Raw genomic sequence first — 144179 nt, forward strand, 5'->3', positions numbered from 1 at the left:
TTTAGGATTACAATTCTAGTTAATACTGTGAGCAAGCATTTGGCTTTGGTTAAAACCTACGGTTAATTTATGCTGCAGCACAGCACATGACTTTGACATGGCTGACAAGTCAGTGGCATATTTCCCCTCTAATTTTGTAGACATCTTGTGCATGGTTGCAGAGACTGAACAGTCTGTCAGGATCCAAGATGAAATGGAAAAATATGATCCCTAATTTCTAAAGATCTGAACACTCTGCCTTCCAATACACCTACTTTTTCTGGGTGTACCATTTCTGGCTCCAGAAGTTAGGAATATTTACTGAAGAGGCAAAGTCTTCCTATAGGTAATTCAGAATTATTATGGTCATTATGTGAAATATTCCACATGTACAAGATAATCGATAATCCAGATGTTCAAGTTGCCTCACAAGTGCAATTGAACTTGAAGCCTCCCAAATTAGGCAGAGAGAATGGAATTTTTATTGGGTTTCAAAAACCCCAGTGAGACAACAGGATTCTAAAACAGCTTTTTAAAAAATTTATTATGAATGGTTAATGAAAGCTAAACATACAAAATATTATGCATAGCAAGGACATTAGAAATAGCGTGTCTCTTACTGCTCCCCTTTATTTTACTTTGTCTGACTATTCAGTCTACTCCAGAATATTCAACCAATTATGTCTTGTCTTGTTGACCTAGAGAGAGAAACTATGGCAAAATTAGAATAAGTAGAGAATTTATTTGGGGAAAACTTGAGTTCCCCAACCTGGAAGACATAAATTCAAATTGTCCTGAGTGTGTGCTCTGAATAAAGGGAAGAAGAAAGGAAAGTTTATAAGTTGAACATAAGCCATTGATTCGCTATATATTCTTTATATTACAAATTCCAGGAACCCGATGGCAATGGGAGAGGGATTACATTGTACAGCTTATGATAGCAATTTAAATAATTTATCAGCTAATCTGCAAACTATAGGGAAGAAAAGAAACAACAAAATGCCTTTAAAATGTTGTCTCAGGCACGTATGAGGTCATAATTGAAATCTCATACTTTCTTTGGGACTGATAAATTTTATATATCAGCCATTCTTTTAGAGTGTTCTGAGCTACTTTTCTTTCTGTGCGAATTGCCTTCTCTGATAAAAACAGTTAAACAGCTTTCTATTTTTTTTTTTTTTTGAGACGGAGTTTTGCTCTTGTTGCCCGGGCTGGAATGCAATGATGCGATGTTGGCTCACGGCAACCTCTGCCTCCTAGGTTTAAGTGATTCTCCTGCCTCAGCCTCCCTAGTAGCTGGGATTACAGGCATGTGACACCATGCCTGGCTAATTTTGTATTTTTAGTAGAGATGGGGTTTCTTCATGTTGGTCAGACTGGTCTTGAGTTCCTGACCTCAGGTGATCTGCCTGCCTTAGCCTCCCAAAGTGCTGGAATTACAGGCACTGCGTCTGGCCTAAACAGGTTTCTTACCTGAAAATTGAGGTGATAACCTCAAAGAGACTAGAGAGATTTACATTCTCTGAAGGAAAGTGGAGCTCAGGGCCCTAGTTAATTTTTTTTTTTTTTTTTTGACAGGGTCTCTGTCTCCCAGGCTGAAGTGTAGTGGCGCTATCTCGGCTCACTGCAACCTGTGCCCCCCAGGTTCATGCCATTCTCCTGCCTCAGCCTCCCGAGTAGCTGGGACTACAGGCACCTGCCACCACACCTGGATAATTTTTTGTGTTTTTAGTAGAGATGGGGTTTCACCATGTTAGCCAAGATGTTCTCAATCTTGGCCGGGCGCGGTGGCTCAAGCCTGTAATCCCAGCACTTTGGGAGGCCGAGATGGGCGGATCACGAGGTCAGGAGATCGAGACCATCCTGGCTAACACGGTGAAACCCCGTCTCTACTAAAAAAAAATACAAAAAACTAGCCGGGCGCGGTGGCGGGCGCCTGTAGTCCCAGCTACTCGGGAGGCTGAGGCAGGAGAATGGCGTGAACCCGGGAGGCGGAGCTTGCAGTGAGCTGAGATCTGGCCACTGCACTCCAGCCTGGGCGGCAGAGCGAGACTCCGTCTCAAAAAAAAAAAAAAAAAAGATGTTCTCAATCTTCTGACCTCATGATCTGCCCGCCTCGGCCTCCCAAAGTGCTGGAATTACAGGTGTGAGCCACCATGCCCAGCCCCTAGTTAATATTTTTAAACCTAGAAAAGTCCTTTACACATTTTCTGAAGATTTCTGGGCCTTAACTGGAGCTTGGAACTCTGGAATACTGGACCTCTACTGAAACACATGTGGATGGGAAATGGGGTAACCCAAAAATGTAAAAAAGAGGCAGAGTGATGTTCTCCTCAGAATATCACTGATCTAACAAGCCCCATGTGGTCTACTTATGGGCTAGATAAAGCCAGAAATATCACAATTGACCTTTTGAAACCCAGTCAACTAGACAAGGCCTGTTGGAACAGCTGCCACTGACAGACCAAGATGACTTGCACACCCCTAATAGGTCTTCACAGGGGAGGCACTTAGAGTGGATGGAGGGAAGAAACAGTAGCTGGGCTGAAGTGGGAGGAAGCTTGGAACCCTGAATTGGGCAACTGCACACCTCGACTCACTCCTGGCCACCAACAACGACAGGGGAATATGTGAACTGGACAGGCAAGGGGCAACCTGCTCTTACCATGCGCCTGCAGAACCACAGCAGGAAGAGACCCCTCAACGAACAGGGACACTTGAGTTGGCAGGGAGAGCTGCTTAGAGAACTGGTCAGGGCAGAAATCCAGCTGGCATGGATCTCAGTGTTTGGTGCAGGAGCATCTGTAGCAGAGCATGGCCAGGTACATTCATTCCCTTAGGCTTGACTTGCTCCCATAAGAGACTTTAGCTTTAGGGGAACTGTGGGACTTAAACTCTGCAGGAAAGTCTTGCCCATCAGATGGGCTGGTCCAACCTGAGCACCCCTTGGTTTGCTGGCATCTCTCAGGGCCCCAGCCTGGCTGGGCCTGCTTACAGGGCAGCCTTGGGATGCCCTGGGAGACCACACTAATGGGCCAGGCCTGACCAGCAGAGAGCTCCAGCACAGCAGCCCCTATGACTACACCCCAGCCCACGCAGTCACTCTTTATAGCATAGCCTCCTCAGGACCATGGCGACTTCCCACATCATTTTGTTTGTGGGTGTTTGTGCAGGCAGGTTTTGCTTTTCTTGCTCTGCCAGTGCGTAGGAGTGCAGTCACTCACCCCCTGCCCAGCCAACCACTGTTGCACACAGAGCCAGCCAGCTCTGCCCGCACAGGTACCCTGCCCTTTTGCTAACACTGTCCAGAGAGCAGCAGATTCTTTCTCACCCTGAGTGACTACCCCTGTTTGTGAGAAGTAGAAAGCAGACAAGGCACACAGGTGTGTGCTCACCAGTGTACTGGTCTTGAGCGAACACCACCTCCAATGTGACCCAGCTGCCAGCAGGGATCTCCACCCACCTCCCAGCTGCATTGCCTCTGCTATAGCAGTGAATGCCCACAGGGAGGAAGGTACCCCAGCACCGGGTAGTACTCTGCCACAGCTGCTGCTAGCACTGCTATTGGCATGTGCAAATGAAAACAAATTCTGCTCTCACCATGCTTTGAAAAACTTTGACTGACACCACCCATGGGACTGTAGTGACCAGTAGTCTGGGAACATCTCAGCACCTGCAATGTAAAGATTCCTCACCTTGAGGACACAGATAACTAGGTTGGGGTACAAGTCCCCCAGAGTTAGAACATGCAGTCCAGGTACTGGGAGCCTAACCTTAATCCCCTAAAATCTTCCACAAATGAGTCTGTTGGTTCCATCCACCTTCAACCAAAATTAAACCCTCAAGGTCACCAAATAGTATATAAAAAAAAAATCCAAAGGTAGCAACCTCAAACATTAAAGCTAGATAAGCCCACAAAGATGAGAAAGAAAAATGCAAGAACCCTGACAACTAAAAAAGCCATAGTGCCTTCTTTCTTCCAGATGTTCACACTACCTCTCCAACAAAGGTTGTGTACCTGCCTGGAATGGCTGAAATGACAGAAATAGAATTTATTTTTACTTTCTTTTTTTTGAGAGAGAGTCTTGCTCTGTTGCCCAGGCTGGAGTACAGTGGTGCAATCTTGGCTCACTGCAACCTCTGCCTTTTGGGTTCAAGTGATTGCCCTGCCTTAGCCTCCAGAATAGTTGGACTACAGGCATGTGCCACCACGCCCAGCTAATTTTTGTATTTTTAGTAGAAATGAGGTTTCTCCATGTTGGCCTGACTAGTCTTGAATTGACCTCAGTGATCTGCCCATCCCACCTTCCCCAAGTGTTGGAATTACAGGCATTAGCCACTACACAGGGCCTAGAAATATAATTTAGAATGTGTACAGGAACAAAGATAATTAAACTATAGTAGTGCATTGAAACCCAATCCAAGGAATCTAAAAATTGTGATAAAACAATGCAGGAGCTGATAGACAAAATAGATAGCATAGAGAAGAACATCACCAACCTGCTAAAGCTGAAAAACCCACTCCCACTTCAGCCTGCCAAGAAGCTCGGACTACAGGTAGTGCCATCATGCTCAACTTATTTTTATATTTTATTTTTTGTTTTTTTTGAAATGGAGTCTTGCTCTGTCACCCAGGCTGGAGTGCAGTGGCGCAATCTCGGCTCACTGCAAGCTCCACCTCCTGGGTTCACGCCATTCTCCTGCCTTAACCTCCCGAGAAGCTGGGACTACAGGTGCCCGCCACCGTGCCTGGCTAATTTTTGCTTTGTATTTTTAATAAGGGTTTCACCTTGTTAGCCAGGATGGTCTCATCTCTTGACTTCATGATCCACCCTCCTCAGCCTCCCAAAGTGCTGGGATTACAGGCATGCCACTGCACCCCATCTCTGTATATTTTTTAATGAAGTGTCTGTTCAAAGCATTTGCCCATTTTTAAATTTGAATGTGTGCTTTTTTGTTGTTGAGAATTTTTTTTTTTGTTTTTGTTTTTTGCCTTTTGCCTTTTGTCTGCTTGCTAGGGAAGAATTTTAAAAACTGGTGGTGTATTTTGGATAAAAGTCCTTCACCAGAAGGGCATTTTGCAAATAATTTTTCTCCTAGTCTATGACTTGGCTTTTTCTTTTAACATTATCTTTTGCAGAACAGAATTTTTAATTTTAATGTAGTCTGGCCTATCAGTTCTCTTTTTCATGGATCATGCTTTTAATGTCATAAATAAAAGTCATTTCCAAACTTAAGATTGTCTAGATTTTTTCCTATGGTTATTTTCTGGGTGTTTTATAGCTTTATGTTTTATGATTACATATGTGATTAGTTTGAGATCATTTTTGTGAAGGATGTAATGTCTGTATCTAGATTCTTTTTTTTCCATTTGGATATCCGATTGTTCAAGCACCGTTTGCTCAAAAGACCATCTTTTCTTTTTACTATTACCTTTGCCTTTGTGTCAAAGATAAGTTGATATATTTTTCTTTTCTTTTTCCTTCCTTTCATTCTTTTTTTTTTTTTTTTGTAGAGACAGGGTCTCACAATGATGCCCAGGCTAGTCTCAAACTCCTGGCCTAAGGTATCTTGTGTTGGTCTCCAAAACTGCTGAGATTATAGGCATGAGCCACTAATGGCTCTGTTTTCTTTTACTGATTTATTAATTAGTCTATATTTTAATCTGTACTACAGTGTCTTGACTACTGTAGCTTTATAGTATCATTTAAGGTCTGGTAGTACCCTTCTTCACACTTCATTAGTTAACATACATTTCAGTTCTGGAATTCTTATTATTTTTTATTTTACTGATATTTTCTTTTTTCATTTTGCTTAGTTTTATTTTTGTTTTTCAGACTGAGTCTTGCTCTGTCCCCAGGCTGGAGTGCAGTGGCATGATATTAGCTCACTGCAACCTCCACCTCCGGAGTTCAAGGGATTCCCCTGCCTCAGTCTCCCAAGTAGCTTACAGGCACGCACTACCATGCCTGGCTCATTTTTTGTATTTTAGTAGAGACAGGGATTAACCATGTTGGCCAAGATAGTTTACTGATTTCAACTTAATGAGACACTATACTTCTTGTGGTTTTTATTCATGATTTCCCATAATTCTTTGAGACCAATATAGTTGAGTTGATTTAAAATCTCTGTCCAGTAAGCCTAATGTGTGCTTCCTTAGAGACAGTTTTTGTTCATTTTTCTTTTTTATTCTTTTTTTTTCTGCTTTGTAGCCCATGAAAATTTTTAATTTTCCTTTTAGTCTGTGGATAAACCACATATTTTTGCTTCTTAGCTTGGCTTTACATTTTTGTTGAAAACTAGACAGTTTGACATTGTAATCTGATATCTCTGTAATCCAGATTCTTTTGTCTCATTACAGTTGACTTTGTTGTTTGTTGTGGGTTATAACTGTTTAGTAACTTTTTAATACTCTTTTTTATAAGATTGCATTTCTATTGTTTTATGTGATTCCTGAATCTTTTAAAAAAAACGTTGTGTTTATATGGTGGCTTGACATAATTTTTTCTAATACCTGGAATCCACAACAATCAAATGACAGAAAAGAAAAAAAGTCTCCCAGTTTTATAAACTGGCTATTTTGGGCGGTGTTTCAAAACTCAGAAAGTCATTTATAGCTCTGCTTTAGCCTTGCCTTCCTGCTTCAGCTCAGTCTGAATATCAACCAGAGGTGAGCTTATGATTTCTTCATGTATTGTCTGAGTGTTTATTCTGCACTTCGCATGGATATGGGTTCTTTTTTTATTTCTAGGACCTCTCCAAAGCTTTTATTCCCAAAGGTAACTCTCCCAGATTGGTGTCTTCATGCTTTTCATCAATTTATTATTTGCTGTAACTTTACTTTTTTGTTCCTGGTAGCATTGCCTATTCATTTGACTTTCCATGTCATTGTAGGAATGAATGCCCCTGCTTTTCTATCTTTCCACGCTGAGAAATCCAAGTTATGTGAAGCAAAAGGAAATGCCTTGTAAGTTGTGCAGAGAATCCTCAGACAAATTAAAATGGGTAAAATACACAGAATTTCCTGGAAACAAGGTCTTCCCTGTGTCTCTGGAACCAAGTATTTGTATGGGAACTTGGGATGCAATTTTCATGACATCTATGCTAAGAAGGGAGTTGATCAAAGGTAAGTTAAAATGTCACAATTCTCTTACTATGTTTAAGTTCCTTTTCCTCCATTTGACATTCACAGTATTGATGTCAACTATTTTTCAGAATTCTGACAATATATTGACACTTTTTTTGCCTTTTCTTTTGTTTCTGCTTCTTTTGTTTTGTGTTTGGTGTTTCTGTAGAGGGACAGGGTTTTGAAAAATCTCTGCAGAGCCATTTTTGCTGATTTCACTTACAAGGTAAAACTTCCTATAGGACCTATTAATTGAAGTATTGTGGGATAAAAAATACTGTTATAATTAAGAGTCATAGTCTTCAAAAGAGATTACTAGTGGAAGATTCATGGGAGACAAGGCTGCATTATATCATATGATTTTTGCATTATATAGGCTGGTACTACTGAAATATGGTAGCACAGTAGCTTCATGTCAGTTGAATCTACTCATAAAGGTGAGTGGAAGGATTGACTAAGCCCTGGATTTGGAAACTGCAGTGAAATATGATTCCATGACTGCACTCTAGAGTGGGTAATAGAGTAAGGCCTTGTTTCTAAAAAAGTTAAATTAGCAAATAAATAAAATTGAGATGGGAACACAAATAACCTAACAAAATTAAAAACATAATAAAGCTTTAGTAATAAAAAAGTATTATTTTTATGCAGTAATATATTTATATATTAGGGCATAGAACTATTTTCATGCAAATATAAAAACATAATACATAATAAGATTGGCAATACTAACAGAGAAAAGAAGCGGTATTCAACAAACAATGGTAAGACAGTGACTTTTGTATACAAAGAAGTGGTAAATCTAAATAAATTTTTACTTTATAGAAACAATTCAGGATATATTACATAACTAAGTGACCAAAAACAATCAAATTTGGTATTTCAAGAAGTCAAAATTTAGGGTCCTGGGAAAATTTTGGATTTTAAACAAGATACAAAAGAAAACACTAAGTATAATTGGAAAGTAATTAATTCAATTGCATGAAATTTGAAGACACAGCTGGATGCAATGTCTCACCCCTGTAATCCCAGCACTTTGGGAGGCTGAGGCAGGTGGATCACCTGAGGTCAGGAGTTTGAGATCAGCCTGGCCAACATAGTGAAACCCTGTCTCTGCTAAAAATACAAAAATTAGCCAGGCATGGTGGCAGGCACCTGTAATCCCAGCGACTTGGGAGGCTGAGGCAGGAGAATTGCTTGACCCTGGGAGCCAGAGGTTACAGTGGGCCGAGATGGCGCCATTGCACTCCAGCCTGGGCAATAGAGCAAGACTCCGTCTCAAAAAAATAAAAATAAAAAGAAAGAAATTTGAAGACACACAAGTACCTACCAGTAACTTTCAAAAGTTTGACCCCCTATCCATGGTAAGATAAATTTTGAATATATTATAATTCATTAGTTATCTTCATAAATATGAAATCAAACCATAACTTATTCATGACATACTCTGACATGTTTTATTATAGTTAAACATTTGTAATTACAACACACTAGATTAGTAGTTCTGAACTTTGCTCTACAATGAAATTAAAAAATATATAACTAGACTGAAGCTTCACTCAGAAAAATGAACTTAAAATTTCTGGAAGTTAGATCTGCACAGTGAATTTTTATTTGAACTTAATTGTATTTATTATTATTATTAATTTTTGAGACAGGGTCTTGTCCTGTGACCCAAACTGGAATGTAGTGGTGTGATCATGGCTCACTGTAGCCTTGACCTTCCAGGCCCAAGGGATCCTCCCACCTCAGCATCCTGAGTAGCTGAGGCTACAGGAGAAAAATACCACATGTGGCTAATTGTTTAAATTTTTGTAGAGATGGGGTCTCACTATGTTGCTCAGGCTGGTCTTGAATTCCAGGACTCAAACAGTCCTTCCACCTTGGGCTCTCAAAGTGCTGGGATTACAGGAGTTAGCCATCATGCCCAACTTACAGTGTATTTTTAGTTATCTAGTGATTGTGATTTCATGTTAGACCTGGGAAGGTCCTGAGAAAAACTGGAGGACTTTGCCAAACGGGAGAAAGGTACTTTTAAAATTTATGACAAGAAAAGATTAATATTCAGGCCGGGCATGGTGGCAGCACTTTGGGAGGCCGAGGTGGGTGGATCACGAGGTCAGGAGATCGAGACCATCCTGGCTAACATGGTGAAACCCCGTCTCTACTAAAAATAAAAAAAAATTAGGCGTGGCAGTGTGGGCCTGTTGTCCTAGCTACTTGGGAGGCTCAGGCAGGAGAATGGCGTGAACCTGGGAGGCGGAGCTTGCAGTGAGCCGAGATCAACGCCACTGCACTCCAGCCTGGGCGACTGAGTGAGACTCTGTCTCAAAAAAAAAAAAAGATTAATATTCATAATGTGTAAAATATGTCTACAAAAAAAAAAGTAAGGAAGAGCAACTAAAAAAAAAAAAAAGCAACAGGTTTCTCCAAGGAAATTTTCAGAGAAGAAAAATTGTATAGCTAATATACCATAAAGAAAAATTATAAAATTAAAACAGTGTTACCTTTTCACAGTTCCTGGGTTGACAGACATAAATAGTATCAAGAGTTGGCTAAGGAGTAGGGAATGGAGTCTTGGTTGAGGGAATGAGTCTTGGTATACTGAGCATAATATGGTAAAATAATATAAAAACCATTTATAAATGGTTTTTACTAATGTAAACCCATTAGTTTTATGGCTTAATGAAACAGGACAAATTTTTTTATAAAACTGGTATATACATATTTATGTATATATATTTTTAATAAACATAGACATAGACACTGCCAGCTTTGAAAGTTGAGAAAGTTTAATTTGTCTTATCTCAATTCCTTTCTCAGAAAACAAACCATCTGGCCTCCCAGTTTTCAGACGCATAGTTTGTGAAGATTTTTCTCCCACTCTGTGTGTTGTCTGTTTTCTCTGTTGATTATTTCTTTTACATTGCAGAAAAGCTTTTTAGTGTAATTAGGTTCCATCTGTTTATTTATTTTTTTAAAAATTATTTGTATTGCATTTGCTTTTAGGCTCTTGATCATGAACTCTTTGGCTAAGCCAATGTCTAGAAGGGTTTTTCCAATGTTATCTTCTAGAATTTTTATGGTTTTATGTTTTAGATTTAAGACTTTGATTCATCTTGAGATGATTTTTGTAGAAGGTGAGAGATGAGGATCCAGTTTCATTCTTCCACATGTAGCTTACCAGTTATCCCAGCACTATTAGTTTAATACGGCATCTTTTTCCCTCCTGTGTTTTTGTTTTCTTTGTGGTAGATCGATTGGCTGAAAATATTTGGCTTTATTTCTGGGTTCTCTATTTGTTTCATTGGTCTTTGTGCCTGTATTTATACCAATACCGAGACAGCCAGGGGGTAGGGAGTCCCTGCAGAAACTCCAAACAGCCTCCCCAGTGAAGTGGAGGCTCGGGGAGCTCACCACGTTCACAGCCAGGAGGAACCTGGCTCCTCCTCTTCTAGCAGGGAAATCTGGCCTTCTGAAAGATCCCTGTTTCCCTTTATTTTCCCCTTTCACCCAAGAAAACCCGGCGTTACTCACCCTTTAAACCATCTGTGAACCTAAATTTTGATGGCTGTGGAACGGACAGGAACCCAGTATTTAGCTGAACCAATGAAAAGTCCTGCAACAATACCATAGCTGTTTTGCCTTGTAGTATAGTTTGAAGTTGGGTACTGTGGCACCTCCAGATTTGTTCCTTTTGCTTAGTGTTGCTTTAGCTATGAGGGCGCTTTTTTGTTTCCATATGAATTTTAGGATTGTTTTTTCTAGTTCTGTGAGGAAAGATAGTGGTATTTTGATGGGAATTGCGTCAAATTTGTACATTGCTTTGATACTATACTCATTTTCACAATATTGATTCTACCCATCCATGAGCATGGGATGTGTTTCCATTTGTTTGTGTTATCATCTGTGATTTCTTTCAGCAGTGTTTTGTAGTTTTCCTTGTAGAGATCTTTCACCTACTTGGTTAGGTATATTTCTAAGTATTTTAACTTATTTTTTGGCAGCTGTCATAAAAGTGATTGAGTTCTTGATTTGAATCTCAGCTTGGTCATTTTTGGTGTGTGCATTGTGTGCATTGATTTTGTATCATGAAACTTTACTGAATCCATTTATTGGATCTAGGAGCTTTTTGGATGAGTCTTTAGGGTTTTCTAGGTATACAATCATATCATCACTGAACAGTGACAGTTTGACTTTCTATATACTGATTTGGATGCCCTTTGTTTCTTTCTGTTGTTTGATTGGCTAGTACCTATTCACTATACTACAATGGTTTGAAATGCTGTAGACAGCAACTACTAAACACCAAATTACAGTATTTTTACTTGTTAAATGCTAGAAAGAACTGCAATAGACATTCTGCATTGTAAATATTCTATTAACTAATCTTTGTGCTGCTAAGTTTCAGAGTTTTGACTTACAGGTCTGAAAATTGCAGCTACTTCTCTTAAATCTTGAATGGTGAAACCAATCAAAGCCTCATCTTCAGACCCAGGAGAAGGTGACAATCAAAATGAACTGTTTTTGTGAAACACAGGGCCAGAAATTAAAACTATTCAATCCATATAGGCTCAGGGACTATTGTGGAAGATGGATGATTCTGGTTATTTATCTGAAAATTAGTTGAGAGATTTTCTATAAATTAAACATTAATATCAAAAGCACACTGATGTAAGGCCAGGACCTGGTTCTCTGTGTCAGAATAACAGGGTTTTCTTGGAGGATTAATCTTCTCTTTAATAAAAAATTGTAGGCCGGGCGTGGTGGCTCAAGCCTGTAATCCCAGCACTTTGGGAGGCCGAGACGGGCGGATCACAAGGTCAGGAGATCGAGACCATCCTGGCTAACACGGTGAAACCCCATCTCTACTAAAAAAATACAAAAAACTAGCCGGGCGAGGTGGTGGACGCCTGTAGTCCCAGCTACTCGGGAGGCTGAGGCAGGAGAATGGCGTGAACCCGGGAGGTGGAGCTTGCAGTGAGCTGAGATCCGGCCACTGCACTCCAGCTTGGGTGACAGAGCGAGACTCCGTCTCAAAAAAAAAAAAAAAAAATTGTAAATGGTTCTGGTACATTGTGTCTTTGTTCTATTGGTTTCAAAGAACATCTTTATTTGTGCTTTCATTTAGTTATTTACCCAGTCATTCAGGGTTCAGTTTCCACATAGTTATGTGGTTTTGAGTGAGTTTCTTAATTCTGAGTTCTAATTTGATTGCACTGTGATCTGACAGACTATTTGATATGATTTCCACTCTTTTGCATTTGCTGAGGAGTGTTTTACTTACAATTATGTGGTCAGTTTTAGAATAAGTATGATGTGGTGCTGAGGAGAATGTAATTCTATTGACTTGGGGTGGAGAGTTCTGTAGATGTCTGTTAGGTCTGCTTGGTCCAGAGTGAGTTCAAGTCCTTGTTAATTTTAACAAGGATATCCTTGTTAATTTTCTGTCTCATTGATATGTCTAATATTGACAGTGGGGTGTTAAAGTCTCCCACTATTATTGTGTGGGAGACTTAAGTCTCTTTGTAGGTCTTAAGAACTTGCTTTTGAATCTGGGTGTTCCTATATCGGGTGCATAAATATTTAGAATACTTAGCTCTTCTTGTAGCATTGATCCCTTTACCATGATGTAATGCCCTCCTTTGTCTTTTTTGATGTTTGTTGGCTTAAAGTCTGTTTTATCAGAGACTAGGATTGGAACGCCTGCTTTTTTTTTTTTTTTTTTGCTTTCCATTTGTTTAGTAAATATTCCTCCATCCCTTTATTTTAGTGCTATGTGTGTCTTTGCACGTGAGATTGGTCTCCTGAATACAGCACACTGGTGGGTCTTGAATCTTTATCCAGTTTGCCAGTCTGTGTCTTTTAATTGGGGCATTTAGCCCATTTACATTCAAGGTTAATATTGTTATGTGTGAATTTGATGCTGTCATTATGATGCCAGCTGGCTATTTTGCCTGTTTGCCTGTTAGTTGATGCAGTTTCTTCATAGTGTCAACGGTCTTTACAGTTTGGTATGACTTTGTAGTGGCTGGTACCATTGTTCCTTTCCATGTTTAGTGTTTCCTTCAGGAGCTCTTTTAAGGCAGGCCAGGTGGTGACAAAATCTCTCAGCATTTGCTTGTCTGTAAAGGATTTTATTTCTCCTTCACTTATGAAGTTTAGTTTAGCTGGATATGAAATTCTGAGTTGAAAATTCTTTTCTTCAGGAATATTCAATATTGACCCCTACTGTCTTTTGGCTTGTAGGGTTTTTGCCAAGAGATCTGCCGTTAGCCTGATAGGCTTCTCTTTGTGGGTAACCCGACCTTTCTCTCTAACTGCCCTTAACATTTTTTCCTTCATTTCAACCTTGGTAAATCCGACAATTATGTGTCTTGGGATTGCTCTTCTCAAGGAATATCTTTGTGATGTTCTCTCTATTTCCTGAAGTTGAATATTGGCCTGCCTTGCTAGGTGGGGGAAGTTCTCCTGGATCATATTATGAAGAGTGTTTCCCAGCTTGGTTCCATTCTCCATGTCACTTTCAGGTACAACAATCAAATGTAGGTTTGGTCTTTTCACATAGTCCCATATTTCTCGGAGGCTTTGTGCATTCCTTTTCACTCTTTTTTCTCTAATCTTGTCCTCTCACTTTATTTCATTAAGTTGATCTACAATTTCTGATATCCATTCTTCTGCTAGATCAGTTCAGCTATTGATATTTGTGTATGCTTCATGAAGTTCTCGTGCTGTGTTTTTCAGCTCCATCAGGTCATTTGTGTTCTCTAAACTGGTTGTTCTAAAGCTAACAGAAGACAAGAAATAACTAAGATCAGAGCAGAACTGAAGGAGATAGAGACATGAAAAACCCTTCAAAAAAATCAGTGAATCCAGGAGCTTTTTTTTTTTTTTTTTTTTTTTTTTAAAAAGATCAACAAATTAGATAGACCACTGGCCAGCCTAATAAAATAAAGGGAGAAGAATCAAATAGATGCAATAAAAAATGATAAAGGGGATACCACCATCAACCCCACAGAAATACAAACTACCATCAGAGAACACTGTAAACACCTCTACGCAAATAAACTAGAAAATCTAGAAGAAATAGATAAATTCCTAGACACATATGCCCCCCCAAAATTATGTCAGGAAGAAGTCGAATCTCTGACTGGACCAAAAACAAATTCTGAAATTGAAGCAGTATTTAATAGTCTACCAACTAAAGAAACTCCAGGTCCAGACAAATTCACAGACGAATTCTACCAGAGGTACAAAGAGCTGGTACCGTTCCTTTTTTTTTTTTTTTTTTTTTTGAGACAGTCTCACTCTGTCACCAGGCTAGAGCACAGTGGTGTGATCTTAGCTCACTGTAACCTCCACCTAAGCGATTCTCCTGCCTCAGCCTCTGGAGTAGCTGGGAATTGCAACCTCCACCTAAGCAATTCTCCTGCCTCAGCCTCTGGAGTAGCTGGGAATACAGGTGCATGCCATCATGCCCAGCTAATTTTTTTTTTTTTTTTTTTTTTTAGTAGAGGTGGGGTTTCACCATGTTGACCAGGATGGTCTCAATCTCCTGACCTGGTGATCCACTCGCCTCTGCCTCCCAAAGTGCTGCGATTACAAGTATGAGCCACTGGGTCCGGCCAGTACCATTCTTTTACAAACTCTTTCCGACAATAGAAAAAGAGGGAATTCTCTCTGACTCATTTTATGAGGCCAGCATTATCCTGATACCAAAACCTGGCAGAGACACAACAAAAAAAGAAAATTGCAGGCCAATATCGCTGATGAACATTGATGCGAAAATCCTCAGTAAAATATTGGCAAACCAAATCCAGCAGCACATTAGAAAGCTTATCCACCAGAATCAAGTCAGCTTCATCCCTGAAATGCAAGGCTGGTTCAACATGTCCAAATCAATAAATGTAATTCATCACATAAACAGAACCAATGACAAAATCCACATGATTATCTCAATAGATGTAGAAAAGGCCTTTGACAAAATTCAATAGCCCTTCATGCTAAAAACACTCAATAAACTAGGGACTGCTGGAATGTATCTCAAAATAATTAGAGTTATTTATGACAAACCCATAGCCAGTATCATAATGAATGGGGAAAAACTGGAAGCATTCCCTTTGAAAACCAGCACAAGACAAAGATGCCCTCTCTCACCACTCCTATTCAGTATAGTATTGGAACTCCTGGTCAGGGCAATCAGGCAAGAGAGAGAAATAAAGTGTATTCAGTTAGGAAAAGAGGAAGTCAAATTGTCTCTGTTTGCAGGTGACATAATCTCAGCCCAAAATCTCCGTAAGCTGATAAGCAACTTCAGCAAAGTCTCAGGATACAAAGTCAAAGGACAAAAATCACAAGTATTCCCATACATCAATAACAGACAAAAAGAGAGCCAAATCACAAGTGAACTCCCAATCACAATTGCTACAAAGAGAATAAAATACCTAGGAATCCAACTTACAAGGGATGTGAAGGACCTTTTAAAGAAGAACTACAAACCACTGCTCAAAGAAATAAGAGAGGACACAAACAAATGGAAAAACATTCCATACTCATAAATAGAAAGAATCAATACTATTCCCATCAAGCTACCATTGACTTTCTTCACAGAATTGGAAAAAAGCTAATTTAAATTGCATATGGAACCAAAAAAGAACTTGCATAACCAAGACAATCCTAAGCAAAAAAACAAAGCTGGAGGCATCACACTACCTGACTTCAAATTATACTACAAGGCTGCAGTAACCAAAACAGCATGGTACTGGTACCAAAACAGATATATAGACCAATGGAACAGAACAGAGGCCTCAGAAATAACACCACACATCTACAACCATCTGATTTTTGACAAACCGGAAAAAAACAAGCAATGGGGAAAGGAGTCTCTATTTAATAAATGATGCTGGGAAAACTGGCTAGCCATATGCAGAAAGCATATGGCTAGGATCCCCTCCTTACACCTCATACAAAAATTAACTCAAGATGGATTAAATACTTAAATGTAAGACCTAGAACCATAAAAGCCCTAGAGGAAAACATAGGCAATACCATTCAGGATGTAGGCGTGGGCAAATACTTCATGACTAAAACACCAAAATCAATGGCAACGAAAGCCAGAATTGACAAATGGGATCTAACTAAACTAAAAAGCTTCTGTGCAGCAAAAGAAACTATTATCAGAATGAACAGGCAACCTACAGAATGGGAGAAAACTTTTGCAATCTATCCATCTAACAAAGGGCTAATATCCAGAAACTACAAAGAAAAACAAATCTACAAGAAAAAAACAACCCCATCAAAAAGAGGGCAAAGGATATGAATGGACACTTCTCAAAAGAATACATTTATGCAGCCAACAAACATGTGAAAAAAGGCTCATCAACACTGTTGATTAGAGAAATGCAAATCAAAACCACAATAAGATACCATCTCACAGCAGTTACTATGGTGATCATTGTATGTGTATCTGTATATACAGGCACATTAAGGGTTTATATATTTCAAAGTGACACTTTTTATAGTTATTTTTCTGAATCATGATTAAAATAAGTCTTATTCATAATTGTTTAAAATGCCTTTTAAGCCTTTTCTAATTTATTGATTTTCCCCTCCACTTTTTTTTTTTTTTTTTTTTTTTGAGGCGGAGTCTCGCTCTGTCGCCCAGGCTGGAGTGCAGTGGCGCGGTCTCGGCTCACTGCAAGCTCCGCCTCCCGGGTTCCCGCCATTCTCCTGCCTCCGCCTCCGGAGTAGCTGGGACTACAGGCGCCGCCACCACGCCCGGCTAATTTTTTTGTATTTTTAGTGGAGACGGGGTTTCATTGTGTTAGCCAGGATGGTCTCGATCTCCTGACCTCGTGATCCGCCCGTCTCGGCCTCCCAAAGTGCTGGGATTACAGGCTTGAGCCACCGCGCCCGGCCTCCCCTCCACTTTTATCTCATACTTTTTATTTGATAAAAAAGTCATTTGTCCAGTAGAGTTTCTTGCCCTCTGGATTGTGTTCATCTATTCCTGTAAAACACTCTCTACCATCATGGCTTTATATGTTTCTCTAAGCCCCTAAATTTATTGCAAATAAGTGGTTAAATCTAGAGGATTGATTGTGTACAAGACTGCTTTGGGGGAGTTAGGAAGCAGATTACTTTATAGGTCTTATTGTGCATATCCTTCATAGGGCATATTATCTAATTGTCTTCTAGTAGTCATTGATAATCATTGCTTTAGATTTATTTATGTATTAGGGATTACAAAATGGTGGTATTTTCCTATTGTCTATCCTTAATTAATTAGTTGGAGTACACTTGTTTTCTGTATTTGACATTTTTATTTTAGGCTGTAAAACAAAAACAAGCCAGCAAGCAAACAACAACAAGAAAACACCACCACAAACCCTTGAAATAGACTTGTCAGATGTAAATATTTCTTTTCTAGGGAAGCAGAAGGTAGGCCATCCTACTTTACTGCTGCTTGCTCTCCACGAGGTTTTGATTCTGCTTTGGATAGTTTTTTTTTTTTGAGACAGGATCTTACTCTGTCAGACAAAGCAGAGTGCAGTGGCATAATCATGGTTTACTCCAGCCTTGACCTCCTAGGCTCAGGTGATTGTCCTCAGCCTCCCAAGTAGCTGAGACTTCAGGTGTCCACCACCACATCTGGCTAATTTTTGTAGTTTTTGGTAAAGATGGGATTTCACCAGGGTAATCTTTGGTCAGGGTGGTCTCTAACTCCTGGCCTCAAGTGATATGCCTGTTTCACCCTCTTAAAGTGCTGGATTACAGGTGTGACCCACCATACCCAGCCTGGATAATTTTTCTCATTCTCCGTTTGTTTCCTCTTTATCATGCATTTCTTCACTTTCTTCATCATAATCATCATCTTCTTCAACAGCTGCTGCAGTAAATATAACACTGATTTTGGGATTATAAACCATTTTCACAGTGTACAGCAAATACAGCTTCAGAAGCATCATCCAGAACTGCATTCTCAGAACTTCAAGCAGGGCAGAAAAAAATTAAAGAAAGAGTTCTCAGAAGCTGTTTTATTCCCATCAGAAACTGTCCCACATTCCTTGTGTTTCTGCTTCTTAAAGGTTTTTATTCCTTTTTTCCCAGTCCATCTGGCCGCCTGTAGAATCCATAATTTCTGGCCTATCAAAAGAAAAATGATCAGAGTCATCTGGTTTTGACCTCATACTATATGTCTTTGTCAACACTTCATTTGTGAAATATTTAGGGTTCAAAGTGAAATTCTAAGACAAAACTCATAGGTTGGCTAGCATCTGAGAACTTCACTTTAATATCTTTGAAGTGCTTCAAAATAGGTTCGTGATGTTCCCAAACCATATCATTAAGCAAGTCCAAAATTTAGGAATTCCTTTGGGGTCTTTGTTTTCTTCATTCACTTTTTTCATCTTCAACCTTGGCCTTTCTTTCAGCTTTGAATTTCAGCTGAAATTCTGTTTTCTTTATCTGCTTTCAATTCACATATTTCTTCCATAGGTTCATGAATTGCATTAATAATATCAAATCACATATCAAATAGAGGTTGAGAGGGAGTAGCATACTTCCTTTCAGGATCATAAACTTCCTCATAGAATTTGGCCTCTGTGCACATTTAAGTTGCAGGTTTTTGAGAGTATTGACTCATTTTTTAACTACTCTAGGCAAGCTTTCAGTGTATCCTGTTGATCTTTCTACCAGACCATAAAGTCTTTCTCTAAAGCCTGTAAGAATCAGGATTTTCCATCATCTGAACAAATCTGCTTTGATTTTTGTCTCTTCACCAGTTTCTTTTCTTTTCTTTTTTCTTGAAAAGGAGTCTCAATCTGTTGCCCAGGCTGGAATGCAATGGCACAATCTCAGCTCACTGCAACCTCTGCCTCCTGGGTTATAGCAATTCTCTGCCTCAGCCCCCCGACTAGCTGGGACTACAGACATGCACCATCACACCTAATTTTTATATTTTTAGTAGAGACAGGGTTTCACCATGTTGGCCAGGCTAGTCTTGAATTTGTGATCCACCCTCTTTGTCCCAAAGAGCTGGGATTACAGGCATGAAGCACCACAGCCAGCCCCAAATCTTGTCCAAGATGAGACTCTTCTTTGTTGTCAATGTCTGCCATGTAAGAACTCTGAATATCTGACATGAAATCCCTCATTTCTGTTTTAGTTATTTTGGTGGATGAAAATGGCATATTTGTGCATTCTCTGGAAATGTTATAACAAAGACACTCCGTGTAACTATTAATACATTTTAACTCACAAATTCTTTCTCAAGAGTCTGGTCTGAGGGTCCCCATACTGTTTCAAGGGGAATTTCAAAACTATTTCCAGGCTGAGTGCGGTGGCTCAGGCCTGTAATCCCAGCACTTCGGGAGGCAGAGGTGGGCAGACCACAAGGAGATTGAGGCCATTTTGGCTAACACAGTGAAACCTTGTCTCTACTAAAACTACAAAAAAAATTGGCTGGGCGTGGTGGCGGGCACCTGTAGTTCCAGCTACTCGGGAGGCTGAGGCAGCAGAATGGAGTGAACCTGGGAAGTGGAGCTGGCAGTGAGCCGAGATCGCGCCACTGCACTCCAGCTTGGGCGACAAAGTGAGACTCCTCAAAACAACAACAACAAAAAACTATTTCCATATAACTATAAATACTGCCTTTTGCATTCTTATTTTTCCACAGGTGTACAGTGGAATTTTCTGGAGGCTACATGACATGATAAGAAAACAGACTGAAAAAGGGAATACATCTATAAAGAGAAAATTGCTATCACTGTTTTTGGTTGGGAAAATTTGTATGAGCTAAACATGTTATTCTTTTCATAATCAAACATTCTTCTCATAAGTGTTGGTTCTGTACCATTCCTCAAAGGTGGTAATTTTTTGAAATATGTTATTGTAGATTCATGATTTTGGATACATTGAATGGTTAAGTGCATTTCTATAACGTGTTATGATACTCATTATTAGTCAGTACAAGCCTCTTCAAACTGGATCACAACATTTTTTGACACACCCTAGTAATGATGTATTTTGCATGTGAGAAATAAGATGCATTTGAGTGACCAGAGGGTATTCTGGGCTGAAATGGGTCCTTCCCCAAATTATAACTCCAAGTACCTCCAACTGTGCCTGCATTTGCAGAGAGGTAATTAAGGTAAAATGAAGTAATATGGGTGATCTCTAATTCAATACTAGTGTCCTTACAAGAGAGTCAGACATAGACACAGGGTGAAGATCAGGTGAAGACAGTGATATGGCTGCCATCACTAAAAGTCAACTAGAAAGGCCTTGGAATAAATCAAACCTATCAATACTTTGACCTTGGACTTGGGGCTTCTGACATTGTGAGAAAATGAATTTCTGTTGATTAAACCACTCAGTGTGGGATTTCCTCATGGCCGCTATAGCAGCCTAATACACTTAGTTCTATAAAACTTTTTGAGATTTTTTTAGATACGATGTCTTTAAATTTTGGTTCCATAAAGCTTTTTGAGACATTTTAGATAACATGCTTTTAAATTTTGGTATATGAATGAATGCTGTACTATTGAAGTGTCTCTGCTTTCTCAAAAACTACTATAATCTTTCTTTTGTAAATTCCTTCTTAGTAATGGAAAGAAAAATTCATTTTTTTTTTTCTTCATCTTCTTTTGGAAAAAGACATAAAGAAGTTGTACTGTCTCTTGCTTATGCAACTGTAGCTACTTTATTGAAACCATGATCTTTGTGAGCTGGTTACTTTCAAAGCTGAGACACATTAGCAACTCTGAACAACAGATACATTTTATCAGTAATAAAAGCTTATTTGCTTTGCAGCCAGTTATTTTGTATTCACAATATACTTTTGAAATATTATCTCATCATTGTCCTTGTATAAATTTTCCCTCTGTTGTGTCTGAGAAAATAAAAAGATGTAATATAGTTGACTTCATCTGTGGAGTCATTTATAATCTTTCTTGGACTGTAATAAAGACTCTTCTTATATGACAACTACAATTAGACCATCCTTTCCTTGTCTCTTAAGAAAAGTTAACATTATGAATGAAAAGTAGTGTCAAAAGCTGTTTAAACTTTCATTATCTAAACTACCTCTGATCTTTTAGATTAGGAAACATCTTTTTTTCCTTTATATTCCTTAGCTGTTCTTTCTGAAGTGCTTTATATATTGGTAATTTTTGATAATAATGGGATTTTTGATTAGCATAGAAGTATTAACAATGTTTACCTTTTTTGTGTTCTGACCATGCTGCTTACAGTTGAGTGGATGATATGAGATCCCATTCTTCATTCATAGCATTAAATGAAGGCCTTTGGGAAATATTTGATTTACAGCTGTAATCCCAGTGCTTTGGGAGACCATGGCTGTTACACTGAACTGGAGAGTTCAAAGCCGAGTGAACTATGAAGGGGCTACTGCACTCCAGCCTGGGTGGCAAGAGCCAGGTACTCTAAAAACTTAAACTTTATCAGTATTTTGAAATTATGTTAATTATGTATGAAATTAGGCTAGTTCTTCACTGAAAGACATTGTAAAAATACTTCTTTCCACAAAATACATTGTCTTAACTTGATGAAATTTTCTCAAACAAGATTTACATTTATTTATTTATTTAAATATAGGATCTTGCTCTGTCATAAAGGCTGGAGTGTGGTGTCACAATCATAGCCCAACTGGGCTTAAGCCTCCCCACAGCTGGGACTACAGGCGTGTACCAACACACCCAGCTCTTTTCAGTTTTTTTTGTACAGATGTATCTCCCTGTTTTCCAGGCTTGTCTCCAACTCTCAGTTGAGCACAAGCTGATTTTATGTCAGCCTTCCAAAGTGTTTTGGAATTACAGGGGTGAGCTGCCTCTCATTTATCATGTTTGAAACAAAATGTAACCACTTGAGAAAAAAAGGTCAAACCAATGGTTTGAAAAGAGAATTGCTATCCAGCCACTTATCTCATTATACCAACTATGTACCATTGGTTTTTCTTTTGTAAAGCATTTTATGACTTTTAGGTGTCTCAGGTAAGGACAAGATGATTTCTGTGAGTTTTAAAAATCGGTATGCTAGAAAACTGAAATACTTAGCCTCTACATTTAGAGGTTACTGGCTCTGGCCTGCAGGCTGCAGTGCAGTGGCTTGATCACAGCTGTCGGCCTGTATCTTCTGGCCTCAAGCGATACTCCAGCCTTGGCCTCCCAAAGCGCTCGGAGGTGAGCCACGGCGATAGGCATATTTAACTTTTTAGTAGCAACTTTCAAACACAGTCCAAGTCCCAAGTTTAATAGGAAGTTAGCGCGCATAAAACCGTAACGAAAACACATACACGTTTTTGTAGTTTATCAGTACTAGCTGTTTAATCAAATGCATTTTAAAGGTTTTTTAAACTTTAAGAGGATAATTTTGTAAGAAAACAATCCCCAAACCAATTGTTTACACTTATTAAAGAATGTGCATAATTCATTGTTTATGAGAAAATTACACAAAACTGACCTTTCAAGGATGCCAAAAGATGAAACATTGCAATAGAGAACGTATACTAAACATTACAGACCTTGGTCAAAATACCTACGTTAACATAAAAAACTCAAATGGCTTAGTAATTGATTTAGGATAACCCTCCCCTCCTCTTGCCTGCACACTGGTAAGTCCATTTACTTTTTTCTTTTAATTTTTAAATCGAACGTAGGAGCCAGTGGGGGATTGCTGTCTGTATCTGTATCTCTGCATCTGCTTTCCTCCTCAACCCTAGGAATAAAGAAAACACATTTACTGCATGCGGGGGGTCTAAGGACAAGCAAACAATGAGAGCTGTTGCCTTGGCTAGGACTGGCGCGGAGAGGCAATAGGTCTCGGGGAGGCCTGGGGCAGGGTGTGGGAGATTAGGAATCCGAGGTCCACCGGAGATGGCAGGGGGTGGCCTGGCCGGTGCGGGGCCGCTTGCCTGTACGCCACCGACTGAGGCGGTGGCGCGCGAGTAGTGGTGACGGCGGGCGGGAGCGCGGAAGAAAAGAACGTTGTGACGGAAACTCCGGCAGCCGGAGACCCCACCGCAGTGAGGTCACTGGACTCCCCAGTCTCGGGGCGTGACCGGCGGCGACCCGGGGCGCCGGGAGGCCCACCGGGCGGAGGGGGCCCAACTACCATCCCGCATATTCCTGGGTCTCTCTCCCGGGCGGTGACGTGACGTGCTGACGGCGGGCCTGTGCCGGGGAGCTGGGCCGCTTTTTGTCAGCTCCGAGCTCGGCCCCTCCTCCCTCCCTCCGCCCGCCCTACCAGCCGGAGCCCGGCCCAGTGCTCCAGAGAAAGGCCGGCCTGCAGCACCCGCCGCTGTCGCCGGCGGCCCGCAAGTCCGTCGGGTGAGTCCCGCGTGCCCCCGCGGCCGCGGGGCCTAGTGCGCGCGCAGTAACTTGCTCGTGGCCTGGTCGGCGTCCCGTAGGGCGCCCTCCCGCGCTAGGCCGGCCGGCGTGGCGCTCGGCGCCGAACAGGCCCCGAGGAGGCCGCAGTTAGGCCTGGGAATAATTCGGCCGCCCTGAGAGGATGCGGAGGTGCGCTCCGTAAGCGGGCAGGGGTGGGAAAAGGTCGCCTGTTTGTTCGGAAGGCGGTTGGTGGACCTGGGGTCGAACCACTGCAGACCCAGGGCGCGGCACGGGGGCGAGGCCTGGCGAGGAGGCGAAGGCTGCAGGCGTGAGGTGAAGGCCGGAGGCCTGCTGGGCCTATTTTCGCTATGTAAATGTCCGCGAAGGGGAGGAGGGACGGGGGGCAAGATGGCGGATAGTAGGCGCCTGCTGCTGGGGAGTATTGATAGTGTTGTCGGGAGGCGGAGCCGCCATTTTGAAGGCGGTATCTGGAAAAGAATTCCGTTATGATCCTTGAGCCGGGAATGGGCGCGACGGCGTGTCTGCGCGACGGGGCGTGCTCGTTCCCTTAGCGGCCTTTGCCTTTGTCGCCATGCGCGCGCTTACATTCCAGACTCCTGCAGCAGCGCCACCTCTCGGCCTTCCCCTCACAGCCGGTCCCTGGCTGGAGGCTGTGTCGGCTACGCTTTAGCTGACATGCTGCAGACGTCTGTTCGGGTGCCGGGGTCGCAGCGCTCCCTGCTCTGTGTCTTTCCCAGAGTCTATAGCACCCTAGTGGGCAGGTGGCACTTAGGGCACCTGGGCTCACGAGAGCACATAAATTCCAGAAAATTTTATTTTCTCCTAATTAAAGTCATTATGTGGCTGTTCGGGGACCTTCCATGCGCTTATTTTGCAACCATCATTGCCTCCTCGAGGATCTGAAAAATATCAATGGGATTTATTATAAAAAAAGTTATTAGGCACTCATTCGATAGACAGTACAGTACAAATTATATAGCACGAGGGCAGAGGAATAAAATTTTAAGGCGACTTCTCTCATTTATGTGGAAAAACTTTTGATGAGCTGTATTTAAACGAGCTTTTTAGTCTGGATACTTTTTTTTGAGTAAGAGATGGAAAATAGGCAGAAGAGGTATTTTTCTCTTTGAAGGACAATACATTACTTGTAGGTTCATATACCCATGATGACATTGAGATTTTATTTGAAATTTCTTATACAGTTTCATCTTCAAAAGACTTGTTAGCATTTTGTACAACTTTGCTGGCAAATTGGAGCACAGTAGCGTGAGCGTTGGACAGTGCTAGGAACTAAGAAAGATTTAAAAGGCGCTTAATGCAGAACGTGACTTAATGCAGCAAAAAAGTTTGCTGTGGGCATTTCACAGGAAGGCGAGGTTTCAGGCTGCAAAATTGGGAAAGGATTCCTGAAGTAGATAATGGGGTTTAGCTAGGGTTACTGAGGGATGAGTAGGATTTTCTTAGGTAGGGTGGGAGTAGGAGAGGTCATTACAAGAATGAAATGTCTGTAGAAAATGGCAAATATTTACGGTTTGGCTGGAGTGTGTAATATAGATAGGAAAGGGATACAAATTTAGGCTGTAAAAGATAGATTCTGAAATGCGTTCGTGGCACACCTGAGATTATGCTGAGCTCTGGCTGCAGCTGTTAGAACAGTTTCAAGGCTGAGAAGCATTGAGGGCTAGTAGTAAATTGGTGTTTCCGTTACCGGATAGATGATCAAGAATGTAGCTATTTTTTGGCCGGGTGCGGTGACTCATGCCTGTAATCCCAGCACTTTGGGAGGCCGAGGCGACGAGGTCAGGAGATCGAAACCATCCTGGCTAAGACGGTGAAACCCCCTCTCTACTAAAAATACAAACAATTAGCAGGGCGTGGTGGCGGGCGCCTGTAGTCCCAGCTACTTGGGAGGCTGAGGCAGGAGAATGGCGTGAACGCGGGAGGCGGAGCTTGTAGTGAGCCTAGATCGCGCCACTGCACTCCAGCCTGGGCGACAGAGCGAGACTCTGTCTCAAAAAAAAAAAAAAAAAAAAAAAAAAAAAAAAGTTGTCAGAAATGCAGTAGCCTTCAGATGGCTGTATGCAAACTTTGCCCTTCTTGGTGAAGGTAATCCTCTGATGAAAATAGTCTTCAGGTGAGCAAGCTTTAAAATTGGCAGTTCACTTTATATGTGAGGGTCCTAGATGCAGTAGTTTCAGAGAACATGTACAGCACTTGTTTCCTAGACTTTTACAATTTATAAAAGGCAGGTTTTCAGTTTTCCCAGACTAGCATATCAGAGCTCTGATGATTCAAAGAAGTCTGAAGGAAACTAGAGATTGATGGTTTACAAAAGTGTGGCAGTGTATTGCAGGAGGTAGTCAAAGGAAAAAAAAAATTTTTTTTTTTTTTTTTGTTTGAGACAGAGACTGGCTCTGTCGCCCAGACTGGAGTGCAGTGGCGCGATCTCGGCTCACTGCAAGCTCTGCCTCCCAGATTCACACCATTCTCCTGCCTCAGCCTCCCCAGTAGGTGGAACCACAGGAGCCCGCCACCACACCCGGCTAATTTTTTTGTATATTTAGTAGAAACGGGGTTTCACCATGTTAGCCAGGATGGTCTCGATCTGCTGAGGTCGTGATCCACCCATCTCGGCCTCCCGAAGTAGTGGGATTACAGGCGTGAGCCACCGCGCCCGGCCGTCAAAGCAAATTTTTAATGCAATCTAGTTGTTGACTTGCTAAGGGCCAACATAAACTGTAGAGGTAGTTGCTTTATATCTTGACAACTGAAGAGCTGTAAAGAAGATAGAATTGTATCTTGTACAGTACAGCAGTTGTAGATGTTCCAGTACATCAGCAATGGATGTGCAAAAAGAAGACAGGCAAGTGCATAGTTTTAAAGGATTTATAAGGAAATTGTTAAGTAAAAAGTACTTTTTTGCCTGATGGGATAGACCTTGACGATCTGTTAGTCTTTTTTTTTTTTTTTTTGAGACAGTCTCGTTCTGTCACCCGGCCTAGAGTGCATTGTTGCTATCTCAGCTCACTGCAACCTCTGCCTCCTGGGTTCAAGCGATTCTCCTGCCTCAGCCTTCGAAGTAGCTGGAACTACAGGTGTGTGCCACCATACCCAGCTAATTTTTAATTTTTGTAGTTTTAGTAGAAATGGGGTTTCACCATGTTGGCCAGGCTGGTCTCAACCTCCAAACCTCAGATGATCCACCTGCCTTGGCTTCCTAAAGTGCTAGGATTACAGGCGTGAACCACTGTGCCGGACTTCTGCTAGCCAATTATCTTGGATAAATGAGTTGTTAGTTTTTAATTTATGTGTATTTTTTAAATAGATGCCCCTTAACTTTTTTTTTTTTTAAAGCATACAGTGCTTATATATATATATAAATAACTCTTACTCTGTTTACATTTGTATTGTCACTAATTGCTATCCTTTGAATTGTTGCATTTATGCGTTCTGGCAATTGCAAACTTTTTTAGATTCTTAAGTTCTTCAATGCCAGCATATTATTTTGTTACTGAATTGAGAAAGATAGATGACCATATGATGCAAATGTTTGATCTCATTCATTTCATACTTTTGCTTTAGTTCTTCCTTCACTTTACTTTCTTTTGTTGGGAGAAGTGTTGCTTTCAAAGTTCATTTTCTCTGTTTACCCTTTCCTTACTCTCTGCCTGCCCCTTTCTATAAATATTCATAGATATGCTTATTTTACAAAAAGCGTATCTGTCTTCTCTTTAGTTTCACTAGTACTTTTATTTCTATTCTCCCCACTTCTAAATCTGGTATTTCTCAACATGTGAAACTGTTCCACAGCAGGTAATTGGTGTGTCACCTGAAAGTGTACTGCATTTCAGAAACTCTCTGTCCTTTCTTTGTCTGCTCTGGTCATTTTCCTAACCTAAATGTGGAATTTAACTTGAGATTAATTACTCGTTTTCTCCAAACTTCTTCCCTGGCATCCCTGTCTCTTATTCGCACTCATCAAATTTCTCATCTAGCATTTACAGTTACTTACTGAACACCTCCATCCTGACCTTTTATTAACAGTCCATATTCAATATTGCTGAAACCAAATTTATCTGGCACAGAGTAGGTGCCCAGTAATGTGCATTGAACCTCTTTTGCCCTAGAGTCCCTAAAATAATTCCTGCTTTTTGCTATCTTCCTTTTCCAGACACTACCGTTTTACCAGGCTTTCTTTCATCCTTGTCACTTAGAGCAGTGTAGATATCTTTAATTAACATTTAATCTATTGTATTCTAAATGTAGGTTTATACTTTTGTTTTCATCCCTAACTTTTGAAGCCCTTAATTATAGTAGATAGTTTCTTACCTTGATTTGTTCCGCTAACAGAATGATCTGGCAGATAAACATTATTTCAAAAAAAATCATTTGAAATAATTTAATGCAGAGATTTATATGGAGTTGAATGGCCCTCCAATTGAAGTTCAGGAGCCAAATAGTGTTCTTGAATTGTGTAAGTATTGAGTGTTCATTTTTTGAAGGCAGCAGATGAAAACAGGATTCTCAGGAACATGTTTCCACCATTGCTTTAACCATTTACCTTGGCTGACAGCCCATTCTTTTTCTTACTAAATTGTTTTAAACATAGTGTTTTAATAAATATGGCGCTCTTATTTAGCTGTAAAATGTAATAAAGGAGAGTAACTAGATTTTAACCAAATTTTGCTTAATTGAAAGAGGAATTTTAATCTAGGAAAGGCACAAAGGAATCTAGGAGAGACACAAAGGAATCTACGTCAATGACTTTAAAAAATTAACAGTTAATATATTAAACATGTAAATTATAAAATCTTTTGTCCTTAGTAGGCAAGTATAAATCTGTTGTAACAGATTGTAACAAATGTTACAGTCTTTCACACTTGTTTCATTTTTTTTTTTTTATTTAAAGAAATGGAATTGTGCAGGTCATTTTAAAGAGTTGCCTTCAGTGCTTCTCAATCCTGCTTCTTTTTCCCCAGACTGGTTCCTTGTATGTGTTATAACTTCAGGAAGTTATCATAGAGTATGTGTCATTTTGTGTATTTTTTATCACTCAACAGTGAGTTTTTGAGTTTCTTTCATGTTATCTGTGGATCTAATGTTTTAGTTAGCAAAAGTTGGTCTAGGAACCCATGGGGATCTTTGGCACCTTTTCAGATGTCTGTGAGAGAAAAACAATTTTTAAAAAAATACCAAGAAGTAATTTACCTTTTTTACTCTTATTAGCCCATGAATGTAGTGTACAGTAGAGTTTTCAAGAGTTTCACATGTTTCAGAAAGTTGAATGCAGAAGCAGATAGAGGAATCCATCTGTTTTATTTTAAGCCAGGTATTAAAAAGATTAACATAAAAATTTATAATTTGGAAAGTACTTTTAATAGTGTTATTTATCTTAATATTAATGGTTTATTAGTTTTAAGTGAACAAACATAAATAAACTTTTCCTAAAATTAGTAGGCACTACCTTTTAAAATGGTATATGTTGATAATAAAACCTGCTTAAACAAAAGCTCTTTTAGGACTCTCAAATTTTTTAATTGTGAAGGAGTCCTAAGGTGAAAAAGTTTGGGAAATCATTAATCTGAATTTATATTCTATTATAGTTTATAAATATGCTGTGGCCTGTTTATTCATTACTGGGAACCAATTAGGTTTTCAGTCTTTTCCAATTTTGAAACAATGTAGCTGTGAACATCTTTGTACATGATTAACTTCTCGGGTTTAAGTGGAATTGGTAATCTGAAGTGCATGTGCATTTGTCAGCTGTACTGGAATTGCCAAATTCTTTCCACATTGGTTGTATCTAGTTGATACTAAGTTTTCTGTCAGAGTGTTTCTCCATATCATTACCTTTTTTTTTTTTGAGAGGGAGTCTTATGCTGTTGCCCAGGCTGGCGTGCAGTGGTGCAATCGTGGCTCACTTCAACCTTTGCCTCCTGGATTCAAGCAATTCTTGTACGTCAGCCTCCAGAATAGCTGGGACTACAGGCATGTGCCACCACACTTGGCTTATTTATTTATTTAGTAGAAGCAGGGTTTTGTCATGCAGGCCAGTCTGGTCTTGAATTCTTGACTTCCGGTCATCTGTCCGTCTTGGCCTCACAAAGTGCTAGGATTACAGGCGTGAGCCACCATACCTGGCACCAAAGGTTTGACAGTTAAATTTCTTTCAGGGTTTTGGAGATGAAATAATATCCAGTTGTTTTAATTTTGCATTTGTCGTATTTCTTTTTTTTTTTTTTTTTTTTTTTTGAGACGGAGTCTTGCTCTGTCGCCCAGGCTGGAGTGCAGTGGCCGGATCTCAGCTCACTGCAAGCTCCGCCTCCTGGGTTCACGCCATTCTCCTGCCTCAGCCTCCCGAGTAGCTGGGACTACAGGCGCCCGCCACCTCGCCCGGCTAGTTTTTTGTATTTTTTTTTAGTAGAGACGGGGTTTCACCGTGTTAGCCAGGATGGTCTCGATCTCCTGACCTTGTGATCCGCCCGTCTCGGCCTCCCAAAGTGCTGGGATTACAGGCTTGAGCCACCGCGCCCGGCCACATTTGTCATATTTCTAATGAGGTTGAGCTTCCCCACTTGCCCACCCTCCCCCAATATAAACTCTGTGTGTGTGTGTGCGTGCGCGCGCGCGTGTGTGTGCGTATCTGTTTCCTATGCTGGAGTGTGGTGGAGTGGTCACAACTCATTGTAGCCTTGACCTCTTGTGTTCAAGCAAACCCTTTGCCTCAGCCTCCTGAATAGCTGGGCCCAGGTGCACCCCACCACACTGGTTAACTTTTTGTTTTTTATTTTTCATAGACACAGAGTCTTGCCATGTTGTCCAGCCTGGTCTTGAACTCCTGGGCTGAAGCAGTCTTCCTGCCTTGGCCTCCCAAACTGTTGGAAGTACATGTGTGAGCCACCATGCCTAGCCTGGGGCTTCTTTTAACGTTCTTTTGGGTATATTTTGTTGAGTAGGATGCAGTTTTGAGGTAATCTTTTTAGTGTTTTCATATATAGGTTGTAATTTTTGTGTCTGCAATAATTTTCCTACTAAATAGGGCATAAAAATGCTGTCTTCTATTTGTTTTTTAAAACTGATTTAAAGTTTTGTGTTTTACAAAAATATATAGGGCATGAATCCTTCTGGACATCTTTTGTATTTTTTACTGGATTGCAATTTATCTTTTTTTGTATGGATTTATTTCATTTAGCTTTTCTCTCCATTGATATGTAATGCAATTTGTGTGGTATATCAGATTCATTTAAGTATTTAGGCATTTTTAGTTTCCCTATTTTGTTTTCAGTGTTTTATTTGCTTCTCTGTTTGCTGTGTTTTAAAACTGACTTTATGATCAAATGTTAATATGTATATTTTATTTAGAATTGTTTTAGCTTTTTTTTTCTTTTTTAAAAATTGAGACGGAGTCTTGCTCTGTCACTAGGCTGTAGTGTAGTAGCACTATCTAAACTCACTTCAGTCTCCACTTCCCAGGCTCAAGTGATCCTCCCACCTCAGCCTCCTGATTGTTTTAGTTGTTTTTCTTCTACTCATTTTAGGGTTTTTCAGTTTTCATAGGCCGGGCACAGTGGCTCACGCCTGTAATCCCAGCAGTTTGGGAGGCTGAGGCTGGCAGGTCCCCAGAGGTCTGGATTTTGAGACCAGCCTAACCAACATGGTAAAACACAGTCTCTGCTAAAAATACAAAAATTAGCCAGATGTGGTGGCATGTGCCTATAATCTCAGCTATGGGAGAGGCTGAGGCACAAGAATGGTTTGAACCTGGTATGCAGAGAGGTTTCAGTGAGCCGAAATCGTGTCACTGCACTCCAGTCTTGGTGACAGGGAGACTCCATCTCAAAGAAAAAAAAAATTCATGGTAAAACTTTAAGTTTGTATATATATCACATTTGTAGAATACATACATACACAAAGAAACACACATGGTGAATTTAGTACATAATCATAAGTACTTCTTGTGTGCCACCACTGTTCTTTTCTTTCTTTTTCTTTTTCTATTTTTTTGAGATAGAATCTCGCTCTGTCACCCAGGCTGGAGTGCAGTGGCCCGATTTCGGGTCATTGCAGCCTCATGGGTTCAAACGATTCTTCTACCCCGGTCTCTGAAGTAGCTGGGATTACAGGCACCTGCCATCATGCCCGGCTAATTTCTGTATTTTTAGTAGAGACGGGATTTTACCGCGTTGGCCAGGCTGGTCTTGAATTCCTGACCTCAGGTGATCTGCCTGCGTTGGTCTCCGAAAGTGCTGGGATTACAGGCGTGAGCCACCGCGCCCGGCCACTAGCACTGTTTTTGAGGTTTCTAAATAGCCCATTTAATCTATTTATCACTCCCTGAGGTCAAATATTTTATACCTTTTTTTTTTTTTTTTTTTTAAATTTGAGACAGGGTCTTCTCTGTTAGCAGGCTGGAGTGCACTGATGCATGATTAGGGCTTACCCTTGGACTTCTGGGCTCAAGTGATCCTCTTAACTTCAGCCTCCCAAGCAGTTGGAGCTACAGGTGCAAACCACCATGCATACTCAGCTAGTTTTTTATTTTTGATAGAAATGGGGACTCACTGTGTTGCCCAGGCAGGCTTTGAACTCCTAGGTTCCAGTGATCCTCCCATCTCTGCCTTCCAAAGTGCTAGGATTACAAGTGTGAGTGAGCCACCTTCCCCAGCTTTGTACCGTATTTCTGATAAGAAAGTCTATAGGCCATGACATTTTATATATTATATGATTAAGTGCTGGAGTAGGTTTTGAATTTGGCCATCTAAGTCCACTGTCCATATATACACAAAATGTGTGTGTGTGTGTAAATTTATGGGGTACAACTACATACGTAGATTGCATGGTGTATACATGGATGCATTTGTTACATACATGGAGATGGTAGAGTAGCCATCTCCTAAGTAACATACATTATACCCATTAAGTTATTTCTCATTATCCAACTCCCTTCCACACCTTTACTCTTCTGAGTCTCTAGTGTCAAGTCCATGTGTAGACATTAGTTAGATCCCATTTATGAGATAATATGGCATTTGTCTTTCTGTACCTGTTGTATTTCACTTAAGATAATAGCCTTCAGTTCCACCCATGTTGCCGCAAAAGACATGATTTCTTTTTCTTTTTATAGCTGAGTAGTATTCTGTTGTGTGTATATACCACTATATACATATGTTTTTTTGAGACAGAGTCCCACTGTGTTGCACAGGCTGGAGTCCTGTGGCATGATTATAGCTCACTGCAGCCTCGAATTCCTGGGTTCAAGTGATCCTCCCACTTCAGCCTCATGTGTAGCTTAGAGTACAAGTGCACACCACCATGTCCAGATAATTTTCATATATTTTTGTAGAGATGGGGTTTCACTATGTTGCTCAGGCTGGTCTTGAATTCCTGAACTTAAGTGATCCTCCCACCTCAGCCTCCTTTGTAGCAGGGAGTATAGGACACTCATCATGACTGGCTAATTTTTTTTTTTTTTCTTTTTTGAGACGGGGTCTCACTCTCACCCAGGCTGGAGTACAGTGTCACAATCTCAGCTCATTGCGCATCCTCTACCTTTTAGGTTCAAGCAATTCTCATGCCTCAGCCTCCCAAGTAGCTGGGACTACAGGTGCCCCTCACCATGCCCAGCTAATTTTTGTATTTTTGGTAGAGACCAGTTTTCACCATGTTGGCAAGGCTGGTCTTGAACTCTTGGCCTCAAATGACCAGGCCGTGTTAGCCTCCCAAAGTGCTGGAATTACAGGCATGAGCCACTGTGCCTGGCCGAAGGAAACAGCCGGAAGCAGGTTTGATTGGCCCTTGGTTCAGTCAGAGGTTAATTGTCTTATGTTGAGTATAAATATGTTGTAATATATTTATTACATATTTTCTAATTTTGGAGACAGCTTCTTACCATATATTGGTGTGGTTCAGTTCAGGGAAAAAGATAAAGCAGACTTTTGTCAAATAGTAAAATGCAGGCATCAGAGCTTGCAAAGTAGATGTCTTGGACTTGAAAGATTATTCCAGAGATGATAATTTAGTACGCTTCATCATTAGCACTGTTGTTATCAAGATGACTCTATTAGTTAGAAAGATAAGGACTTTGAACAGCAGTGAATAGACAAGTGAGTGAGAGTAGCACTGAATTCAAAGAAACTTTATCAATACCCTGAGCCAATTTCCTTTGGATGTTACTGTTCTTTCTGTGTATGCATAAGAGTAGTGTATGATTTTTAAAAACTGTGAATAAATCTAAACGAACTCCAGTGTATCAATTTACTTGGCAATGTTTTTCATTAGTGGTATATAAAGGCTCATCCTACAATTTTGAGCATGTAGACATAGTAAGATTCAGCAGTAATAATGATTTTTTTGCATTTTTTTTATATTTATGTTATCTGTGAATAGTGATGTTAGATTTCTTTTCCAGTGGTCTAGATTCTTTAAAAGAAGTGCTTCCAGTGTTTTATCCTTAAATACTGATGTTGGAATGTTTTCTTGGGAAGATATTCTTTAAGCTTCCTTCCATTCACAATTTGAGAGGTTTTTTTTTTTTAATAAAAAGGAGAAGTTGAATTTTTAAGATGTTTGGTTACATCTGTTGATTTTCCCCTTTAGTTTTTTAATGTGCTTAATTGCATTAATAGCATTTCTAACTTTAAACATTTTGAATCACCTGGATGTTTAATATTTACATAGCCTTATTGTAGTCCTGTCTTCGTATCTGCACAGTCTCATAGATGCTAATAGAATAGAAACAAAATTACGTTCCTGTAATTTTTTTTTTCACAGTTTGATAAGGTTGTGTTAAACTCAGGTAATGAGAGTTTCTCTCTTTCTGGACACAGGTTGCCTATTAAAAAGGGATTCGTTGTTTCTTTGAAGTTAGATAGAATTTCTTTGTATATTTACTTGTACTTGGAGTCTTTTTATGAATTTTTTTTTTTTTTTTTTTTTTTTTTTTTGGTGAGACAGAGTCTCACTCTGTCGCCCAGGCTGCAGTCTATGGTGCAATCTTGGCTTGCTGCAACCTCCGCCTCTCAGATTCAAGTGATTCTCCTGCCTCAGCCTCCTGAGTAGCCAGGATTACAGGCATGCGCCACAATGCCCAGCTAATTTTGTATTTTTAGTAGACACGGGGTTTTTCCATGTTGGTCACGCTGGTCTCGACCTCCTTAACCGCAGGTGATCTGTCAACCTTGGCCTCCTGAAATGATGGATTACAGGTGTGAGCCACTGTGCCCGGCCATTAATATTTTTTTGACATTGGATTTATTGAAAGTTTCTTTCATGGTGATAAGTCTTTGGCTTTTCTTGAGTATAGTCTTGTTGCTTACACAGAATTTGTAATGTCCTATAAATATGTTTATAAATAGGATATAAATATTTATAGTTTTATCTTATGACTTACAAAATGTGTATAATTCTGTCAGTTTGCTTCTTTTTTTCTGATAAGCTTTTTACATTTTGCCGTTTTTCCTTGCCAGATAGGAATTCGATTATATTTTTTAATGAATTTTTTTGTTGATGCTTTCTGTCCGTATCTTTCGTTCCCTTTTGCTTGAATTTACTATGCCTTTTTTTTCTTTCAGTTTTGTGTGTATGCATATGTAGGAAGCTTAGCACATTTATATTTGATTTCACTTTTTACAGTATATGCAATTAAAGTTGCTCCCCTGTCCCCCACTCTTTTGACTCAGCATTTCACTCAACAGCCCAGGCTGGAGTGGAGTAGTACGATGTCTGCTTACTGCAACCTGTGCTTCCCAGGTCCAAGGAGTTCTCGTGCCTGAGCCTCCCAAGTAGCTGCATGCCGTCACACCTGGCTAATTTTTTTTGTGTGTGTTTTTAATAGATACAAGATTTAACCATATTGGCCAGGACCATGTTGGGTAGGCTGGTCTCGAACACCTGACCTCAAGTGATCCTCCCATGTTAGTTTCCGAAAGTGCTGGGATTAGAGGCGTGAGCCACAGGACCTGGCCTCTATAGATATTTTTCTCATTACCCCTGAATTATTTAAGTTTTTCCCTGCATTTTCAAATGTATGTATTTATTTATTGGGCTGTATTGTAAGGTGCCTATGTTTAGGACTATTACATATTATGTCACTATTTTCTTTTTTTTTTTTTTTTTTTTTTTTGAGACGGAGTCTTGCTTTGTCGCCCAGGCTGGAGTGCAGTGGCCGGATCTCAGCTCACTGCAAGCTCCGCCTCCCGGGTTTACGCCATTCTCCTGCCTCAGCCTCCCGAGTAGCTGGGACTACAGGCGCCCGCCACCTCGCCCGGCTAGTTTTTTGTATTTTTAGTAGAGACGGGGTTTCACCGTATTAGCCAGGATGGTCTCGATCTCCTGACCTCGTGATCCGCCCGTCTCGGCCTCCCAAAGTGCTGGGATTACAGGCTTGAGCCACCGCGCCCGGCCTTATGTCACTATTTTCGTTTTAACATTAAGACATGATGTATTTCAACGCTGATGATGATTCTGGTCTTAAATTTTGTTTAATTTCTGGCTTTTTTTGTTTTTTGTTAATGTGCCTTTTTAAAACAATATTTTTCTCCCTCTTATAAAAATCATATAATTTTTTAAAAACTAAAGAGTTTGCAGTGGTTTTAATTTTAATTTCCTATTAACAAGGGTATGCAAGGAGGATTTTTTTTTTTAAGAGATGGGATCTCACTACGTTGCCCAGGCTGGTCTTGAACTCTTGGGCTCAAGCAGTCCAACCACCTTGGCCTCCCAAAGTGCTGGTATTATAGACATGAGCCACCCTGGCTGGCCACAAGGAGTATTTTAAACATAACCCATTGAGTGAGTTTAATCTCTTATTTAGGACATCTTTTTAAATCTCTTTCCATTGTATTTTATGTTGTCTGTTTGCCAGTATTTCATATGAGTTCCCATCTCCTTTCTGGATTTTTATTGTACTGAATGATTTCATCTCACCATCTTTTTAAACAACAGCTTATAAATAAATTGTTTCTACTTATGTCTTTTCAGTTACTTTGTTTTAATGTTAAACCCAATTACTTGATTTCAGGCAGTAGAAAGATAATTAGTGTGTTTATTTTGTATTTAAACTTCTATTTGAAGATAGGGTTTGGTGGCCAGGAAAAAAAGGGAAGTTTAAAATTTGCCTTATCATAAAAAGATTGGTTGAGTGGAGTGGCAGATAAGAAAAAAAAAAAAAGATGAATTTTTAAGATAAATAGGGTGTGTTAAATTAAAAATATTTGGGCTGGGCACGGTGGCTCATGCCTGTAATCCCAACACTTTGGGAGGCTGAGATAGGTGGATCACCTGAAACCTGAGTTCGAAACCAGCGTGGCCAAACATGGTGAAACGCCGTCTCTACTGAAAAAAAAATAAACAAAAAAACAAAAAAATTAGCTGGTCTTGGTGGCAGGCTTATGTAATCCCAGCTACTCGGGAGGCTGAGGCAAGAGAAGTGTTTGGAACCTGGGAAGCCAAGATTGCGCTGCACCAGTGCACTCCAGCCTGGGCAAAAAGAGTGAAACTCTGTCTCAAAAAAAAAAAAAAAAAAAATTGAGGAAAGCTAAATAGAAGTTAAAATCGTTACAATGATATCAAAGAAATGTGTATAACACACCATATTTATGTTTTCTGAGTATGTAGATACAGAAGAAAGTTGGACTATGGAAAATCAGGATAAATGTTTTATAATATGGTGCAAAATAGCTTGAGATTTTATTTTTATAGATGAAATAAAAATTATGAATTTGTTTCATCTTTCAAAAATTAGATTTAATTGTAATCCTGTGTACTAATTATTTGAACAGAATGAATTAAACAGTGGATTCAGTTTTGGATGACAGAACTGTGTGGCAGTACAGTAACGGTATTTTCATTGTTGTGCACTGCGTGATAATAAAGATAATATATTCAAGGGCTTTGTCAGTTTTCTAAGAGCTGTTGCAAATCTTGATATTCACATAATTCTCCTTCGGAAAAAAATTACTTCCGTGCTTACAGTTGTGTTTTTCTTTCTACAGTTATGATTTCTTTCTGTAGTTATAAAGAGAGATCTATATTTAAGCCAATGGCCGTGACTGTGATTGAACTTTTTTTTTTTTCACTTTCACCAATTTTTTTATACATATAATTGTAGGATTTTACATTTTTCATCTTACAACATAATTGTATTTATTTTGTATTGTTGTCATGTTACTATATTTGTCATTCAGACTGATTAACAAAGACAATGTGTGTTCAGTAGGAAGCAGTTACAGTTTATAAAGGGAGGAGTGTCTGCATTTTTTAGTTGAGTAATCTCCAGTTTTTCTTATTCACCTATTTTGTTAAACTATTATTTTTAAACATACAATGTACACATTTAAAGGATGAGATTTTAAAATATATAAAAACAAAAGTTTTGATTTTTGTCTTTTTACATCCATTTCCTAAATGTGTGCAAATACTACTTTAGAGAATACTGATATGCTAAATATGTTCATTCTTAGAACTTTTGTTTTCCTCTCCAACCATAAAACTCTTGAGACTTAAGATAATGAACATTCAGATAGCTTAAAGTAGACTAAATGAAGATATTATGAAACAACTGAAACTAGAGAATGGGGAATTAAAAGATTAAAAAATAAGTAGTTGAAATTTATATAAGGAATAAAATGGAATGAAGTCCCAGATTATGATACAGAGTAATGAGACAAACAATAGACGTGGTGGTTTGACACCTTAGGTGAAAGATCTTCTTTTGCTACAATGTGTCCTTGAGCAGGCTTCTTAGCATTTTAAGCTTCAATTTCCTTAACTGGAAAATAGGCTTGGTCATAGCTACTACTTACGGTGAATTAAATGAGACAGTTTATACAAACGTTTATACCAACGGCTTAACAGATTTTTGCATCTAACAAATTATGACACCTTTTAAAAATGGATGAAGTTAGAATAAATTAAAGCAAACATGGATACAATTAAAAAGGCTAACATTCAACTTTTATTTCTGACTTTATCAAAGAAGGTTGTAGCAGGCTAACATCCGTGCTTTGAAGTAAATGTAATGAAATAATCTAAGATCTTTCTCATAAATTCTTATATTAAATCTAAGAGGACCTAAATTAAAGAGTAGATATGGAGTAGAAGAGTTAATATTTTAAATACACTATTTCTTTTCAAATTGATTAGTATAGACTGATGCAGTTCCAATCAAAATCTGATGGGGTTGCTTAAAAAATTTAAACATATGACAGATAAAAGTATAACAATAGATCACATAACAATATAAACACATATAACATTACATCAGTGAGATAAAACTTGATAGAAAGATGTATGAAATGTGCAAGCATTTTTCTTTCCAGAAAAAACACATTGGATATAAATTTTTTTTTTTTTCAGTAAGGGGGTCAGAAGTTATTCCTTTTTTTTTTTTGAGACAGGGTCTTAGTCATAGGCTGGAGTACAGCAATCAAGTCATAGCTTACTGAAAGCTCAAACTGCTAGGCTCAAGCAGTCCTCTTTCCTCATCTTCATTGGTGGCTGGGACTACAGGGGCGTGCTACCACAACCAGCTAATTTTTTTTTTTTTAAGTAGAGAAAGAGTTTCACTGTGTTGCCCAAGTTGGTCTTGAACTCCTGGCCTTGAACTCCTGGCCTCAAGCAATCCTCTTGCCTTTGCTATTTCAAGTGTGAGCCACCATACGCAGCCACATTTTTTTTTTTTCCTTTTTTTGAGACAATCTATTTCTGTTGCCCAGGCTAGAGTACAGTGACAAGAATATGGCTCACTGCAGCCTCAACCTCCTGGGCTCAAGTAGTTCTCCCACCTCAGCCCTCCAGGTAACTGACCACAGGTACCCACTATCATGATTGGCTAATTTTTATATCTTTTGTAAAGATATAAAAGATTTAAAAGATATAAAGATTTCACCATATTGTCCAGGCTGGTTTTAAATTCCTGGGTTCAAGCATCCACCTGCCTCAGCCTCCCAGAATGCTCGGATTACTGGGGTGAGCCACGGCACCCAAGCTGGCCAAAAAATTTAAGTCTGTGGTGCTTATTAGTTTTTGGGAAATAGTCACTCTCTCACATTACTTGTGAAAGCTAATAAATTTTTAAGAGCCTTTGTCAAGATTATTTTAGCAATATTGCTAGCTGTGATGGCTCACACTTACAATCCCAGCACTTTGGAGGCAGAGGCAGGCAGTTACCTTGAGTCCAGGAGTGGAAGACCAGCCTGGTCAATCTACTGAGACCCCCATGTCTACAAAAAAAGAAAAAGAAAAAAAAATTAGCCAGGCATGTTGGTAAGTGCCTGTAGTCTCAGCTTCTCTGGAGACTGAGATGGGAGGATCGGTTTCGCATGGGAGGTCGAGGCAGCAGTGAGTCACGATCACATCACTGCACTCCATCCTGGGCGACAGAGCAAGACCCTGTTTCAAAACAAAAAAACAAAACAAAAAACCCCATATGTTTGTGTGTGTGTGCGTGTATATATATATATACACATATACATATGCTTATACATACACACATGCATACACATATGTTTCTAGAATGCTTTTCTACTTTACACTGGTTTATTTCTCCTTTTTTGGTTTACTAGCTGTTAGTAGTTTTCTCATCTTCATACCACTGTAGCTAGGTACTGAAGGCATGCACCACCACCTCTGGCTAATTTTGGAGTTTTTTATAGAGATAGTGTCTTGCTCTGTCACCCAGGCTGGAGTGCAGTGGTGTGATTATAGCTCACTGTAGCCATGACCTCTCAGGCTCAAATGATCTTCCCCTGCCTCAGCCTCCCAAGTAGCTGGGACCACAGGTGAACCACCACATCCAGCTAATTTTTAAATTTTTTTGTAGAGAAGGGATCCAACTATTTGCCCAGACTTGTCTAGAACTCCTGGGCTCCAGTAATCCCCCTCCCGTGATCTCTCAAAATACTGGGATTACAAGATTAAGCTACCACTCCTGGCCTAAATTATTTTTTAGAGTGGATCCTCTGGATCATTCTGTTTATTTGTTTTCCAGTTCAGCTGATCTCTAAGCTTGGTTCTTACTGCAAAGGCATTAGAAATTACTGTTAAATCATGGGAGCTTATCTTTCACCTTTACTTATCAAAATTGTGGTAATATTATTACCATTAAGAGCATGGTTTTGTTCTGGTTGTAGGAAGAAACTGGCAGTTCTAACCCAAGAAAGCTTACTAATGTAAAGGTGTGGTCATATTTACAGTGAAGTGCAAAAAAGCCTCTTTTGTCTCTGTCAGTTTTCGCCATGATAAAATAGGACAATAATCAGTCAAATGTGTTGCTGAAGAATGATTGCTCACTATAGTAAAGATTGGATTGGTGGGCAGCCATTATCATGGGCTCAAGTATATAGTAGGAATAAGTATATGACATAAAATTATAGCTAACCCCCTTTCATTTAGGATTTTGAGTTAGTAGCTGTTGTGCTGAGTAAAGTCCTAGAATGTAGCAGTTAGTGGTTGGTTTCTCACTTGTTTGAGCTCTTTTCTTTATTGCCTGTTTCAGAATGATTAAACCAGAATTTAGCTATTTGTGGCACAGATATCTGTTTACATACATGAGACGCTAGTACCACATCCCTAAGGGGTCGCTGATATTGACATTTCCCTGCATTTATAAATATTTGTAAATATTAGCAGTTACTGACTCTGCTAATGACAATTGAACAGGTATAACTCCACTTTTTCAAGACCTCACCTCCTAGAAAATTCTAGGATGTTGAGTGCCAGGGTAAACACATAAAGATTGTTTAAAGAATGATATGCTGTCCAACTAGGTTGCAAAGTTGAGTAATAACAGTAAATAAGTCATGTGGTAGCTTGGGTTAATAATGTGGAGCTCACTGAATATTGGAGAACTGCTTGTTCATAAGGGAGTGATCAAAGTAGTGCTTCAAGAAGATTCATCTGGTGTGTAAGAAATGTTCTGTATCTTAATATAAATAATGCAAATACCGGTTAACACTTAAGTAATTAATATAAATAATGCAAATTCCAGTTAACACTTACGAAAGTTTGTCATGCTAAATACTTAAGCATTGTGAATTTTATGTAAGATGATAATTGAACTTTTAAAAAAATACAAAAAAGCCAAGCATGGTGGCCTGTAGTCCCACCCGGTCAGGCTGAGCGGGGAAGAATTACTTGAGCCCTGGAATACTAGGCTAGTGTGAGGAACAAGACTGAGTATCTTTTTCTTTTTCTTTTTTTTTTTTTTTTTTGGAATCAGAGTCTCACTCTGTCGCCCAGGCTGTAGTGCAGTGGCATGATCTCGGCTCCCTGCAAACTCTGCCTCCCGGGTTCACGCCATTTTCCCACCTCAGCCTTCTGAGTAGCTGGGACTACAGGCGCCCACCACCACACCCAGCTAATTTTTTTTTGTGTTTTTAGTAGAGATGGGGTTTCACCGTGTTAGCCAGGCTGGTCTTGATCTCCTGACCTTGTGATCCTCCCGCCTTGGCCTCCCAGAGTGCTGGGATTACAGGCATGAGCCACCGTGCCTGGCCAAGACCCAGTATCTTTAAAAAACAAAAAAACAGAAACACTGTCAATCTGTTTGATTTAATCTACCTGCCCTTTCCTGTCTTGTTGCAGCCCATGTATCACTGGAAATCAGTTTGTTCCCTTTAATTTTACATTGATAGGTTATTGAAAAATAATTTTAGCATTTCAGAAATGTGAATATCATGACATTTTAATATGTGATATAAAAATTAATGTTTGGTATACTTTATTCCCTGGTTTAGGAGCTGTGACTAATGAGAATTAAAGGCCATGGATGAAGATGAATTTGAATTGCAGCCACAAGAGCCAAACTCATTTTTTGATGGAATAGGTATTACTATTTCTTGGGTTGTTTCACTTCCCATCTGCTGGATTTGGAATTACTTATCAAAATTGCAGAATCTGATGTTAATTCATATTTAAGTACTTAGGTCCATACTTAGGTCCTGTCAGAATCTTATAGCCAACTCATAATCTTGTTAATTAAGCCATCAATACCAAAATCTTACTGTTACCCTTCAGTTGTTCCAGTTTTTCCAGTTATGCAATTAAATCCTTCTAGTTCTCCCTTTGAAATGTTTTCTATTTGTGTTAGTTTTCTATTTTTCCATTGGTACATTTCAAAAAATTTACTAATCTAAAACAGGACAAATTTATGTCAAGAGTTCTATAGGTCAGAAATGTGGCTCAACTGAGTTCTGTGTATAGAATTTTACAAGGTTAAAATTAAGATGTTGGCCAGGTGTGGTGGCTCACATCTGTAATTTCATTGCTTTGGAAGGTGGAATTGTGATGATTGCTTGAGATCAGGAATTGAAGAACATCCTGGGTGCTGGGCAACACAATGGAAACCCTGTCTCTGCAAAAAAAAAATTTTTTTTTTAAATTAGCTGAGCATGGTGGTGCATAGCTCTAGTTCTAGATGCTCTGGAGGCTGAGGTAGGAGGATTGCTAAACCAGAAATTAAGGCTGTGGTGAGCTATAATGGCACAGCTGTACCCCAGCCTGGGTAACAGAGCAAGAAAAAAAAAAATCAAGCTATCTACAGGGCTGGAGGCTCTTGACTTCGAAGAATATCCATACTTTTAGGTAAATTTAGTTTCTTTTTGTTGTACCATGGAGATACTGTTTGTTGTTCCCTACAGTTCATCATCCAGGAACATTTTTTGCTTCCAGAACCTGCCCACATTTCTTCTCATGCTTTGCATGGTGGTTTCCTCAAGCAGCAGTGAGTGGAGTCCATCTCATGCTTTTAATCTTTCTGATCTTCCCTTCTATCACATACATCTTCTTGAATCTAGCCAGAAAACTATTCATTTTTAGAGCTCACATGACTAGATTTGATGCACCAGGGTAATCCGGGATAATTGCCCAATTTTAAATTCATAATCTTAATTACACCTGAAAAATTTCTTTTGCCATGTCATGTAACATATTTACAAGATTTACAGGGATTAGGGTATGGACATCTTTGTGGGACCATTCTTCCTGCCACCATCTGCACCCTGGTTCTCATGTGTCTCTGGCAAATGTAAAATAACATCCACCCTCTCTCAAGTTTCCCAGTTAAAAAAAAAATAAAAATCTTATATGAAATTAATCAGCTCAGAAGTGCTAAGTATCATTTAAATCAGATGCTAATAATTCTCTGGGTATCAGTCATTAAGTGCAAGTCCTGGGACACAATTCCTCTTTATCTACTTCCCAGTGTACAGTGGTAGGACAGTTTGGGATATTCTGGTTCAAACAGGGTGACATGAAAGGTAAGAAAGAAATTTTGTGTGAAGAAATTCTGAAATGCAACCAGACAAACTCCCATTAATTTTCAAGACCTGGGAATAATCCTTTTTGGCCTGTGGCTCCACCCTTTGAGTCTTCCTTGCTATTTTCTTCAAAGACAGCAGGTATTTGCAGCTGAATAGTTTTATTTCCTGCTTCCTGCCTCTGGAATTCTGGTAGTCCAACAGTTCATTGTATTAATTCTGTGTCCCTTTCAGTTTAAGCTAGCAGTGCTTCTTTTGAAAAAACAATTTGTGTGTGTCTTGGGGATTTATTGTAGTAGACAAGAGGCTTATATAATTTTTTCTGAGATTATCTTATGTCTGTTTTTGACTTCTGCTAAAATGGTTGAAGTCCAATATCGTTAGATTTCTTAGAAGTGCTGAGTATTTGTAGGTCACACTTTTACTTGCTTGAAAAAGACTTAATTCTCTGGTTTTTGATCTTTCCCTTTCCCTTTCCCTTTCCTTTCCCTCCACTTCCTTTCCTTTTTCTTTTTACCTTGCCTTACCTTACCTTACCTCACTCCTTGCCTTTTCTTTCCTTCCCTCTTTCTTTTTCTTTTACCTTGGCCTTTCCCTTTCTTTCCTTTTTCCTTAAATTTTACTTTCCTTGTGTAATGATCAGGTGCCTGAAGGAACCTTTTGTTCTTTCTGTTTCATGGAATAGTTGAGAATTCCATACTGTTTTTTTTCTCTCTCTTAAATCAGCAGTCCTCACTCTTTTGGGCACCAGGGACTGGTTTTGTGGAAGACAGTTTTTCCAGGGACCTGGGAATAGGGGGGTTTGGGGATAGTTACTAGATGAATCAAGCACATTACATTTATTCTGCACTTCATCTGTATTATTATTACATGTAATATATAATGAAACAATTATACTGTTCACCATAATTTAGAATCAGTGGGAGCCCTGAGCTTGTTTTCCTGCAACCATACCATCCCATCTGAGGGTGATGGGAGACAGTTACAGATCATCAGGCATTAGATTCTTACAAGGAACATGCAACCTAGATCCCTCACATGTGCAGTTTACAGTACGGTTCGCATTCCTATGAGAATGTAATGTTGCTACTGACCTGACAGGAGGCGAGAGTTCAGGCAGTGATGCCTGTGATGGGAAGTGGCTGTAAATAAAGATGAGGCTTTGCTCTGACAAGGAATCTCTTTAATTTAACCTCCCCTTTCACCCCCCAGATGGACAGAAAACGTCTCATTTGTCGTGTTTTACTATCTCTTTGCTTAATCTTCCAACTATTCATTTTTCACACTGAATTTTACTCTGAGCAGTAAGAAGAAATGAGACCACATCTCCAACACTTTCCTAAAATCTTCTGAACTGAAGAGTTCATTTTTACAAGTTGTGCTTTCCATATAACCCAGGGAGACAATTTTGCTAAGTGGTCTATCAAGTTGTGCTTTCCACATAACCCAGGGAGACAATTTTGCTAAGTAGTCTGTCTTTTTATGTAACAGAGCTCTTCCTTCCTTCTGTTGGAAACTCACTTTTAAGCCCTTACAAGCAGTGTTACAAAACTCTAGATTTCTACTAGCAGTCATACATGACTTAGGTATTCTCTGAGTCCATGTAGGATTTCTCTGCCTTGATCTTTTCTCCCTCTGGATTCTCACTGGCAGAGTTTGTTACTTTTTGTTGTTGTTGGTTTTGAGATAGGGTCTCACTGTGTCACCAGGGCTGAAGGGCAGTGACATGATGATGGCTCCTCACTGCAGCCTCAACCTCCTGGGCTCAAGTGATCCACCCACCTCAGCCTCCTGAGTAGCTGGAACTACAGGCAGGCACCACAATGCCTGGGGAATTTTTTTTTTTTTTTTGAGACAGAGTCTTGCTGTGTCCCGCAGGCTGGAGTGCAGTGGCACGATCTTGTCTCACTGCAAGCTCCGCCTCCCGGGTTCACAACATTCTCCTGCCTCAGCCTCCCAAGTAGCTGGGATTACAGGCGCCCGCCACCACACCTGGCTAATTTTTGTGTGTGTTTTTAGTAGAGATGGGGTTTCACCGTGTTAGCCAGGCTGGTCTCGGTCTCCTGACCTCGTGATCTACCTACCTCGGCCTCCCAAAGTGCTGGGATTACAGGCTTGAGCCACCGCTCCTGGCTGGGAATTTTTTTAGTAGAAATGAGGTTTTGCTGTGCTGCTTAGGCTGATGTTGAATTCCTGAGCTCAGGCCATCCTCCCACCTCAGCCTCCCAAAGTGTTGTGATTACAGACATGAGCCACTGTGCCCAGCCTGTTATTTTTAACATTCATATTTTTAGTATTGGTTTTTTAAAGGAAATTTAGGTTTTTTTTCTACTCAACAGAATCTAAGCTTTTCATTCTTTAAATTTTTTTTTTTTTCATTTCCCTAAGAGCTAGAATTTCTCTTCATTCTTGTAAGAAATTTTACAGTCTGCACCTATCCAACAGCAAAGCCACTTTACATTTTTAGGTATCACCTATCCATAACTACAAAGTCACTTTATGTTTTTAGGTGTCTGTATAAGCAGTTCTCCACTTCTTGGCACCAAAATCTGAAATTATTTTTGTTAATGCAAAGAAAATTACCACAAACTCAAGCAGTTCAAAACAAATTTTATTGTCTCAGTTTCCGTAGGTCAGAATTCTGTCATGGCGTGGCTAGTTTCATAAGGTGTTGCCAGAGTTTTATTCCTTTCTGGTGAATCCAGTTTCATTGTTCTTTAGATGCATCCAATTTCAGTTTATTCAGGTCCTTGGTTGAAGGCAGTTCATGCAGCTATAGGACTGGAGTCCCCATTGCTGTACTGGTTGTGAGCTAAGAGGCTAATCTTTGCTTCTTATGACAAACTCCATGTTGTTTCTCATGCTTTCCATGTGGCCACTGTAGGTGTGGCTAATTCGATCCCTCTCATATGTAAAATCTCTCCAATTTATCATTCTGCTTCAGCTCCCCAACTTCAGACATAAAAAGCTCTCTGCTTTATCTAAGCAGATTGGTCTCAACAAATTATTTTTAAAGTTCATGACCTTAATTTTACCTGCACTGCCCATGTGGTATAAGTCATAACATAATATATTGTAAGTTCCAGTGATCAGAGAATAAACATCTTGGGGATTTGGTTGGTGGGGGATACAGTGGGATGTAGATTGTCTGGGATGCTGAGAGAAGTCTTCTTATGACACTGCTTTTTAGGCCCTATTACCTCATTCTTCATTGATAGTATTAAGACTGTTTTCTCACTCTTGGTTTCTTTCTTTCATCTACCACAGTAGTAGAATATTCAACCCTAAAAAACGTGGATTATTCCTTTCCATTGCCCAGGAAATAAACTATAAATCCCAGGTCCTCTGGAATTGATCCTGTCCTAACTTTTGTAACCTTTTCACATATTCACAAAAGGAGCCTCTATATCAGGCAGATGCATCCTTACCTCATTTCCAGAACTGCAAAAAAAAATTACACTCAAACAAGAGGGGGAAAAAAGTATTCTCAATTTCAGATTGCTCAGGGTTCTAAATACGTAATACTATAATTAGACTAGATTTTATTTTTCTGTTTCATACTCGTGTAAATTAAAATTTTAATGATTTTATTAACTGAATTTTAAATGAATATTGCCATATATTAGCAATAGTAATTAACTTTACTGAGAAACATAAGGAGTTTTAAATATACCTTCTAAATTTTGTGTGTGTGCATGTATTTGTTAAGCAATTTAGGATATTCTTTTGACTCACTGTTAGGTGCTTTCAGGTTGTTAATGGTAAATGCAAACCTATAATTCTTTCCTTCTCTGGAACATAGTGAAGTATAATTATTTTGGGAGGTCACAGCAAGAGGATTGCTTGTGGCCAGGTTTTTAACACCAGTCTGCACCACCCTTTCAAATTTTTTGTTTGAAAGAGAGAGACTAAGTTCTTTGCGAAAAAACTCAGTACTTTTTTTAGTGTACTCTTGCCACAATCATGCCTAAGTCATGGGCTAAATGGTAGATTGAAGGGCTGTTGCATTTTCGCCTTGATAACACTTGAAATGGTGTTTTCTTTAAATTTGAGGAAGTCATGTAATCTACCCAAGCTTCCATTTTCATATGCATAACAATAATGAAACATCTCCCTGATTACATTTTTTCAGGACACTTACCATGCATTCCCATTTATCATGATAGTTCTGTGAGGTGTGCATGACAGTTACTACTGACCTCATTTTACTCTTGAGGAAACTGAACTCAGAGGCTAGATGACTTGGTCCAAGGTTACAAAACTAATAAGTATCTAAACTTTGCCCTCTGATTTAGACCATTATCACCAGTGCTGTTGCCACTAAGTGCTGTCAAATTTATGTCTGTGCAATGGGGATTACACTGTTCTATTGCTGTTATGAACATAGAAGACAAATGAGTAGAAATCATTTTGTAGAAGATGTATAGAAATAAAAGCAAACATTCTTTCAACGTGTAATTTAAGTGGGTATTAACTACTTGAAAGACTCCTGCAACATCTGTTGTTGCTTTGCCCTCGATCACTTTTGTTGAAGAAGCTGTGTGTTTGAGGACTTTGCCATGGGTACACAATCATTGAGTTGTGTACCTGCTTGGACTCAGCTTCCTCTGAGTTACAATCAGAAATACTAATCAGATAAATAGCTTTTTTTCGTTTTTCTTTTTTTTTAAGGATAATCCAGTGAGGTAGTGGGAGTGGAGAAGGAAAAAAAGAAATCTTAACTGCTTGTGATATGTGAATAGCTTTTCATATGTCATCCATGTTTGCTTTTCTCTATGCACTAGTAGCCGTAATGCCTGATTTGTTTCATATTAGGTTATATTTGTGTTAAAGATATATGAATTCTCTTCATATTTGTGGTGTTCATTTAGAATAATATTTACCGAGCATCATGTGCTGTGCAAGTTGTGTGATCTTGGTTCAGTCATTTGATCTCAGTGGGCTTTAACTGGCTCTCCCTTCTACCTTCATTGCTTAACTGCACCCAGCACTAGAAAAATGCTTTTATATATATATTCCCAAGGAACTACCTTGGGATTTGGGGTTAGTGGGAACAGGAGGAGGAGAGATGGAGGTGGAATATCCTGGCAAAATTAGGGCAGGCCCTACGCTAACCACCCCCACCCTTCACCACCTAGCCCAGCTGCACTTTTATTCATTTTATCTATCCATAGAAACCTCTCAACCTAATGTCTTTCCTCTCTTTAGTCCTCTTAATTTCTACCCTGTTTCTTTTGTCTTAGATTCAAAGAATGACTTTCTAATTAGCAAAGTTATAGTGGATATTGATGGGATATTGCACCAGGACAAAGTGGGAAGATTATAAAGGCCGAAAGAGAAAGAAGGAAGGGTAAAAAAGAAATATGTAGGTATAATGAATAAAAGAAAAGTAATGTGTTGAGAAAGGAGACGGTGAAAAAAGGAAGAGAAATGAATGAAACATGTAGCGAATAAATGGTATATTTGTTTTCTGAATTTGTTGCCTAACATATAAAAATCTCTTAAGATTTTATTTCAGTGAGATGGGAAATTTTTTATGTTGATGTTTTAAAAGTATTTCATGAGTGGTTTTCTTCTGTAATTGCCCCAAAGGTTTTTTATTTTTCTTTTATTTCTTGTTAGTTGATTAGGGTTGAGTAAAGTAAGTTTTCATGTTAAAAATTTCTGTTTGTTAAATGAATCAAAAATAGATTCATTCTCTATTGTCTCAATGTTTGAGGAACACCAAGGACACAGTCTGTTTTCCCAGTAGAAATAAAATAAAAACTGTATTTAGTCATGTATACTTACCTGAGATTTGTCATTTTAATTTTTATTTTTTAAGGAGCTGATGCTACACACATGGATGGTGATCAGATTGTTGTGGAAGTACAAGAAGCAGTTTTTGTTTCTAATATTGTGGATTCAGACATAACTGTGCATAACTTTGTTCCTGATGACCCAGACTCAGTTGTAATCCAAGATGTTATTGAAGATGTTGTCATAGAGGAGGATGTTCAGTGCTCAGATATCTTAGAAGAGGCAGATGTATCTGAAAATGTCATCATTCCTGAGCAAGTGCTGGACTCAGATGTAACTGAAGAAGTTTCTTTACCACACTGCACAGTCCCAGATGATGTTTTAGCTTCTGACATTACTTCAGCCTCAATGTCTATGCCAGAACATGTTTTAACGAGTGAATCCATGCATGTGTGTGACATTGGACATGTTGAACATGTGGTCCATGATAGTGTAGTGGAAGCAGAAATCATTACTGATCCTCTGACCAGTGACGTAGTTTCAGAAGAAGTGTTGGTAGCAGACTGTGCCCCTGAAGCAATCATAGATGCCAGCGGGATCTCAGTGGACCAGCAAGATAATGACAAAGCCAACTGTGAGGACTACCTAATGATTTCGTGTAAGTCATGTGGTACAGTGATTTTAAGCAATGTTTTTGAAACGTATTTTATAACATAAATAATGGTGAAATTTTATTGACTTTAACTTCTGTAAAATTAAAGTACAAATCATAAATCTACATGCATTGTTGCTTAGTTTGCATCCTAGAAGATAAATCATAATTAAGTGACATGGTACAGAATAGAGTTATTTCTATATTAGCGTAGAATAGAAAGATGAGAAAAATAAGGAATGAAAATAACAGAATTGAGCCTTATGAAATCATACAAAGTATGATTGGTCTGTTACCTTCAGATTTATCCCTTAGACTTGTAGTCAGTTTTTTTAAGTCGTTTTATTATGTAGTCGTTTCACTTTCTCCCTTTTTTCTACCGTAGTGTCCCTTTTCTCTTTAAAGTCATGATTTTGTTGTTGGTGTTTAATTCATTAGTGGCTTTGGAGTTAAATCTGGTGAATGCCCTGAAATACAGTGGTTGCACCAAGGCCATCAACAACTAATTTATTTAGGTTTCAAATTGATTTCAAATTTTACATCATACTAGTTTTATGTTCTGCTCACTGATCCTCATGGGATGCTGGCTTTCTTGATTGTGTTTATAACTTTGTCAACCAGAACATGGTTGGACGTACTTTTGCTTATGCAGCAGCTGCTATAGTCGTTCTGTTGCTAGAATCTCTGACTATGTTTCTCTAATATTTTTAACTTCAATATCTAGGTATATTTTCTACATTAATATGGTTACGATTTATAGAATCATTGTGTCATTTATCTGCTGATTTAAATAGTTATCCTAATTGATCAGTTCATTACTATGGTCTTTGAAAAGAAGTTTTATAGTGTAGATTTAGTTTAGAGCATTCCCATTAATATTAAATACCACCTACACTCCTTGTCCTGTGTCTTTGAGCATAGCACAGCAAGAGATTTGTGCAGGCATTTGCATGGGCACAGGGAGAGTAGGCATTTACCTCTTATATGATCAGGTATACCATTATGGCCTAGTTTTCTAATAATGATAATTTTCTACCTCCCTCTGAACCTGCTTAATGATTTTAAAGAGCCTCATTCAACTGATTTAATAAACATTTATTCTGTGTGTAAAAACTTATTCTATGAAGTGTTTAAATATTTAAGATTAATAATTTACAGTTTTGACCTTCATAACCTTTATAACCTGGTGTGCCAGGAAAAGGGGGAGTAAGGGGTGTTTAGCTCTTTGAAAATGTCATAATAAATATTTTTATATGCCAAATTTATCTAGCTATTTCAATTTTTTTTTTGCTAGCTCTTACTTCCTCCAGAAAAAATATCTCCTAATGCTGCATTTTAAATTAAAACTCTATAGGGCTTAGGGTTGACAGGTTTTTCATAAAGTGTATAGAGGAAGTGTGGTCTGATTTTATATTAATATAGTGAATACTGAGATGCTGTCATTGACAGTAAGCTTTAATGTTTTCCATAATATGAGAGATGGTAATATCTTTTAAATTCTTTCATATAGTTATTTAATACATAGATTGAAGGTTGTAAAACAGTCTTTAAGTACACTTTACATTTAAAAATATGTTATTAGATTTAAGAGCTTATTAATTTTTATGTCTTTAGTGGCAGGTTTTTTCTCCTCTGAAAATCTCATTTAAAATGATCAGAGTCCTCTATGTTAGCACAGTAGTATATCTGCACAAAAGTGCTCACTGTTACACCCTATGTGCTATGGAGATCAACATAACCTCTTTATGTAGTCTTTACAGTATAGATGTTACCATTGACTTTTAAGTTGATTACATCATCCTCAAATACAGGTCCCCCTCAAACCTGTGCATATTTGGTATAAAATATTTGTGGAGTGAACACTTACGTGAACTTTATAGCTGAACGTTTGTGCATATCATGTCTCATCCAAAGGGCATCTAGTTTAGTTGTTTTGGCAATCCACGTAGTGTTTCTAATAAATTATGACTTTGGTCATAGTGAACATTCAGTAAAAATGTTCAGTGAATAAATGAATAAATGAAACCCAATCCTCATATCTAAATCTGAAAGCCTATGGATCAATACAGTTTGATGATTTGTTTAATGATTCTAGTGGCTACTAGAGCAGAGTAGGACTGGTAAAATAGTTGTTTATTGTACTTATTTTATATTTTTTGTATATTTATACACATTACATATATTAATTTTGCTTATCCTTCTGTAACTCATTATTAGATATATATATCTAAAAATACATATATTTTGGATATATATTACATATATAATTAGTAAGTGTATATACATATATTTTAAGCTATCTATTAATTTTGTTTTGTTTTGTAAAACTATTTGGCAAAATGATACCAAATGCAAGAATTTTAAAAGTGTGTATCTACAAGGGATGATTTCTGAAAAGTGAATAAAGATATTTTAGGGAGATAGGTTGTTTTAAGTTTTGATACATTGCCGAAACAGGTGTGTTTTCATAAGACTAAAACTAATGATTTTTATGTAGAAACTCTAAACTACATTTAGAAAATCTTAAAGCACATGTGCAGTGTTTCAAAAGGAGATAAGCTAATCAAAGGAGATAGAAATCAAACTGTTGGAATTTAGGAAAGAAGCTGAACGGAGAAATAACGTTATCCGTAAAAGAGACTATAAAAGCGGCAATAAAATAAATGTGGATTAGTGTTAATATGACTGGAGACCTTCTGATTGGGCTTTAGAAAATTGCCAAAATGAAATGGTGAAAAAACAGACATAAAAATGATTATGGACAAGATTAGCAGACATGAGAAACAGAAGGCAAAACTTACATACAGAAAAGAAGAAAACAATTAATATGACAGAAAGTTATGGAAGAAAGCTTTCCTGAAATTAGGAATGATTTGAGTACAGCAATGAAAATGGCAGAGTAAAGAACACTGAAAAACTTCTCTTTTATGAAAATAATGAGAACAATGGTTTAAAAAAATTATCAGAGTAACATTTTTCAGCTCTCTGAAAACTAAATGATTGTAGCAATAGAGTGAGTACTGGATATTGGCAAGACTGTGCCCTTTTAATTTGCTGTGTTTACATCCACTTCTCCCAAGCTGTATGTTGGCCTTAAAAACTGGCATCTGACATATAAAAAAAAAGGAGCAGTCAGGGAAGATATAGCAGCTCATGCCTATAATCCTAGTGCTTTGAGAGGCTTGGCCGGGAGGATCATTTGGGGCCAGGAGTTTGAGACCATCCTAGTCAACATAGTGAGACCCTCTCTCTACAGAAAAACTAAAAAATTACCTGAGCATGGTGGAGGATCCTTTTAACTCAGGAGATCAAGATTGCAGTGAGTTATGATTAAGCCACTGCACTTCAACCTAGGTTACAGAGCAACACCCTGAGTCAAAAAAATTTTTTTTTTCTTTTAAACAGCAGTTTGGCAGCTACTGGAGGAGGAAGAAAGGCCCATTTTCAGAGAACTGATATTATTTGACTTGGTGGTGGTGACCTGCAAGACCCACCCATTTTTTTTTTTTTGAGACAGAGTCTTGCCCTTTTACCCAGGCTGGACCCCAGTGCTGTGATCTCAGCTCATCTTAGCCTCCAACTCCTGGGTTCAAGCAATTCTTGTGCCTCAGCCTCCTGAGTAGCTGGGACTACATGTGCTGTGCCACCACACCCCGGCTAATTTTTTTTTTTTTTTTTTTTTGGTAGAAATGGGGTTTCTCCATGTTGATTGGTCTCTAACTTCCAGCCTGAAGTGATCCACCCACCTTGGCCTCCCAAAGTGCTGGAATTACAGATGTAAGCCACTGCACCCAATACTACACTTAGACTATTTTAATTGACTTAGACTCTGAACTTCTGTAGTATGAGCCTTCTCCTTTGGGTTGTTGCTTGAAAATTTTAGAGACAACTGTTGAACATCACTGGTTTTTGAGGCAGTTGGTACAGTTAGGGCAAGCAGTAGATATACTAAAGCTTAAAAGGAATGAAAAGTCCAGTAGTGGAATGAAAAGTCCAGAGGGCTTTGAAAAGCTGGGATGTATTCCTGATTATCTTGAATGTGATAATGCCAGGTCTGTGGCCCTGGTAAGGAAAAGCTTGGCAAGGCCTTAGACTCACACTTTGGGTAATCTTCAAGGGCTGCCCAAATAAAACCCAGTATAGAACTATAAACAGCCTGCATGAATGTTTCAACATGCGTGTAAGAGCCAAAAACTGCTGGTTCTACACATCTGTCAAGTCATAAGCTGAATATGTATTTTATATAACTAGATATAATTAGACTTTTAAATTGCTACATGTGAAACACTTTAAAGGATTAGTTTAGAAAAATCACAGTACTATTGTTTGCTAAGCAACAGTAACCAGTCATAACAACACACATTAGGGAAACAAAGAATCTGATTTTCACAGTTGCCAAATAGTATTATTTTAAATGTTCAGTTTTCAACAGCAACAAAAAATGAGACAGGCATAAAACCAAAAAAAGCACAGCCTATGCGCAAGAAAAAGTACAGCCCACAGAAATTCATTCCAAGGAAGTCCAGACACAGTACTTACTAGAGTAGCTTATGAATCAGTTTTATTACATTGGTCAAAGGGCTAATTAGGAAGTCATGTGTAAAGAAATAAAGGAAAGTAGGATAATGATGTCTCATTAAATGGAGAATATCAATAATCAGAATTTAAAAAGTAAATAGAGTCTCTGGGGTTGAAATGAAGATTTCACCAGAGGAACTCAAAAGTAGGTTTAAACAGGCAGAAGAAAGAATCAGAACACTTAAAGGAACTTCAATTAAGGTCATCTAGTCTGAGGAGAAATAAAAAATAATGAAGAAAAATGAATATGGCCATATGTAATCTATGGGATGCCATGAAGTAAGCATACCAACCTATACTGTACCACAAGTGGGAGGGAAGAAAGAAATTGGCTTAAAGAATAGTTTAATAATAGCTGAAAACTTCACAAACTTGATGAAAAACTGTAATCTTCACTTGTAAGAAGTTGCGTGAATTACAAGGGATCCATTTCTAGACACAAGACATTTATATTGTCAAAAGACATTTTTTTAAAGCAGTAAGGTAGAACTCACTTCTCACATACAAGTCCTCCTTCCCTCGCTCCCTCCCTCATTCCCTCCTTCCTTTCCTTCCATTTCATCCATCCTTTTTTTTTTTCTTCTTTTTTGAGATGGAGTCTTTCTCTGTTGCCTGGGCTGTAATGCAGTGGTACGACTTCGGCTCACTGCAGCCTCCGCCTCCCTAGTTCAAGCAGTTCTCCTGCCTCAGCCGCCTGAGTAGCTGGGACTACTGGCGTGTGCCACAATGCCTGGCTAATTTTTTATATTTTTAGTAGAGAGGGGGTTTCACTGTGTTAGCCAGGATGGTCTTGATCTCCTGACCTCGAGATCTGCTGCCTTGGCCTCCCAAAATGCTGGGATTACAGACTGCGCCCAGCTCAAGTTACCCTCTCTGAAAAAGAATAATAGCGATTTTCTCATTACAAAACATGGAGGATAGAAGGCAGTGGCATGATATCAGTCAAGAACTTGAAATTCAACAAAACTATACTTTAAAAATGAAGGTGAAATTAAAATATTTACAGATAATCAGAACAGCAGCAGTAATCCAGATTGTGTAATATTGCCATAAGAAGAGATGTATAGATCAGTGGAACAGAATGCAGAGTACAAAATAAAACCACATGTCTGTAGGGCCCATTGATTTTTCTTTCCTTTTTTTTTAAGATGGAGTCTGGCTCTGTCACCCAGCTGATTTTTCACATAGGTGCCAAGACAGTTCAGTATAACAACAAATAGTTTTTTCGGCAGATGGTAGTGGAGTAGCTAGATGTTTGCATGCAGAAGATTGAAATTGTGTCCCTACTTCAAAGTGTATACAAAAATGACTCAAAACAGATCATTGATAGCTCTGTAAGATCATAGAGAGCTATATGATTATCTCTATGATCATAGACAGCTATCTATGATCGTAGAGAGCTGTCGCCTGTCTAAATAAGACAGCTAAAACTATAAAAGGAATCCCTGAATGAGATACCACCCTATATCTGCTATAGATGAGTATTAAAGGAAAGGAAAACAAGTATTTGGAATAAGCATAAATTGCTGATGTTTTGCAGCCACTGTGACAAAGTTTGGCAGTTCCTGGAAAAGTTAAATTTACGTAGGACTACCATATGACCTAGCAGCTCCTTTCCGGATATACCCAAGAGAACTGAAAACATATGCCCAGAAAACAGGTTACATATTATACAAATGTTCATAGCATCATTAGTCATAGTAGCCAAAGAGCAGCAATAACTTTAATATCTATCAGTTGATGAATTGATAAAATATGGTGTATCTAATGAAATATTATTTGATCATAAAAAGTAATGAAGCACTGATGAATGTCATAGCATGGATGAACTTCAAAAACATTGTGTTAAAATGCAAGAAGTGTGTGCAGTATCTAGAATAGGTATATATGTAAAGTCAAAAAGTATATTGTTGCCTAGTGTTCATGGATAGTGTTGTGTGGAATAGGGAGTAGTAGCTAAATGGTACAGTGATTTCTTGTGAGGGTGATAGAAATTATCTGCAATTAGTGATGATGCTTGCACAGCTCTGTGAATTTTCACAGCTCTCTGAAAACCCACTGGATTGTATGCTTTACCTACTATGCCACAGTAACTCATATGTGAATTTCCTCTTAGTGCCAAAAAAGAAAAATTGTAATCTTTTAAGGCAGTTCATTTTCTTCTAAGAAATTGAGAGACTAATAAAACTTTTTTTTGAGGCAGAGTCTTGCTCTGTCACCCAGGCTGGAGTACAGTGTCACAATCTCAGCTCACGGCAACCTCTGCCTCCTGGGTTCGAGCAATTATCTCGTCTGAGCCTCACAAGTAGCTGGGATTACAGGCGCCTGCCACCATGCCTGGCTAATTTTTGTATTTTCAGTAGAAATGGGGTTTCACCTGGTTGCTCAGGCTGGTCTTGAACTCCTGACCTCAGGTGATCTGCCTGCCTCAGCCTCCTAAAATGCTGGGATGACAAGCGTGAGCCACTGTACCCAGCGAAAACTAATAATAATCATCATTATATTAGTGAACTTAAGGATCAAGAATTATATAGTCATCCACCTCAAAATACTCAATGCTATACACAGTGCAACAAAACCTAAAGTTTCTGAGGAAAGTATAGCATAAGAATTTTATACACAGCTTATTCAAGTCAAAATCCCAGTTAGACATTTTAAAACATCCAGGATTTCAGAAATTTTAGCACCCATGTGTGATAGAGTTGCTACTTGGTACCGTAAACCAAAAGATGAATTAGTAGAAAAAGACTCAAGAGTGGAGAACTGATAAAATAATGAGTAGTGATTTTTGAATTAATGTAAAATTGGAGTTAACGTGCAAATTAAGGTTATGTAACATGGTAAATGTCTACAAAATATTAACTAAAATATTTGCCATGTCACGATGTGCAAATATGTTCATGTTTTCACCTTTTACAGCAGATGACAGTAGATAATATCTTTACAGTATGGTTCCTACCTATTATTTTTATCATATTTTTCTTTTTTTTTGAGAGGGAGTCTCGCTCTGTTGCCCAGGCTGGAGTGCAGTGGTGCCATCTCAGCTGCTGCAAACTCTGCCTCCTGGGTTCACGCCATTCTCCTGCCTCAGCCTCCCGAGTAGCTGGGGCTACAGGCGCCCGCCACCACACCTAGCTGTTTTGTATTTTTAATAGCAACAGGGTTTCACCATGTTAGCCAGGATGGTCTTGATCTCCTGACCTCGTGATCCGCCCACCTCAGCCTTCCAAAGTGCTGGGATTACAGGCTTGAGGCACCTCTCCCAGCCCATATTTTTCTTAGAAGAGTATTTTAAAATCTTCTGTTTTGAATTAATAGACATTTAATTGATCTTCTTTCATATATATAACAAACTGAATGTTAGATAGTTACTAAGGCTAGACAGTATTGTCAAGTCTTGGAATACATTAGTGCACAAAATAGAGATTCCTTTCCCTCATCGTGATGGACTTCTAGTATGACTGTATATACGTAAAATTATTTAAATGTGTATTATAATGTGTCTTGGGAAAGTAAAAGAGCTTAATCAAAAGGATTGTGAGTTTCAGAGATGGTCAGGGATGCCTTGATGGAAGGATGACATTTTGTCATAGACCTCAGTTTGAGTTGTATCATAGACTTCAAAAAGGAAATGCATGTATTGATCTTAGTTCAGTAGAGAGGACAGTGACAATTTGCATCAAATGCGGCAACTTAGACAAGTCAGATGAGGACTCAGAGTTGGTCATGTATTTCTTCGGTGAACAGATTCAGTGAAATCATGGACAAAAGCTTGATGGAAGTATAAGTTTAGAGAAAGAATGTGCAATGAGAATCACTGGAGATACGAAACAGTTGCTTGCAGGAGAAGTGAGATCAAGAGAAGATGGAATTTTTGTTTGTTTTAGTGTTGTTTCAAAGAAAAAGCTTATTTCCTGGTGGGAATATTCCTTTAGAGGGTGATAGATAAATTGGTGGTATAGGGGATAACTGAAAAAAAAAAAAGCAAAAAAACAGAAAAGAGAAGGTATAATTTAGTGCTTATGTGGGGGCATTGGTTTTAAGTAGAAAGGAATACTGCTTGTCTGTGGCAATGTGAAGGAAATACAAAATTGAGTTGTTGGCAGTAGGACAGATGGTGCAGGCAGTGGATCATCCTTTCTGCTTTGGGTTCTTGGTAAGGTGGGAAATAAGATAACAGGCAGGTAGTATTGGAATTTTAAGAAAAATATGGCAAATAGCATCTACTCAAGGTTCATATTTATATATTTAAAGATGACACTATCTACATCATGCTGTTTTTTTTTTCTGTCTAGACTTAGCTGCATAGATGTAGATGCTGACATAAAATTATATCAGCTAGGTTTGCGGTTTTGCCAGTCAAGTATTATCAAATCAGACAGGGGCATAGGAGTTGAAAAAATATGCAAGAGAACAGTTAGAATGACCAGCCATGGAATTAAGCTGTTTTACTTGTTGTTCAAATTGCTATAAAATTTTTGTTTAAAAGTAACATTTCAATTTTAATTTTAAACTTGTATTTGTCCTTCTTTCTGTTCTTTTAGTTGTATATATGCATTGAGAAATATCTGAATAATATTTTTGTAAATTCTATTGGTATTTCAGATGGTGTTGTTTTTGAGCACTCTAATTTTTTAAAAAATACTTTCTTAAATATTAAAGTGGATCATCTCAAGAAAAAGCTGTCTTTTAGAGCAAAGTTGAAGAAGTATAAGGGAATAAATAATAAAATAGTATTTCTTAAATTTGGGGCCCATGAGATATTGGGGGCAATAATACTGTAAAGATCAAAGCAGTTTAGGCAGATTTTGGTTGCTAGACTGTGCAATTTGTATTTTACTTGGTAGGAAAAGGAGTACTAGAGACTAGGGCAGGAGGGTAAAGTGACTGGATCTTTCTTTTAAGAAGACAGATTGATACCATTGTCAAGGTGTCTGGTTGGAAACCTTAGGAGAGAGAAATCAGGTAAACTGTTTTGTTTCTGAGGTTAGTTGTAAATGAAGTTTTAACAACCTGGTTTTGAAAGATGAGACAATTTAAATGAATGGAGAGGCACAAGCCATGTGCTTGCATTTTAAGACTGCAAAGCAAAAAACTAGCACCATTTTTATGATATTAATTTAGACAAAATGCAGTCCAGTGGAAATCCAGTAACCAATTTTTTTCCTCAGCAGAACTATAATTCATTTTCTGAGGAAGCAAAGAAAAGTGAGATAACGTGACCAGCTAAAAATTAAGCTATGAGTTATAAAGACAGACATCCTTCTCATTTCCTCACCTCTCCCTTTTGTAGCTCATTGGCTTGTGTTATTACATCAGGTTTTACTAGGATACTTGGAACCTTTAACTCCCTAGCTTCTTTCATGCCCTTCTACTTACCTCTCCAGCTTTTTCTACTTGGGTTACTGTGTGAATTCTTTCTTGCCACTGCCTTAAATTGTAATCTCACTGGGACTGTGTCTTTAGCTCATGATTTTCTTTACACTGCAGATGCTCACTGCATGATCTCAAGTGTTTTTTAGTTAACATTTTGCTGATGGCTTCCAAATTGGTGTTGATCTTCAACTTTCAGAGTTGAATATTCTGTAGGTGGCTTCACATGTCATTCATTCCGTCTTCTCGGTTTATTCTTAAATATGACTCAACTCCAGCCTTTATCCCCATTTGTACTACCTTTGTCCTCATTCAAGGCCTCATTATCTGTCACCTAAATGTACTTGAAGCTGTAGTTCTCTGCGTCATTTCTTGATCTCTTCAAATATGCTTTTTTATAAGGTCAGCAGGATGCTTTAGCAAAAATACTGATCTGACTTAGTGACTGCTCTTTTTAAAAGCAGAAATTATCAGATCTCTGATAAGAATCCCCAAGAGTAGGATACCTTGGAGTCTATTTGTGTATACAAGTTCATTCCATACCTGCAGATTCTGATTTTAATCAGATCGAGAAACTTGCAGTCTACCAGAATTAAGTTTGAGCCCCTCTGCCTGGTGCATAAAGTCCTCCAGTAAACCTGGTTTTGGTTTACCAGTTGGTCACATTTCCCACTATGGCCTGATCTGCAGCAGTATTGAAGAACGTACTCTCTTACTGTCCTGTCCCCCTACCTGCTGTATTCTTTGCATAGAATAAATGCTGTTCTCTTTCAGTCTACATGAGATACCTTCACTTTTTTGGGGGGCAGCTGTTATTGCACTTTGCAACATTTGCCAAAACATTTCTGACTCCCTAGCCTGTTTTATACGAATACTATCTTGTGGACACCTTGAAAATTTATAAAATATTATTTCATTGTATGGGAAAACAAATCAGTTTTAATAAAAATAATGTACACCAGTGTTAACATTAAAGATTGCACTAGAGAGTTCAAAATTAGTATAATTTTATGTTTAAAGAAATTTTAGGTCAAGTGCAGTGGCCCAAGCCTGTAATCCCATCAATTTGGGAGGCCAAGGCAACTGGATCACTTGAGGTCAGGAAGTTCAAGACCAGCCTGGCCAATATGGCAAAACCACATCTGTACTAAAAATACAAAAATTGACAACACGTGTTGGCACATGCCTGTAATCCCAGCTACTTAGGAGGCTAAGGCAAGAGAGTCACTTGAACTTGGGAGTTGCTGTGAGCTGAGATAGCACCAATGCACTCCAGCCTGGGTAATTGAGTGAGACTCCTATCTCAAGAAAAAAAAGAAAATTTAATTTTTTCTTCTAAGTAATCAAGGAATCAGCTAGTGTCTTTCTAAGTGACATTTTGTTTTGAAGACAAATGTATATTAAAACGTGATTTGAAAACATGTTACTGTGTCCAAATTAGACAAAACTTTTTTCCCCATTGTTTTGGGTTCTTACATGTTGTGTTTAAATAATTAAGTTTTAGTAGCTTTTAGTAGCCCAGTGTTTCAAGTTCTCATATCCTGGGTTAAGTAGTTAGATTTTATAATATCCATGTTTGTAACAAGGAGATGCTATTTGAAAGTAGTCTGTAATTCCTAGTAAGAAACCAAATTATATTGTCATTGTATTTTTGTTTCTTTAACATTGGCTTTAGAGAATTTTGATTAGACAAATATAGTTTTGGATCTTTTGAAGAACAAGATGGGGAATTTGAAAAGTATGCAAAGATTTCAAAATCTAAATTCTGTGTTATAAGCCACTGTTAAAAGTTAAGACTAATAATTTAAAAGCTAAAGTAGTCAAAACTATCACCATTGCCTTTTCTAGTAATACTCATTGTAGTTGAATTGTGAGTGCATTTATCTGCTCTGCACTAATGGAAACCATCTTTTGTTATATTGTTTTTTATTTTTAGAAAAAATTATTATTGCCTCTAACAGCTTAAACTTACAGCATTTTTCAAACACCAGAGGTTGATGATTGTTTCTTGTGAATTACATGGATCAAGATTTGAATTCTGGTTTTGCCAGTTACTAGATGTGTGACCTTAGATAAATCATTCAAGTTTGCTTTACTGTAAAATGTCAACAGTATTATAGCACTTCCTCATGGAGTTATTATGAGTATTAAGTAATGCTTTCAGTAATCACTTAATAAAAAGTAACTACATTATTATGATCACATTTTAAAATAATCATCTGTTCATCTGTCTGCTTTTTCACTGAATTATAAATTTCTTGGGTCCATTACCTTTTTTTTTTTTTTTTTCCCAGAGATAGTCTTTCTCTGTTGCCCAGGCTTGCGTGCAGTGGTGAGATCTTAGCTCACTGCAGCCTCTGGCCTGGGTTCAAATGATTCTTGTGCCTCAGCCTCAGCCTCAGCCTCCTGGGTTCAAATGATTATTGTGCCTCAGCCTCAGCCTCCTGGGTCCAAATGATTCTTGTGCCTCAGCTTCCCGAGAAGCTGGGATTACAGGCATGTGCCTTTATGCCCAGCTTTTGTATTTTCAGTAGAAAACATGTTTTGCCATGTTGACCAGGCTGGCCTGAAGCAATCCACTCACGTCCACCTCCCAAAGCCCTGGGATTGCAGGTGCGAATCACCATGCCTGGCCTTGGGTCAATTTCTTTTAAAGTTTACACCTCTAATACTTGCCCAGAGTCTGATTTATAGTTGTGAATCATTGTTTAATTGAATTAAACATAAATATCTAGCCAAAAGGATAATGAAATATATTCAGCAGAGGAATACAAAAAGAAAACTAAAATGGGAAAGGGGAAATGAAAAAGCTTCTTGGGGTCCTGCTCCTCTGTGGTTGGTCTCTTGCTGTGTCATACAGGCCAGGTGGGCCCAGAACAGAGAGAACATTACTCAGTGTTTCTGTAATGGACTGAATATTGAAAAATCTGACTTTTGTGATAAATTAAATTGTTCTGTTGGGCTATTGTTCGTGCCACACTTTCTGTTGTGCTAAAGATAGTAGTCAGTGCCCACAGTGGTGTGTAATGTAAGGTTACATTATATGGGGGTCATATTTTTGGTATTTACTGCAATCCAGAGTGTATTTTTTTAGATATTATGTTTTACTTTTGTTAAAATTTTGAAGTCCCAAGCATAACAGCACACTTGATTCCCTTACTGTGTAACACTTAAAAGTTTGTTGTAGATACCCTGAGCCCACTGTTGGAAATCATATATTCACTTTATTGGTAAGTAAGGATTCTTTTTTTTTTTTTTTTAATACATAAACATGAAACAGGCTGCCTTAAGTCATTTAAGAAGATACTTAAGCCCTACATCTTACTTATTTGCCAGCAGTAGACCCAGACTCGTTACTTCCATGAACTCATGTATATGTTTTGTGTGTGTGTGTGTGTGTATTTTTAAATGCATATGTGTGTAGTATTAGGTTTAAACAGATTAATATTAGAATTTACAACTATTTTTATGTTTATTTATTTTTTGAGAGTTTCACTCTGTCATCCAGACTGGAGTACAGTGGTGCAATCTTGACTCACTGCAACCTCTGCCTTCCAAGTTCAAGCGATTCTCCTGCCTCAGCTTCCTGAGTAGCTGGGATTACAGGCGCCTGCCACCATGCCCAACTCATTTTTTTTTTTGTATTTTTAGTAGAGACAGGGGTTTCACTATGTTGACCAGGCTGGTCTCAAACTCCAGACCTCAGGTGATCTGCGTGCCTCTGACTCCCAAAGTGCTGGGATTACAGACATGTGCCACCACGGCCAGCCAGAATTTATGTTTCTGGCAACCATATTTTGATTTTTAAAAAGTTTATGATTCTCATAGAAACAGATAAGACAATTGTATTCAGAAGTACTGAATGTTAGGTAATGCTCATAAAATATATTAGGACTAGTGTGTACTGAATTTACTAGTAGGGCATTATTTCTCAGATCTTCAAGAACATTGGTAAACTGGGTTCTGTGGCTCAAGCTTGTAATCCCAGCATTTTGTGAGGTTGAGGTGGGAGAATTGCTTGAGCCTAAGAATTGGAAATAAGCCAGAGAAAAATAGTGGGACCTTGTCTGTACAAAAAAATAAAAAAATTAGCTGAGCATGGTGGCATACGCCTGTTGTTGCAGCTACTGAAGTAGGCTGAGGTGGAAGGATTGCTTGAATTCTGGAGTCAAAGGTGCAGTGAACTGTAATTGTGCCACTGTACTCTAGCCTGAGTGACAGAACAAGAAAAGACCCCATCTCAAAAAATAAAGCAGAATTCTTGTAATATTGTATGCTTTTACTTTATGACAAGCAAAGATGATGTATGTCCTTTTATTAGTTTTCTTAAGTTTTAAAGCATCTGCTGTTATTGTTGATGATATGTTTTCTGCCTTTTCAGTGGATGATGCTGGCAAAATAGAACATGATGGTTCCACTGGAGTGACCATCGATGCAGAATCAGAAATGGATCCTTGTAAAGTGGATGGCACTTGTCCTGAAGTCATCAAGGTATACATTTTTAAAGCTGACCCTGGAGAAGATGACTTAGGTAAGAGGAAGCCGTCAGCATTTTATACATCATCATCCAAATGTTTCAACCAAATGGTGTCAAAAAAATAAACAGGTTCCTTTTTTTCATTGATATTTAGCATTTAGTTTAGATTATTTAGGTTGGAAAATTTGAACTCTTTTCCAAAGACAACTTTCAAGACATATTTTTGATTTAGTAATATAAAAATATATGAAAACATGTAAGCAAAATATGTGAAAATGAACTCTCTAATAATTTTTGGAGCTTTCATCTTCTCTGATAGGTGGAACTGTAGACATTGTGGAGAGTGAGCCTGAAAATGATCATGGAGTTGAACTACTTGATCAGAACAGCAGTATTCGTGTTCCCAGGGAAAAGATGGTTTATATGACTGTCAATGACTCTCAACAAGAAGATGAAGATTTAAGTATGTGGTTTTTTTAAAAAAAAATTTTACTTTAAGTTCTGGGATACATGTGCTGAATGTGCAGGTTTGTTACATAGGTATGCATGTGCCAGGGTGGTTTGCTGCACCTATCAACTCATCATCTAGGTTTTTAAGCCCACCGTCCATTAGGTATTTGTCTTAATGCTCTCCCTTCCCTTGCACCCCACCCCACAACAGGCCCCAGTGTGTGATATTCCCCTCCCTGTGTCCATGTGTCCTCATTGTTCAACTCCCACTTATGAGTGAAAACATGTGGTGTTTGGTTTTCTACTCTTGTGTTAATTTGCTGAGGATGGTGGTTTCCAGCTTCATCCATGTCCCTGCAAAGGACATGATCTCATTATTTTTTATGACTGCATAGTATTCCGTGATGTATATGTGCCAGTATGTGGCTTTTTTTTGTGGGAGAGGGTTTTATCTTTCTATAAGCTGTGTTTTTTGTTTTTTGTTTTTTTGAGACAGTCTTACTTTGTTGCCAGGCTGGAATGCAGTGGTGAAATCTCAGCTCACTGCAACTTCCACCTCCCAGGTTCCCGCCTCAGCCTCTCAAGTAGCTGAGACTACAGGCATGCACCACCACACTCAGCTAATTTTTGTATTTTTAGTAGAGATGAGGGTTTCACCATGTTGGCCAGGATGGTCTGGATCTCTTGACCTCATGATCCGCCCACCTTGGTCTCCCAAAGTGCTGGGATTACAGGCGTGAGCCACTGTGCCCTGCCCAAGTTGGGTTTTGTTTTTGTTTTTTTTTTAATGCAACCAATATTTGAAAAAAATAAGCAACACTGTTGTAGAGATTACTATATTGCCATATTCCAAGGAAACATATCAGTGACTATGTATGTTTTCATTGTTGCTTTATAAACTTAATTATGGTGAAAGCCAAGAAACGAATGATTAATTCAACCAGTTTATTTTTTCCTACTAATGTATTTTTTTCTGTGTGATCTCTGTAAACCTAGTCACAAAAATTTTTTTATTTATTTTGTGCTTAGATGTTGCTGAAATTGCTGATGAAGTTTATATGGAAGTGATCGTAGGAGAGGAGGATGCTGCTGTTGCAGCAGCAGCAGCTGCTGTGCATGAGCAGCAAATTGATGAGGATGAAATGAAAACCTTCGTGCCAATTGCATGGGCAGCAGCTTATGGTAACTTACATAGTAGCTAGAAGGATTGAGTGGTTTTTGAACATTAATTCGCCGTTGAAAGTGATTTCTGTGGTCTTAGGGTTTCATGACTTAAGCAAAAGTAGAGGAAGATTACATAGTCTCCCTGTTGCCTTTAATTTTAACATGAACTTTCATGCCTTTATTACGTAAGTGTGGGAGCTTTTAGTCTAACATTTTAAATCTTGGTTTATAGGTAACTCATAACTTTACGATTTTGGGAGGTAATAATGGAGTCCAGTAGAGCAACATGCTGCTAGATATGGAAGCTAGGCACTGCCCATGGTCTTGCCATAAATATGCCCATAAAACACATTATCTGCAGTTGGGGGCCAGGGGTAGTGGCTCACGCCTGTAATCCCAGCACTTTGGTAGTCTGAGGTAGGTGGATGACCTGAGGTCAGGAGTTCAAGATCAACCTGGCCAATATGGTGAAACCTCCTCTCTACTAAAAATACAAAAAAATGAGATGGGTATGATGGTGTGTTCCTGTAATCCCAGCTATTCAAGATGCTGAGGCAGGATAATCGCTTGAACCTGAGAGGAGGAGGTTGGAGTGAGCCAAGATTATACCTCTGCACTCTAGCCTGGGTGACAGAGCAAGACTCTGTCTCAAAGATACATTAAAAAAAAAAAAAGAATAAAAATAAAAAATAAGGACTTTCTGTCATTCGTGAATGTCAGGACTTCTTGTTGTTAATAAAGAATTCCTGATTCTTTAGAATTTATAATGTTGTGTAATTTTGTGTTTTAATGCACATCGTTAGGTAATAATTCTGATGGAATTGAAAACCGGAATGGCACTGCAAGTGCTCTCTTGCACGTAGATGAGTCTACTGGCCTTGGCAGACTGGCTAAACAAAAACCAAAGAAAAAGAGAAGACCTGATTCCAGGCAGTACCAAACAGGTGAGTTCCACAGGAGTATTATGATGGAGTTTTAGCTGCTAGGCCCCGTGTATTTTTGTGTATTGAATTTGAAAGAAAACATTTCAAAATTCAGTGATATTCATGAATGATTTTCTTGGATAAAAAGAAACAGTTGTGCCTCAAACATTCAGGAAAAAGAATTAAAATCCTCTGGTGATTTAGTGAAAAGGAAAATAAATTTCTAAAATGTTACCTAACTTTAAGTGAACAAAATTACATGGATCTACGTATACCACCATAAAGCAGGTATTATTTACAGAGAAGTGGAAGAAGTACTTAGGTTATTTACAGGACAGATTACTATCCTGTGTTGTTTTGAATGCTTCTTTGCATATTAAAATTTATTTATAGGTGCAGTTAAGCTTTACTGTTAGCATATATTTGGCTTGGAGTCAGTCACCAAAGAAGAAATGCTGGCCTTGATTTCTATGGGTTATTTGCTATACATTTCTAAATTCATGTTATTTTATCACTGCTTGATTGATTTATTTTTTTAAGCTGGAGGGGGTGAGATTGATTCATACTGAACCAAACCACTTCTCTTGATTAGGACATTACTATAACTCTTAACATTGAAAAGCAGTAAAAGGAATGTTAATAAAAGTATTTGCCCGGTAATGTTCAGAACACAAGCTTTAAATTCATGAGGAAACCAGAAGTTTGATTAAGCACTCATACTACTTTCTTTTCCTTTCTTAGCAATAATTATTGGCCCTGATGGTCATCCTTTGACTGTCTATCCTTGCATGATTTGTGGGAAGAAGTTTAAGTCGAGAGGTTTTTTGAAAAGACACATGAAAAACCATCCCGAACACCTTGCCAAGAAGAAGTACCACTGTACTGACTGTGATTACACTACCAACAAGAAGATAAGTTTACATAACCACCTGGAGAGCCACAAGCTGACCAGCAAGGCAGAGAAGGCCATTCAATGTGATGAGTGTGGGAAGCATTTTTCTCATGCGGGGGCTTTGTTTACTCACAAAATGGTGCACAAGGAAAAAGGGGCCAACAAAATGCACAAGTGTAAATTCTGTGAATATGAGACAGCTGAACAGGGGTTATTGAATCGCCACCTCTTGGCAGTCCACAGCAAGAACTTTCCTCATATTTGTGTGGAGTGTGGTAAAGGTTTCCGACACCCATCGGAACTCAAAAAGCACATGCGAATCCATACAGGGGAGAAGCCATACCAATGCCAGTACTGCGAATATAGGTCTGCAGACTCTTCCAACTTGAAAACACATATAAAAACAAAGCATAGTAAAGAGATGCCATTCAAGTGTGATATTTGTCTTCTGACTTTCTCAGATACCAAAGAAGTGCAGCAGCATACTCTTGTCCACCAAGAAAACAAAACACACCAGTGTTTGCATTGTGACCACAAGAGTTCAAACTCAAGTGATTTGAAACGACACGTAATTTCAGTTCATACAAAAGACTATCCTCATAAGTGTGAGATGTGCGAGAAAGGCTTTCACAGGCCTTCAGAACTCAAGAAGCATGTGGCTGTCCACAAAGGTAAAAAAATGCACCAATGTAGACATTGTGACTTTAAGATTGCAGACCCATTTGTTCTAAGTCGCCATATTCTCTCAGTTCACACAAAGGATCTTCCATTTAGGTGTAAGAGATGTAGAAAGGGATTTAGGCAACAAAATGAGCTTAAAAAGCATATGAAGACACACAGTGGCAGGAAAGTATATCAGTGTGAGTACTGTGAGTATAGCACTACGGATGCCTCAGGCTTTAAACGGCACGTCATTTCCATTCATACAAAAGACTATCCTCATCGGTGTGAGTACTGCAAGAAAGGCTTCCGAAGACCTTCAGAGAAGAACCAGCACATAATGCGACATCATAAAGAAGTTGGCCTGCCCTAACATTGTGTCTACAAGCTTGTAAAGATGTTGGCCTTGAAGCAGAAAATTCGTTTTTTAAAGCCAGTCTTGTTCACATCCATTACTATACATTGAATTATGCTGTGTAAAAATAGAATTATCGCTTCTAGTCCACTTTTCTTTACATTTTATTCAATAGGGTGTCCTGAATCCTATTCAGTTTCTTTAATAGATGAGAAAAATAGCAACAAGCAAGTTGCTTATAATTTGTGATTCTATACTGAATTTTCAGTCTTAAAAGCTTTACTATTTATTTACATATTTATTCATCTTGATGGTACTCTTCTAAGACAAAATCAGATTGATAACTACAAAAGTAACATTTTTGACCCATTTCTTCCTACACAAACGTTTCACATTGGAGACATCTGCTAACATAAATGGGAGATTTTACTGTCAAGTCCAGTTAGCAAAACGTAATAATTTTTTTGTCTTGCTTAATATTACATGATGATGAAATTTTACATTTGAGCTTCTAGCATTGATTAATATAGGATATTGACTACATTTATGTTTAAATTTCATTTTGTTCAGCAGACAAAATGTACTTCCTTTAATTTTCATTAATAGTGTTTACATCTTTTGTCAGCACAGCAAACTTTTAAAAAGTATTATTGAAAAGTTTTACTTATTTTTGTCTTTTGTTTTCTCTTTGTACTGCTTTGTCTTGCATTGTATTCCAGCACCCGAGACTTACTGCATACTGACTTTTAGTCTTTTAGAGGTAAATTGTGGACTCAGGATTTTTTGAAAGTTGGTGTGTAACTCTAAATCTTGTATATGCATCTTTGTTGCTTATTACATATTTACACACACAAGCACAAATTTTAAACTTATGAAAATTTACAGTAACCTGGAAGATCCAGGGATGCATGAGAGCATTTCATAACTTACTATTCAGAGTTACTAAATTTGAGGTGAAGAATTGAAAAGAAGGACATTAGGAAGAGTGAAAATCTTCTAATACTCTTTGATAGATAAAAATGGAAGGTAAGATGTTTCTAGATAGAATGTTTTCTTACAATTTCAGCTTCATATCATAAATTTTTCCTGGAAAGCTATTTCAGACATAGGTTTCTTAGTTTTTGAGAATCCTGTGAAGGAACTCTTGTCTCACTGCAAAGTAAAGAGGACTAAGGGAAAGTGGTGGTACCATGTAACAGAATGAGAGCTAATTCCAAATTAGCAAATTTATCCTGCTTTTTATTTTACACTGAGTAAAGTTTTAAAAAGACAACAGTTAAGTTGATTTTGATTAGAAGATAAACATACGTAATGAAAATCCGTGGCCTTATTTGGAACATATATCACTTTCCAAATTTTATTGTTTGAGAGTTAATAAGTTATTAAGCAGTTAATAACATGTATGGATATAATATAAAATGAATTCATATAATTAAAAAGAATTTGGTTAATAAGAATTTTGGAGAATGGAAAATACATTTTTAGGTTCCTTAATTTGGCTGTTGGTACCTATGTATTTGGAATATTTTCGGGGATTAGAATTTTTTTTTAAACCACATTACAGCTACCTTCTGGCTTTAGTATGGTGGTGCTTCATTCAACTTACGCTGTCAGGTTTTTATTTTCTCCTTCTGGGCCACCAATTCAAAAGTTACAGGATTAGGAAATATAAATATTTGGTGATTGACAGCCTCTGACATGTTAGATTAATTTGATCTAGTTCTGAAGTGGTTTAGTCATACATGAATTTAAACCTAGTACCAACCAAAACCATATAATGGATTTTGAAAATCTGTTAGGACTTCTTAGCCCTCATACATGTTTCTACCTGATTGTTACTGTCCTTCATTATCTTGTTCTTGATAACTTCAGTTTGTATTTGAGAATCCTTTAAATCTCCTTCCAATTTGTTTTCTCCCTGAAGTAATATAAAAGGAAGTATTTAAGTGAAAGTTTAAGAGTTTTAAAGCACTCCTTAAAATTAATAGTTAGCTATTTATATTTTAAAAATAAACAGAAAGGTAAAGAACAACACTTTACATACTTCATGTTTTTCATATAGTCTGGAGTTATACACAGTTGTTTTGTTTTTAACCACAGTATTGAAACCTTTAAAAGGTAATTAAGCATTTGGTCAAGTAAATATTATAGAACGTTTGTATAAAGACAAACGAAATTGTGCTTAATGTTATATACTGTTATTATTTGCAGGCTGGTTTTAATTCTTAATTTGATTAGCAAAGCTAAAAAAGTGGATGTTGAAGTTGAAAGTTTTAAAGAGGTACAAAATCTTACAATGACATAAATTATTGTTTGGTTGAAAAATAGTGTATTAAATATCGTATGTCCCTTCCACTGTACAAATTGTAAAATACTTAAAATACTATGGAGAATTCATGTAGGAAGTGTGATACTGTTGTAAATGTGTACTTGAGAATAATATGCAAAAATAAAAATGATAATATTTTGCTGTTAATAAATGTTTACTTGTATATGATACCAATACTAAGTTAACTCTTTTTCTTTAAAACATGCAGTTTTAAGTCTTAATAAACATAAAACATAGTGGACTATTTTTATTTCCCCACTTAGTTCATTCTGTACATAAGTGGAACACAAAATGCTTTTTATGTAAATATTGATAACCTTATGAATTTACAAGTAGTATTTCAGAGTACTTGTGCTAATTGAAGAGTCCTTTGCTCAATGTGTTTTTGAAAATCAATTTTTTGTTTTATCTTAATGAAAGATTGTTTGGTTAGCATCTCCACTTGCTGAAATAAATTTTCCTTGCATAGAGCTTTTTTTTTCTTTTTTTTCTTTTGGTTTTTTGTTTTTGTTTTAACAACAAAGCCTCACTCATTTGCCCAGGCTCAAGTGCAGTGGTTTGTGATCTCAACTCACTGCAACCTTGAACTCTCGGGCTCAAGCAGTCCTCCCACCTCAGCCTACATAGTAGCTGGGACTATAGGCATCTACTGTCGTGCCTGGCTAATTTTTTATTTTTTATAGAGATGGGGTTGGGTCTCATTATGTTGCCCACGGTGGTCTCAAACCCCTGGGCTCAAGGAGTCCTCCCGCCTCAGCCTCCCAAAATGGTGCAGTTATAGGCATAGGACAGTGCACTAGGCCTTAAGTGGTTTTTGAGGGCAGTAAGTCCATAGCAGAAGAACCTGCCCTAGTTACGCATTTGTGTGTTACTCCTTTGTATTCAGTTTGGAGATCTTTAGTGTACACACATACTGTGAGATGGGTATTACAACAAAAATTAGAAGCTTGGTAGAAGTTAACGAGGAGTCAAACATTACAGCAAAGAAGACCGAGACTCGTCGAGACGTAAATTTTTGTGGAGGTAAAATTCACATGATAAAAGTCACTATCTTAAAATGTGTAAGTGGCATTTAACACATTCATATGTTTCCATCACCTCTCTTCAGTTGCAAAACACCTTTGATAAAGATTCTGCAGTTCTTCAACTCTAGGAACATGTGTTTGTTTAGTGGTTCAAACAGTAAATAATTAAAGCCACTAAAATGTTTAAAAAATATATATGGTGAATGTCACTGGCCAGAGTCGTAAGCCAGGTAAGATCATGAATAACTTAGTTGTCTTAGAAAACCTAAAAATATATCCAATCAGGCCTGTGATTTCACCTAAGATAATTTACTGACTGGTTTTCTGGCAATGTCAATGTCAATTTTATTATTTTTTATTTTTATTATTTTTTAACTCCTCAGGAATTCTAGGATTTTTGTAAAGAAAAGCATTATGACCAATATCTTAAAGGTATGATATTTTGAAGCTGGGCCAGGTCAGCATCAGCATTACTTGAATCTTTTTAGATACATAAAATCTTGGGCTCACCCTAGACCTACTACATAAAAAAATTGTACATAGGCACCAGCAGTCAGGTTGGCTTTACTGTGAAAAGAAAAAAAAAAATTCCCATTTTAATCATTTTATTTATTTATTTTGAGACAGTCTTGCTCTGTCGCCCAGGCTGGAGTGCAGTGGCCAGATCTCAGCTCACTGCAAGCACCACCTCCCAGGTTTATACCATTCTCCTGCCTCAGCCTCCCAAGTAGCTGGGACTACAGGCGCCCGCCACCGCGCCCGGCTAGTTTTTTGTAGTTTTTAGTAGAGAGGGGGTTTCACCATGTTAGCCAGGATGGTCTCGATCTCCTGACCTCGGGATCCGCCTGTCTTGGCCTCCCAAAGTGCTGGGATTACAGGCTTGAGCCACCGCGCCCGGCCCATTTTAATCATTTTAAGTGTATACAATTAATAGTACTAAGAATATTTACATGGTTGTGAATGTTTCTTAAGTTTCATATTTGAAACTCAATGTTCATTAAACAACTCTCTCCACTGCCGCCCAGGCCCTGGTAACCATTATTCTAGTTTGTTTCCATGAATTTGACTACTTTATTAGAATCATACAGTTTGTGTGTGTGTGTGTGTGTGTGACTGGCTTATATCACTTAGCAGCCTTTCCTCAATTTTAGAGAAAAAGTTTTCAGCCTTTCACCATCAAATAAGGTGTTAGCTGTGGGCTTTTAAAAATAATTGCTGGCTGGGCATGGTGGCTCCCACCTGTAATCCCAGCACATTGGGAGTTTGGGTAGATCACCTGAGGTCAGGAGTTTGAAACCAGCCTGGCCAACATGGTGACATGCCGTCTGTACTAAAAATACAAAAATAACGGCGTGGTGGCAGATGGCTGTAACTCCAGCTACTCGGGAGGCTGAGGCAGGAGAATTGCTTGAACCCAGGTATCAGAGGTGGCAGTGAGCCGAGATCATGCCACTTCCCTCCAGCCTGAGCAAAAGAGCGAGACTCCATCTCAAAAATAAATAAAATTGCCCTGGGTAGTCATGGTGGTTTATACCTATAATCCCGGCACTTTAAGAGGCTGAGGCAGGTAGATGACTTAAGGTCAGGAGTTTGAGACCAGCCTGGCCAACATAATGAAACTAGGTCTCTACTAAAAATACAAAAATGAGCTGGGCATCTGGCACATTTCTGTAATCCTAGCTACTCAAGAAGCTGAAGAATGAGAATCACTTGAACGTGGGAGGAGGTTGTTGCAGTAAGGTGAGATTGCACCACTGCACTCCAGCCTGGGTGACAGAGCAAGACTCCATCTCAAAATAAATAAATAAAAATAATTGCCCTCATTATGTTGAGGGTTCCCCCTTCTTGCCTAAGTGTATTTTATAACGAAAAGGTGTGGAATCTTGTCACATGCTTTTTAATGTAAATTGAAATGATCATGTAGCTTTTGTCCTTTGTTTTTGTTAACGTGATGTATTAAAAGGTATTGTTGAACCATTCTTAAAATCCAGTAAAATCTTACTGGTCATGGTATATAATCAGTTTTTTGTTTTTGTTGTTGTTGTTGTTGTTGTTTTGAGAGCGATTTTTTTCTGTGTTGCCCAGGCTGGAGTGCAATGGCGTGATCTTAGCTCACTGCAACCTCCGCCTCTTGGGTTGGAGAGATTCTCCTGCCTCACTCAGCTTGCCAAGTAACTGGGCTTACAGACATCTGCTACCACTCCCAGCTAATTTTTGTATTTTTAATAGAGATAAGATTTCACATGTTGTCCAGGCTGGTCTTGAACTCTTGACTTCAGGTGATCCATCTGCTTTGACCTTCCAAAGTGCTAGGATTATAGGATTATAAGCCATGGCACCTGGCCTATGTAATTTTTTTTTTTTTTTTTGGAGACAGAGTCTTGCTGTCGCCCAGGCTGGAGTACAATGATGTGATCTTGGCTCACTGCAACCTCCGCCTCCCAAGGTCAAGTGATTCTCCTTACTCAGCCTCTCAAGTAGCTGGATTACAGGCACATGCCACTGCATCTTGGCCACCACACTTGGCTAATTTTTGTATTTTTAGTAGAGGCAGGGTTTCACCATGGTGGGCAGGCTGGTCTCGAACTCCTGACCTCAAATGATCCACCCACTTTGGCCTCCCAAAATGCTGGGATTACAAGCGTGTAATCCCAGCCTATAATCCTTATAAGGTGCTGTTAAATTCAACCTGTTTGTATTTTACTGATAATTTTTGCATAGATTTTCATTAGTGATATTGATCTGTGATTTTCTTTTTGTCTTTATGTGTTTTTTTTAAATTAATGTTTTTTGGATGCAGGGTCTTGCTGTGTTGCCCAGGCTGTAGTGCAGTTGTACGATCGCAGCTGACTGTAACCTTGAACCGCTGGGTTCAAACTGTCGTGCCATCTGAATAGCTAGGACTGCTAGTGCACACTACCATGCCTAACTAACTTTTTACAAATTTTTTGTAGAGACATGGTTTCCCTAAGTTGCCCAGACTTGTCACGAACTTCTGGACTCAAGCAATCCCTGTCTTAATCTCCCAAGATGCTGGGAATATAGGCATAAGCCACCATACCTAGCCTTGTGTATGTCTTTATCTGGTTTTGACAGCAATGTAATACTGGCATCTTTATATGAATTTCAGAGTGCTTCCTTCTTTAGGATTATTAATTTTTTTATTTTAAAAAATTTTCATTTTTATCTTAGATTCAGATGTACTAGTACAGGTTTGCTATAAGGGTGTATGTGTAGTGTTGAGGTTTGGGCTTCTTTTGATCCCATCAGCCACATAGTTAAGATAATACCCAATAGGAAGTTTCTCAACGCTTGCCCCACTCCTTTACTCCCTTCTTTTGGAGACTTTAGTATGTGTTGTTTCCATCTTTATGTTCATATTAACCCAAGATTTAGTTCCCACTTACATGTGACAATTGGTTTTCTGTTTCTGCATTAGTTTCCTTATGATAATGGCCTCCAGCTGCAACCATGTTGCTACAAAGGACATTATTTCATTCTTTATTGTGCCTGCATAAAATTATTTTTAAACTTTGATAGACTTCTCCAGTGAAGCCATCTTACTGTGGGCTGTTCTTTGCTCAGATTTTTATTTCTGATTCAATCTTACTAGTTACTGGTTTGTTCAGATTTTCTACTTCTTCCTTATATACTCATGGTAGGTTGTGTGTTTCTAGCAATGTATTATTATTATTATTATTATTTTATTTTATTTTATTTTTTTAAAGACAGAATCTCACTCGGTCATCCAGGCTAGAGTACAGTGGCACTATCTCTGCTTACTGCAACCTCTGGCTCCCGGACTCAAGTGATTCTTCTGCCTCAGCCTCCCGAGTAACTGGGATTACAGGTGTGCGTCACCACACCAGGGTAATTTTTTATATTTTTAGTAGAGATGTGGTTTTACCATGTTGGCCAGGCTGGTCTCAAACCTACCTGAGGTGATCCACCCGCTTTGGCCTCCCAGATCACTGGGATTACAGGTGTGAGCAACTACACCCAGCCTATTCCTTCTGATTTATCCAACTCCTTGGTGTACATTTTATTCATTGTATTCTCTTTACTCCTTTTCATTTCTGTGGCATCACTTGTAATTACTGTTCTTTCATTTCTAAATTCAGTTATTTCAGTCTTTTTCTTAATGTAGGCAAAATTTGCCAATGTTATTCATCTTTTCAAAATATGAATTCAGTTTTGTTGATTTTTCTACTATTAAGCTTCTTTTTTCTTGAGATGGAGTCTCGCTCTGTCACTTGGGTTGGAGTGCAGTGGCGTGATCTCGGCTCACTGCAAGCTCTACGTTTCAGGTTCACATCATTCTCCTGCCTAAGCCTCAGAGTAGGGGGACTACAGGTGCCCACCACCACACCCAGCTAATTTTTTTTTGTTGTATTTTTAGTACAGACAGGGTTTCACCATATTAGCCAGGATGGTCTCGATCTCCTGATCTCATGATCTACCCGCCTCGGCCTCCCAAAGTGCTGGGATTACAGGCGTGAGCCATTGCGCCTGGCCACATATTTTTAAATAACATATAATAGTTATACATATTTTCGAGTACATGTGATATTGTTGGGTAGTTGGTTTGAGGTCTTTCTTCTTTTTTGATACATGTATTTACAGCTGTAAATTTACCTGTCTGTGACTACTTTGATTGTATCTCATGTTGTGTGTACCATACGTCCTGCTTTCATTTTAGTGTGTGTCAAGGTAATTTTCCTTGTAGCTTCTTTTGATTCATTGGTTGTGTGGTTTTGTTTTTGACACTGCCTTTTGGTCTGTTGCCTAGGCTGGCCTTCAACTCCAGGGCTCAAGAGCTCTTACTTCCAACTCAGCCTCCCAAGTAGCTGGAACTACAAGTGAGTGCTATTGTGCCGGGTTTTCCATTGGTTAACAGTTTGTTGCTTAGTTTCCATACATTTGTAATTTTCCAGTTTTCCCATTTCTCTTGATTTTTAGTGCATCATATTGTGCTCAGAAAATGCACTTTGTATAATCTGTGTGTGTGTGTGTGTGTGATTTTTTTTTTCGAGACAGAGTCTGGCTCTGTCGCCCAGTCTGGAGTGCAGTGGCCGGATCTCTGCTCACTGCAAGCTCCGCCTCCCGGGTTTACAGCCATTCTCCTGCTTCAGCCTCCGGAGTAGCTGGGACTACAGGCGGCCGCCACCATGCCTGGCTAGTTTTTTGTATTTTTTTGGTAGAGACGGGGTTTCACCGTGTTAGCCAGATGGTCTTGATCTCCTGACCTCATGATTCGCCCGCCTCAGTATATTCTGCTGTGGTTGTGTGGAATGTTCTCTATGTGTCTGGTATGTCCAACTCGTGTACAGCATTTTACTAGTCCTGTTTCTCCATTGGTTTTCTATTTGATTTCTCTACCCATTATTTAAAGTGGGCGAATGATGCCTCCTATGTTATTGTCCTTGTTTCTTGTTTTTATTTCTGTCAATATTTTTATCACATAGTTAAGAGCTCTGATATTTAGTGTAGATATATTTATAATTGTTATTATCTTTTCTTTTAATTTTTATTTTAAGTTCACGTGCAGGTTTATTACATAGGTAGACTTGTTTCACAGCGGTTTGTTGTACAGATTATTTCATCACCCAGACATTAAGTCTAGTACCTATTACTTGTTTTTCCTGATGCTTTCCCTATTCCCACTCTCCATCCTCTGTAGGCCCCAGTGTGTATTGTTCTCCTCTATGTGCCGGTGCGCTCTCATCATTTAGCTCCCACTTATAAGTGAGGACATACAGTATTCGGTTTTCTGTTGCTGTGTTAGTTAAGAATGATGGCCTCCAACTCCATCCATGGTCCTGCAAAGGACATGATCCTGTTGTTGTTTTTTGTTTGTTTGTTTTTGTTTTTCTTTTAAGATGGAGTCTCGCTCTATTGCCCAGGCTGGAGTGCAGTGACACAGCCTCAGCTCACCATAACCTCCACCTCCTGGATTCCGGTAATTCTCCTGCCTCAGCCTCCCGAGTAGCTGGGACTACAGGCGCCCGCCACCACACCCGCCTAATTTTTTGTATTTTTAGTAGAGACGGGGTTTTACCATGTTGTACAGGCTAGTCTTGAACTCCTGACTTTGTGATCCACCCGCCTTGGCCTCCCAAAGTGCTGGGATTACAGGCATGAGCCACTGCACCCAGCCTGATCCCGTTCTTTTTTTATGGCTGTATAGTATTCCATGGTGTGTATGTGCCACATTTTCTTTATTCAGTCTACTATTGGTGGACATTTAGGTTGATTGCATGTGTTTGCTATTGTGAAAAGTGCTGCAGTGAACATACACATGCTTGTGTCTTTATGACAGAAGGATTTACATTTCTTTGGGTACATACCCAGTAATGAGATTGCTGGGTCGAATGGTAGTTGTGCTTTTCCTTTTATGAGAAATCACCACACTGGTTTCCACAATGGCTGACTTAATTTACACTCACACCAACAGTGTATGGGTGTGTCATTTTCTCCACAACCTTGCCAGCATCTATTGACTTCTTAATCATAGCCATTCTGACTGGTGTGACTGGTATCTCACTGTGGTTTTGATTTGCATTTCTCTAATGATTAGTGATGTTGAATTTTTTCTCCCATGTTTGTTGACTGAATACATGTTTTCTTTAGAAAAATATCTGTTCATGTCCTTTGCTTGCTTTATTTATTTATTTATCTTTTTGAGACAGAGTCTTGCCCTGTCAGCCAGGCTTGAGTGCAGTGGCGGGATCTCGCATGCAGGCACCCGCCAACAGGCCCGGCTAATTTTTTTTTGTATTTTTAGTAGAGACAGGGTTTCACTGTGTTAGTCAGGATGGTCTCGATCTCCTGACCTCGTGATCCACCCGCCTCGGCCTCCCAGAGTGCTGGGATTACAGGCGTGAGCCACTGTGCCCGGCTCTTTGCTTACTTTTTAATGGGGTTGTTTTCTTGTTTAAAGTTTCTTATAGAGCTGGATATTACACCTTTGTCAGATATATAGTTTGCAAAAATTTTCTCCCATTTTGTAGGTTGTCTGCTTACTTAATAGTTTATTTTGCTGTGAAGAAACTGTTTAATTAGTTCTCATTTGTCAATTTTTGCTTTTGCTGCATTTGCTTTTGTTGTCTTTTTCACGAAACCTTTGCCCATTCCTACATCCAGAATGGTATTGCCTAGGCTGTCTTCTAGGGTTTTTACCGTTTTGGGTTTTATATGTAAACCTTTAATTCATCTTGACTTGAGTTTTGTGTATGGTGTAAAGGAAGGGTTTCCATCTTCTACATATGGCTAATCAGTTATCCCAGCACCATATATTGCATAGAGAGTACTTTTTCCATGCCTTGTTTTTGTCAGCTTAGTTGGAGATCAGATAGTTGTAGGTGTGTGGCCTTATTTCTGGGATATCTATTCTGTTCCATTGATCTATGTATCTGTTTTTGTAGAATTACCATGCTGTTTTAGTTACTGTAGTCCTGTAGTATGGTTTGAAGTCAGGTAATGTGATGCCTCCAGCTTTGTTCTTTTTGCTTAGGATTGCCTTGGCTATTCAGGCTCTCTTGTGGTTTCATATGAATTTAATTTTTTTTTTTCAAGTCTGTAAAGAATGTCATCGGTAGTTTGATAGGAATAGCATTGAATCTATAAATTGCTTTGGACATTATGGCCATTTTAACAATATTCATCTTTATCCATGAGCATGGATTATTCTTCCACTTATGTCATCTCTGATTTCGTTGAGCACTGGTTTGTAATTATCCTTGTAGAGATCTTTCACTTCCATGGTTAGCTGTATTCCTAGGTATTTCATTCTTTCATGGCAGTTGTGAATGGAATCATGTTCCTGATTTGGATGTTGTTGGTGTACAGGAATGCTAGCAGTTTCTGTACATTGACCCTGTATCCTAAGATTTTGCTAAAGCTGTTTATCAGCTTTTGGGCCAAGAGTATGAGGTTTTCTAGATTTAGGATTATGCTGTCCGCAAACAGGGATAGTTTGACTTCCTCTCTTCCTATTTGGATGCCCTTTATTTCTTTCTCTTGGCCGACTGCCCTGGCCAGAACTTCCAATACTATGTTGAATAAGAGTGATGAGAGAGGGCCTCCTTGTCTTGTGCCAGTTTTCAAGGGAAATTCTTTTAACTTTTGTCCATTCAGTATGATGTTGGCTGTGGGCTGGTCATAGATGGCTCTTGTTATTTTGGGTTGTGTTTCTTTAATACCTAGTTCATTAGGAGCTTTTAACATGAAGTGGTATTGAATTTTATAGAAGCCTTTTCTGCATCTATTGAGATGATCTTGTAGTTTTTGTCTCTATTTCTGTTTATAGGATAATCCACATTTTTTAAATTTGTATCTGTTCAACCAACGTTGCTTCCCAGAGGATAAACCCTACTTGATTATAGTTGACTAATTAGCTTTTTTATCTACTGCTGGATTCAGTTTGCCAGTATTTTGCTACGGATTTTTGCATTGACATTCATCAAGAATGATATCAGCCTGAAATTTTTTTTGTTAGTTGTGTCTCTGCCAGGTTTTGGTATCAGGATGATGATGGTCTCATAGAATGAGCTAGGGAGGATTCCCTCTTCCTCAATTTTTTTGGAATAGTTTCAGCAGGAATGGTACCAGCTCTTCTTTCTTACATCCACTAGAATTCAGCTGTGAATCCATCTTGTCCTGGGCTCTTTTTGGTTGGTGGGCTATTTATTACTGATTCAATTTTAAACATTTTAAATATCTTCTTGTTGAATTGACCCTTTTATTATTATATAACATTTTTTGCCTCTTTGAATGGTTTTTTTGCATGAAGTCTATTTTATCTGTTATTGTAGTCATTCCTGCTCTTTTTGGTTACTATTGCCTGATTATCTTTTTTCATCATTTCACCTTCAGCCTACGTATGTCATTAGATCTAAGATAGACGACATATAGTTAGATTCTGTTTTGTTTTGTTCTTTTATAGCCAATTTATAGTCTCCAATGTTACGATGTTATTTTATTTCTTCTGAGAAATTATTTTGAGACAGAGTCTCTCAATCTCTCTCTCTCTCTCTTTTTTTTTTTTTTTTTTTTGGTGAGATGGAGTCTTGTTCTATCACCCAAGCTAGAGTGCAGTGGCGTGATCTTGGCTCACTGCAATCTCCTACTCCTGGGTTCAAGTGATTCTTGTGCCTCAGCCTCCTGAGGGGCTGGGATTACAGTTGTGTGCCACCACACGCAGCTAATTTTTACATTTTTAGTAGAGATTGGGTTTTGCTACAATGGCCAGGCTAGTCTCCTGGCCTCAAATGATCCATCTGCCTGGACCTCTTCAGGTGCTAGGATTACAGGCCTGAGCACCTGCACCCAGACACTCCAATGTTATTTTTAGATTTCAATCTATTTACATTTAAATTAGATTATAATAGGGGAAGGATTTACTATTGCCATTTTGTTAATTATTTTCTGTTTAGCTTTTTTGTTCCTGCTTAAGTCTTAGTGCCTTCCTTTGTGTTTAGTTTTTTTTTTTTGGTAGGGATTCCCTGCTCATTTCTTTTGTGCATATTGTGGATATATTATGTTTGCAATATTATCATTGCAATTAAATATCTTAAAGTTTATAACATTCTATTTTAAATTGATATAACTTAACTTCAGTCACATATATGTGCCTCTTTAGCTGTAACCTCCCTACTTGGTTATGTTTATTCATTAACATAAATTTATAGTTACTTTTTCTTTTTTTAATTTAACTTCCATACAAGAATTAAAAGTGAATCAATGCACTAAAATTATAACAAACCAGATGACTGTATTTTTCTACATATTTACCTTTACTAGAATCCTTATATTTTCATATTGCTCTTTAGCATCCTTTTTTTTCAAATTTGGACTTTCTTTAGCAATTATTGAAGAGCAGTTCTTACAGTAATTAACTCTTGCAGCTTTTATATGGGAAACTTTTATATTTTACTCATTTTTGACGAATAGTTTGCGAGATACAGTTAATTTGGTTGGCAGTTTTAAAATTTCAGCACTTTAAATGTGTCATCCCACTCCCTTCTGGCCTGCAATGTTTCTGTTGAGAAATTACTCATAGTCCAGTAACTCTTCCTGTCCCTTCTTGATTTTACTTGGCATGGCTTGCTATAGTTTCTCAGCTGGTCTTGAGAGCTCTTACAAAGGTATTGTAGTCTTCAGTTTCTTCTTAACTTGGTGTCTCTGGTGGAATGAGGGCCTGGAAAGTTCTAGTATACCATCTTATGGACGTCATTCTTTGCTGTTAGGCAGGCATAATTCATTTGCCAACATTTTTCCTACCAATAAGCCCAGCGATCTGATTTAACAAGTCCTTTGTTAAGGACGTTATTCTTATGCACTCTCAAGTTTGTGAATCTTTACTAAAAAGAGCACTTTAAGGAAGTTACAAAATAATTATGCAACATATTGTGTTTTATGTGAAAAATCATAGAACTAAACCAAACCAGAAACTCACAGGTTGGATGCAGTGGCTCATACTGATAATCCCAGCACTTTGGGAGGCCAAGGAGGGCGGATTACCTGAGGTCAGGAGTTTCAGACCAGCCTGGCCAACATAATGAAACCCTGTCTCTACCAAAAATACAAAAAAAGTAGCCAGGTATGGTGATGTGCACCTGTAGTCCCAGCTACTCCGGAGGCTGAGACAGGAGAGTCTCTTGAACCCAGGAGGTGGAGGTTGCAGTGAGCAGAGATTGAGCCACTGTACTCCAGCCTGGGACACAAAGTGAGACTGTATCTCAAAAAAAAAAAAAAAAAAAAAAAAAAAAAAAAAAGCAGTGCAAGTAAAGCAGGGCCTAAATAGTTCACATTCATACTTTTATGTAAGCTTTTTACAGGGCAGGTGTTCATTCAATAAGTATACTTTTTAATGCACCTGTAAATAATGTGCATTTCATAAATCTTGTGTGGTCTCCCATGAGTTAAATTCTTCAAAGGTAAATATAATTCAGAAGCAGAGTCAACAAGTAAAACTTGAAAGGCTGGCAAAAGTGTGGTGTGAGTAACTGAATGAGTATTTTGTTTTTTAGAATTAACTGCCCCAGGGGTAGTTGATGTAGTCATGTTAGAAATACAATTTTTCCACACTTAGTAGCTACTAGATAGTCAAACTTAAGTTGGTCTCATGGATTTTGTTTTATTACACATATATGGTTTTGCTCATAAAATTTTGTTTAATATAGGCTTCCTGTTATGTTTTGATATCTGCTCTTATTTCTAAATAAATTTCTACCCTATTTTAGCATATGTGTTTGAATATTGGTAAATGATAGATGACATGACATGTATATATATGTTTCTGTGTATGTATGTGTCCATATATATATGTTTGGGGATTCAGGTATTCATGCATGGATATACACAAGAAATACATACAGACAAAGCTGCTTAAACTAAATCCCCAACATACTACCAGCTGGAAGTGTTGCAGCTCTTTGAGCAGGTTGGCATTTCTGCTACCAATGAAGTATTATCTATGTTGCCTGGAGGTATGACATCTATACTTATTCAGATTTTAAAACCATTTTTTGCATCTTATGAGGTTAAAATACTTTGTAAATTATTGAAGTTTTAGGTCACAACAATAACAACTTTTTAGTTTTGTTTTGGATTGAGATAGGACCTTGGTCTGTTATGGAGGCTGGAGTGCAGTGGAGTCATCATGGCTCACTGCAGCTTTGACCTCCCAGGCTTGAGAGATCCTCTCACCTCAGCATCCTGAGTAGCTGGTTATGTTGGCTAATTTATTATTATTTTTAAGAAGTTTTTTTTGTAGAAATGGGGGTCTCACTATGTTTCTCAGGCTGATCTCAAGTGATCCTCATAACTCGGCCTTTCAAAGTGCTGGGATTACAGACGTGAGCCACCATGAAATGTGTTTTTCCTTGTTTGTGTTTATTTTTCCCTGTCAACTGAAAGTCAGCTTATGGTATGGTAAATACATAGGTTTCTATTCTGTTCCCTTGGTCAGTGTATCTGTTTATATGCTGTGTCATGCTGCTTTGATTAATAGAGCGTTGTAACATATTTTGGGTTCTTTTCTTGGTTTCTCATTAAACTTTGTTTTAATGGTTCTTAAAATGCTGTGACAGATTTTTATTCAAGTTGTTTTAATTAAATAGTATTGGTGGCCGGGCGCGGTGGCTTAAGCCTGTAATCCCAGCACTTTGGGAGGCCGAGGCGGGCGGATCACAAGGTCAGGAGATCGAGACCACAGTGAAACCCCGTCTCTACTAAAAATACAGAAAATTAGCCGGGCGCGGTGGCAGGCGCCTGTAGTCCTAGCTACTCAGGAGGCTGAGGCAGGAGAATGGCGTGAACCCAGGAGGCGGAGCTTGCAGTGAGCCGAGATCGCGCCACTGCACTCCAGCCTGGGCAACAGCGTGAGACTCCGTCTCAAAAATAAATAAATAAATAAATAAATAGTATTGGTTTTTAAACCCAGTAACTGAAAACTGCCATATGCAAAAAAGAAAAAAAAAAATCAACAACAAACAACACTCCCCCTACCAGTGGCCCATAAGACACTCTACTTTCCTTCTAAAGTTTTATGATGCATTATTTTCATTAATGATTCTTTTACTATTAAACTTAAATGGCCAATTGAAACAAACAGTTCTGAGACTATTCTTCCACCACTGATTAAAACTGGGGTAGCAAATATTAAGGATAACATTCATTTAGCCTTCTGAGATTTTGGGGAAGAATTGGTGACCTTGCTAGCTCCAGCAGCCCTCTTGTCCACTGCTTTGATGATACACATAGCAACTGTCTGTCTCATATCATGAACAGCAAAATGACCCAGAGGATAGCTAGAGAAAGTCCACATTCACAGGGGCTTGTCAGCAACCCTATCAAGAATGGCAGCATTGCCACACTTCAATATATATAAGTTCATGTCATCAGTGAATAGAGACAGTTTCACTTCTTTCCTTCTAGTTTAGATGAGATGTATTTGCTTTTTACTTGACTGCTCTGGCTATCACATCCAGTACTGTAGTGAATAAGAGGTGTGAGAGTAGACATCCTTGTCTCATTCCTGATCTTAGGGGAAAAGCTTCTGAGTATAATGTGGCTGCAAGTTGGTAATATATATGGCTTTTATTGTGTTGAGTTACACACCTAATTTGTGGAGATCTTTATTATAAAAAGATGTGGAATATTGTCGAAGCCTGTCTGCATCTATTGAGCTGATCATATGGTTTTGTCCTTCATTCTGTTAATGTTATATATCACATATATTCGTGTGTATATATTAAACCATTCTTGCATCCCAGGGATAAATCTCGATTGATCATGGCAAATGATTCTTTTAATGTGCTGTCTTTTAGTCTGCTAGCATTTGGTTGACAGTTTGCATCCATGTTTATCAGGAGTATTGGTCTGTTATTTTCTTTCCTTGTGATATTCTTATCTGGCTTGGATATTAGGGTAATTCTAGACTTAAAAAATAAGTTTGGAAGTATTCCGTCTTCTTTAATTTTTTGGAAGGGGTTGACAAGGGATTGGCATTAGTTTTTCTTAAATTATGTGGTAGAATTCACCAAGAAGCCATCAAATCTTGTGATTTGCTATGATGAAAGACTTTTTTGTTTTTTGAGACAGGGTCTTGCTCTGTCACCCACACTGGAGTGAAGTGGTGAGATCACTGCTCACCACAACCTTGATGATGGGAGAGTTTTATTACTGATTCAGTTTGCTTACTCATAATTTGGTTTGTTCATTTTTTATTTCTTCATGATCATCTTTGATAGGTTTTATATTTCTATAAATTTGTTCATTTCTTCTATGTTACCTCATTGTTTGGTATAAAATTTGTTGGTTTGTAATAGTTCATAATCTTTGTACCTTTGTGATATCAGCTGTAATATCTCCTCTCTTGTTTCTGATTTGATTTGAGTCTTTAATTTTTTTCTTAGTGTAAAGATTTATCAATTTTGCCTATTTTTCAGTAAGTTAAATCTCAGTTTTGTTAATCTTTTAAAATGTTTTTGTAGTCCTACTTTATTTCTCTTCTGATCTTTCTGCTCTTCTTTCTGCTAACTTTTGGCTTATATTGTTCTTACTTTTCTAATTTATTGAGGTATAACAGTAGGTTCTTATTTGAGATCTTCCTTCTTTTATGATGTAGGTTATCCTTCCTTACACATGATCTAACAATTCCAGTTCTGGGTATTTATCCAAGGAAATTGAAATCAGCATGTAGAAGAATTATCTGCACTTCCATGTTCACTGCAATCATTATTCACAATAGCTAAGATATAAAATCAACTTAAATGTCCATTAACAAATAAAGGAGTACAGAAAATGTGGTATATCTACACAAGGAAATACTATTAAGCCTTTAACAAAAGGAACTTCTGGCATTTGTGACAGCATAAATAAACCTACTAGCTATTATATTAAAAGAAATAAGTTAGGTACAAAAAGACATACTGCAGATATTCACTTATATGTGCAAATATTAAAAATTAAACCTATCAAAGCAGAGAATATAATTGGCTTGCGGTAGGAGCATATAAGCAATGGGCAGACATTGGTCAAGGGCACAAAGTATTTATTTAGATAAGAGAAATAAGTGTAAGTAATAAATTTTATAGTATGATAACTGTTGTTAATAATGATGTATACTTTAAAATTGCTAAAAGTAGATTTTAAATGTTCTCATAAAAAGAGTATATATATATACTGACTTAAAGAGTATATATATACTATACTTAAAAAGAGTATATATAATACTTACATACGTGTAAGTATGTGAGGTGATGGATATGTTAATAAGCTTAATTTTTCTACAACATGCACATATATGAAAGCATCATTTTATACTCCATTAATATGTATATTTATTTTTAACTTGTCAAGTAAGAAAAGTTTTATAGATCTACTGCACAACAGTGTGAATACAGTTAACACTAGTGAACTGTACACTTAGAAATTAGTAAAATGTTAAATTTTTGTTTCCCACAATTAAAAATACTACAAAGAATTTAATTTTTCGTTAACCATTCAGTAAGTGAAAACTTTCCTCTATTGGACTAGAAAGTTGGAAGTATTTCTATGAAGTACTTTTAGGTCCAGTAATCTTTAAATCCTGGCACACAGGATTCTGCCGAGGTAGTTTATACAGGGTTCAGTACAATGAAACAGTAAGGTGGTCGCAGATAGTTATAGTATGATAGGAGAAAATAATCCTACATGTGCACACTAGCCATATCGGTTGCTTTTTTTTTCTTGGTTTATTATTTTTTCTTACTCTTTTTTTTTTTTTTAACTGGCAGCAGGCTTTTGATCACTTTGGCATATTAGATTTGTGGATAGTATTCATTTTAAAATGTATAATGTGGGAAAAATGTATAAACATTAATACTTTTCAGTATGTTGTTTTATAAATATGAAAATTGAGGCTACCAGTTAAAGTCATATAGTTAGTGGTTGATATTATGGTAAAGCCACATTCTTTATTTCCCCCAACTTTAGACCTCCTATTTTTATCTGACACTTAGAAGCAAATTACTTTGTGTGACAATATTCCACATGTACACTGTGAAAGTTGTCAGATTAAAAATGTATAATCCCAGCACTTTGGGAGGCCCAGACGGGCGGATCACGAGGTCAGGAGATTCAGACCATCCTGGCTAACACAGTGAAACCCCGTCTCTACTAAAAAAAATACAAAAAACTAGCCGGGCGAGGTGGTGGGCGCCTGTAGTCCCAGCTACTCGGGAGGCTGAGGCAGGAGAATGGCATGAACCCAGGAGGTGGAGCTTGCAGTGAGCTGAGATCCGGCCACTGCACTCCAGCCTGGGTGACGAGCGAGACACCCTCTCAAAAAAAAAAAAAAAAAAAAAAAAAAAGGAGTCCCTAATGTTAAAAAAGAAAATCCTAACAAATGGAGCCAGGAAAGGCCAGGAATACAGCGTTCTCATACTGGTATGCCTGACAGCAAAGAAGACTCTACAAAACTCTACAGCCTTGCAGAGAGGCATCACAAACTTTTAGCCCATTTAAGTGGTCTTATTTAAACTAATTTCAAGCCTGTTTAAACTACTATGCAGAATCCTGGGTATGAGGATTTAAAGGTTACTGGACCAAGTGATTGTTAGTATCACTATTAGTCTGTTCTCACACTGCTATAAAGAAATATCTGAAACTGGGTAATTTATAAAGAAAAGAGGTTTGATTGACTTACAGTTCTGCAGGCTCTACAGGAAGCATGGGCGTATGTGCTTCTGGGGAGGCTGCAGGGAGCTTTCATTCATGGCAGGAGGCAAAGCAGATACAAGTGTCTCACATAGCTGGAGCAGGATCCAGAGAGAGGGGAAAATGGCATACACTTTTAAACAACCATATCTCAGGAGAGCTCACTATCACAATGACAGCACCCAAGGGGGATTGTGAGCAACTGCCCATGATCCAGTCACCCCCAACCAGGCCCCTGCTTCAATACTGAAGATTTCAATTCAGTGGGAGATTTGGGTAGGAACACAGATTGCAACCATACCACAAACTTATAAAAAATATTTCCACAAGACATCTGCCCAGCAACTGCCTATTCAGCTAATTTTGTTTTTTTAGTAGAGACAGAGTTTCTCCATATTGGTCATGCCAGTCTCAAGCTCCCGACCTCAGGTCATCTGCCTGCCTCGGCCTCCCAAAGTGCTGGGATTACAGGTGTGAGCCACCACACCCTGCAAAATAAAAACTATGTAAACTGGACAAAATTAGAAACCTCTGAGTACCTCAGACTGGCATTATGTTTGTTACTTTTCTTTTTGACTTACCCACACATCTGTTTTATTGATCTTTGTAGCCAGGGATAGTTATTTCATAACAACTATGTAATCCTCCCCATTTAGTACTTTAAAATTCCTTTGTCTTCCTTTACTGCTCTGAACGTGCACCTAGTTTACTACAGCTTGTGCATACTTTGTAATGTTCCTTTTCCAAATAAACACCTTTTCTTTTAAAGAGTCTCTCTATTTGTTTTTAAGGTTTACAATACAATACGTTGCATTTTAGAACATTGGTAAATAGTACGCAGAAATTTTGCAAAAAGGAAAAGTTGAATTTGAACTCCTGGCCTCAAGTGATCCATCTGCCTTGGCTTCCAAAAGTTCTGGGATTACAGCATGTGCCACTGTGCCAGAGGTGCCCATCTAAATCACTGCTATTTAACAGTGTACTGGAAATTTAAGGCAGGTCAATTAGGCAAGGGAAAAAAAAAACCACACATCCAAATTGTAAAAGATTAATGAAATTATCTTAATTTGCTGATGACATGAACCTTTATGTTGAAAACAAAGATTATACAAATACACAAACTATTACATTCAATACATACAAAAAAGTCATATTTTCATATATTGTCACTGAATAATATGAAAAGGAAATTGAGAAAATAATCCCATTGAAAATAGAATCCAAAAGAATAAAATACTTCAGAATACCTTTTTTTTTTTTTTAAACGGAGTTTTGCTCTTGTTGCCCAAGCTGGAGTGCATGGTACAATCTTGGCTCACTGCAACCTCCGCCTCCTGGATTCAAGAGATTCTCCTGCCTCAGGAGAATCTGGGAGTAGCTGGGATTATAGGCTTGTGCCACCATGCCCAGCTAATTTTGTTTTTTTAGTAGAGACAGAGTTTCTCCATATTGGTCATGCCAGTCTCAAGCTCCCGACCTCAGGTCATCTGCCTGCCTCGGCCTCCCAAAGTGCTGGGATTACAGGTGTGAGCCACCACACCCTGCAAAATAAAAACTATGTAAACTGGACAAAATTAGAAACCTCTGAGTACCTAAAAACACTACCAACAGAGTGAAAAGGCAACACACAAATAGGGAAAATATCTGTCAATCATACGTCTGATAAACTAATATCCAGAATATATAAATAACTCCTACAACTCAACAAGAAAAAGCAGTTAAAAATAGGTTAAGGATTTGAGTGGACATTTCTCACCAAAGAAGATATACAAATCATCAATAAAAACATGAAAAGATTCTCAACATCATTGTCCATTAGGAAAATGCAAATTAAAACTACAAGCAGATACCATTTCATACAAATTAATACTTACTTTCAAGAGAAAGTAAGTATTGGGAAAAATGTGGAGAAAACGGACATTATGAATTGCTAGTGAAAATACAAAATAGTGCAACTGATGTGGAAAATGATTCTGTAATTCCAACATTACATATATACCCCAAATAATTGAAAGCCTGGCTCACAGATATTTGGATATAAATATTTATGGCAATAGTATGCACAACTGCAAAAGGTGGAAACAATTCACATTTCAATTAAGAGATGAATAGACAAACAAAATATGAAATATACTTATAATGGAATATTATTCAGCCTTAAAAATAGAATAAAATTCTGACATGCTACAACTGCACTTACAGGAAAAACACTGTGTTAAGTAAAATAAGCCAGACATAAAAGAACAAATACAGTATGATTCCATCTATATGAAGTCCTTGGAATAGTCAAATTCAGGGTGACAGTAAGTAGGTGATGGTTGCCAGGACTGTGGGGAGGGGAGAATAGGGAGAAGTTGTTTTAATAGGTATAGAGTTTCTGTTTTACAAGATAAAGTTCTAGAGACAGGTTACATCAACAATGTGAAGGCATTTAAGTACTGAATTGTACACTTAAAAATGATTATGGTGGAAAATTTTGTTATGAGCACTTTATCACAATAATAATTTTAAAAGGCCCAATTTTCTTTCTAAGTAGACTAACGACGAGAAATACCATCCAATGGAATTATTTAGAAGAACTCGGCTGCTGTAAGAGTTTCTTGTTACTTTGTTTCTGTTTCCTAGTACTGACTGTTAGCTTTGAGACTGACTTTTGCACTCCTTCTAACAGTCAGAATTAGTCATAATGACTGTCTAGTATCAGCTAGATACTCACCTTTCGCCTCTCTTAGGGTTTCCAAGATGAATGTGTCCATAGATTTAGATTCACCCACTCTGCTTCCATCTTGGTTCTGCTGGACTTCTCTATTGTGAAGGTAAATAGCTTGTTGTTTCTTGCTGATGAACCAGGAAATGTAAGAAAAACAAGTAAAGAGAAAAACAAGTCCTTCTCTGACCGGGCTGACTCACTCCAAAGTCCAGCTGGAGCTATGATAACATTACCTGCAAGGCCAGGCAGCGGCCCTGAAGAAATGGGTTCCAAAAGCAGGGACAAGAAAAACAAGTTCTTATCAGTCTCCTCCTGAAATTCTGTGCCCATGCCATCATTCTTTGTGCTGCTCCTGTAACAATTTTTGTAACTATTTCTGCAAGTTTGCAAGGATTTTGTAAGGTCCTGTTTTTCCCATCTGTGCAGGATGCTAAAGGTCACAAGACATGCCTGAGTTCCAACACCTGTCACAGTTTGATTAACTGCATTTGTTCTGCTTCTGTAAGCTTGCTTTCCCTGCCTCACAAGTTTGGCGCCACTGGCTAGCCAACCCCCTTTGGTTGCATGAATAAAAGTCAAGCCCTGTCTTTGTTCACTGCTCAGCCTCTGGATATTAATCTGCTGAGCTAGTGGCCACCTAAATAAAATCCTCCTGTTCCCCTCATTGGTCTCTCTGGTCTCCAGATTCCAGCCACATTTTGGTGAGCCAGCCAGGATTGAAGATGGCAGGTTTGCTGTATCCTTTGCCTGTGGGTCTAGGGCCCCAGCAAAGGAGACAGGGGTAGGGGAGACCCATGACTCCAGGCATGCTATCCGGCGAACTTCAACCCAGAAGGCAGATCAGCTCTCCCACAACCTGCTGCTGCTCTCTGACAGCACAACGGAATTTAAGGACAATTCCAGTGACAACGTGCTACAGGACCATGATAAGGTTTGGGCCCGAGGCAAGACCTGTCCCGTAAGGACAGAAGAGGAGCCTCATCACTTCCTGGGGTGTACCTATTAATCTGACCTAGGACACAAGAGAGGTTCACAAAGTTGGAAGAAACCTACACCCCAAATGACCCAGGACGCAAGAGTGGCTCACTAAATTGGTTAAAAAAGGAAACCAGGAGTGGGGAGGTATGTGAATGCATGTGAACAGACGGTTCCAAAAGGAATCAATGTGTGGAGTGATGTGTATGGAGCCACAGGTCTCTCATCATAGACTGTATGCTAGGGAGGTGCCCCACAGTTTAGTGATTGTGGTGGTCTGGGCTTGGGACTGAAACCTTCCATTAAAGCTAAGCAGTGTCTGAAATACTCCTGCGAGGGAGACGGTCTCATCCGTCCGAAGTGAAAGTAAAAGAGTGAGTGAATTGTGCCATAACTGGGAGGAAATGGGAGGGAAGTTGTTGAAACCTACCCCATTAGAATGCATGTTAAAGAACTTTAAGAAACGTTATATGGGGGATTATGGGATCAAGTTGACCCCCAGAGATTGAGAACTGTCTGTGAAATAGAGTGGTCTTCTTTCAATGTTGGATGGCCAGCTGAAGGAACCATAGATAGGGAAAAAATTGGCTGTGTATTAAGGTGGTGACTGAAGTCAGAGGACAGCCTGGACAATCAGGCCAATTTCCTTATGTTGACTCATGGCTGAATATAATTCAAACCCAACCTGCGTGGCTGCAGCCCTGCCTGGCAGCTTATTGCAGAACACAGGTAGCTCGAGCTGAGCCAAAAGTGAAAGAGAATTCAGCTTCACTGTCAGCTACAGAGAGAAAGGAAAAAACACAAGAAAAACCAGTTTTGCAGGAACCACCAGAGGAAATAGAAACCCCTTTTCCCTATGCACCAATCTACCCACCTTTACTAAGGCTGGCCCCATAGCAGCCAGACTTAGATGGTGACATGCCCCAGGCTAACCCCAAAGGGAGAAATCTGAGCCCTCAACCCAGGAGGTCAAGGAGGAAAGTCAGGATGATCAAGCAAGCTGCCTCCGATCTGGCTGCAACAGAGATTTGCAGATGCCTCTCTGAGAAACCAGGGGACCCATCTATTATGATGAACAGGGCCAGGTCCAAGAGGGGGCAACCAACTTTCATTTACTAGCCTTTTTCAACCACTGATCTCCTAAACTGGAAACACCATACTCCCTCCTACATGGAGAATCCCCAGGCCCTCACAGATCTGATACAGTCTATTTTTCAGACACACAATCCAACTTGGCCAGATTGCAAACAGCTTGTCCTGACGCTGTTCAACACCAAGGAATGCTGAAGGGTGACCCAGGTAGCCCTCCACTGACTAGAAAACAATGCACTTGAAGGCGTCCTTAATGTCCTAGAATATGCACAGGGCCAGTTCCCAGAAGCAGACCTGCACTGGGACCCAAATGACGCAGCCCAACTACAGCAACTGCAGAGGTACCAAGAGGCACTCCTGCAAGATTTGAGAGAAGGAGGGAAAAAGACATTCAATATGGGAAAGATTTCAGAGGTGCTTCAGAGTGCAAATGAAAGCTGTAGCCAGTTTTATGAGAGACTCTGTAAGGCCTTCCGGCTTTATACTCCGTTTGATCCTGAGGCTGCTGAGAACCAGTCCATGGTAAATGCGGTGTTTGTAGGGCAAGCCCAGGGAGACATCAGGTGAAAACTGCAAAAAGCTAGAGGGTTTCACTGGCATGAATATCACTCAGCTTTTAGAAGTGGCCACCAAGGTGTACACTAACTGTGGTGAGGAGACAAAAAGAGCAGCTGATCAGAGACTCAGGAAAAAGGCCAATTTGCTGGTGGCAGCACTTATGGAAAGGGGGCGAATGTCACAAGAGGATGTGGATGTAGGTGTGGACAAGGAAAAGGTTAAATCAAGCCAAGACCTGAGAATCAGGAAGGACTGAATAGGGACCAGTGTGCAGGGTGCAAGAAGAAAGGACACTGGAAGAATGAATGTCCAGAGGGCGATGAGGGAGAGGACGAAAGTCAAGGAGCTAGAAGGCTGCCAGCAAAGGGCTATCACACTGAGAAGGAGCCAGATGCCGACCTTACCAGACTGGCAGGGACTGAAGGGTATGAAGACTAGGCCAAACAAGGCTACATCTCCTTAGGCCCCCAGGACCCCATGGTCATGGTGGAAGTAAGGGGCTTTATGGTAGACACTGAGGCTGTACACTCGGCAATGATATGACCCATAACTTTAAGTCTGCCACCATCCTGAAGAAATGGTGTTAAATCTTGATGTCCTGCAGGCAGAAGAATGGAGGCTGTATGCAGAAGGGTTGTCAAAACTGGGGCTAGATGAGCTGTATGGGTTGCCTAGTAAAATTCCTAGAGTGTGGGCTGAAGGTAACGCCCCTAGCCTGGCTGTGAGCCAGATACCAAAGATAGTAGAACTAAAACCAGGGGAAATACTAGTTCAGTTTAGTCATTACCCACTTCCCTGATAAGCCATACATGGCATCCAAGGGCATTTGAAGTGGTATTTAGAACACAGGATCTTAGCCTGATGCTGGTCACTGCAGAATACTCCGCTTTTACCAGTGCAGAAACTGGGGACTAATGAATATAAACTGGTGCAGGACCTTCTTGTTGCAAACCAGGCCCTTGAGGATTCAGGAAATGGAAGTTACACATAGCCTACCAGCTGCAAAACTCAGGAAAAGTGGAGCACATGAACTGAACACTCAAGCAGCTATTAAAGAAATATTGCCAAGAAGCTCATCTCTGATGGGATCAGGTCCTGCCCATGGTCCTCCTCTGAATCAGGTGCACTTGCACCAAACAAATTGGGTATTTGTCCTATGAGATCTTGTTCGGCCAGCCCCTCGCAATCATAGGTCAAATTAAGGGTGATCTCTGTGAGCTAAGGGAATTGTCCTTAAGAAGACAAATGCAGGCCTAAGGGAAAGCCATGTAAGAGGTCCATGGCTGGGTACGGGAAAGAACGGCCATAGGACTAACAAGATCAGAGACAAGAAAAACAAGTTACTTTCAGTCTCTGCCTGAAATTCTTTCCCGATGCCATCATTCTTTGTTCTGCTTGTATAACTATTTTTGTAACTCTTTCTGCAAGTTTGCAAGGATTTTGCAAGTTCCTGTTTTTCCCTCCTGTGCAGCATAGCAAAGGTCACAAGACATGCCTGAGTTACAAGATCTGTAACCGTTTGATTAACTGCGTTTGTTCTGCTTCTGTAAGTTTGCTTTCCCCTCCTGGCAAGTTTTGTACCATTGGCGAGCCAACCTGCTTTGGTTGCATGAATAAAAGTCAAGCCCTGTCTTTGCTCATTGTTCAACTTCTGGATATTAATCTGCTGAGCTGGTGGCCACCTAAGTAAAATCCTCCTGCTCCCCTCATTGGTCTCTCCAGTGTCCTGATTCCTGCAACACTGACAATCAAGGTAACATAATGCTGTTGACTGAAGGTATGTCCTCATTATGAACGTTTATTGTCAGGGTATCCAACTATAAACCTTTATTTTTAGGGTATTCAACTGTTAAAACACTTAAAAAATCCCAGGCAAACCAGGAAGAGCTGGCTTTACCAGCTAGCTTGCACCATCTTATCCAAGTATCTATTGCAATATGCTGGAAATTAACAAAAGTTTTCTTGAAGAATTTCTACATCTACTTGGTCTAATATAAGATATCCCATTGATCCCTATTTCCCTTGGAATCATGGCTCTTCTCTAATTTGCCACTCATTGGGGTGGGCAAGTAGTGGCCATTGGTCACTTAGTTTGGCTGCTCAGAATCTAATATTACTTATATTTCAGGAATTCCTCAAGTTATATGGCAGAGTGTGTCACCTTTCATTGTAGAACCTCAACATACTAGCTTCCCTTGCAATCAGAGTGGTGGTACCTACCCAGGCTCTGCCAATCAGTGCTTGTACTGGAGGCTGAATTGAAAATAAGGAATACAGAGTCTGGAATTTTGATAAAGTTGTGCTGGCGAGGATGCAGACAGCCAGCAGGCCTATCAGAGTTAGAGCAAACAGTGTGCCCAAAAGTTCTAGGAGTAGCATCAGAACTCAGTGTCAGTGTTTGTAACATTGTGTGTCTGTAATGGGAATAGGGACCACTAAATTAACTCTCCATGTTCTGGACAGTGTTCCTGGTTGCTTCACTTCCAATCTTCATTCCTTCATCCTTCCCAAAGCTTATATTTTGTTACAGCCCCTCTGCTAAATCAAATAGAGTTGTTTTTTGTTATTTAGAAATGTTTTTAGTATATGTCCTTGGCTAAGATATGGTCTCTACATGCAACAATGAGACATGCAGAAACTGGGTAATTTAAGAATTTAAAGATGGACTATTTACAAAAATGAGCAGATTTGTGAGAAACTAATGAGATATAATGCAACACCCAATGTTAGCAACACTGGGGAGTACTCATCAGTTCAGACTAGGGTGAAAGTGTTGGGAGGATTTTTTGCTTCATTTCTCAGCATTTCCACATGGTCCACCAAAAATCCACCTTGACAGCTGGAGACTAATGATAGGAAATGTCATTCTCCCCTAGGAAGCATTCCAACATCCTAAAGCCTTCCCCTTTCTGTCACAGGAAACCTTGTCCTATTTTCCAGTGTTACCTACCTGGAGACCCTTTCCCCTCAACACTTAAGGAGTTTTGCTAGCATTTCATTGAATGAGTTATCTCTCTGGAGGGGAGAATGGGAAGATCATTAGCAGTCTTGATAAAAGATCAGTCGTTTAGCTGAGGGTTTCTCTCCTATAAAGCAACCCACTACAAGCTCGGTGAATAGTTAGGTCTCAGCATGATCTGTGTGAACTGAGATGTTGTGTATGAACTCAAGAGATTGCTCAGGCTGCTGCTTTTTTCTATGAATAGTAAACAGTCATTGTCTTTGACCAGGACTCTAGTCTCTTTGGTAAGGATATGAATATAATCACCCTATCTGTTGTCAGGAAGGCAAAATCTCAGGTCTTCCACAGTTCCTGACTTCTCAGGATAAGCATAGCCGAGGAAGAAAACTGTACTGACAAGAGCTAAACTCCCTTCACAAGAGAGGAGCCAAGGCAATAAATACCACCTGCCTTTTATCACCCTTCTAAACTGCCCATTGGCTGAATCCACCTGGAAACCAAAGTGAACGGGAGCACCTTACACAGTCCAAAGTTCAGTTTCTCAGGCACACAACAAGGTAGAGATAGGAGGAGAACTGACAAGGAGAAACAGAGTAAAGGCACTGAACACAATGAATAGTTTTATGGTTGGTACATTGCTTCTTTTGAACTGTGGCTCATGTTTCCTTTCATGAATATGGTCTGTTAGATATTAATGTTTTTGGGTTTGTTGAGATTTTCTTTGCATACTTTACCTGGTCCATTATTTGCCAGTGTTCTATAAATGTATTGACTAATGGTACATTGGTTTGTTTATATGTCTCAAAACAAGAGCCATAACAGTGGGTAATGAGAGCAGGTTGGGGGTACTGAGTAAAAGCATGATGGGACCAAAATACTACACAATAACAATATACAGAAGAATTGGCATTGCTATTGCCACAGGATTCTTAGGGTGTTGCTTTACCAGCCAGAAACCTCTGTGGCTGATGATGCCTCTGCTTGGGTTTTTCTTGGGCCTGCTGGGCTTGTTCTGCCCACTTGGTGAAGCAACCAGCCTGGATTCCATACCTGCCAAGGGCAAGCCAGATATGGAGTAATGAGAGGTGTGTGAGTCAGGTCTGGCCACTGTGCACTGCCAGGCATGCCAGCTGCAGTGAGGCAGGCAACTCCAGGTGCCAGCACAGGTGCTAGCTCTGTGTGATGCTGCAGCTGAACCAGGCGTATTGGAAGTGGCTTTTTCCACTGTGGGCACTGGGTAATGCAGTGGTGCCCAGAAACTTGGAGATGCTAGGAACCATAGAGCCTCAAAGATGGTGTCACAGCCTTGGCTTGGGGAGCTCCTAGGTGTGGGCTCCCTGAAGGTCAACAACTCTTTTCTCCTTCTTTTCACTCACAAGGTATCAAACAGAGGGTATGTTTTAGCCCTTTTTGTGTTACAGCTCTTTCAGTCCACCATTCTGTGGTCCTGAGTTCTGGTTCTGCATCCAGGAAGAATGACATACATGGAAAACTGGAGCATGAGCAAGGCAAAGACGGGGTTCATTGAGCAACAGAACAGCTTTCAGGAGACCCAGAGTGGATAGCTCCTTTCCGCAGGCTGGTTGTCCCAGTGAGTGTCCAGCTCTCAGCAGAATGGAGACCTGCAATGGGTAGCTCCTTTCTGCAAGCAGGTTGTCCTGACAAGTCAAGGAGACCCGAATTGGGTCAGTGCTTCCCACAGCTGGTAGTCCCACAGTCTGTGTAAGTCTGGCTGTCTGAGGTTTTTATGGACTTCAGAAGGCAAGAAGTCCATACGCAGCCATGTGCAGGCCTGGAAAAAGCACCATAAGTTTTCACTGAGGGCCAAAGACTTCACCTGGAACTGACAGCCTTCAGGATGGCTTGAAGCAGTGCCTCACCAGCAACCCAACTCTTTATTCCCAGGAGCCCATCTGCCTAATGTTGCCGTCAACTTGCCATCCACAGTGCCCAGACTGTTCATGCCAAGGAGTGCCAGCAGGCCTGTGCCAAATGACCCTCAATACCTCCTCAGCTCCACTCCTGTGCTCATGGACACCCAAAGTCTGGAAGGGGATGTGGTGGCAGGGGGCTGGTGTGTCAACACCACCCTGAGCATGGACACCCTCCCGGCTGGGTTGTGATAGCACCTGGGCTTGGCCATAATGTTGCTCCACGCTCGGAGCAAACAAGAGTTGGGAAAGGCCAGGCAGCAGGACCAAGCACTTTCAAGCTTGCAGGGGCAAAGGGGGTTCCTGGGCCCCCAAAAGCATAGGGATACCTGAGTCTGCAGCCGCTGTTGGGCAGCTGCAGCTAAGCACGGGACTCCCGCCCCACCACCTTGGAAGGGGACAGGGCTCCTGCCTGTTCCCAGCTCTTCACAGCTCCATGGAACATGTAGCCCTGGCCATGCCTCCCCTGCTGTAGCTGGCATCGCCACAGTGGCTGCTCCAAACAGGTTGCCATCATCATTGTGAGTTAGAACGCTCTTGGCTGCAAGTATTACAGGTCATAACTTGGCTGGGCATGGTGCCCCACGTCTATAATCTGCTTTGGGAGGCCAATGCAAGAGGATTGCTTGAGGCCAGGAGCTTGAAACCAGCCTGGGTAACATATAATAGTAATACTTTGAGTCTATACACATATGGAAAATAAAAGCACACTCACACACTCAAAATGCAAGACATGACTCAACAGACTGAACAATAAGAAAACTTTTAATAGGAACTCCAGATGTAGTTATCTTCAAGGTTAGTTGCATATTTGGTATTTGTTAAATCAATATATTGGGAAAAAGACATTTATAGCAGTTCCATATGTCTCATCCAAATTTGGCAATTGAGAGAAAAAAAGATAAATAACATTTTCCTATGGCTTTCTCTTAAAGAAGAAGAAACTTTTTCTTAAAGTCCTTCTGTAAGGCTGCTCATCAGGTATCAATGGCTAGTGTTGGACCACAAAGCTTTTCCTGGAAATACTGTTAACATAACTAACCATTAGCAACCCCAGCAAGTGAATAACATTATGCATAACTAGGGTGACTCCCACAGCAAGAGATGGAGTTAGCTTTTCCTTCAAAAAAGCAAAGCAGAACAAAACCTACACACATGATATGCAGTGAAAGATACTTCAACAGATTTGAAGTATATTTGGTACAAAGGATAAGTATGTATTGGGTAGGCAACCACTATCCTTCACTACAGAGGTTACTAGATTAAAACAGTGCTATTGGCCGGGCGCGGTGGCTCACGCCTGTAATCCCTGCACTTTGGGAGGCCGAGGCGGGCGGATCACGAGGTCAGGAGATCGAGACCATCCTGGCTAACACGGTGAAACCCCGTCTCTACTAAAATACAAAAAATTAGCCGGGCGCGGTGGCGGGCGCCTGTAGTCCCAGCTACTCCGGAGGCTGAGGCAGGAGAATGGCGCGAACCCGGGAGGCGGAGCTTGCAGTGAGCCGAGATGGTGCCACTGCACTCCAGCCTGGGCGACAGAGGGAGACTCCGCCTCAAAAAAAAAAAAAAAAAAACAGTGCTATAGTATTACAATTAAAAAGGTTTGATTGCTTCTTTGTCTTTAAATTACATATAGGTGTTAAAGTATTAAGGGTAATCACTACAGGAATAGAAAGAATGCAAAGTGTCCAAACAAGTAGAAGGGAAATATGGTGCCAAAAAAACAAAAAACAAAATAAATGAACCTTCAAAACAAATTAAATAGCTGTCAGTAAAGCTGTCATAAAGGAAGTGAAGAAAGAGCAGGATGAAAAGAAAATGTAAAATAAAATATATAACAGATATTTTAATTATTTTAGCCAAATATTTTAATAATTGCAATGAATATAAGTACACTCTATCTATTAAAGGCCAAAAATTATAAAATTAGATAAAATTCTAGCTATACAATATTGGCAAGAAAAATACATAAATTAATGATACAAAAAAAAACAGAAAGTAAAAGGATAGAAAATATACAGTAAAAATACATCATTTTGTTCAAATTTCTCAAATTTCTCTTTTTGCACTTGACTGCCAGGCCAAGAGATGTGTTGAACAGGCAGTTTAATCGGCAAGAACCTCAGTTGAATTATCTGACCACTGATCCAGTGCTTTTGCAGAATGCTACCCAACTGCGAAAACCGTATCCATTTATCCCTTTTTTTTTTTTTTTTTTTTTGAGGAGTCTTGCTCTGTCACCCAGGCTAGAGTGCAGTGGCGCAACTCAGCTCACTGCAAGCTCCTCCTCCTGGGTTCAGGCCATTCTCCTGAGTCAGCCTCCCCAACAGCTGGGACTACAGGGGCCCACCACTAGGCCTGGCTCATTTTTTTGTATTTTCAATAGAGACAGGGTTTCACTGTGTTAGCTAGGATGGTCTCGATCTCCTGACTTCGTAATCCGCCTGCCTTGGCCACCCAAAGTGCTGGGATTATAGGCGTGAGCCACTGTGCTGGGCCAAAGCCATCTATTTTTAAGCACCTTGCCTTTGGTCATTTGCTCATTCATTCCTCCATTCATTCCTTTGTTCATTTATTCAATACCTATCAGTTTGTTGACATTTTCTGGGTCTGGTAGTTTAGAGAACACTTGCTTTTCTTCAGCTAAAAGTTTTTTTTTTTTCTTCCTCATTTTTCTCTTTTAGTCAGAACATTTTTTCCTTGATAGCATTGATGATAAAAATCTGCAAGTCAGAGTTTCTCAAAAAGACTTTTAATCCAAAAACTATCTGAGAAAAGTCTCAATTTAGAAGTTTATATTGCCAAGGTTAAGGACATGCCTTCCAAGGTCCTGATGACATGTGCCTAAGGTAGTTGGGATACAATTTGCTTTTATCCATTTAGGAAGAAACAAGACATTAATCAATATGTGTAATATAAATAGTGGTTTGGTCCAGAAAAGTAGGGCCACTAGAAATGTGGGTTCCAGATCTTAGGTGAATTGAAACATTTTCTTATTGTCAAGCATTTAAATAAATATCTGAAATCAATAGAAAGAAATGTCTGGGTGATAATAAGGGATTGTGGATACCAAGGTTTTGTCTTGCTAATAGCCTCCAGGTATCAGAGAGGCTTTAGAGAGAATAGATTGTAAAGGTTTCCTGTTAGACTTAAAGGATCTGTTCCATCAGTACCATGGTCTGTGTTGATGTTAATGGTAATGAGGCATGTCTGACTCCCTCTTCCCATTATGGCCCAAACTAGTTTTTCAGGTTATCTTTGGAATGTTTTTGGCTGAGAGGAGGTGTATATTCAGATGGTTTGAGGCTTTAAATTTTATTTTGGCTAATAAGCTCATTGCTGGATAGTCCTGTTCCATGTGTAGGTAGTGGTGCATGTGTGTGCAGGGGACGGAGGCTATTGCTGGAGGGTCAAAGAGAAGTTGTCTCAGTGAGGAATTTTAAGAGCACCAAAAAGCCATTTGGGATGAAAATGTTACAAATTGGTTAAATGAAACCCTGTCAAGTCATTGATTTACATACCTGCTGTCACTTTTTAATCATTTGTAGCTTTAGTTATTGTACATTAGACTTTTAACTACTACTAACCTTACCCCATAGAGAAAACCTAAGAAACACAGTTTTTAACTATGTGAACCCTGAATATCTGGAGATAGGGCTTCAGTTAACTTAGAAAACTTACTTTGCCAAGATTGTTCTGTTCCATTTGTCTATGTATCTGTTTTGGTACTAGTACCATGATGTTTTGGTTACTGCAGCCTTGTAGTATAGTTTGAAGTCAGGTAGTGTGATACCTCCAGCTTTGTTCTTTTTGCTTAGGATTTTCTTGGCTATGCGAGCTCTTTTTTGGTTCCATATAAAATTTAAAGTGGTTTTTTCTAATTCTGTGAAGAAAGTCAATGGTGGTTTGATGAGTATAGCATTGAATCTATAAACTACTTTGGGCAGTAGGACCATTTTCTGCATCTATTGAGATAATCATGTGTTTTCTGTCATTGGTTCTGTTTATGTGATGGATGATGTTTATTGATTTGCATATGTTGAACCAGCCTTGCATCCCAGGGATGAAGCCGACTTGATTGTAGTGCATAAGTTTTTAATGTGCTGCTGAATTTGGTTTGCCAGTATTTTATTGAGAATTTTTGCATCAATGTTCATCATTCCATGGTCATAAATATTGGCCTGAAATTTTCCTTTTTTGTTGTGTTTCTGCCAGATTTTGGTGTCAGGATGATGTTGACCTCATAAAATATTTTTCCATCGTTTGTGTCCTCTCTTATTTTCTTGAGCAGTGGTTTGTAGTTTTCCTTGAAGAGATTCTTCACATCCCTTGTAAGTTGAATTCCCAGGTATTTTATTCTCTTTGTAGCAATTGTGAATGGGAGTTCACTCATGATTTGGCTCTCTTTTTGTGTACACATGCACCACTACCTAGACATGCTAGACAAGAGCTGCGAAAAATCTTCCAAGGACCCCGTTTTTTCCTCTCTATCTGCCTAAAATAATTTCTTAATAACTCCTACCACAATTTTAGACAGGAACATTTTTGTTTTCTTCACAGGCATTTCCCTAAATTAAGGGTAATGTAAATTTCAACTCAGGCTTCCTCAGCAGTTGTCATTAATTTCTTCACTTAGGCTTGGTATAGATATACAGATTTTCTCATTAATTTGCCTTATTGGAAGGCAGTTTTTTCCACAGACCGTCATTTTATAGAAAATGTTGCTCCTAACTATGACGAGCATTGGTTCCACGTGTTAGGTTCAGTCCTTTCCCATTGCAAAAAAGCAAGGCCAACTCTCTCATTTATTTATTTTTTCTGGTTGTAAAACAAACTTCTTCCAACTGTGCATGCAAATAAATTACTTTGAGCATTTCAAAAGACCTTCATTTAGGCCATTGCCGCTTATGACCATTCCAGGTTACATGGGCTTATTTTTCCAGATATTTTTGAGGACACTCCATTTTTGTTGTACATGAAACCAGTTGCTTTTATAAAAGAAGACTGCCCAACAAAAGAATATTTCCCATAATTTAGGAACTTTTTGAAAGTGACAGAAATGTGTCTGGGGTTGAATTGTGCTGCCTATGCATGTCGCTCAGCCAAGGTGTTACCAAAGACACATTAATTTGTCTTACACATCTTGGAATTTCTGATCCCCTTGTAGTGGCAGAGTGCTCAAGTTGCCAGGTGGCCAACACTAATATGCACCTTCTGGTTATGCTGAAACTCTCTGAAGGTCCTTTTCTTGCAAGGTCTGTGAGACTGCTGCATATCATGGACAGCTGTCCAAACAGCTCTGTAATGCCTCTAGTCACTTACAGCACCCAGTTGGATTTGGAGGGAGCAAGTGTCTCTTAACTTTGGAATGAGAGAACTCATCTTCATGTACCTTTTGATTTGAAACTACCGGTAATTGGTTACAGAAGAAAATGCAAGTTCAAATTACAAACAGTAGGTAGCAACTGCAATTTTAAATGCACACAATGTAATTTTGGGCCGAAAGAAGTGAAACCATTGGTGCTACACTGCCAAAAGCCTGACACAGATTTCTTCCTGAAGACAATGGCAGAGAGGGTAGAAGTTCTCTGTAGAGTTGTTTTCCTGCTGTGACCTGTGCTTCTGTTCTTGAGGCAGAGAAGGCTGTTTTTGTTTTTGTTTTTTTCTCCTGAAACCTGAAACTCCTATCCATCGCTGGAGATGGCTAAATGACTTCTGCAAAGGGGGAGTTTGAAAGAACAGCTCAAACAGTTTGATCTCAACCAAGGGGTACAGAGATTCGAATTCTGGAGGACTAACCCCTTACTTTCCTGGAAGAATGTTAAGGTCTTCTGCCTGCCTAGATGTTGGGCTCATAGTGCTGACTCCTGGAAGAGTGTTAGATGGTCAGAGGAGTGGACTCTGAACCCTGCTTACTGTACTCTAAATATCAAACTAAAGGAAAAAGCTGAGGGATGAAACATAGTTTTAAAATGTCTATTTGATGCATGATGCGGAAAAGTGCCTGGAAAACACAGAACCAAGTAAACTTAGATAGGCACACCAATGTTTTGTTAACGTGGATATGTGATAAGCACATTTGTAAAGGCAAAAAGTAGTGAGCAAGTGGCCTATAACAAAGTTGTTTGTTAGGAATTGCCAAATGGATTACAGAAATAGCATTGATTAGCAATTGGCTACATATCGTTAAGTTGTAGGTTGTTGGTTGTAGTGTCCAATATGTGGCATTGGTTGATGGTTTTATAGCTAACTTTTGGCATAATAATTGTAGCATCTATATAGCAAGCAACTTCAAGAGATGACTACTTACCCTAAGTGGGGAAGTGGGATGTGGGTGCTACCTATGGGAGACTTGCATTCCTTAGTTAAAAGTTTATTTTCTGAGTTTGTTGCATAGCTTCTCAGTCTAAGGTGGTCTTCCAGAGTTTGGGACTCCAATGTTAAACACCACCAGATACCCCTGCCACGGATCTTACCTGATGCTTGTTTCCTCTCCTTGAGGCCTTACCATGTTGTTTTTGCCTGTGGGTTTCTCTCTACTGGTGTCCATTGACTCTGTGATTGAGGTATACAAGTACTGAGTGCTCTAAGTGTTTATGTATGTTTATGTAGATGTTTCATTGAGAGCCTACAAAGGCTGCACTAGCTGTACAGTGTCACATGATGAAACTGATGCCAAGGGAGGCTAACTTAGTTGCCTCATTTCCCATAGTCAATGAGGGACAACATGTCTTTGACTCCAGTGTTGAGCACTGGTTCCCTGCCTGTTCTTGATTCCCTGTTGGCTTCGTTTTCCAAGTTGCTTACACTCTACTTGACTCTTTCAGAGACACCAATGTGTCTTACATTTGGTCTCTTTACATAATCCCATATTTCTCAGAGGTTTTGTTAATTTCTTTCTTTCTTTTTTTTCCTCTGTTATTCTCTGTCTTATTTCAGAACAACACATTTCAAGCACTGAGGTTCTTTTCTCAGCTTGGCCAGTTCTGCTGTTAATACATGCAATTGAATGATGAAATTCTTATAGAGTGTTTTTCAGCCCTATCAGGTTGCTTAAGGTTTTGCTATGGTAAGTACTTTGTCAGCTCTTGTGGTTCAGATCCCTTGCTGGTTCCCTACTTCAGCTCAGCTTCTGTGTTTTCCCTCCTTCCACTCTTAGTGCCTCCCCTCTGAAGACCTGTTAGGAGTGTGCCAGCCATCCTGGTCCCAGACCAAACTAAGTGTTGGGCTTCTTATTCTCACAGCCCAATAATAAAATACAGATGAACTGGGAAAGGAGGGAGTTTATTTCTGTAATTGGGTACAGAGAGGAGGCCTGGAAAATACTGCCAGACCCACTCAAAATTAAGTTTTCCAGAGCTTATATACCTTCTCAGCTCTATGTGTATGTGTAAGTGTGCATTCATCTAAAGGCATAAGTGATTAACTTCCTCTAACCTGTAACTAAAGTCCAAACTTTGAAGACCTTTCTCCAGAGCTTCAGTAAATTTATTGAATCTAGATGGATCCAGGTGCTGGGGTGATTACTCTTATCTTGTCTCTTGCTCAATCGTGGAGGTTTGGGGAGTTCTTTCAGACCTCCAATAAAACTTGTTTATGGAGGCCTGGGGAGTTTCTTCACGCGAACATTAAAACGTGTTTAATTCTAAACAGGTCCCATTAAGAATTCCTTTGTTACCTTGTCATGCTTCAAGACCTAGGAAAAGCCTCGGCAAAACTCTTGGTGGGCTTTTGTTACATTCTAGCCTTTGTATAAGAGCACTTGCTCTTAATATTTAGCTTAACCATTCAGTGCTGAAACAGTTGTTACAGGGGCCTGTCTGTTCAAATGTTAGTGAGACCTGCTCTGCTACAGTCCTGTTCTCTCAGTGGCAGCTGTTTCACTTGACTGCATCTGTTTGTCCATGTTGCTTGAATCCTGTAGTAACTTTTGAAATCTAGAATTGTGAGTCTTCTTTCTTCTCCCTCCTGTAGTGTTACATGTAATTTCACATCAGTTATGAAATCAGATTACCAATTAATTGAAAGTAACTCTTGAAGTCTAGAATCGTGAGTCCATTAACAATGTTTGGTAATTTTCATACATTTTAAAAATTTTGTTTGATGTATTTCTAAATATTTTATTCTTTTTAATGGTATTATAAGTTGGATTGTTTCAGTATCACTTTAGGATCTTTCACTGCACGTATATAGAAATACAATTGCTTTTTATTTTTGAATTTGTATCCTACAATGTTGATGAACTCATTAATTTGCTCTAGTGATTGAGTACTTAGGATTTTCCATATGCAATATAATGTTATTTGTAAAGAGAAGTAGTTTTGCTGTTTTCTTCTTCTTTTTTTTTTTTTTTTTTTTTGAGACGGAGTCTCACGCTGTTGCCCAGGCTGGAGTGCAGTGGCCGGATCTCAGCTCACTGCAAGCTCCGCCTCCCAGGTTCACGCCATTCTCCGGCCTCAGCCTCCCGAGTAGCTGGGACTACAGGCGCCCGCCACCTCGCCCGGCTAGTTTTTTGTATTTCTTAGTAGAGACGGGGTTTCACCAGGTTAGCCAGGATGGTCTCGATCTCCTGACCTCGTGATCCGCCCATCTCGGCCTCCCAAAGTGCTGGGATTACAGGCTTGAGTAAACCCGGCCAGTTTTGCTGTTTTCTTTGCTGTCTGAAAGCCTTTTACTTCTCTTCTTGCCTTTTCCCTCTGCCTAGAACCTGTAGTACAATGTTGAATAGAAGCAGTGTAAACAGTATTCTTGTCTTGTTCCGTATCTTTTGCAAAAGCATGCAGCCTTTCACTGTTAAGTGTGATGATGTTACCTGTGAGTTTTTGCAGATGTCCTTTATCGAGTTGAAGAAGTTTACTTCCATTCATATTTTTATCACAAATATTATCAGATCCTTTTTCTCTCCTATCCTTGAGATAATCATGTGATTTTTGTGTTTTGTTCTATTGATATGATGTGTAACATTAATATTTTTTGAATGTTGAGCCAAACTTGCTTTCCCAAGATAAATCCCTGTTTGTCATGGTACTTAATATGTATGTTGCTGCATTCAGTTTGCTGATAATTTGTTGAATTTTTTTGTTTTTCATTTCATAGTTAACACAGTGTACTGTAGTTTTCTTATGATTTTTTTTTTTCCTTTTTTTTTCTTTTTGGGAGACGGAATCTCGCTCTGTCACCAGAATGGAGTGCAGTGGCTCAATCTCGGCTCAGTACAACCTCTCTACCTCCTAGGTTCAAGTGGTTTTCCTGCCTGAGCCTCCCGAATATCTGGGACTACAGGCATGTGCCACCTTGCCTGGCAAATTTTTTGTATTTTTCAAATATACAAATATTTCAAAAATATATTTCAAAAATACAATTTTTTTTTTTGTATTTTTCACCGTGTTAGCCAGGATGATCTTGATCTCATGACCTCATGATCTGCCCACCTTGGCCTCCCAAAGTGCTGGGATTACAGGCGTGAGGCACTGTGCCCGGACCCTCTTATATTTTTATATAGTTTTGACATCAGGGTAAATAAAAGGAATTGGAAAATTTTTTTTTTTTTTTGCAGAGTTTATGAATAATTTGTTATTATTATTATTATCATCATTATTATTTACAGAATTTTGTTCTGTTGCCCATGCTGGAGTGCAGTGGCATGATCTCAGCTCCCTGCAACCTCTGCCTCCCAGATTCAAGTAATTCTGCCTTAGCCTCTTGAGTAGCTGGAATTAGAAGTGCCTGCGACCACGCCTGGAAAATTTTTAATAGAGATGGGGTTTTACCATGTTGGCAGGTGAGTCTCAAACCGCTGGCCTCAAGTGATCTGCTGCCTAGGCCTCTCAAAGTGCTGGGATTACAGGCATGAGCCACTGCACTCAGCCGAATTCATATTAGTTCTTCGTTGAAGATTCAGTAACATTCATGGATAAAACATTCTGACCTTAGGATATTTCTTGTGGGCATTGAATCACTATCTTCACTTATTATAGGTCTTGTGACATTCCTGTTTATTCTTGAATTAGTTTCAGTAGTTTGTTTCTAAGAATTCATCCACTTAATCTAAATAATTACATTTTTGACACACTCACAGTGTTCATTTTATTCATTTATGTAAGGTTAGTAGTAATTATTTTTCTTTTATTTCAGATTCTAGCAATTTTAGTGTTCTCTCTTTTTTAGTCAAACTAGCTAATGGTTTATCAATTTTGTTCCTCTTTTGAAAGAACCAGCTTTTGGTTTCATTAGGTTTCTTTATTGCTTTTCATTATCTATTTCCTCAATTTCCACTCTAATTTTTATTACTTCCTTTCTTCTGCATGCTTTAGTTTAGTTTGTTCCTTCTGCCCCGCATATCTTATAGTAGTAAATTCAATTGAATTGCTTTTCTTCTTCTTTTTTAACAAAAGCAGTTACAAGTATAAATTTATATCTTTTATCGCTGCTTTTGCTGCATCACATAAATCTGTGGTATGTTTTGTTGTTTGTTTTAATTTATTTCAAAGTACTTTCTGATTTCTCTTTTGACTTCTTTTTGACCAACAAACGTCTGGATTGTGTTTTAAATTTCTATATATTTGTGAGTTTCCCCCAAGTTTTCCTGTTACTGATTTCATTTCGTTGTATTTGGAGAACTCATGTTGTGTTATTTCCATTTAACCTTACTTATGATTGCTTTGTGGCTTAGCCGTCATCTATCCCAGAGAATATTGAAGGTATACAAGTGAAGGATATATATTTAGTTGTTTTTTAGGATGGCATATGTGTCAATATAGTACAATTGACTTACAGTGTTGTACCAGTCTTCTGTTTTCTTGTGGGTCCTACCCGTTACTGAAAGAGTGGTTTTGAAGTCTCCAGTTTTTATTGTTGAATTGCATAGTTCTGTCTTAAATTTTGCATTTTTACCTTATTTTGGTACTATGTTAAGTGCATATGTGTTTATAATTATTGTATTTTGTGTTGGGCTTCTCTAATTTCTTAACAGTCTTCCGTGTTATATATAATGACTTTTTTGTTTTAGACTTTTTTTTTTTGGTCCGATATTAGTTACAGCCAGTCCATCTTTATTGTGGTTGCTATTTGCATGACACATATTTTTTTCATTATTTTACTTGAAGTATATATGTTTTTGAATTTAAATTATGTCTCCTCTCTTATGTCTTTTGTTCATCTATTTTTGCTACTTTATTTTGTATTGAAATAATATTTTCTAATATTATTTTAATTAAAGCATTTTAATTGTATTATTAAATAAATTGTATTATTAAATAAATTGTATTATTAAAATAAAGCATTTTAATTGTATTATTTTTCTTTCTTTTTTTGATTGCTTTGAAAGGCAGCATTTATTTATGTGGCTATGTCCTGAGAAGTATGAAACAATATAATTTTATTATGTTGTATCACAATTCATGCCATTTGTCCTATATTTATGATAGGAAAAGATGATATGAAGCATGGTGTATACTTAATGTTTCATTTGTTTTACAAGCTAAGAAGTGACAAAGGAAATTAACCCCCAAAATTACTGAACATCAGAGGTCTACTCTGCTGCATATTGTCACATGGTAACTACTTGCCTAGAATCATACAGATTTTAAAAATCTTTTATGTATTTATGTATTTATGTATTTATGTATGTATGTATGTATTTATTTATTTATTATAGGGTACATATGCACACTGTGCAGGTTTGATACATGGGTATACATGTGCCATGTTGGTTTGCTGTACCCATTAACTCATCATTTACATTAGGTATTTCTCCTAATGCTATACCTTCCCCAGCCCCCCACCTGCTGACAGGCCCCAGTGAGTGATGTTCTCCACCCTGTGTCCAAGTGTTCTCATTGTTCAATTCCCACCTATGAGTGAGAATATGCAGTGTTTGGTTTTCTGTCCTTGTGACAGTTTGCTGAGAATGATGGTTTCCAGCTTCATCCAGGTCCCTGCAAAGGACATGAATTCATCCTTTTTAATGACTACATAGTATTCCATTGTGTATGTGCCACATTTTCTTAATCCAGTCTATCATTGATGGGCATTTGAGTTGGTTCCAAGTCTTTGCTGTTGTGAATAGTGCCACAATAAACATACATGTGCACGTGTCTTTATAGCAGCGTGATTTATAATCATTTGGGTACATACCCAGTAATGGGATTGCTGGGTTAAATGGTAATTCTAGTTCTACATCCTTGAGGAATCACCACACTGTCTTCCACAATGGATGAACCAATTTACACTCCCACCAACAGTGTGAAAGTGTTCTTATTTATCCACACCCTCTGCAGCATCTGTTGTTTCTTGACGTTTTAACGACTGACATTCTAACTGGTGTGAGATAGTATCTCATTGTGGTATTGATTTGCATTTCTTTGATGACCAGTGATGATAAGCATTTTCTCATGTGCCTGATGGCTGCATAGATGTATTCTTCTGAGAAGTGTCTGTTCATATTCTTTACCCACTTTTTGATGGGGTTGTTGGTTTTTTTAATGTAAATTTGTTTGAGTTCTTTGTAGCTTCTAGATATTAGCCCTTTGTCAGATGGGTAGATTGTAGAAATGTTCTCCCATTCTGTAGGTTGCCTATTCACTCTGATGGTAGTTTCTTTTGCTGTGCAGAAGCTCTTTAGTGTAATTCAATCCCATTTGTCAATTTTGGTTTTTGTTGCCATTGCTTTTGGTGTTTTAGTCATGAAGTCCTTGCTCATGAATATATCCTGAAGGGTATTGCCTAGATTTTCTTCTAGGATTTTTATGATTTTAGGTCGAACATTTAAGTCTTTAATCTATCTTGAATTAATTTTTGTATAAGCTGTAAGGAAGGGATCCAGTTTCAGCTTTCCACATATGGCTAGCCAGTTTTCCCAGCACCATTTAGTAAATAGGGAATCCTTTCCCCATTTCTTGTCTTTGTCAGGTTTGTCAAAGATCAGATGGTTGTAGATGTGTGGTATTGTTTCTAAGGGCTCTGTTCTGTTTCATTGGTCTATATCTCTGTTTTGGAAGTCAGATAGTGTGATGCCTCCAGCTTTATTCTTTTGGCTTAGGATTGTCTTGGCAATGCAGGCTCTTTTTTGGTTCCATATGAACTTTAAAGTACTTTTTTCCAATTCTGTGAAGAAAGTCATTGGTAGCTTGATGGGGATGGCGTTGAATCTATAAATTACCTTGGGCAGTATGGCCATTTTCACGATATTGATTCTTCCTATCCATGAGCATGGAATGTTCTTCCATTTGTTTGTGTCCTCTTTTATTTCATTGAGCAGTGCTTTGTAGTGCTCCTTGAAGAGGTCCTTCATATCCCTTGTAAGTTGGATTCCTAGGTATTTTATTCTCCTTGAAGCAATTGTGAATAGGAGTTCACTCATGATTTGGCTCTCTGTTTGTCTGTTATTGGTGTATAGGAATACTTGTGATTTTTGCACATTGATTTTGTATCCTGAGACTTTGCTGAAGTTGCTTATCAGCTTAAGGAGATTTTGGGCTGAGATGATGGGGTTTTCTAAATATACAATCATGTCATCTGCAAACAGGGACAATTTGACTTCCTCTTTTCCTAATTGAATACCCTTATTTCTTTCTCCTGCCTGATTGCTCTGGCCAGAACTTCCAACACTATGTTGAATAAGAGTGGTGAGAGAGAACATCCCTGTCTTGTGCCAGTTTTCAAAGGGAATGTTTCCAGTTTTTGCCCATTCAGTATGATATTGGCTATGAGTTTGCCATAAATAGCTTTTATTATTTTGAGATACATCCCATCAATACCTAGTTTATTGAGAGTTTTTAGTATGAAGGGCTGTTGAATTTTGTCAAAGGCCTTTTCTGCATCTATTGAGATAATCATGTGGTTTTTGTTGTTGGTTCGGTTTATATGATTGATTACATTTATTGATTTGCATGCGTTGAACCAACTTTGCATCCCAGGGTTGGAGACAACTTTATCATGGTGGATAAATAAGCTTTTTGATGTGCACTGGATTCGGTTTGCCAGTATTTTACTGAGGATTTTTGCATCAATGTTCATCAGGGATATTGGTCTAAATTTCTCTTTTTTGTGTGTGTGTCTCTGCCAAGCTTTGGTATCAGGATGATGCTGGCCTCATAAAATGACTTAGGGAGGATTCCCTCTTTTTCTATTGATTGGAATATTTTCAGAAGGAATGGTACCATTTCCTCTTTGTACCTCTGGTAGAATTCAGCTGTGAATCTGTCTGGTCCTGGACTTTTTCTGGTTGGTAGGCTGTTAATTATTGCCTCAATTTCAGAGCCTGTTATTGGTCTATTCAGGGATTCAACTTCTTCCTGGTTTACTCTTGGGAGGGTGTACGTGTCCAGGAATTTATCCATTTCTTCTAGATTTTCTAGCTTATTTTCATAGCTGTGTTTATAGTATTCTCTGATAGTAGTTTGTATTTCTGTGGGATCAGTGGTGATATGCCCTTCATCATTTTTTATTGTGTCTATTTGATTCTTCTTTTTTCTTCTAATCATTCATGCTAGTGGTCTATCAATTTTGCTGATCTTTTCAAAAAACCAGCTGCTGTATTCATTGATTTTTTGAATGTTTTTATTAATGTCTCTATCTCCTTCAGTTCTGCTCTCATTTTAGTTATTTCCTGCCTTCTTCTAGCTTTTGAATGTGTTTGCTCTTGCTTCTCTAGTTCTTTTAGTTGTGATGTTAGGGTGTCAATTTTATATCTTTCCTGCTTTCTCTTATGGGCATTTAGTGCTATAAATTTCCCTCCACACACTGCTTTAAATGTGTCCCAGTGATACAGGTATGTTGTGTCTTTGTTCTCATTGGTTTCAAAGAACATCTTTATTTCTGCCTTTATTTAGTTATTTACCCAGTAGTCATTCAGGAGCAGGTTGTGCAGTTTCCATATAGTTGAGTGGTTTTGAGTGAGTTTCTTAATCCTGAGTTCTAGTTTGATTGCACTCTGGTCTGAGAGACAGTTTGTTATAATTTCTGTTCTTTTACATTTGCTAAGGAGTGCTTTACTTCCAACTATGTGGTCAGTTTTAGAATAAGTGTGATATGGTGCTGAGAAGAATGTATATTCTGTTGATTTGGGGTGGAGAGTTCTGCAGATGTGTATTAGATCCTCTTGGTGCAGAGCTGAGTTCAATCCTGGATATCTTTTTAACTTTCTGTCTCATTGATCTGTCTAATGTTGACTGTGTGGTGTTAAAGTCTCCCATTATTATTGTGTAGGAGTCTTAGTCTCTTTGTAGGTCTCTGAGGACTTGCTTTATAAATCTGGGTGCTCCTGTATTGGGTGCATATATATTTAGGATAGTTAGCTCGTCTTGTTGAATTGATCCCTTTCCCATTATGTAATGGCCTTCTTTGTCTCTTTTGATCTTTTTTGGTTTAAAGTCTGTTTTATCAGAGACTAGGATTGCAACCCCTGCCTTTTTTGTTTTCCATTTCTTGGTAGATCTTCCTCCATCCCTTTATTTTGAGCCTATGTGTGTCCCTGCACATGAGATGGGTCTCCTGAATACAGCACGTCGATGGGTCTTGACTCTTTATCCAATTTGTCAGTCTTGTCTTCTGATTGGAGCATTTAGTCCATTTACATTTAAGGTTCATATTGTTATGTGTGAATTTTATCCTGTCATTATGATGTTATCTGGCTATTTTGGTCATTAGTTGATGCAGTTTCCTCCTAGCATTGATGGTGTTTACAATTTGGCATGTTTTTGCAGTGACTGGGACCAGTTGTTCCATTCCATGTTCCGTGCTTCCTTCAGGATCTCTTGTAAGGCAGGCCTGGTGGTCACAAAATCCCTCAGCATTTGCTTGTCTGTAAAGAATTTTATTTCTGCTTCACTTATGAAGCTTAGTTTGGCTGGATATGAAATTCTGGGTTGAAAATTCTTTTCTTTAAGAATATTGGGCCGGGCACGGTGGCTCAAGCCTGTAATCCCAGCACTTTGGGAGGCTGAGATGGGCGGATCACGAGGTCAGGAGATTGAGACCATCCTGGCTAACACGGTGAAACCCCATCTCTACTTAAAAATATATTAAACTAGCCGGGCGAGGTGGCGGGCACCTGTAGTCCCAGCTACTCGGGAGGCTGAGGCAGGAGAATGGCGTAAACTTGGGAGGCGGAGCTTGCAGTGAGCTGAGATCTGGCCACTGCACTCCAGCCTGGGCGACAGAGCGAGACTCCATCTCAAAAAAAAAAAAAAAAAAAGAATATTGAATACTGGCCCTGACTCTTCTGGCTTGTAGAGTTTCTGCTGAGAGATCCACTGTTAGTCTGATGGGCTTCTCTTTGTGGGTAACCCAACCTTTCTCTCTGGCTGCCCTTAACAATTTTTCCTTCATTTCAACTTTGATGAATCTGACAATTATGTGTCATGGAGTTGCTCTTCTCAAGGAGTATCTTTGTAGCATTCTTTGTATTTCCTGAATTTGAATGTTAGCCTGCCTTGCTAGGTTGGGGAAGTTCTCCTACATAATATCCTGAAGAGTGTTTTCCAACTTGGTTCCATTCTCCCTGTCACTTTCAGGTACACCAACCAGATGTAGATTTGGTCTTTTCACATAGTCCCAGATTTCTTGGAGGCTTTGTTTGTTTCCTTTTACTCTTTTTTCTCTAAACTTCTCTTTTTGCTTCATTTCAGTCATTTGATCTTCAATCACTGAGACCCTTTCTTCTAAGTGATCCAATTAGCTGCTGAAGCTTGTACATTTGTCACGCAGTTCTCATGCCATGGTTTTCAGCTCATCAGGTCATTTAAGGACTTCTCTACACTGGTTATACTGGTTAGCCATTTGTCTAATCTTTTTTCAAGGTTTTTAGCTTCTTTGTGATGGGATCGAACTTCCTCCTTTAGCTTAGAGAAGTTTGATCGTCTGAAGCCTTCTTCTCTCAACTTGTCAAAGTCATTCTCTCTCCAGCTTTGTTCCATTGCTGATGAGGAGCTGCATTCCTTTGAAGGGGCAGAGGCGCTCTGATTTTTAGAATTTTCAGCTTTTCTGCTCTGTTTTTTCCCCATCTTTGTGGATTTACCTACCTTTGGTCTTTGACGATGGTGACGTGCAGATGGGATTTTGGTGTGGATGTCCTTTCTGTTTGTTAGTTTTCCTTCTAACAGTCAGGACCCTCAGCTGAAAGTCTGTTGGAGTTTGCTGGAGGTCCACTCCAGACCCTGTTTGCCTGGGTATCAGCAGCAGAGGCTGCAGAAGCTAGAATATCGCTGAACAGCAAATGTTGCTGCCTGATCGTTCCTCTGGGAGCTTCATCTCAGAGGGGTACCCGGCCATGTTGGGTGTCAGTCTGCCCCTACTGGGGGGTGCCTCCCACTTAAGCTACTTGGAAGTCAGGGACCCACTTGGGGAGGCAGTCTCTCCATTCTCAGATCTCATATGCCATGCTGGGAGAACCACCATTCTCTTCAAAGCTGTCAGACACGGACATTTAGGTCTGCAGAAGTTTCTGCTGCCTTTTGTTTGGCTATGCCCTGCCCCCAGAGGTGGAGTCTACAGAGTCAAGCAGGCCTCCTTGAGCTGTGGTGGGCTCCAACCCGTTCAAGCTTCCAGACCACTTTGTTTACCTACTGCAGCCCCAGCAATGACTGCGCCCCTGCCCCAGCCTCTCTGCTGCCTTGCAGTTTGATCTCAGACTGCTGTGCTAGCAATGAGAGAGGCTCCGTGGGTATGGGACCCTCCGAGCCAGGTGCGGGGTATAATCTCCTAGTGTGCCGCTTGCTAAGACTATTGGAAAAGTGCAGTATTAGGGTGGAAGTGACCCGATTTTCCAGGTGCCATCTGTCACAGCTTCCCTTGGCTAGCAAAGGAAATTCCTTGACTCCTTGTGCTTCCTGGGTGAGGCAATGCCTCACCCTGCTTCAGCTCACTCTCAGAGGGCTGCACCCACTGTCCTGCACCCACTGTCCGACAAGCTCCAGTGAGATGAACCTAGTACCTCAGTTTGAACTGCAGAAATCACCTGTCTTCTGCATCACTTATGATGGGCCCTGTAGACTGGAGCTGTTCCTATTCAGCCATCTCGGAACCCGGTCACCAATGGATCTTGCCTCTTTATCCAGTCTGCTATTCTGTGTCTATTAATTGGGGCATTTAGCCCATTTACATTGAAGGTTAAATTTGTGTGTGTGAATTTGATCCTGCTTCATAATGTTAGGTGGTTATTTTGCAGACTTGTTGATGTAGTTGCTTAGTAGTGTCATTGATCTGTGTACTTCATTGTGTTTCTGTAGTGGCTGGTAACAGTTTTCTTTTCCATATTTAGTACTTCCTTCAGGAGCTTTTGCGAAGCAAGCCTAGTGGTGATGAATTCTCTCAGCATTTGATTGTCTGAAAAAGATTTTATTTCTCCTTTGCTTATGAAGCTTAGTTTGGCCACTGAAATTCTAGGCTGTAAATTCTTCCTGTTAAGAATATTGAATATTGGCTCCCAATCTCTTCTGGTTTGTAAGGTGTCTGCTGAGAGATCCACTGTTAGATTGATGGGCTTCCCTTTATAGGTGACCCACCCTTTCTCTCCGGCTGCACTTAATATTTTTTCCCTCATTTTGAGCTTGGAGGATCTGATGCTGAGGTATCTTGCGGCCGATCTTCTCATGGAATAGCTTACTGGGGTTCTCTGGATTTACTTAATTTGAATGTTGGCTTGTCATGCTAGATTAGGAAAGTTCTCATGGATGATATCCTGAAGTGTGTTTTCCAGCTTGGTTTTGTTCTCCCTGTCTCTTTCAGGTACCCCATCAATTGTAGGTTCAATCTTTTTACATAATCCCAAAGTTCTCGTAGGTTTTGTTCATTCTTTTTAATTCTTTTTTTTCCCCCTAATCTTTTCTGTCTGCCTCATTTCAGCAAGATAGTCTTCAGGCTCTGATATCCTTTCTTCTGCCTGGTCTATTTGATTATTGATACTTGTGTTTTCATTGTGAAGTTCTCATGTTGTGTCTTTCAGCTCTATCAGGTCATTTATATTCCTCTCTAAACTGACGCCTCCCGTAATGTTTTATCAGGATTCTTATCTTCTTTGTGAAGAGTTAGAATACACTCCTTTAGCTCACAAAAGTTGTTCTTACCCATCTTCTGAAGCCTACTTCTGTCACTATATCCATCTCAGCTTCAGCCTAGTTCTGTGACCTTGCTGGAGAAGTGTTGTGATCATTTGGAGAAGAGGTTGTCTGGCTTTTTGAGTTTTCAGCATTTTTGCGGTGATTATTTTTCATCTACATGGGTATATCTATCTTTAATCTCTGAGGATGGGGTTTTTGTGGGGCCTTTTTGTTGTTATTGTTGTTGTTGCTTTCTATTTGTTTTTCTTTTAGCAGTCAGGCCCCTCTTATATAGGGCTCCTGTGGCTTGCTGGGGGTCCACTTCTAACCCTGTTTTTCTGGGACCCTCCTGGAGGTACCACCCATGGAGGCTGCAGAACAGCAAGGGCAGCAACCTGCTCCTTCCTCTGTTGTTAGCTGGAACACTCCTATATGAAGTATCTGGAGCTCCTGTTAAAAGGTCTCTCACCTAGTCAGAAGGAGCAGGATTAGGGACCCACTTGAGCAGTCTGGCTGCCTCTTGTCAGAGCAGGTGTACTGCACTGGGGAGGATTCCTATTGACTCCCCAGTCAATAGGAGAATCAGGGTGTCCCTGATTCTCCAGAGCCAGCAGCCAGAAAAGACTAAGACAGCTAGTCCACAATACCATAGCAGCCCCTTCTAATAGGGGCTAGTCTCAGGGATATCAGAGTTCTGTCCATAAATCCCTGGCTGGGGATGCTGAAATTCCCACAGGGAGGACTTGCTGGGTGAAGAGGCGTGGATCCAGGTCTCACTTAAAGAAGCAGTCTGGTCACTAACCACCCCAGCCACTGTACTGCTCTGTAGGGAATTGCTCCCAAGCCAGAAAACCCAGTTTCACCAGCATGCAGCAGAGGAAAATGGCTGACTGCAGCCACAGTGACAGTGGCTGCCCCTTTCCTGCCAGAACTTAGTCTTCTTAGGCAACCTCCAGCCTGCTGTGCTGGCCAGTGTGGATGTCAAGCCAGTGATTTTAGCTTGTGGGGTTTTGTAAACATGAGGCAGCTTGACTCCCTGGCTTTCAGTCCCCTTCCCATGGGAGTGAACAAATTTCCTGCCTCATTGTAGTTCCTGGAACCAGGATATGCAAAAATTTCCTGTGTCTCAGTGCCTGTTCAAGTGGCTACCCACCTGAGCAACTCTCATGAGTCTGCACAGCTCTGTGCTTCAGACCAAAGGCCTGGTGACATGAGCTTATTAGGGGACCTTCTAGTCCACAGCTTCCAATGACCCATGGGAAAAGCATGGTTTCTAGGAAGAGGTAGCACAGTCCCTTACCACCTCCCTTGGCTCAGGGGAGGAAGCACCCTTTGCCATGTGCAACTCCTAGGTGGGCCCTCACTCCACCTTGCTTTTCCTCACTCTCAGTGGGTTGCGCCAACTGCCTCATCAGTCACAGTGAGAGAACCTTGGTACCTCAATTGAAGATGCAGAATTTACCCATGGTTTTCTTGCTTTTTGGTGAGAGCCACAGAGCAGAGTTGTTTCTTTCTTTTTATTATTGTTATTATTATACTTTAAGTTCTGGGGAACATGTGAGGAGTGTGCAGTTTTGTTACATAGGTATGCATATGCCATGGTGGTTTGCTGCACCCATCAACCCATCACCTACATTAGGTATTTCTTCTAATGCTATCCCTCACCTAGTCCCCCACCCCCCAACAGGCCCCAGTGTGAGATGTTCTACTCCTTAGATTACAAAAAAATGTTCCCATTCTGTAGGTTGCCTGTTCACTCTGATGACAGTTTCTTTTGCTGTGTAGAAGCTCTTTAGTTTAATTTGATCCCATTTGTCAATTTTGGCTTTTGTTGCCATTGCTTTTGGTGTTTTAGTCATGAAGACTTTGCCCATGCCTAGGTCCTCAATGGTATTGCCCAGGTTTTCTTCTAGGATTTTTATGGTTTTTGTATTTACATTTAAGTCTTTACTCCATCCTGAGTCAATTTTTGTATAAGGTGTAAGGAAGGGGTCCAGTTTCAGGTTTCTGCATATGGCTAGCCAGTTTTCCCAAAACCATTTGTTAAATAGGGAATCTTTTCCCCATTGCTTCTTTGTGTCAGATTCATCAAAGATCAAATGCTTGTAGATGTGTGGTATTATTTCTGAGGCCTATGATCTGTTCTATTTGTCTATATATTTCTTTTGGTACCAGTACCATGCTGTTTGCATTACTGTAAACTTTGTAGTGTAGTTTGAAGTCAGGCAGTGTGATGCCTTCAGCTTTGTTCTTTTTGCTTATGGTTGACTTGGTTATGAAGGTTCCTTTTTGGTTTCATATAAAGTTTAAAGTAGTTTTTTCCAATTCTGTGAAGAAAGGCAGTGGTAGCTTGATGGGGATAGCATTGATTTAATAAATTACTTTGGGCAGTATGTCCATTTTTACCATATTGATTCTTCCTTTTCATGAGAATGTAATGTTCTTCCATTTATGTGTGTCCTCTCTTCTTTCCTTGAGCAGCGGTTAGTAGTTCTCCTTGAAGAGGTTCTTCACATCTCTTGTAAATTGTATTCCTATGTATTCTTTTCTCTTAGTAGCGATTGTGAATGGGAGTTCAGTCATGATTTTGCTCTCTGTGTAATTGGTGTATAAGAATGCTTGTAATTTTGGCAAATTGATTTGGTATCCTGAGAGTTTGCTGAAGTTTCTTATCAGCTAATGGAGATTTTGGGCTGAAACCATGGGGTTTTCTAAGTATACAATCATGTCATCTGCAAACTGAGACAATTTGACTTCTTCTCTTCCTATTTGTATACTCTTTATATCTTTCTCTTGCCTGATTTCTCTGGCCAGAACTTTCAATATTATTTTGAATAGGAGTGGTGAGACAGGGCAGCCTTGTCTTGTGCTGGGTTTCAAAGGGAATGCTTCAAATTTTTGCTCATTCAGTATGATATTGGCTGTGGATTTGTCATAAATAGCTCTTATTATTTTGAAATACATTCCATCGATGACTAGTTTATTGAGAGTTTTTAGCATGAAGGGCTGTTGAATTTCGTTGAAGGCCTTTTCTGTGTCTATTGAGATAATCATGTGGTTTTTGTCACTGGTTCTGTTTATCTGATGGATTACGTTTATTGATTTGCATATGCTGAACCAACCTTGCATCCCAGGGATGAAGATGACTTGATTGTGGCGCATAGAGTTTTGATGTTCTGCTGTAGTCAGTTAGCTAATATTTTATTGAATATATTCACTTCAATATTCATCAGGGATATTGGCCTAAAATTTCCATTTTTGTTGTGTCTCTGCTAGGTTTTGGTATCAGGATGATGCTGGCCTCATGAAATGAGTTAGGGGAGTTCCTCTTTTTCTGCTGTTTGGAATAGTTTCAGAAGGAATGGTACCAGCTCCTCTTTTTACCTCTGGTAGAACTTGGCTGTGAATTCACCTACTCCTGGACTTTTTTGGTTGGTAGGCCTTAATTACTGCCTGAATTTCAGAACTTGTTATTGGTCTATTCAGAGATTCAAATTCTTCCTGGTTTAGACTTGGGAGGGTGTATGTGCCCAGAAATTTTTTCATTTCTTCTAGGTTTTCCAGTTTATTTGAGTAAAGGTGTTTATAGTATTCTCTGATGGTAGTTTGTATTTCTGGGGATCAATGGTGATATTCCCCATATCATTTTTTATTGCATCTATTTAATTTTTCTCTCTTCTGTATTAGTCTGGCTAGTGGTCTATGTATTTTGTTGATTTTTTCCAAAAAACCAGCTCCTGGATTCATTGATTTTTTAAAAGGGTTTTCCATGTCTCTATCTCCTTCAGTTCAGCTCTTAGTTATTTCTTGTCTTTTGCTAGCTTTTGAATTTGTTTGCTCTTGCTCCTCTAGTTCTTTTAATTGTCATGTTCGTGTGTCAATTTGCTTTCTCTTGTGGGCATTTAGTGTTGTAAATTTCCCTCTACACACTGCTTTAAATGTGTCCCAGAGATTCTGTTACATTGTGTCTTTTTCTCATTTGTTTCAAATAACATCTTTATTTCTGCCTTCATTACATTATTTACCCAGTAGTCATTCAGTAGCAGGTTGTTCAGTTTCCTTGTAGTTGTGCAGTTTTGCATTGAGTTTCTTAATCCTGAGTTCTAATTTGATGGCACTGTAGTCTGCGAGACTAATAATTTCAGTCCTTTTGCATTTGCTGAGGAGTGTTTTACTTCAAATTATGTGGTCAATTTTAGAATAAGTGCAGTGAGGTGCTGAAAAGAATTTATATTCTGTTGATTTGGGGTGGAGAGTTCTGTAGATGTCTATCAGTCTGCTTGGTCCAGAGCTGAGTTCAAGTCCTGAATATCCTTATTAATTTTCTATCTAATTGATCTAATATTGACAGTGTGTTGTTAAAGTCTCCCACTATTATTGTTTGGGAGTCTAAGACTCTTTGCAGGTCTCTAAGAACTTACTTTATAAATCTGAGTGTGTCTGTATTGGGTGCATATATATTTAGGATAGTTAGCTCTTCTGTTGCATTGATCGCTTTACCATGATGTAATGCCCTTCTTTGTCTCTTCTGATTTTTGTGGTTTAAATCTGTTTTATCACAGATTAGTATTGCAACTCCTGCTTTTTTTTCCTTTTCATTTCCTTGGTGAATATTCCTCCATCCCTTTATTTTGAGACTATGTGTATTTTTGCATGTGCGATGGATCTCTTGAATACAGCACACCAGTGGGTCTTGTCTCTTTATCCAATTTGCCAGTCTGTGTCTTTTAACTGGGGGCATTTAGCCTATTTACATTTAAGGTAAATATTGTTATGTGTGAATTTGATCCTGTCATTATGATGTTAGCTGGTTATTTTGCCCATTAGTTGATGCAGTTTCTTCCTAGCATCGATAATCTTTACAATTTGGTATGTTTTTGCAGTGGCTGGTACTGGTTGTTCCTTTCCATGTGTAGTGCTTCCTTTAGGAGCTCTTGAAAGGCAGGTCTAGTGGTGACAAAATTCCTCAGCATTTGCTTCTCTGTAAATGATTTTATTTCTCCTTTGCTTATGAAGCTTAGTTTTCCTGGATATGAAATTCTGCATTAAAATTGTTTTCTTTAAGAATATTGAATATTGGTCCCCCTGTCTTCTGGCTTGGACAGTTTCTGCAGAGAAATCCACTGTTAGTCTGATGGGCTCCCCTTTGTGGGTAACCCGACCTTTCTCTCTGGTTGCCTTTAACTTTTTTTCTCCATTTCAACCTTGGTGAATCTGACGATTATGTATCTTGGGGTTGCTCTTCTTGATGAATATCTTTGTGGTGTTCTCTGCATTTCCTGAATTTGAATGTTGGCGTGTCTTGTTATATTGGGGAAGTTCTTGGTGATATCCAGAAGAGTGTTTTCCAACTTGGTTCCATTCTCCCCATCACTCTCAGGTACAGCAATCAAATGTAGGTTTGGTCTTTTCCCATAGTTCCATATTTCTTGGAGGCTTTGTTGCTTCCTTTTCATTCTTTTTTCTGTAATCTTGTATTCTCGCTTTATTTCATTAAGTTCATCTTCAATCAGTGATATCTTTTATTCTACCTGATCAATTTGGCTATTGATACTTGTGTATGTTTCATGAAGTTCTCATGCTGTGTTTTTCAGCTCCATCAGGTCATTTATGTTTTTCTCTAAAGTGATTATGCTAGTTAACAATTCGTCTAACCTTTTTCAAGGTTCTTAGCTTCCTTGCATTGGGTTAGAATGTGCTCCTTTAGCTCAGAGTGTGTTATTACCCACCTTCTGAAACCTACTTCTGTCAATTCATCAAACTCATTCTCCATCCAGTTTTGTTCCCTTCCTGGTGAGGAGTTGTGATCCTTTGGAGGAGAAGAGACATTCTTGTCTTGTGAATTTTCAGCTTTTTTGCACTGGTTTCTCCCCTTCTTTGTGGATTTATCTACCTTTGGTCTTGATGTTGGTGATCTTAGGATGGGGTCTTTTAGTGGACATGCTATCATTTCTGTTTGTTAGTTTTCATTCTAACAGTCAGGCCCCTCTACTTCAGGTCTGTGGGAGTTTCCTGGAGGTCTACTCCCTACACTGTTTGCCTAGGTATCACCAGCAGAGGCTGTACAATAGCAAAGATTGCTGCCTATTCTTTCCTCTGGAAACTTTGCTTCAGAGGCACACCTGCTAGATGCCAGCCAGAGCTCTCCCGTTTGAGACATCTGTCATCCCCTACTGGGAGGTGTCTCCCAGTCAGAATACATGAGGGTCTGGGACCCACTTGAGGAGGCATTCTGACTCTTAGCAGAGCTTGAATGCTTTGCTGGGAGATTTGCTGCTCTTTTTAGAGTCATCAGCCAGGGACATTTAATTCTGCTGAAGTTGCACCCACAGCCACCCCTTCATGTAGGTGCTCTGTCCCAGGGAAATGGGGGTTTTATCTATATGCCCTTGACTGGGGCTGCTGCCTTTTTTTCAGAGATGCCCTGCCCTGAGAGGAGAAATTTGGCAGTCTGGCCACAGCAGCCTTGCTGACCTGCAGTGGGCTCTGCCTGGTTCGAAATTTCTGGCTGCTTTGTTTACACTGTGAGATGTAAACACCTACTCAAGCCTCAGCAATGACAGATGCCCCTTCTCCCACCAAGCTCCAGTGTCCCAGATTGATCTCAGACTGCTGCTATGCTGGCAGCAAGAATGACAAGCCAGTGGATCTTAGTTTGCTGGGCTCTGTGGGAGTGAGACCTGCTGAGCCAGACCACTTGGCTCCTGGCTTCAGCCTCCCTTTCCAGGGGAATGAACTGTTCTGTCTCACTGGTGTTCCAGGCACCACTGGAGTAAGGAAAAAACAAACAAAGAAACAAACAAAGAAACAAACAAACAAAACTCCTGCAGCTAGTTCTGCGTCTGCCCAAAGGGGACTGTAGGAGAAGCGCAGTATCTGGGCTGGAGTGTGCATGCTTCCTCAGACTCAGACCCTCATGGCTTCCCTTGGGGAGGGGGGAAAATTCCCCTGACCCCTTGCACTCCCTGAGTGATGTGAAGTCTCACCCTGCTTCAGCTCAACCTCCGTGGGCTGCACCCACTGTCCAAGCAGTCGCAATGAGATGAACTGGGTAATCACCAGTTCATCTCAGTTGGAAATGCAGAAATCACCCGCCTTCGGGCAGAGCTGTTTCTCTTCAGTCATCTTGGCTGCTACCCCAATATGGCCTTTTCTAAAGAATCTTATTTTCCACGTTTTCTCTCTACCTGGCCACCATGGTTCTTTCCCATTCTAGTTTAAATTATTTCTATCAGTGGTTAGTCTAAATCTCTCTTTTTCCCCTCCAAATTATTTTTTAAAAACTGCCCCTATTTAAGATAATTGTCCCTCCTTAAAATATTCATTTTGTCAATTAAATTCAGTAGTGAATGAAGAACCCAGTATTATAATGTTGTATTTTATTTGTATTTGTAAAGTTTTGTATTTACACCTCCTTTTAGCATTTTGGCAATAATGAAAATAAAAAGCTGGTCATTAACTTTCATAACTTTATCAATTGAAATTTGTCAGGAAGGTAAGAATGATGTAAACTATTTAAAACAAACTGCAGTGTGTATTATTATCCTTAAGGAAGTAATACTTCATTTCTAGTGTTTTTCTCATGGATGGTGTTTCCTAGGTAACATTGGAACTTTTCTATTTTTGCCTAGATTTCTTTCCTTATCTCAGATGGGAAGCACACAGAGTTGGCTAATTACCCAAGGAGAGTTCAGGGTCCTTGATTCATCAGACTCATCAGCTCTTAGGTATGTGGCATTGAGTTCACTTTCCTAACTATGCGTGATACTGATTCTCTTAGAATAGTTTTAAGGTAGGAGACCAACCCTCATGTCGTATTATGCCAAATTTCTGCTTCCAAAGAAAGACAATGTTAAAACTAAAAGGCAGAAATGAAGTCCACAGGCAGACAGCTCAGCACCACGCCCTGGGCCTGATAAAGATCGACCCCTGACCTATCAGTTATGTTATCTATAGATTACAGACATTGTATAGAAAAAGCACTGTGAAAATCCTTGTCCTGTTTTGTTCTGATCCAATTACTGGTATATGCAGCCCCCAGTCACATACCCCCTGCTTGCTCAATCAGTCATGACAATCTCACGTGCACCTCCTTAGAGTTGTGAGCCCTTAAAAGGGACAGAAATTGCTCACTCAGGGAGCTCGGCTCTTGAGACAGGAGTCTTGCCCATGCTTCTGGCTGAATAAACTTCTTCCTTCTTTAGCTCAGTGTCTGAGGGTTTTTGTCTGCAGCTTGTCCTGCTACATTTCATTCTTTGCTGGAGATAACATCTTGCAAAGATGTCATGTCTCTGTTTTCTTTAGACACTTCATCTCTGGTGTGCAGACTCACATTCAGGAAACCAGATTGTAGATGACAATGTTGAAATTCAGAACAAAAGGGCTAGGGGAAGTATTTTCAGGGATGTTTCATCAAGCTCTGGAAACCTGATGAGTTACCTTTCTTTTAAGGGCAGATCTGTTTAAAAAAATGAGCTATGTGACTGAGAAATGACCCTATAATGCCTAGCCTCCTGAGTCCCCCGACGTGTTTTTTTTGGTTTGTTTTTAGTTTTTTTTTTTAAATAATCAAAGCCTTCTGGTCTCAAATTAAAAATGCTTCTTTCTCCCCTTATTTGTCCCTTCCAAGTTTTTCCTGGTTGTTAATTGACTCCATTTGATTCTTCTGTAGTATCAATTTCTACAGTTGGCCTGTTTAATTTGTCAAATAGCATTTTGTTTTCTAAGGCTCTGGCTTAAGAAAGTGAATTACAGGAACAACAGTCTTTTCTTTAAGGGACTCACAGACTAATAGAGGGAAGTAGTAATGTAAAATAATAATTACCTAATAAAGTTTTATAAACTTTTAAATAAAGTTTATAATTGAAATATGATGTTATGAAAATAAGAATATGGTTGGTCTTACCCATTATGCCTAAGACACCATATAGTATAGGAGAGAAAAACTATTTAATCCTCTCTAAGCCTTCAATCTAAATAAAATGTCTTCACAAATCTAGTAACCACACTGTTTCAGTCAAGAAGCCTTTCTCTATTTAGAAACTGATATTCATTGCATGAATTTTGGCCTAGATGGTATGTGATACTTTCTGTTGTTTTTCACATAGTCTCCCGGACTTTGTGTTGTTTTTATTGCTATATATCCTTAAATAACTTTGTGTGAATCACTAAAGATGCTTATGTCAAATGAAATTAAAACCTCTAGATTTCCATTAATTTATTTCTTTGTCCAGATCTCTAAGCATGTCAGCCAACTAACGACTCTAGCAATCAAAATCTCAGCCACTTAACAGATGTGTCTTGTTCATGTCAGTTAAGTACAGTTATGGGAATGGCTTTCTAGACTCTGATTCACACAGTCATTCAGAGTCCCAGGTTTCTTCTGTGGTGTGGCTTTTCTGTCTTACGAGACTTTGCCATCCTCCACTGGGGCCTTTGCTTTCAGCCTGCAGGCAAGGGAAGAGAGAAGTCATGAAGCATTCTGCCAGAAGCTTATGGGACAAGAACGGAAGGGGTATATATGGCATCTGCCCACATTCCATTGTGTAGAACCCACTCACATGATCCCACCTAGCTGCAAGGGAGACTGAGAAGTGTGTTATCTCTGTGGGCCAAAGATGAAAAGGAAGCAGGGGTTTGAAAGACACCTAGCACTGTTGCGGCTCCATTGCTTTGAGTAACAAATGCTGTCTCACAGAAGGCAGCCTTTAAGTATTGGCTCCACTGATGGGAGTCTCATTGCTGTAAAGAAATACCTAAGACTAGATAATTTATAAAGGAAAGAAGTTTAATGGACTCACAGTTCCACCTGTCTGGGAAGGCCTCCATTTCATTGTGACAATTGAAAGATGCATGTGGCATGTTTCTCACTGTGGTTTTATGAGCTGAGTAATATCCCTTCTGGGATATCAGTAACCCTGACCTTCAAACTCAAGCAAGTTGGCTCTGAGGAGGCTCCTGAAGCTCCCACAGGCTGGCTGGCCTATTGCTCCGCTGTAAAAAGCTATGCCCTGCAGAACATGATGGCACCTGGCTTTGCAGGCAGGTATTCAGGAAGATGTAGGTGCCAATGAGGGAATTGTGTCATGGGAGGTTCATGGTAATGTAGAAAATTCTCAGTGAGATGCACGTGTTTGAGGGTTAAGGGACAGTGGTACACCTTGTCACCACTGAAGCAATAAGACAGATCTTGGTAGTATGCCTTTCATGTTTCAGATGGAAGACTCTGAGACTGGTGGTCTCCTGTAAATGCAGTTTTGCACTACTCAGACATAGGAGGATATCTGTATGTGATGCTCGTAGTCATTTTTTTCTCCAAAAAAAATTTGCAAGAATTTGTGGTCATTTGTCTCATGGATTTACTGCCATTCATAAAGCCTGTAAAAATCCCTTAAGAAAAGTTTGGAGAGATCTTTGCTCTTTAGATACATTTATGAAGTTGTTTGCTCTTTATATTTGTAATCTTTCTATGAATGCTAATGGGTAGTTTTGCATTGCAGACAACAAAAACACTATAATCATCTTTGTATAACTGTATGATTTTTGTTTTTGTTTTCTAGATTTAGAAGAAAATATTTTAATGTAGAAATCATAGATAGTATTTAAAAAGAACTGATGCTGTTTTTGCAGTGCTTATACTGAGGTTCAGGTGTGATTATTTTTTATTACAAATTCCAGAATTGAGATGTAAGAAATGTTTGCTTAATAGGTATATTTTAAATATACATCTATTGAAAAAATATATATATGATGTATCCATACAGTGAAGTATTGTACAATCAGAAGAAGAAATACAAATGTGGTGTGGTAGTGTATGCCTGTAGTTCCAGCTACTTGGGAGGCTGAGGTGGAAGGATCACTTGTGCACAGGGGATTGAGGCTGCAGTATGTGAAGACTGTGCCACTGCACTCCAGCTTGGGCAACAAAGCAACAACAACAACAACAAAAAAAGCCATGTGAGGTGGCTCACACCTGTAATCCCAGCACTTTGGAAGGCTGAGGCAGACAGATCACGAGGTCAGGAATTCGAGACCAGCCTGACCAACATGGTGAAACCCCATCTGTGTGTGTGTGTGTGTGTGTACATGTGTATATATGTGTATACACATACACATATGTATATGTATACACACACACAGAGGTATATTTTAAATATACATCTATACATATACATATATGTATATATACATGTATATCTATACCTACATGTATATATACACACACACGTGTATATATATACACACACACGTATATATATACATCTGCACACAGAGAGAGAGACAGAGAGAAGACAGAGTCTCATTCTGTCACCCAGACTGGAATGCAGTGGCAACATCACAGCTCAAAGCAGCCTCAACCTACTGATGATTCTCCCACCTCAGCCTCCTGAGTAGATAGGACCACAAACACACACCAACATGACCATATAATTTTTTGTATTTTTTGTAAGGACAGGGTTTTGTTATGTTGCCTAGGCTGGTCTCAAACTACTGGACTCAAGTTATCCCTTGCCACTTAATTTTGTTGTTTTTATATTTGCCACATGTACTTCATAAATGCTTTCCATTGTTAATCGTATGTCAGCAATAATATTGGGGTTTATTGTTAATGTATAAATAGTATCAGTATGCTTCTATGCTGTATTTTTCTACTACTAAAACGTTAGTTTTCTGAAAAGTGTAAAATGTTTCTTCATTTTATTGAGTTATTTTGAGTTATTGTGTTCATTCATAGATAAAGTTTAATCAGAAAATGAGTACATAAAGAGGAGTAAGTCCAAAGAGGTAAATGAAGAGATATCCTTGTCTAATAAGTGGAATAGAGTTGGGGAGTAGCAGTGGGTAAGATGGACCCTCAAGTCTAGAAGTAGCCTTAACAGCCGTGGCCATGTTTTGTCAACCTGCCCCTGCTATGAAGTCTACCTGCAGAGGTCAAAGCGCAACTGAACCTAGATGCCAGGGATTTGTTGGAAGGTTGAAATAGTTGTTCTGGCAGCTAGCTGGGTCTTTCGAAGTTCATGGAATGACAGTGAGAGGTAAATTATCCACACATGGGTGAGAGAATTAGGGAAGATGGAGGAGTATATAAATAATCACATATGGTATCAGATGTAACTAATTGCCAATCAATTGGGGCTCTTCATATGACTTCTATAGACCTTACAGGGATTGTTGTTTTCTAGCTTTTTGGACTGCCCGCTGCCCTGCTTTTTGTGGTAAAATATACACCACAAAGTTTGCCAATTTAACTATTGGCTTATAAGTTTGTTTCCCCCTTTTAAAAAAAGGTCCCTCTCCCTTCTGGGCAGGGCGGTTATAACTTCCCATTGGTTCCTAGGCCGTCAGGCAGTAGCAGGGAGTGACCCCAGCCAATTGCCCTCAATCTTCAAGGAGCTACTAGTAAACAGCCACTGAAAGACTGAAAAGGAAAAAGGGAAAAAAACACAAAAAAGACCCTGGTGCCTTAAGGAAATCAGCAGTGGCAGTCAGCCTTCTCCACATGGAAACCCTTTAGTTTCACTGTGTAAAAAGTAAAGCAGAGGTTCCTCATGGAAAAAATCACCTCATGGGTGAAAAATTAAGATCCACCCAGTGTTACAAGTAAATCCAGGCTCTCAGCAACGCAAAGGAAAAAAAAAAAAAAGAAACTGGCCCACAGCCTAGTTTAAAGGATCCGCACATCCTACACGACAACTCTGTGCACAACCAACAAAAAAGAAACAGCAGGAGCTGGTGAAGTATTTCCTTGGTGGTTGGGACTAAGGAAAAAAAAAAAGCTGCAGGACAGGAAAGCATTCCTTGGTTAGGATGTACCAAGAAGACAAAAACTGCAGGGGCGGTAAAGTATTCCTTAGTCAGGATGTCTTGGAGGTTAAAAAGAAGTGAGAAATTCCCATAGAGCAAGGATTGAACCTCAGAAAGAGTTGAGAAATCCCCATGGCAGGTGTTGAACCTCATGTAGTAAGAAAACCTCCTGCAGTAAGAAAAATATTCAGAACCCCCCCTTTCCTTTCTTCTAGGGAAGAAAGAATAGCTCTACTCCTGCTGGTCCCTCCCCTAGGGGAAGAAGAAGGAGAGGGAAAAACAGCAGCATAGGTGGCTGGCAGAGACAAAAGAAAGACCAACAGAAAAGAAAAAAAAAAAACTAGGAGAGGAAGTCAGAGAAAAAAAAGGCAAAAACAGCAAGTACAGCAAGTCAGGCAAACACACCAAGGGTCTACATGAAAAAGACGGCAGGGACCAGCACTGGAAGGGGAGCAGACGACGTGAAGGCATAATTCTTGCAATTTGCGCCAGGCATCTTCCAAGCCTTAGGGTCGATGACTGCCTGGGGCCCAGACAGCAATCGTGCATACCCCACCCACCCAGCCACAGAAACTAAGTGTAAAAACAAAGGAAGAAAAGTAAAAAGGGAAATGGGGGAAAAAAAGAAAAAACAAACCAGGAGAAACAGACGGCCATGCATGTGCAGGTGTGCGGCCCGTGCTGTGGCCCTGCCTGGCTCACAGCAGGAGCGGGAGAACTCTGGAAAACAAAGGGAAACAGGATGATAGACAGGAAAACAGAGTGCAAATGAGAGAGAGAAAGAGAGGGAAAGAGTAAGTAAGAGAGAAACTGGAAGAGATAAATCAAAGGAAGACACAGAGGGTGAAAAGAGAAAAAGAAACTGTAAAAGGAAGGCAGAAACTTAAAACAAGTTAAAGGTTGTCTGTAAAAGTCATAAGAAAATCTATAAAAGAGAATTTATGCAAAAAATGTTGTATAATTTAAAAGTAATTAGGCCTCCTGAATGTAAAATTATTTTTAAAAAACCAATTTATGTACAAGGTATGTAAAAAAAATAAAATGTACTTTTAATAACAGGATTATAAGGAGGCATAAGAATATGGATTTTTACTTACATTAAAGGCTAAAAATTTTTTTTTGTTTTAAAGGTTTAAGCAAGTTTTAAAATGTTAATTGTAAAGGAAATTCTGTGTGTAAACATATTGGCTAAACTTAAAGGGGTATCATCCAGTATTTCTGTGAACTGCACATTAAAATAAAAGCACAATACATTTTTCTTAAACCACTAATCTGCTCTTTAACAAAAATTGTAAGAAGTTAAAGAGTCTATAAAGGTCTTACCTTATAGTCAGACATTAAAATTGAATAAATAATGTCTACAAAATTTTATTAAAATTAAGTTTAATGTTAATAGCACATATATATAAAGGTAAGATTTAACTTATCTGGTATAAAGTCATACAAAAAAATTGTCACATATAAAACGGTGTTTAGTTTTCTTAAGGCCTAAAGGCAGCCAGGTAAGTCACAGGGCCCCTCATCCCCAAGGCCACAGCAAGTAGGGCCAGTAGAGGCCATAAGAAAGCCAAACATGGCTGGGCCTGGTGGCTCACACCTGTAATCCCAGCACTTTGGGAGGCTGAGGCGGGCGGATCACGAAGTCAGGAGATGGAGACCATCCTGGCTAACACGGTGAAACCCTGTCTCTACTAAAAGTACAAAAAATTAGCTGGAGGAGGTGGCGGGTTCCTGTAGTCCCAGCTACTAGGGAGGCTGAGGCGGGAGAATGGCCTGAACCCGGGAGGCAGAATTTGCAGTGAGTGGAGATGGTGCCACTGCACACCAGCCTGGGCTGCAGAGCCAGACTCTGTCTCAAAAAAAAAAAAAAAAAAAAAAAAGAGGGGGCAGCGTCGCAGTGTCCTCTGGGGGGCACTAAGCAGGAATAGAGCAAGGGGCATCACCATGAGGCCTCAAGCCCCAGGATATGCAGCAGAAATTACATACTTAATTTATCTGCCACTTTTCCCTTCCCTTGGAACTCAAAGTCTTTTAGCACAGCTACCACCCCTAGAATTTCCAGTACACCAGCACCACCCTAAAAACCACATCCTCGTCAAAAGATAGAAAGAAAAAGAAACTCAAGCTATCCTGGGAAGAACCCTATTTTATGCTGTAAACCACTAAGACTGCCATCCTCACAACTGAAAAGAAAATGGACCCACCATACTGAAATTAAAAAAAAAAAAATCTTCCCCTCAAAATCATGGGTTACTGTACTAAAATCAAGCCCTACTAAGTTAAAATTTAAAAAAAGCTTAATTTTCATATACCTTCTATATTGTTTCCTTTCCTTTCCTTATTCTGTTACTAGCTCCTTGGTTATTAAGGTAACTAAGTCTAACTGACTTCAGACTATTGCCTTTAACGCTTGCTCTGTCATACCTTGTAGAAATGTAAAAGATCAACAACAGCTAGCCTTTTCACACAAATATTTATGTCCCAGGCCTCTAATTGACACAGTTACCCTTATCACTCATCGCTGTAATGACCTGCAGCCAAGACACCAATTTTCTGCTCCTACAGCCTGGCAACCTTATAGTGAATGGGACTATGTCCCATAAACTATCCAGTAACAAAGTTGGACTTCCACAAAAAAGGTCTGTGCAGATCTAAAACCCCTCATCTATTTCACTAAAAGGACTACCCCTCTAACTGTCAGCCTTATCAATGTAACCATGTCCTCTCTATCACCACCTCCATCTTGACTAACTCTAGACCTCCCCTTAGTGGCTTCTGTGGTATGGGAATTAACACAAATAGAAAAGACCCCCTAGATATTTTTAAAATGTGCATTTTTCCCCCATCTCCCCCTTCTTCAGTAGCTTCAGTTCTAAATCCCACACCGGTTGCTCCCATATCGAATAAAACTAGGGTGTCTATTGTAAAAATAAAAAATCTAAAACAGACCTTAGCCATCAAGACAAAATATCAAGATGCAAATGTCTGGCTGAAATGGATTAAATATTCAGTTCGCACTTTAAATAAAAGCAATTATTACACTTGTACACATGGTAGGCCAGAGGCCCAGATTATCCCGTTTCCACTCGGATGATCTTCTCATTGACCAAATATGGACTGTATGGTGACTGTTTTTCAAAATCCCACTGCTCGAAATAATCCATCATACTGAGCTCTCTCTGCTGTTTCCTGAAATTCAACACCCTGTGGATCAGCCGCCGAGGGCAATCCAGCTTCCACCTCTGAATGTCAAGTTTACTTTGTGCCTCACATGGCAGGAGGAAAATTTGGTGTTCCTTGAAAGCATAAAAGAATACAATAAGCTCAAGCCCTTCCAAGAGCTTGCCTATCAGTCCATGCTTGGCCATCCCCCAGCAAATGTATAGTGGTACTATAATAAACACTCTGCCAAATAATTGAAACAGTACTTACAAGGGAGGAGACCACCCCTCATATTGTCTTATGCCCAATTTCTGCCTCCAAAGGAAGAAGAAGTAAAAACTAAAAGGCAGAAATGATATCCACAGGCAGACAGCCTGGCGCTGTACCCTGGGCCTGGTAGTTAAAGATCGACTCCTGATCTAACTGGTTATGTTATCTATGGATTACAGACATTGTATAGAAATGCACTGTGAAAATCCCTATCTTGTTTTGTTCCAGTCTAATTACTGGTGCATGCAGCCCCCAGTCACGTACCCCCTTGCTTGCTCAATCAATCACGACCCTCTCATATGCACCCCTTTAGAGTTGTGAACCCTTAAAAAGGGCAGGAATTGCTCACTCAGGGAGCTCGGCTCTTGAGACAGAAGTCTTGCCAATGCCCCCGGCTGAATAAACCCCTTCCTTTTTTAACTGGGTGTCTGAGGAGTTTTGTCTGACGCTTGTCCTGCTACATTTCTTGGTTCCCTGACCGGGAAGTGAGGTGAATGGTGGATGGTCAAAGCAGCTCGTTAGGCGGCTTAAGCCTGCCCTGTGGAATATCCCTGCTGGGGACTCCGACCAGCCTGAGCGACAGGGATCCTGAGAGCACTCCCGGATGGGCATTTGCCCTGGTGGGACACCTTGCCAGAGCAGTGTGTGGCAGGCCGCCGTGGAGGATCAGCGCAGTGGGTGAACACCAGGAAGGAATGGACACTTGGAGTCTGGACATCTAAAACTTGGTAAGACTAGTTTTTGAAACTTGCCCACTCCATTTGAGTGGGAGCGTGGCCTGATCACCCATGGCGTGCCTTTATCGGCACTTTGGTTTTGGTTTTGACTTGAATTGCTTGACAGGATTGGTCTCGGGAACTTGCCTGCTCCATCTGAGTGGAAATGTGGCCTGATCACCCACGGCGTGCCTTTATTGGCACTTTGGTTTTGGTTTCAGTTTTGGCTTGGTTTGAATTGCTTGACAGGACTGGTCTTGGGAACTTGCCCACTCCATTTGAGTGGAAGCCTTGCCTGATCACCCATGATGTGCCTGTACTGGCACTTTCGTTTTGGTTTTTGACTTGGATTGCTTGATACTTTGGTTTCAGTTTTGACCTGGCTTAGATTTCTTGATACTCTGATTTTGGTTTTTGATTTTGGCTTGGTGTAAACTACAAAAGTGTGTGTGTGCCCTTTTTACCCGTTCTTTGTTTTGTGGTGTGCGCGTGGTGTGAGTGTGGTGTTTTGTCTCGAGAAAACATGGGTCAGGCACAAAGTAAGCCCACCCTACTAGGAACTATGTTAAAAAATTTTAAGAAGGGATTTCAGGGAGACTATGGAGTCACCATGACACCAGGAAAACTTAAAACTTTGTGTGAGATAGCCTGGCCAGCATTAGAGGTGGGTTCGCTATCAGAAGGAAGCCTGGACAACAGGTCCCTTGTCTCGAAGGTATGGCACAGGGTAATCTGTGGGTACTCAGATCAGTTCCTATATACAGATTCTTGATTACAGCTAGTTTTCAACCCCCCACAGTGGTTAAGAGGACAGGCAGCAGCAGTACTACTAGCAAAGGGGCAGTTAGTTAGGGGAAGGTCCTTGCTCCACCCGCCAAGGGAAGTAGTCACCAAAAGTCCTGTCTGACCCAACACCGGAAGAATCATGGCAGGAATTGGTACCAGCAATACCCACTCCTTATCGGGAGGAAGGGATCCCCACCCCTGAGCCCACAGCACCTACACCTCCACCAGATGACCATGCCCCTAGACCACCCAGAGTAGACAAGAGAGGAAGTGAAGCCGCGGGAGAAACTCCTCCCTTGGCAGCTCGCTTAGAGCCCACAATTGGAATCCAAATGCACTGAGAGAGCAGCGATATACTGGGATAGATGAGGATGGACACATGGTGGAAAGGTGTGCCTTTGTGTATCAACCTTTCACCTCTGCTGACCTCCTCAATTGGAAAAATAATACTCCATCTTACACTGAAAAGCCTCAAGCTTTAATTGACTTGCTCCAAACTGTTATACAGACTCATAATCATACTTGGGCTGATCGCCACCAGCTGCTCATGTACCTCTTTAATACACGTGAAAAGCGAAGGATGCCCCAGGCGGCAACTAAGTGGCTAGAGGAGCATGTCCCAGCCGATTGCCAAAACCCCTAAGAATATTTAAGAATTCAACTGCCAGGAACAGACCCCCAATGGGACCCGAATGAGGGACCAGACATGGAGAGGCTAAGGCAGTACCATGAGGCATTAATAGAAGGTGTAAAGAAAGGGGCTTATAAGGCTACAAATGTAAATAAGGTCTCTGAAGACATCCAAGGAAAAGAGGAGAGTCCAGCGCAATTCTATGAAAGACTGTGTGAGGCTTACTATGTGTATACTGCTTTTGATCCAGATAGCCCTGACAATCAGCGCATGATTAACATGGCCTTAGTTAGTCAAAAAGCGTGGAAGATGTCAGGAGAAAATTGCAGAAACAGGCTGGGTTTGTGGGTATGAATACCTCACAGTTACTGGAAATAGCCAATCAAGTGTTTGTGAATAGAGATGCAACAAGCCACAAATAAAGCTGTAAGGAAGGCGAACGTCAGGCCAGGTGAAACGCCGACTTACTGGCCACAGCCATTAAGGGAATTCCCCTGAGAGGAGAGGGAAAGGGGGGTTCAGGGAAGAATACCCAGTCTAATCGCCCATGCTTGCAATGTAACCAATGCACCTATTGTAAGGAAATACGACACTGGAAAAGTAAATGTCCCCAATTGAAGGAAAAACAAGGTGGTTCAGAACAAAAGACCTTAAATAAAGACCAGGGAGATTTGTTCAATCTGGCTGAAGGGCTACTGGACTGAAGCAGACTGGGCTTGAGTGCCCCCAAGGAGCCCATGGTCAGGATTACAATTGGGGGCAAGGACATTAAGTTTTTGGTCAACACTGGGGCTGAACATTCAGTAGTGACCACCCTGGTCATCCCCTTATCCAAGAAAACCATTGATACAATTGGAGCAACGTGAGTTTCCACTAAGCAGGCTTTCTGTCTACCATGGACCTGCTCGGTGGGGGGACATAAGATAATTCACCCGTTCTTGTACATGCCTGGCTCTCTCTTGCCCTTGCTAGGAAGAGACTTGCTTAACAAGCTGACAGCCACCATCTCCTTTACAAAATAGGGCTCTTTACAGCCAGAGTTACTGGGAACAGGAGTTATCATGGCCCCAGGAAGAAGAATGGAGACTTTTTCTAACTGAGCCAGGCCAAAAGATAAAACCAGCTCTAGCTAAGTGATGGACCCAAGTATGGGCAGAGGATAATCCTCTGGGACTGGTGGTCAACCAAGCCTCAGTACTCATAGAAGTTAAGCCTTGGGCTCAACCAGTTAGACAAAAGCAGTATCAGGTTCTCAGGGAAGCTCTTGAAGGAATCCAGGTTCATCTTAGGTGCTTGAAAGCCTATGAAATTATAGTTCCTTGCCAGTCTCCATGGAACACCCCCCTCCTGCCTGTCCCTAAGCCAGGGACCAAGGACTACCAGCCAATACAGGACTTGTGCTTGGTCAACCAAGCTACAGTGACTCTGCACCCAACAGTTCCTAACCCTTACACGTTGTTAGGGCTGCTGCTGGCTGAGGACAGCTGGTTTACCTTTCTGGACTTAAAAGATGCCTTCTTTAGCATCAGAATAGCTCCTGAGAGCCAGAAGATGTTTGCCTTTCAGTGGGAAGATCCAGAGTCAGGTGTCATTGCTCAGTACACTTGGACCTGGCTTCCCCAAGGGTTCAAGAATTCCCCTACTATCTTCAGGAAGGCCTTGGCTCGAGATCTGCAAAAGTTTCCTGCTGAAGACCTAGGCTGCATCTTGCTCCTGTATGTGGACGACCTTCTGCTGGGACACTCCACGGCAGTCGGGTGCGTGAAAGGGATGGATGCCCTGCTTCGGCACCTGGAGGACTGTGAGTATAAGGTGTCCAAGAAGAAAGCTCAGATCTGCAGAGAGTAGGTACACTACCTGGGATTCACTATTCGGAAAGGGGCGCGCAGCCTGGGGTTGGAGAGAAAGCAGGTCATCTGCAGCCTACCAGAACCTAAAACCAGAAGGCGAGTAACGGAATTCCTAGGAGCTGTGGGGTTTTGCAGATTATAGATTCCAAACTTTGCAGTACTAGCCAAACCTTTGTACAGGGTTACAAAGGGGAATGACCGGGAGCCTTTTGAACGGGGACCTCTACAACAGCAAGCCTTTTGTAAGTTAAAGGAAAAACTTATGTTGGCCCCAGCCCTAGGACTACCAGATTTGATGAAGCCCTTTACATTCTATGTGTCAGAAAGAAAAAAAATGGCAGTTGGAGTTTTAACCCAGACTGTGGGACCTTGGCCAAGGCCAGTGGCCTATCTCTGAAAACAACCAGATGGGGTTTCCAAAGGCTGGCCACCATGTCGAAGGGCCCTGGCAGCAACAGCCCTATTAGCACAAGAAGCAGATAAACTAACCTTTGGGCAAAACCTTAATACGAAGGACCCCATGCTGTGGTAACTTTGATGAATACCAAAGGACATCATTGGCTAACAAATGCTAGATTAACCAAAGTACCAAAGCTTGCTATGTGAAAATGCCCGCATAATTATTGAAATCTGCAACACCCTAAATCCCGCCACCCTGCTCCCGGTATCAGAGAGCCCGGTCAAGCATAACTGCATGGAGGTGTTGGACTCTGTCTATTCTAGCAGACCTGACCTTCGGGACCAGCCATAGGCATCAGTAGACTGGGAGTTATACGTGGATGGGAGCAGCTTCATTAACCCACAAGGAGAAGGATGTGCAGGACATGCGGTGGTAACTTTGGATGCAGTCATTGAAGCCAAACCATTGCCATAGGGCACTTGAGCCCAGAAGGCTGAGCTCATTGCTTTAACTCGGTTTCTAGAACTCAGTGAAGGTAAGACGGTAAACATCTACACTGACTCTTGATATGCCTTTTTAACCCTCCAAGTGCATGGAGCATTATATAAAGAAAAGGGTCTGTTAAACTCTGGAGGAAAGGACATAAAATATCAACAAGAAGTTCTACAATTATTAGAGGCAGTGTGGAAACCTCAGAGGGTAGCAGTCACGCACTGCAGAGGACACCAGCGAGCCTCCATCTCAGTGGCCTTAGGAAACTCTCGAGCTGATTCAGAAGCTCGAAAAGCAGCATCTAACTCTTACCGGGCATCAGTAGCAGCCCCCCTTACTCCCTCAAACACCTGACCTGGTACCTACCTATTCTAAGGGAGAAAAAGACTTCTTCCACACAGAAGGGGGGCAAGTAATAAAAGGAGGATGGATCAGATTGCCAGATGGGAGGGTAGCTGTGCTGCAGTTGCTGGGAGCCACAGTCGTATTGGCCATGCATGAAACCACTCATCTAGGGCAAGAGTCACTTGAAAAATTGTTAGGCTGGTACTTCTACATCTCATACTTGCCAGCCCTTGCCAAAGCAGTAGCACAATGGTGCGTTAATTGCCGGCAGTACAATGTGAGGCAAGGCCCCACTGTTCCACCCGGCATACAAGCTTATGGAGTGGCTCCTTTTGAGGATCTTCAGGTGGATTTCACAGAAATGCTGAAATGTGGAGGTAACAAGTATTTGCTCATTCTTGAGTGTACTTCCTCTGGGTGGGTGGAGGCCTATCCAACATGAACCGAAAAGGCCTACGAGGTAACCCGTGTGCTTCTCCGAGATCTTATTCCTAGGTTTAGACTGCCTTTACGAATCGGCTCAGATAACGGGCCAGTGTTTGTGGCTGAGTTGGTACAGAAGACAGCAAAAGCATTAGGAATCACTTGGAAGCTACATACTGCCTACTGACCTCAAAGTTCCGGAAAGGTAGAGCGAATGAATCAAACTGTCAAAAATAGTTTAGGGGAAGTATGTCAGGAAACAGGATTGAAGTGGATACAGGTCCTTCCTATGGTATTGTTTAAAATTAGATGCACTTCTTGTAAGAAATAGGATACTCCCTTTATGAAATACTGTATCATAGGCCTCCTCCTATACTACGGGGGGTTCCAGGCACTTCCCAAGAGTTAGGTGACATTGAATTACAGCGACAGCTACAGGCTTTAGGAAAAATTACACAAACAATCTCAACTTGGGTAAATGAGAGGTATCCCATCAGCTTATTCTCCCCAGTTCACCCCTTCTATCCAGGTGATCATGTGTAGATCAAGGACTGGAACATAGCCCCTTTGCAGCCACGGTGGAAAGGACCTCAGACTGTCATCCTGACCACCCCCACGGGTGTAAAGGTAGAAGGAATCCCAGCCTGGATCCACCACAGCCATGTGAAACCTGCAGCCGAGGAAACCTGGGAGGCAAAACGGAGCCCAGACAACCCCTGCAAAGTGACTCTGAGGAGGACGACAAGCCCCGCTCCAGTCACACCTGGAAGCTGACTGGTCTACGCATGGCTGAAGCGTGAGGAGGATCATCGTGGGACTCATTTTCCTTATAACACGGACTTGTATAATAAAAGCTTCCACTGATTTTCCCTGCATGGAAGACTGCTCTCAGTGTATACATCAGGTTACGGAGGTAGGGCAAGAAGTTAAAACAATCTTTCTCTTCTATAGTTACTATGAATGCCTAGGAACATTAAAAGGAACATGTTTATATAATGACACTCAATACAAGGTATGTAGCCCAGGAAACGACCAGCCAGATGTGTGTTATGACCCTTCTGAGCCTCCCAGGTCCACAGTTTTTGAAGTAAGATTAAGGACTGAAGACTGGTGGGGACTCATAAATGATACAAGTAAAGTATTAGCCAGAACAGAAAAAAAAGGGGTGCCCAAACGCATAATCTTGAAATTTGATGACTGTGCCGTCATTAATAGCAGTAAGTTAGGAAGGGGATGTGGCTCCTTTAGTTGGGAAAAAGGCTATATGACCGAAAATAAGTACGTTTGCCATGAATTAGGACTGTGTGGAAATGAATGTGGATACTGGTCTTGTGTCATTTGGGCCATTTGGATAAAAAATGAAAAGGATCCAGTCCACCTTCAGAAAGGTAAAAATGGCCCTTCCTGTACTAAGGGACAATGTAACCCCTTAGAGCTAGTAATAACCAATCCCCTTGATCCTTGCTGGAAAAAAAGGGAGCGTGTGACATCAGGAATTGATGGGGCTGGACTGGATCCTTGAGTAAATATCTTGGTTCGAGGAGAAGTTCACAAACACTCTCCTGAACCAGTGTTTCAAATTTTCTATGATGAACTAAATGTACCAGTACCAGAAATTCCAGGAAAAACAAAAAATTTGTTTTTGCAATTAGCTGAGTATATAGCCCAGTCTCTCAATGTCACTTCATGTTATGTATGTGGAGGAACTGTAATGGGAGATCAATGGCCATGGGAAGCCCAAGAATTAGTGCCTACAGACCCAGTTCCTGATGAATTCCTGGCTCAAAAGAATCACCCTGATAATTTCTGGGTCCTGAAAGCCTCAATTATTGGACAATATTACATAGTTAGAGAAGGAAAAGAATTCACTCACCCTGTAAGATGACTTAGTTGTCTGGGACAGAAACTGTACAATGGCACCACAGAAACTGTCACTTGGTGGAGTTCAAATCACACAGAGAGGAATCCATTTAGTAAATTCCCAAAGTTGCAAACTGTGTGGACCCACCCGGAGTCCCACCGGGACTGGACAGCCCCCACTGGATTATACTGGATATGTGGGCATAGAGCTTATGCTAAATTACCTGACCAGTGAGCAGGTAGTTGTGTTATTGGCACTATTAAACCGTCTTTCTTCCTACTGCCCATAAAAACAGGTGAACTCCTGGGCTTCCTTGTCTATGCTTCCCGTGCGAAGAGAAGCATAGCTATAGGAAATTGGAAAGATGATGAATGGCCTGAGAGAATCATACAATATTATGGGCTTGCTACTTGGGTGCAAGATGGCTTATGGGGATACCGGACCCCCATTTACATGATCAACCGAATCATATGGTTACAAGCTGTCTTATAAATCATCACTAATAAAACCAGCAGAACCTTGACTATTCTGGCTCGGCAAGAAACTCAGATGAGAAATACTACCTATCACAATAGATTGGCTCTCGACTACTGGTAGCAGCTGAAGGAGGGGTCTGTGGAAAATTTAACCTTACTACTTGCTGTCTACACATCGATGATCAAGGGCAAGTAGTTGAAGACATAGTTACAGATACAACAAAACTGGCACATGTGTCCCTGCAAGTGTGGCAAGGATTTGATCCTGGGGCCATGTTTGGAAAATGTTTCCCAGTGCTAGGAGGATTTAAAACTCTTGTAATAGGAGTTATAATAATAATAGGAACCTGCTTACTGCTCCCTTGCTTGATACCTGTACTTCAAATGATAAAAAGCTTCATCACTACTTTAGTTCACCAAAATGCTTCAGCATAAATGTACTATATAAATCACTATTGATCTGTCTTGCAAGAAGACATGGATAGTGAAAATGAAATTGAGAACTCCCACTAATAAAATGAGTGAGAGTCTCAAAGGGCGGAATAAGGGAGGAGACCACCCCTCATATTATCTTATGCCCAATTTCTGCCTCCAAAGGAAGAAGAAGTAAAAACTAAAAGGCACAAATGAAATCCACACGCAGACAGCCCAGCACTGCACCCTGGGCCTGGTAGTTAAAGATCGACCCCTGATCTAACTGGTTCTGTTATCTATAGATTACAGACATTGTATAGGAATACACTGTGAAAATCCCTGTCTTGTTTTATTCTGATCCAATTACCGGTGCACACAGCCCCCAGTCACATACCTCCTGCTTGCTCAATCAGTCACGACCCTCTCATGTGCACCCCCTTAGAGATGTGAGCCCTTAAAAGGGACAGGAATTGGTTATTCGGGGAGCTCGGCTCTTGAGACAGAAGTCTTGCCGATGCCCCCGGCCGAATAAACCCCTTCCTTCTTTAACTCAGTGTCTGAGGAGTTTTGTCTGATGCTCGTCCTGCTACGCTTATGCTCTAAATGAATTGGCTATCCCCTTCACCCTGGCATTTCATCAATCTGAACAGGTAAAAACAAAACACTGCAGGCCAAAAAAAAAAAAAAAAAAAACTCTTAAGTCCTTTAATCCTCAGGTTTATATAAATGTTATTAAGGTCCTATAAGAAGTGCCAAATACATTTAAAACACAAAATCAAATAGCTGCAAAATTTAAATTCATGTTGTTCTTGTAGGTAACTATAAATTTTTAAAAAAATTTATTGCAGTTCTCACCTTGTTCACTCTTATTATTGGTGTACTTATTCTTGTAAACTATTATTCCCTGACTTCAAAGTTTTATACTAAAACTTGTCTCTGCCACTATTACATAGTTAACTCTTAACTCTCCTCCACACTATGAAAATAATTACTTCTATTAAAAGAACAAACAAAACAATTAAGTCAAAACATATTAAGCAAGTTTAAAGAGAAATCATAAAATAAAAAGGCGAAATATTGTAAAAAGTGAAGTAGAGTTTCCTCTTCAAAGAGTTTCCTCCCCATCTAATTAGGAATAAATAGTAACTTCTGTTAAAAAGAAAAATTTATTCAAAGACATGTGCTCCTTAATATTTGTCCTGGCATGCTTATACTGGTCCAAGCAAGCATTAAGTCATAGCATGATCGTCTTCCTTATTTAAAAGTGTTTTTACCTTTCTCAGCATTCCACAAGTTACTTCATCCTTCCTTTGTTCTCGTCTACCTTGGCGTCTTTTAAAAAGAGTTACTAAGTTACTAGTCAATTGGAACAAATACAAAATTTGAGGTCCCGTTCCAGCCAATGGAAACCGGACACAGCAGTGAGGTGGACGTCTCAGGTTATAAATGACCCTGTCTCTTTTGTTTGGTGTACTCTCATTTCAAAACTACTGGCGAGTGTACCCCTTCTGCAGGAAGTAAAAATGGCCTTAGTGAATAAGTTATGTTCAAGTGCTATTTCTTTACGGCACTGAGGCAACAAGCATTTCAAACAACTGGCATGGCCAGAAACCTGCAGTTGCTTCCATGTTTAGGTGCTGCCAACCAAGGGTCCCATCTCAGAAAGGAAAACAGAGAGGGAGAGATTTCCCTGTATGGAGCAGAAAGAAAAAGGAGAAAGGAAAAGAATAAACCCCA

General features: G+C 39.6%; 1 protein-coding gene, 1 long non-coding RNA gene and 1 pseudogene across 6 annotated transcripts; 1 reads left to right on the forward strand and 2 right to left on the reverse strand.

The window, feature by feature from the left end:
* Positions 1–18019: 18019 nt before the first annotated feature.
* LOC139361002 (nucleosome assembly protein 1-like 1) lies at positions 18020–20494 on the reverse strand (annotated as a pseudogene).
* Positions 20495–23311: 2817 nt separating this feature from the next.
* On the forward strand, positions 23312–71498 carry LOC139361003 (zinc finger protein Y-linked). 5 transcript variants are annotated; one of them, XM_071089509.1, is made up of 8 exons: positions 23312–23448; positions 42204–42292; positions 49549–50121; positions 64448–64597; positions 64863–65006; positions 66023–66175; positions 66961–67101; positions 67822–71497. In XM_071089509.1, the coding sequence occupies exons 2-8, from the start codon at positions 42232–42234 to the stop codon at positions 69003–69005; spliced, it is 2406 nt and encodes an 801-aa protein (XP_070945610.1). In that variant the 5' UTR covers positions 23312–23448; positions 42204–42231; the 3' UTR covers positions 69006–71497. The 5 variants fall into 5 exon arrangements, with proteins under 5 accessions (XP_070945610.1, XP_070945613.1, XP_070945611.1 ...); XM_071089510.1 differs by lacking the exon at positions 23312–23448 and adding an exon at positions 23512–23637; XM_071089512.1 differs by lacking the exon at positions 49549–50121 and having other exon boundaries at positions 67822–71498.
* Positions 70786–91495, reverse strand: LOC139361004 (uncharacterized). Its single transcript, XR_011618581.1, has 3 exons — positions 91261–91495; positions 88534–88639; positions 70786–70905 (listed from the first exon to the last, which is right to left on the reverse strand). It is a non-coding gene; the product is annotated as an uncharacterized lncRNA (long non-coding RNA).
* Between the last annotated feature and the right edge of the window lie 52684 nt (positions 91496–144179).

Source organism: Macaca nemestrina, chromosome Y, assembly GCF_043159975.1.
Source record: "Macaca nemestrina isolate mMacNem1 chromosome Y, mMacNem.hap1, whole genome shotgun sequence".
NCBI classification, from domain to species: Eukaryota; Metazoa; Chordata; class Mammalia; order Primates; family Cercopithecidae; genus Macaca; species Macaca nemestrina.

Coding starts and splice junctions, on each gene's coding strand:
- LOC139361003 (XM_071089509.1), top strand. CDS start 42,232: ATGGATGAAGATGAATTTGAATTGCAGCCACAAGAGCCAAACTCATTT. Junction 50,122..64,447: donor GGACTACCTAATGATTTCGT/GTAAGTCATGTG, acceptor CTGCCTTTTCAG/TGGATGATGCTGGCAAAATA. Junction 65,007..66,022: donor ACAAGAAGATGAAGATTTAA/GTATGTGGTTTT, acceptor TTTTGTGCTTAG/ATGTTGCTGAAATTGCTGAT.